This window comes from Rhinatrema bivittatum, chromosome 3, assembly GCF_901001135.1.
Source record: "Rhinatrema bivittatum chromosome 3, aRhiBiv1.1, whole genome shotgun sequence".
Lineage (NCBI taxonomy): Eukaryota > Metazoa > Chordata > Amphibia > Gymnophiona > Rhinatrematidae > Rhinatrema > Rhinatrema bivittatum.
This window is the reverse complement of record NC_042617.1, coordinates 288348300-288492478: the sequence shown is the minus strand read 5'-3', so window position 1 is coordinate 288492478 and position 144179 is coordinate 288348300. Positions and strand designations below refer to the sequence as shown.

Sequence of the window (144179 nt, the reverse complement as noted above, 5' to 3'; positions counted from 1 at the left end):
CACTGCCTGCCTGACCATTCTTCTGTCTGCAGCCTGGAACTGACCACTGCCTGCCTGACCATTCTTCTGTCTGCCACCTGGAACTGACTCTGGTATTGAGCCTTGCTTTGGCTGACTATTCCTGGACTGATACTCTGGCACTGACCCTTGTGCTTCATTCGGACACTTTCTTCTGGCCTACTGTGACTACCAGACCAACCTGCTTGGAAACTAACCGCGGCATCCACTTTACTAGATCCGCAGGCACTGCCTGCCTCGCCCGGATAACCTCCCTGAACTACTACCTCCCTGAGATCTCCGGAGCTTCCAGTTCGAGTCTAGTCCATCTATTCTGCATCAGCCACGCACCCTTGCTCGTGGTGGGCACACCCCTCCGCTATCTCTCCAGGAGATCACCAGAGGCCCACCTAAGTCCAGGCGGTCCGGGTACCCAAGGGCTCAACCTGCGGAAACCCCGGACTGTTATTGGTGAAGCTCCAGTCAGCCTCTGTCTCCTTGTGTGCTCCGCCTCCTGGTGGCAGGCGCTCTCTGGGTCCAGTGAGGGTACAAATTGAAAATTAAAGAATGAACAATTAAACCAAGTTTACACTGAATTCGGAATGATATGGGTAACCAATGTAATTGTTTTAACATAGGTGTAATATGTTCATGACTGGATTTGTTGGTTAGTAATTGGGCGGCAGTATTTTGAATAATTTGTAATGGACGAATTATGCATTTGGGAATACCAATGAGCAGAGAATTACAGTAATCCATAAGAACATAAGAAATTGCCATGCTGGGTCAGACCAAGGGTCCATCAAGCCCAGTATCCTGCTTCCAACAGAGGCCAAACCAGGCCACAAGAACCTGGCAATTACCCAAACACTAAGAAGATCCCATGCTACTGATGCAATTAATAGCAGTGGCTATTCCCTAAGTAAACTTGATTAATAATAGTTAATGGACTTCTCCTCCAAGAACTTATCCAACCTTTTTTGAATCCAGCTACATTAACTGCACTAACCACAGAGCTTTATTGTGTATTGAGTGAAAAATTCCAGAGCTTTATTGTGTATTGAGTGAAAAAGAATTTTCTCTGATTAGTCTTAAATGTGCTACTTGCTAACTTCATGGAATGCTCCCTAGTCCTTCTATTATTCGAAAGTGTAAACAACCGATTCACATCTACTCGTTCAAGACCTCTCATGATCTTAAAGACCTCTATCATATCTCACCTCAGCCGTCTCTTCTCTAAACTAAACAGCCCTAACCTCTTCAGCCTTTCCTCACAGGGGAGCTGTTCCATCCCCTTTATCATTTTGGTTGCCCTTCTCTGTACCTTCTCCATCACATCTATATCTTTTTTGAGATGCGGCGACCAGAATTGTACACAGTATTATTCAAGGTGCGCTCTCACCATGGAGTGATATAGAGGCATTATGACATTTTCCGTTTTATTAACCATTCCCTTCCTAATAATTCTTAACATTCTGTTTGCTTTTTTATCTGCTGCAGCACACTGAGCCGACGATTTTAAAGTATTATCCACTATGATGCCTAGATCTTTTTCCTGGTGGTAGCTCTAATATGGAACCTAACATCGTGTAACTACAGAAAGGGTTATTTTTCCCTATAATGCAACACCTTGCACATGTCCACATTAAATTTCATCTGCCATTTGGATGCCCAATCTTCCAGTCTTGCAAGGTCCTTCTGTAATGTATCACAATCTGCTTGTGATTTAACTAGTCTGAATAATTTTGTATCATGCGCAAATTTGATAACCTCACTCGTCGTATTCCTTTCCAGATCATTTATATATATATATATTGAAAAGCACCGGTCGAAGTACAGATCCCTAAGGCACTCCACTGTTTACCCTTTTCCACTAAGAATATTGACCATTTAATCCTACTCTCTGTTTCCTGTCTTTTAACCAGTTTGTAATCCATGAAAGGACATCGCCTCCTTTCCCATGACTTTTTAGTTTTCTTAGAAGCCTCTCATGAGGGATTTTGTCAAATGCCTTCTGAAAAGCAAATACACTACAACTATCAGTTCACCTTTATCCACATATTTATTAACCCCTTCAAGAAAATGAAGCAGATTTGTTAGGCAAGACTTCCCTTGGGTAAATCCATGTTGATTGTGTTCCATTAAACCATGTCTTTCTATATGCTTTACGATTTTGATCTTGAGAATAGTTTCCACTAGAGATGTGAATCAGAACCAGAATTGGTTCCGGATTCGTGGACCATCAGGAAATTATTTTTCCTGCGGTCCAATCGTTGGGTTTTTTTTTATCGGCTGCGCCAAGCCAAAAACCCCAAAACTCAGCCCGACCCTTTAAAATTAGTTCTTTAGTAACCCCCCCCCCCCCCCCAATTTTTAAGTACCTGGTGGTCCAGTGGGGGTCCTGGGAGCGTTCTCCCATTCTCGGGCCGTCGACTGCCAGTAAACAAAATGGCGCCGATGGCCCTTTGCCCTTAGCATGTGACAGGGTATCCGTGCCATTGGCCAGCCCGTCACATGGTAGGAGCAACGGATGGCCGGCGCTAAGGGCAAAGGGCCATCGGCACAATTTTGTTTATTGTGAGCCGACGGCCCGAGAGTGGGAGAACGCTCCCGGGACCCCCACTGGACTACCAGGTACTTAAAAATTTTGGAGGGTCCGGAGGGTGGGGGGATACTGAAGAACAAATTTTAAAGGGTCAGGCTGTGTTTTTGTGTTACTTTTAAGTGCCCTTTCTTCCCGCTCGTCCCCCATAACAATAAGAGAACCCACGAAATTAATCATGGGGTTTCCTATCGCTGTCGGGGACACCCTGATATCTGACGAGATTGAAAATATCGTCCGATATTTTCAATCATTACATAAACGATTCACATCCCTAGTTTCCACTATTTTTCCTGGCATTGAAGTCAGGCTCACTGGTCTATAGTTACACGGATCGCCCAGCTTGCTTCACCTTATTCTCGGCTCCTCCCGTTTACCTGGGTAAGATGGCTACCGCTGCGTCTACAAGCTGAGCTCTCTGGCGTCCCCGGAACGGCTATGGTGCAGCCTCCCGCCATTGCTCCTCCCAGGTACCTACTAGAGTGCGCGCGCACAACCTACAACTTTGTACCACCCTTGGCGCGAACCTCGAGGGTGTTCCCTCATGCTGACGTCACGCCATCCGGATATATTACCTTCACTCATTTGCTAGCTCCCCGAGTTAGCAAGGACTCGAATCCGTTCCTGTCTACGCTACTCTGCCGTTTCCGTGCTGCCGCAGGAAGCTCTCTCTCTGCCCTTCGGGGTTATTACTAACCTGGGTACCTGCTCCTCGGGGGCCCTCTGCTATATTTCAGGTGCTTTTCAGGGATCAGGAACTCGCTCCTCAAGAGCCTGCTCTCCCTGTCTCGGTGCCTGTACTTTCTACAACATATCTGGTGGGATCGCATATCAACAGCAACACCTAGTGAGTACTCTAACTCTTCAGTTCTATCTCATCCACAGTATCTCCTCGCTGGGAGACCTGCTGAGAAACCCCCTGAAATCATCTAGGAGAGAAGAGCTCCCTCTGCCGAGGTCCCTGAGACTGCAACTACTGACTGCCTCACTACTGCCACCTGCTGGCTATCATCAAGCTGTCTAAATAAAGAACTATTCCTGTGTGTTTGTATTGTACAAGTCTAGCCCAGTGCTGTGGCTCCTCACGGGGCTCCTCCCTGTGAGCGTGGTCATCTCCACAGCATCCAAGGATCCACCAAAACACATGTAACCACAACAGGCCACCCTCCAGTCTTCAGGTACAATGGATAATTTTAATGATAGGTTACAAATTTTAACTAATAGATCAGAAATTTCATTTTTTAGTTCCTTCAGTACCCTGGGATGCATACCATCTGGTCCTGGTGATTTGCTACTCTTTAGATTGTCAATCTGGTCGACTACATCTTCCAGGTTCACAGTGATTTCGTTCAGTTTATCTGACTCATCACCCCTGAAAACCATGTCCGGAACTGGTATCTCCCCAACATCCTCATGAGTAAACACGGAAGCAAAGAATTCATTTGGTTTTTCTGCAATGGGCTTATCTTCCCTAAGAGCCCCTTTAACCCCTCGGTCATCTAATGGTCCAACCGACTCCCTCCCAGGGTTCTTGCTTCGGATATATTTTAAAAAGTTTTTATTATGAGTTTTTGCCTCTATGGCCAACTTCATTTCAAATTCTCTCTTCACCTGTCTTATCAATGTTTTACACTTAATTTGACAATGCTTATGTTTTATCCTATTTTCTTCAGATGGATCCTTCTTCCAATTTTTGAAGGATTTTTTTTGGCTAAAATAGCCTCTTTCATCTCACCTTTTAACCATGATGGTAATCGTTTTGCCTTCCTTCCACCTTACTTAATGTGTGGAATACATATGGACTGTGCCTCTAGGATTGTCCCTTCTACTAGGTTTACCATACACCTCCATAAGACCACTACAAATATTGCAGAACACGGCTGCAAGAGTATTAACTGGAAAAAGGAAAAGAGACCCCATTACGGAAACACTGGCTGAATTGCACTGGCTTCCCATTGAACAAAGAATACAGTACAAAACACTATGCACCATACACAAATTAATACACAATGAAAACGCAGACTGGCTTAACACAGCCCTTCGTGTACACTTACCCAACAGAAATCTAAGATCAGCCAACAAAGCACTTCTAACTATTCCATCAGTCAAAACAGCAAGACTAACCCAGGTAAGAGAAAGAGCGTTATCCTTAGCGGGACCCATAGTATGGAACTCCATGCCCTTGGAATTAAAACTACAACGAGAAAACAAAACATTCAGAAAAAAATCTAAAAACTTGGCTATTTAAACAAGCCTTTCAAAAAGAGAAGGGAGAATAGATTCCAGGGAATTGCAAGGTTCAAACCAGGGAAATGTGAGATACAAAACACCCACACAAACAGGAATCACTAAGAGTGTACGTTTTTAATAGAATTCATCACTAAAGGATAAGTTAAATCTATAGAATGAGTCCCAGACTCAAAACTGCTATAGAATTGACCTGGACACAATAGTCATCACACTCATTTAACAACTAGCATTGATTAAAAACTATGTTACCGAACCTAATGGCACCTGTGTAAACTGTTAGATTTTAATAAAATTACTTTTTGTGCCTTACTGTAAACTGTTGTGATGGTACCCCCCCACCTTAATGACGGTATAGAAAAGATGTAAATAAATAAATAAAATAAATTGTATTTTTAAACAATGTCCATGCCTGTTGAACACTTTTAACCTTTGCAGCTGCACCTTTCCGTTTTTTTCTATTTTCCTCATTTTATCAAAGTTTCCCTTTTGAAAGTTTAGTGTTAGAGTTGCAGATTTACTTATTGTCCCCCTTCCAGTTATTAGTTTAAATTTGATCATGTTATGATCACTGAGCCAAGTGGCCCCACCACCATTACCTCTCCCACCAAATCCTGTGTTCCACTAAGAATGAAATCTAAAGCAGGATGGCGACACGCAGCGAGTAGGGACGTGTTGGAGCTCTGCTGCACTTTGGACTTACCTGATTTCCTAACTCAATGCCGCCAAAAAGGAAGGGAAAGATAAGGGATTATCCTTCAATCCTTCTTCCATCGCCAATTATACATTAAGAAAGCACACGATTCCTAAACTTGACAACTACAACCCTGTGAGTTGAGGAACCCTTTGTGCTAGGAGCGAAGAGAGCCGTCCTGACACCGGAGGAAACTTCGCTGAGTCCAGACCTAAGATAGCCGCTGACGCAGAGACCAGGGCTGCTGTTGCAGCACGGACCGCTGAGTGAGGACACTGTATCCGGGGCAGCAGAGCAAACATCGCTGACGAGTGCTGTTAATACAGCGTTTTTACCAGCAGGTGTCCCAGAGGACCCGACCAGCGAGAGAAGCTCAAGACCTGGGCTGGAAGAAAGGACACTGGGGGTAAGTACAGCTGGGAATATCCTGCATATACCCCAAGAATCCCCCCCCCCCCAGAGTTTAAACCTCTAGTGATTCCAAGCCGCCCTGAAAACGTCACAATGGTTGAGCTATGGGACTTAATGGCAGGAATGGCTAATGCCATGAACAATTAAAGTGTAAAGGTTGAGAGTTTGGCGACCCAAAATACTCAATTTTCAACTGCATTACAATAAAAAATTAAAGTGATTACTACAAAAGTTACAGTTCTAGAAGCTAAGGAAATAGAAAATCTAAATTTCAAGGCTTCAGTGGTAAAAGATCGAAATGTAATAGCTAGGAGAGTGGAAACGTTGGAAAATCTTCATGGCACTTGAACATTAGAATTCTGAATTTCCCAGAATTATTGGAGAAACCCCCTTTGCCACTTTAAAAAAAAATTTTCAAGAGATTTTAGGTTTTGAAGATGGGAACTCTCCAGCTATAAATAAATGCTATTTTCTTCCCAATGCAAGGACAATGATAATGACAAACAGATTAAATCTGCAAGAAAATCTTAAAGAAATTATTGAGAACACTTCTATTGAAATATTGGACAGAAACACTTTGTTGGTTTCATTAATCTCAACTGCAGATGTCCAAAATGTAATGAAAAATTACTTCAGAAAATTTTCTATTTCCTTTTTCAATGAAAATATAAAGATATTTCCAGACCTATCCTCAACCACACAATCTAAGGGGCAGATTTTAAGAGCCCTGCTCGCCAGTGAGCCTATTTTACATAGGCCTACCGGCGCGCGCAGAGCCCCGGGACTCGCGTAAGTCCCGGGGTTTTCTGAGGGGGGCGTGTCGGGGGCGGGCCCGAACCGCGCGGCATTTTTGGGGTGAGTTGGGAGCGTTCCGGGGGCGGGCCCGGGGGCGTGGCCGTGCCCTCCGGACCCGCCCCCAGGTCACATCCCGGCGCGCTAGTGGCCCGCTGGCGCGCGGGGATTTACGTCTCCCTCTGGGAGGCGTAAATCCCCCGACAAAGGTAAGGTGGGGGTTTAGACAGGGCCGGGCGGGTGGGTTAGGTAGGGGAAGGGAGGGGAAGGGAGGGGAAGGTGAGGGGAGGGCAAAAGAAAGTTCCCTCTGAGGCCGCTCCGATTTTGGAGCGGCCTCGGAGGGAACGGGGTAGGCTGCGCGGCGCGGCGCACGCCGGCTATACGGAATTGATAGCCTTGCACGCGCCGATCCAGGATTTTAGCGGATACGCACGGCTATGCGCGTATCTACTAAAATCCCGCGTACTTTTGCTTGCGCCTGATGCGCCAGCAAAAGTACGCCAAATCGCGTGGTTTGAAAATCTACCCCTAAGTGTAGAGCCTTTCTAGCACTATGACAACAAGCAATTTCCTTGGGGTTTAACTTCAAATTAAAATTTCCTTGTAAATGTGTGTGAGGAAGGGAGAGGAAGTGAAAATATTTTTCGATGCGGAACAATTAAAAAATTTCCTGGCATCAAAACCTCCTGCCACTTCTTCTCCCATAGTTAATTAATTAAATATTGAGTAGTTGGAAGTCGTGATAAGCCTTATGTATAAAATATTGCTTTCTGTAATTTTCTGGATCACCTAAATTTATTATATTGTTTTTTTTGGTTAAAGGAAAGGTTTTCCTATGAATGAATTATATTCACGTTTTCTTCGTTGTTAAATAATTGATATTTGAATATCTTTCCATGTTTTCTGATTTGCAAAATTTAGTTTTTGTAATTGTGATAAAATTGATAAATAAAGAATTTTAAAAAAAAGAATTTAATCTAAAATAGCTCCCTCTCTTATTGGTTCCTGAACCAATTGCTCCATGAAGCTGTCCTTTATTACATCCAGGAACTTTATGTCTCTAGCAAGTCCTGATGTTACATTTACCCAGTCAATATTGGGTAATTGAAATCTCCCATTATTATTGCACTACCAAATTGGTTAGCTTCTCTGATTTCTCTTAGCATTTCGTCATCTGTCTGACCATTTTGTCCAGGTGGATGGTAGTATACTCCTATCACTATACTCTTATCCAACACACATGGGATTGCTACCCATATATATTCTACTGAGCAATTAGTCTCTTGTATGATCTTTATCCTGTTGGACTCTATATCCTCCCGGACATAAAGTGCCACACCCCCACCAAGTTGATCCTCCCTATCATTGTGATATAATTTGTACCCTGATATAGCACTGTCCCATTGGTTATCGTCCTTCCACCAAGTCTCTGTGATGCCAATTATGTCAATCTCATTATTTGCTGCTATACACTCTAACTCTCCCATCTTACTTCTTAGACTTCAGGCATTGGCAATCAGACATTTCAAAGTGTTTTTTGTTTGTATTAACAACCTGCTTTTCAGTTGTTAGGGATAATTTGGAAATCATTAGCTTCGGTGATTTTTTACATATAGGCACATGGACTATGGCCTGGATTTATCAAAATGCAGTAAGTACTGCATGTGATTGCAAAAGGGGTGTGGTTTATTGCAATCTGTGCTAATTACCTATGCGAAGAGCTAAGTTAGTGCACATTATCAGAATTTGCGATAAGTGTCAGACCTGTTGTATTTCCTGCATATGACCACTTTTGAGAGAGAGAGAGAGAGAGAGAGCCTGGCTGTAATGTCATTTCCATAGGTAGGTATTTGTATCCCTATGGTAGGCCCACCTAGTAACTCGAGGTGGGGTTTAGGTAAGAGTGTAGGGGGTTAGGGGCCACTTTGACATTCTACGTGACACGTATGAACAGAACAGTGGTCTCTTGTGAAGATTTGATGACCTTTGGAGTGAGGAAACTCACTCCAAGATGAGATTTGGGCAATGTTCTCTCAACCTAGCTTGATCCATCAAGCTAGGTTGAGAGAACATTGCCCAAATCTCATCTTGGAGTGAGTTTCCTCACACCAAAGGTCATCAAATCTTCACAAGAGACCACTGTTCTGTTCATACGTGTCACGTAGAATGTCAAAGTGGCCCCTAACCCCCTACACTCTTACCTAAACCCCACCTCAAGTTACTAGGCAGGCCTACTATAGGGATACAAATACCTACCTATGGGAATCACATTATGGCCAGTCTCTCTCTCTCTCTCTCTCTCTCTCTCTCCCTCCTTCAATTCACCTCAAATGGGCCTTACAGGAGACATCACAAAAGGCAATGAAACCTTCTCACACAGCCTAACACAATTCAAAGAGGTGTTGTTAAAATCAGCATTAAAGCTCTTTGCAGACAGGCTAACCCAGCCCACTCTCTGCCCCTAACTCCTCCTATTTTCTGAATTTGCATCGCACCATATGATATGGTGCTATCGCATGCATTAACGGGGCTTTTTGCATGCGATAAGCCCTTAACGCATGCGAAATCGCCTTATCGCATTTTGATAAATGACCCCCTTAGTTTGCTTTTAATGGAACCTCTCTGTTGGGATGCCCTAACTCTCCTGTTTCATTAGTATCCTTCAAGGATACATTTCTCCGAACCATGCACTACTGAGTGACTGTCAGCTTTACCCTTGTTCTAATTTAAAAGCTGCTCTATCTTGTTTTTCAAAGTTAGTGCCAGCAGCTTGGTTCCACTCTGGTTAAGGTGGAGCCCATCCTTTCGGAAAAGTCTCCCCTTTCCCCAAAAGTTTACCCAGTTCCTTACAAAGCTGAATCCCTCTTCTCTTTACCATCATGTCATCCATGCATTAAAACTCTGGAACTCTGCATGCCTCTGGGGACCTGCACGTGAAACAGGAAGCATTTCAGAGAATGCCACCCTGGAGGTTCTGGATTTCAGCTTCCTACCTAAAATCCTAAATTTGGCTTCCAGAATCTCTCTCCCACATTTTCCTATGTTGTTGGTGCCCACATGTACCACGACAGCTGGCTCCTCCCCAGCACTGTCTAAAATCCTATCTAGGTGACGCGTGAGGTCTGCCACCTTTGCACAAGGCACTGGCAGGCAAGTTACCAAGCGGTCCTCACGTCCACCAGCCACTCTGCTATCTACATTTCTAATAATCGAATCACCGTCTATGATAGCCGGCCTAACCCTTCCCTCCTGGGCAGTAGTCATGGGAGACTTATCCTCAGTGTGAGAGGACAATACATCACCTGGAGAGCAGGTCCTTGCTACAGGATCACTTCCTGCTACACCAGAGTGATGTTCTCCTACTGGGAGACCTTTCTGATCCAAGGCAGCACTGGGGCTGCCAGACTGGATTTGGGACTTGGCTACTATGTCCCTGAAGGTCTCATTAATGTACCTCTCTGTCTGCCTCAGCTCCTTCAAGTCTGCTACTCTAGCCTCCAGAGATCGGACTCGTTCCCTGAGAGCCAGGAGCTCTTTGCATCGAGTGCACACATACAATCTCTCACCAGTGCGTAAAAAATCATACATGTGACACTCAATGCAAAAATCTGGAAAGCCCCCCTCTTGCTGCTGGACTGCTTTAAGTACCTGGTGGTCCAGCGGCCCTCCTGACCCCCCAAAAACTTTTTAAAGTACCTGGTGGTCTAGAGGGGATCCTGGGAGCGATCTCCCGCTCTCGAGCCATCGGCTGCCAGTAAACAAAATGGTGCCGATGGCCCTTTGCCCTTACCATGTGACAGGGGCTACCGGTGCCATTCGTCAGCCCCTCTCACATGGTAGGAGCTGTGGACGGCCGGCGCCATCTTTAAACGTGGCGCAGGCCATCCATTGCTCCTAACATTTGACAGGGGCCAGCCAATGGCAGCGGTAGCCCCTGTGCGCTGCCGGCGCACCATGTTCCAGTCCATGGGCTGGTCCAGAGGCCACAGCCACGCCCCCGGAACGCCCTAGGGCCGGAACCATGCCCGTGGCCACGCCCCGGAACACCCCCCTATGATGCACCAGCCCCGACATGCCTCCGACACGCCCCCCAGGAAAGCCCCGGGACTTACGCTCATCCCGGGGCCTGCGCGCGCCACCGAGCCTATGCAAGATAGGCTTGGCGTGCGCAGGGGGTGGAAGGGGCAGCTTTTCTGGGGTTACATGTGTATCTTATGCGTGTAACCCTTTGAAAATCTGCCCCTCAATGTGTGGATGAGACGATGTTACAGAGAAGAGGGTTTTAGATTTGTTAGGAACTGGGGAATATTCTGTGGCATGGATTCCACCTTAACCAAAGTGGAACCAGGCTGCTGGCTCTAAGTTTTAAAAAGAGATAGAGCAGTTTTTAAACTAGAACATGGGGAAAGCTGAAAGTTGCTCAGGAGTGTATGGCTCAGATGGTGATATCTGCTAAGGATGCTGACAAACTAGGTAAGTTAGAATAGGGAGTTGTAAAAGCTGAAAAAGCCAAGATGTTTTTAGATACAGAGCATGCAGATAAAAATGACTCAAAACTGCTTGTATTATTTGATAATAAGCAGGTTAAGGGTACATATAAAAATACAAATACAAATAAACCTACTTTAAAATGTCTGTATATGACTGCCAGCAGTCTGAAAAATCAGAGTGGAGAGTTAGAATGTATGACATTAAAAGAAGATATAGACATAATAGGCATTTAAGAGACCTGGTGAAAGGAGGATAATCATTGGGATAATCAATGGGACACTGATACCAGGGTACAAATTATATCGACATGACAGAGCAGACGAAACTCTTAAAAGGGTTGGCATTATATATTAAGGATGGCATTGAGCCAAGCAGGATAAATGTTTTGCAGGAAACAAACTGCACTCTGTCCTTATGGATAGAAATTGCAAGGATAAAAGGGAAGAGAATAGTAGTGGGGATATTTTACCACCCGCTTGGCCAAGAAGAAGAAACAGACTATAAAATTCTAATAGAGATTAGACCCTACTTGTTCGTCCCCAGCAGTGGGTACATGTTTGTGTCTGTATATACTTAGTGTTGAAACACTGTATATGCTTAGTGGTGAAACACCCTTTTGTAACCCACGATAAAAACCTGTGAGCCTTGCCTTTAAGGGAGCTTGCCCTTAAGAGAAGTTCCCTTCATCCTTTGCTTTCTCCCACTTGGGAAGGGTCTGTATGCCCTCTCAATCTAACTTATGTCTTCTTAAATGCCTTATTGGCTCAAGGGACTGCCCTTCATGTTCCCCCCTGTGTCACATGGATCCTAGGCTCGCTACCATTGGATCTCGCTCTCTAGTCCCAGCTTGTGGGGACGTTTCCTATGATCACTCTCCAAGACAGTTAGTCAGTCTCAGCTATACTGCCTCAAAGCTAGAAGTGCCTGCAACCTCTGTCATACGATCAGCTTTTTTACATTCCTTCTTATCGCTTTAATTCTAAAAATGAAATCAGCTTCAGAACCCCTTGTCTTCTCACCCTGCATCCCAAGAAACTCCGTTCTCCCTTCTCCTGTCTATCTCCAGCTACAAAGGTCTTTGCTTGGAGCTATACATTTGGAAGCAACAATTGTAAGTAATGGAAAATTATCTATACAATAAATAATTTCAAACTTAAGAGATCTTTGTCCGAAGACTGATTGGGAAGGAAAGTTAGCTGTCTGGATGAGGGAAATTCGGACATTTTCTTTTGAGCCAGCACACTACTAGTCAAATGGGCAACACAATAATAGTGGGAGACTTCAAATCTAAGTGTTGCTTTGATAAATGTTACATCAGGACATGCAAGGAAGGAAAAGTTCCTAGCTTAAAGCTTTATGCAGCAGTTGGTCATGGAACTGATGAGAAGGGGGAACTATTTTAGATCTAGTTCTCAGTGGAACGCTGAACCTTGTGCAAAAGATAAAGATGCCACATCCACTTGGCCACAATGATCATGATATAATTGAATTTGACAATCACTTGAGGGTGAAAACTAAGGAAAACAAATGCAGTAGCATTTAATTATAAAAAGAGTTTCTATGATAAAATGACATTTGTTAGAAAAAAAACTAAAAGTAGCAATTCACAAGGTTAAAAACTTGCAAGAGGGGGGAGAGCCGAGGAGAGGAGAGAGAAGGACTCAACCCAGCTTACCACCAGCCAGCCGAGTTTGTTTCCTGATTGACATCGCTGGAGAACAGCTGGGAGACTCGGCGTGCGAAAGATCTGGGACTGACGTCATAGGCAAGCGCCTGCCTATAAGAACAGATGGCAGGTGGTGCTTGTCGTCACCGGCACGCCTCCTAAGCCACGCGCTCCGAAGGGGCATGCGGCTTTGTCCGGCTTAGTCTGGATAAGTCCGGTAAGTCTGGGATTATTTTTGGTGAATAGGAGAGGTTTCCCCTTACCCTTCCTTCCCTAAGTAGGCATATGGGGAGAAAGAGAAAGGTGAAGAGCTTTCCTGTGTCTCTGATAATATCAAGAGGCCCTATGGACAACCACGTCTATCGACGGGTTGAAACGCCAACAGGGGAAAGTTCAGGGGAGCATTTTTCAGCTTCCCTAAGCCCCAGCGAGGGACTGATACTTCCTCCACAACCGATGGCACTGTTACCAGTATCTTTGGATAAGGCAGAGGCAAGCACCCCAAGAGATAGGGAGGTTTGCTTGGAAGCTGCTAATATGGCAATAGGTGGTTCAACGCCTGTTGATAAATTATCACTTTCAAGAGAATTGATGAGGCCAGAACAATAGCCCACAACTCCTCCTGAGAATGTAACTTTGATAGATATGTGGAAAATGGTGTCATCTGTAAATGAAAATATCTATCAAATGAAATTGTCTTTTCCAATAATTGTGAATGACAATAAGTTACAAATCGAAGAGCAGGAGAAAAAAATAACGAATATGGAACAGGAGATGGGAAAATTGACAACTAAGGTTAAATTATTGCAAGATACAGAGACTAGCCATATAAAGGACAGTCTCTCTATCCATAGAGATTTGGAACATCTAGAGAATATGTTACGGTACAAGAATTTGAGAACAGTTAATTTTCCTCAGACAAGACTCCTCTCACCCAAGGAAATGTTTTTAAAATACCTTAGAGAAATTATGCAGTATGATGTAAAAGATATACCACAAATTTCTAAGTTTTTTTATTTTCCTAGTAGAATCAGTAAAGGAAATAAAGAGGTGATAGAGGAGAGGTTGGAGGACTCAACATTTGGAGTCTCCACCTTTTTGGAGGGGCAGTTGATATAATTAATAAAAGATCTACATTATTTGTGTCATTACAATTGGAATCTGAGAAAGATAAATTATTTAGAGATTTCTTTAGATTTAAAGAATTGAACTTTTGTGGTCAACCCATTCAAATGTTCCATGATGTATCCCGAATTACTCAAGTGAAGAGAAGGCACTTTTTGTCTCTAAAGACTAGATTACTAGCCTTGGGAGCAAGTTTCTTTTTAAAATATCCTTGCCTTTGCCTTGTAACATATCAAGGGAATAAGTTTAGTTTTAATTTCCCGATGCATTTGGAAACTTTTTTGCAGGACAAGAGTAATGTAGGAGGGAGTAATGAAGTCCAATAAAGTAAATAATTCTCTCTCATTGAATCTTTATTAATATGGGATACTAATGTTTTTTCTTTCCCCCAATTATGGGTTATATAATTGCAGATAAGATAGAGTTATGTGTAAATGTTGGACGATTATGATCTGTAAATTGCTATCTATATATTTTGTTTAAATTGATTTAAATGAAATTGAATAAAAAATAAATTAAAAAAAAAAACCCAAAAAAAAACTTGCAAGAGAAGTGGACATTGTTTTAAAGCACCACCCTTCAGACCTAGACAAAATATATTCCATGCATTTAAAAGCTTATACAGTTATGTTCGGTTATGAACTGCCTAATTCTCAGTTTTATGCTTATCTACAAATACGACACTACTGGTCTTCCTTGAAGTGGTCAATGGAGCTTGCCAAAGGGGCAGATTTTAAAACCTACACGTGCAGCGTACATTTGTGCGCACTACCCGGCACGCACAAATGTACGCCCAATTTTATAACAGCCATGTGCATGTTATAAAATGAGGGGTTGGCGTGCACAAGGGGGTGCACATTAGTGTAACTTGCATGTGTTGAGCCCTCAGGGAGACCAGCTGGCTTTCCCCATTCCCTCCCAGGCCGCTCCGATTTCGGAGCGGCCTCAGAGGGAACTTTCCTTTACCCCCCCCCCCTCCACCTTCCCCCTCCCTTCCCCTACCTGTCCCACCCCCCAGACCTAAAAAAACCCACCCCATACCTTTGTTGTAGAAGTTACGCCTGCCAAAGGCAGGTGTAACTTGGGCGTGCCGGCCAACTGCCGGCACGCGATCCCCTAGCCAGCGGCCCTGCAGAGGACTCAGGTCACGCCTCACCCTGCCCCCGGACCACCCCGTCCCGCCCCACCCATTTTTCAAGCCCCCGGACTTACACGCATCCCGGGGCTTCATGTGCGCCACCGGGCCTTTTGAAAATAGGCCCGGCGCACGTAACCCCCCTACACTTGTAAATCTTTTAAAATTTGCCCCAAAGTGAATAGAAGCAACTCGAGAGTATGTATGAAATGGGTGACAGCTGCAACTCTGTTGCAAAATGCTACAAATTATGTAAAGAGAAAGAATCAAAACAACACTGGAAGAGGTTTGCTGCTTTTGGGCATCTGCTTTTAATATTTCATTAACAGTGGAGGACATACAATGATTATTTACATCTTTACACACAGGTAATATTGATGCATATATGTGTAATCCTTTGCTGGGGTTGTGCTGTGGTTTCCCTAGGGCCATAAAAGTATTTATAAGTCGGGGCTGCTCTTGCCATCATTCCCCTCCTTCCCGAACTTCCCAGGAAGTGAGCTCTTCTGTGGGGGAGAGGAAACTCTCTGTGACCCAGGTAATGGAGAGTCCCTCCTGATGTGTGTATATTTTAGTTTTGTTGTGGTGTTCTTCTCAAGGACAGACAGACTGGACTCAGACTGGGTATTCAAAACATATTTACTGATCATTTCCAAAAGGTCAATTACTGTCCTACAAATAGTCAACAACTGAAACTGTAGAGTTGAACTATTTACATGGTGTCTATACTGGGTTGCTGGTATCCATCTCTCCAGCTCCTGGAAGGGAGCTTTTTACTGCCTACACATCCATGCAACAACCCAATAGAGGGGGAATCCTATGGGGAAACCCCACACCACAAAAAGGTCCTACCTGAGTCCAAAGTTCAGTTTGATGCCCACAGCCTGTGTCCTGATCCCTTTGGGGTAGAGATCTCCCAAGGCTTTATGGTATAACCAAGAAGGACCTTTCAGGGAGAAAGGAAAAATGTTCCAGTTCAGCTCACAGCTGTCTATCTCCATCACCAGGTTGTGCAAAGAGGTGGGACAAAAACCTCCACATAAACAAAAAGGGGAGAAATCCAAAAGTCTCTATCTAGAAGGTTTCATGCTGGGTAGTGCTGTCACTGGTCTTGCTGCCTCTGTGGGTTAGAGGGGTTGCTCACAGGTCTCCAGCCCCTGCTTTCAGGATTGGAGGGGATTGCTCCTTCCCAAGGCACAGGGTATTCCCCAGAGTAAGAAAACCTATCAAAGCTGGACCAAAATCTACAAAAACATTAACTCTCTACAAAAGGGAGGCAGATCCTCTCAGACAAGGAATATACTGAGAAGGGACCTCCTCTAAATGCAAGAAAAATACCAAGCTGGGTTAGTGGGCCCAGCTCAGCAGGGAGAAAACAAAACAACTTCTTACTCTTCAACCTCTAACTCAAAGTGACCACACTCTATACTTCTCTAACTCTACCTTATGCTCCTCCAATCACAGTCACCTCAATGGAGAGACTGAAAGAGAATGGAAAATCTCATGATGTTACTAGTCCAGATGATAAGGGACCTAAGGCCATCTAGTGACAAGCCGAAGGGTTGGTCACATATGAAAGAAATAAAGTTTAAAATATTTCATCATTGTTATATGTACAATGTTCCTAGGTTTCATATGGGATTAGATAATTTGTCAAACTATATGAAATGTAAAATAGAATGAGGGGCCCTTCTCCATAGATTTTTATTTTGTACTATAGTATCTTCTTTTTTGGATGAAATTCTCCAGTATATTCAGATGTGTACAGGGATAATGGTGCTTAAAATGGGGGAGGTACTCCTACTGGGAGATATGTCGAAGGTAATGCAATCTAATTTGCATATGAACAAGTTTATACTTCTAGCCCTCAAACAGCATGTAAATATATACTGTTGACTTGGCTTGGGGATGATTCCCCTTCTGTTACTTCATGGAAACAGAAAACGATGGAACTTATACAGTTTGAAAGATTGGATAAGATGCTTGCTAAGCGTAAAATGCATACTAACTTTATAGTCATTTTGGAAAACTTTTTCCAACTTTTGGAAACTGATGTGCAGAAAAGGTTTGTTGATCTAAGAAATTCGGTGATTGGTAATTCATCTGTATTACCCACTGGATCGGGAAAGGAGGAGGATGTAACAGTGTATGGAGAATGACTGTGGAGGTATTTATGAAGCGCAAAAGAGGGATCTGTTAGACCTTTGGGAAAAAATAAAGAGAAACCCCATAATTTGCACTTGTTTGTAAGATTATTCTCATTGGATTTACTACTGTACTTTTATAGTGTTTTTGTTTCCATCTGTTTAACTTCTCTGATAGTTATTATTATGCTTATGCTACTGCTGTATATGCTGTTATGGAAAAAAAATGATAATATAAAAAAAAAAAACATTGAAGGAAAACCAAACGACTGCTGGCATGGCTTAACAGTGAGGTAAAAGAGGCAATTAAAGCCAAAAGGACATCACTGAAAAAATGGAAAGCAAATCCAAATGAAGAAAATAGGAAGAGTATAAGCACTGGCAAGAAAGATGTAAAGAAGTCATTAAGCAGGCTAAGAGAGTTTTGGAAAATAAGCTTGCCATGGACTTAAAAAAGTAATTGAACCTTTTTCAAGTACATTTGAAGTAAAAAGCCTATGAAGGAGTCAATTGGGCTGCTAGATGACCAAGGTGTAAAAGGAATGCTCAGGGAAGACAAGGAATAGCAAAAACATTAAATTAATTCTTTGCCTCTGCCTTTACTGAGGAGGATGTCGGGGGGGGTCATACCCACACCAAAAACATTTTTTGATGGTGATGAGTCTGAGCAATTAAACAAAATCCACTGTGAAACTGGAGAATATAATAAATCAGATTGACAAACTGAAGATTAACAAATCACCAGGACTAGATAGTATTTACACCAAACATGAAATTTCAGACCTGTTTCTGATGATTTGCAATCTATCTTTTAAAACAGCCATGGTATTAGAAGACTGGCGTGTGGCCAATGTGATGCCAACTTTTAGAAGGGGCTTCAGAAGTTATCTAAGAAACTATAGACCCTGTAAGCCTGACTTCAGTGCTGGACAAACTGATAGAAGCTATTCTTAAAAACAAAATTACTAACCATATAGATAGACAATCATGATTTAATGGGGAAGCGTCAAAATGGTTTTTGCAAAGGGAAGTTTTGCCTTACCAATTTACTAGATTTTTTAGAAGACGTAAATGTAATCCCTCTTGACCAGAGGTCACCTTCTCATACCTGGAGAGCAAGGGATCACTCACCTGGGGTAGGGGGGGAAAAGTATCTGGGTCCCGTGGATTGGTGGCAGACTTTCCTGCAGGGCCAAACTAGGCAGAGTTTATCACAAAAAATAACTCAATCCACACAAGGTTGGTGCGCCAAGCATAAAAAACCAAATTTACTTGTAAAATAACTAATTCAGCAAGTACAAAGTCAAGTCCACAGTAAAAACAGTAAAGTTCAGTAGTTACAAAAAGTGGGTTCTAAAAAGTCCAACTTCACAGTCAAAAAAAGACCTCTGTCCTCCAAAATCTTCCAATCATTTCCACAATGCACAGTACTTATGCAATTACTCACACCTCAAAGAGCTTCCCAAGATAAACTTCCCTACTTTCTGAGAGTGGATTGGAGATCCTGGTTCCTTCTTGTCTCCCTTGTCTTCTACAGATTGTCAAAATTGAAACCCAGGCCAGGCCATAGTTGCTAGGGATGTGAATCGTTTTTGAACGATTAAAATTATCGTCAGATAATTTTAAAATCGTCCAAAATCGTTTGAGTGCACAATACAATACAAATGCCCCTGATTTATTGTCAGGGGCATTTGTATTGTATCGTTAAATAGGGCGCGGGAAAACCGGCACACCAAAACAACCCTAAAACCCACCCAGAACCTTTAAAACAAATCCCCCACCCTCCCGAACCCCCCCCCCCCAAATGTTTTAAATTACCTGGGGTCCAATGGGGGGCTTCCGGCGCGATCTCCCTCTCTCTCTGGCCACGGCTGCATTGAGAAATGGTGCCGGTGGCCCTTTGCCCTTTTCATGTGACAGGGCAAAGGTAGCGCCGGCGCCATTTTGGTTCCTGGCTCCCGACATCACGCGTGCAGGAGATCGCCCCCGGTCCCCCGCTGGACCCCCAGGGACTTTTGGCCAGCTTGGGGGGGCCTCCTGACCCCCCACAAGACTTGCCAAAAGTCCAGCGGGGGTCCGGGAGCGACCTCCTGCACGCGGGCCATATTGCCAATCTTCAAAATGGCGCCGGCGCTACCTTTGCCCTCGCTATGTATGACAAAATGGCACCAGCGCTACCTTTGCCCTCACTATGTATGACATAGTGAGGGCAAAGGTAGCGCCGGCGCCATTTTGAAGATTGACAATACGGCCCGCATGCAGGAGGTCGCTCCCGGACCCCCGCTGGACTTTTGGCAAGTCTTGTGGGGGTCAGGAGGCCCCCCAAGCTGGCCAAAAGTCCCTGGGGGTCCAGCGGGGGTCTGGGGGTGATCTCCTGCACGCGTGACGTCGGGAGCCAGGAACCAAAATGGCGCCGGCGCTACCTTTGCCCTGTCACATGATAAGGGCAAAGGGCCACCGGCACCATTTCTCAATGCAGCCGTGGCCAGAGAGAGAGGGAGATCGCGCCGGAAGCCCCCCATTGGACCCCAGGTAATTTAAAACATTTTGGGGGGGTTCGGGAGGGTGGGGGATTTGTTTTAAAGGTTCGGGGTGGGTTGTTTTGGTGTGCCGGTTTTCCCGCCCTCCCCCGATTTACGATTTTTAACGATTTTTTAAAAATAAAAAACACGACGATCAGATTTCCCTCCCCCCAGCCAAAATTGATCGTTAAGACGATCGATCGCACGATTCACACCCCTAATAGTCGCTTGATGTTCCTCCCTGTCTCCTAGTACAGCTACTCAGGTTTTTCAACTTAAAGAATCTTCAACAAGATTCCTTCACAAATTTCCCTAACATTATTCACAGTACTCCTTCAAACTTCTCATGTGTCTTGGGGGAGGCATATTTTATACTCCCTAATAGTCCCATCTCCTTTGAGAGAAGAACCACCCTGACACTCTAGATAAGACACACACCTTTGAACTCCCTTTGAATCTCCTATATCAGAAGATTCCCTTACTAGGCCCACACCGACAGCTGGCAAATGCACACTGAAGAGGGACAGACTGAAGTTTCACCTATACCATCCACCTCTCCCTTAGATTGAGCCCTTGGGTTCTGGTGGCTGACAGGACTTAGGTAGGTCCCGAGGAAGGTCTGGCAAATGAGATTTCAGTCAGAGAGCCGATGTCAGGGCAGACAGCAGACAAGGAATTACCAGTGGCAGGTTAGAGGTTAGGGCAGGCAGCAGACAAGGCAAGGTCAGAGTCCAAAATGAAGGTCAGGTCTAGGTGCAAGCAAGAGAATGGTCAAGTTTCAAGGCTAGCATTGATACCAGAAGATCAGGATGACAGTGGAGACAAGAGTAACAAGGCAAGATCAGGCAAGGAAGAGGCAAAGCTGGACAAGGCAGGTTGGGCAAAGCAAGGCTGGATGAGGTAGGAACTCAGGAACAGAAGCGCTGGAGCAACAAAAATTGCAGGAGCAAGAAGACCCATTGCTGAAGCACTGATAGGCAGTCTGAGTGGCCCTTAAGTTCTTAGGGACTGATGACATTATCCAAGAGTTCTGTGAGGCTTTTCCCACCATGGGCCCTTCAAGAATCGACACTTGCCATGCGCATGCACCTAAGAGGGCCCCAGGGAGGGGCAGGAGCATGGTGGCATTTGAATGGCATCAGAGCCACATCAAGAGCTGGGCCTCATTGGTGAATGTGGCCAGTCATAGGCCTACCCCGTGGCTGGCCAAACATGATAGTACCCGCCCCCAAAGTCCCCTTCCTAGACTTCTAGGTTCTGGTTTCTGGGTGAACTGTCTGTGGAAATCTTTCACCAGAAGAGGGGCTTGGAAGTTCAAGGCAGGCTCCCAAAAATTGTCTTCAGGGCTAAAGCCCTTCCAGGTGATAAAATACTCTACTTTGTTTCTGATCATGCATCCAAACTTTCTTGAACTTCATACTAGGTGTCCTCTTCAGTTGTTATCTTCATGGATATGAGTGAGGGCCTTGATGGCCATGAGAGGATTGCTGGCTTTAACAGGGTATCTGTATCAGGAGTGTGGGAGGCAGTCTTAACTTATAGGCCAAAAGTTCCACCTGTTGAATAATGCGGAATGGCCCCACAAATCTAGGAGTGAACTTTAAGGATGGCATCTTGAGGTGTGGATTTCTCTTGCTGAGTCACACTAAATCTCTAGGCTGGAGTTGGAACACCGGGTAGTGTTTTTTATCTTCCTGTTTTTTAAAACGCCCAGTTGTCTCCTCGAGAAGGTGATGAGTTTTTCGCCATAGTTCTTGGAGATCTTGTCCTATTACATTAGCTGCCGGACAGGTGATCCAAGTTGGAACGGGCAATGATATCTGCGGATGGCAGCCAAAATCTATGTAGAAGGGTGAGGAACCTGCTGAACTCCCCACATGTTTATTGTGGCAGAACTCTGCTCATGGGAGAAGGGATGCACAGTTATCTTAGTGCTGGTTGACGTATGCTCTTAAAAAGGCTTTAAGAGTCTGATTTATTCTCTCAGTTTGCCTGTTACTCTGTGGGTGATAGGCCGAAGTCAAGTCTAGGGTAATATTGAATTTCTTGCATAGACTCCTCCAGAATCGGGCCATAAATTGTACTCCTTGATCAGTCTGGATGTGGGATGGGAGGCCATGTAGTCGGAAGATGTGCTGCATTAAAAGATTAGCCAGCTCAGAAGCAGAAGGAAGTCCAGGGAGAGGTGTGAAATGAGCCATCTTTCAGAAACAATACACTACTGCCCATATAGTGGTGTTGCCACAAGAGGGGACGGTCCGTGACAAAGTCAGTGGCTAGATGGGTCCAGGGTTCCTTTGAGGCTAGCAGTGGCTGTAACAGCCCCCAGAGTCAAACCCGAGAGCTTTTGTTCATGGCACATGTAGGGTAGGAAGTGATGTACCGCTTCACATTGATCTTCATTTGAGGCCATCAGTAGTGGTGGAAGATAAGTTCCAAAGTTCTGGTGATGCCAGGGTAACCCATCAAATGGGAATCATGAGCTCAGTGCAAACCTTTTTCACAAAGTCACTGGGGGGGCAATCTTCCCAGGTGGAACTGGCATGGCAGGAGCAACTACAATCCTTGCGGGGGTCTATGATGTATCACAGGGGCTCCAAGGAATCCTCCATGTCAAAGAATTGTGAAATGGCATTGGCCCATTGATTTTTTCTGCTGGGCAGTATCGTAATTCAAAGTCAAACCAGTTAAAAAATCGCAACCAATGGGCTTGCCGAAATTCAGTCACTGAATCTGGAATAGATGTTCCAGATTCTTGTGACCTGTGAAAATGGTAACTAGATACAGGGCTCCTTCTAACAGATTCTGCCATTCTTTACAGCCAGCAATTTGTGGTCTCCAATTGTATAGTTCTTTTCAGCAAGAGAAAACGTTTTGAAGTAATAAGAACAGGTCACGAGGGTCCCTTGATTGTTGTGTTGTGAGAAGACAGCCTCTACTCCAAGGGTAGAAGCATCTACCTCCAGTAATGGCTTGAAAGGATCCGGATGATGGAGACAACGGTCTCAAGTAAACTCCTGCTAGATGGCATTGTCTGTCCAGTTCCTTCTTGGTAAGGATTGTGAGAGGAGCAGCCAGAGAAGAGTAGCTGTGAATGAACTGTCTATAATAGTTCGCAAACTCAAGGAAGTGCTGCAAATCTTTCAGGCTTATGGGTTGGGGACACTCTAGGATGGTTTTCAGTTTCTCAGGGTCCATTTGGAGACTATGCTGGGAAATGATATAACCTAGAAACTATAGTTCCTCTTGCTCAAAGGTGCATTTTTACAATTTCACAAAGAGGTGATATTCCCAGTCTCCTGAGAACTTGCTTCACATGTTCTCCATGTGGTCCAAGGATTTTGAAAAGACAAGAATTATTGTCTAGGTAAACCACTATGTGAGAATACAGGTCATAGAAAATCTCATTGCCCATAAACTGAAAGACAGCAGGGGCATTGCAGAAGCTGAATCACATACCCAGGTACTCGTAGCGCCCATCCCTGGTGTTAAAGCTGTCTTCCATTCATTGCCCTGTCTTATTCTAATCAGATTATAAACTCTACGGAGATCAAGCTTTGTAAATATCAGAGCTCCCCTGAGATGGTTGAAGAGCTCCGAGATAAGAGGTAGAGGGTACTGGCTCTTCTTAGTGATCATATTGAACCCTCTTCAATCTATGCAAGGGTGGAGTGAACACTCCTTCTTTCCTACAGAGAAGAAGCGGGCCCCAGCAGAAGAGGAAGATGAACAAATGAACCTTTTTTCCATGTTCTCCTTGATGTACTTTGACATTACTTCAGTTTCAGGAGCAGAAAGAGGATAAACCCTACTCCTGGGGGTATCTTGCCCAGCAGCAAATCAATGGGACAGTCATAGGAGCAGTTTCAAGGAAGGATTTCTGCTTGTTGCTTATTAAAGACATCAGTTTAGGGGGCATATTGTGGTGGCAAGCCAGGCAATACTGAGGTTACCGCTTGGGCAAGAGAGACAACAGGCTGGACCTTGAAGAGACACTATGCCTGACAGAAAGAACCCCATCAGCTAATTTGTAAAGCTTCCCAATTAATGCTGGGTTTGTGCTGCTTGAGCAAGAGTAGGCCTAGGATAACTGAATTGACAGCCTTAGGTCAAACATATAAACTAATCTGTTCACTGTAGAGGAGACCAGTCTGCATCATCAGTGGTGTGGTGGCCACCATTATGCATCCAGGCAAAGAATCCCCATAGTGAGTGCTGTATCCAGTGAGACAGTGGGAAGACCATATTAGCGTACCAGTGTCTCATTAATGAAGTTGCCATTGGCATCCATGTCCAGAAATGTTATAATGTTATTCTATGTTTTTCTTTTTTCTTTTTTGTACACTATAACAGACTGCCTCTTATCCTTCTCGCTAGACCCATTAAGAACACTTTCTTCCTTTTGCGAATTGTTAGTTTTTTCATACTGGCCTCCTTTGCTCATGTAATGTAAACTAAAGCTTAAGACTAATGTCATGATAATGCAGTCGCACTTGCAGTTCAACGACAGAGCTGAATGACTTTTATCGTAACTCAGCATTAATGCTGCCATTTGCTAACCGGGGAATGCTTGTATCTATGTGAGTATCACTTACATTATTGGGGATCTAGAGGGAAACACGTACTGTTCTATAATCCCAAATCAAACCAAAGGTTAGTTGCTAGACAACACTGCTAGGCCTACTTGCCATGGACTATCCTCACTGACCTCTCATTTTCTCTGGTGCTTTGGTGTGCCACTCTTGCCATTTGAAAGTGGCACAAGAGGGAAATGATATGTGTGCCTGAGTTTGAAACCAACATGGAGAGTATGACTCACCCAGAATCCTTTGCTGCCATGGCCTGCTTGCTGTACTGGCCATGGGAACCTTAAATGCCCTATTGAACCTAATTTGGAGAAACTACAGAAGACATCTGGATAGCAGCAGGAGATGTCAAAAACATATGATGGAAGGTCATGGGGTCACAAAGAAGCAGAAGGAAAAGATTAGAATCTCAACGGGCTAAAATGGTACCAGTGAAACCTCCCTGAGGGTGAAAACCTGACAGGGCAAAGGACTAACAGAAGACTGATGTGAACATTAGGCAAGTGGGCCTCAATTTGGGAGGGGGATCAGGGTAACTTAGATTTAATTCATCTCATTCTGACAAGAGAAACTGTGTACTGATACTCCCATAGATTCATATTAGGGTTTATTGTATGTTTTACCTATAAAAAGCAGCACTCACTGACATACAGGGAGAGATAGAGTAGTGCTTCTCCTGGGCATCTAGACAGACAGAGAGAACTGTGACTCTGTACCTCCCAAGGGTACCTGCATTGCTTATTGATATGCAATAATAAATTAAAATTTGTTTCTACTAAATTTGGTATGGTACTCTTATGTATGTGGAAAAGCGCCTTAAGCGTGATTTAGCGTATAACACAAGTCAAGCCCCTTTTGCAAGCACACTCCTGGAAACATTCAAGTGGATTGTTAGGCTGATCAGCTCCTCCAATGCAGCCTCTCAACTCGTCCTTAATGCGTTTGAACAGCCCTTACCTGAAATTGGTGATCAAACTTCCATTGCCCATTGGAGCTCTGATGCCAGCGTGCAAAAGAGGACTGCATACTCCCCTACAGACTGGAAGCCTTGCCATATCTGGAGAAAATATGTTGTCATGTAAGATGTACGGCCGAGTTCAACAAAGATCATACAGAACTCCTGCAAGAAGCTGCCTAGATTTTCCAGAAATGGGTTGTCTCTCTCCCAGAGGGGGGAAGCCCAGGTTAGAGTGGGACTCCCCATCAGAGACAGGATATATGTGATCTAGACTCGATCTGATAGGAAGAGAGCTGCTTGTAGCTCAAACTCCATCCAGCACTGGTTCAGGAAACCTTAACAATTCTTGGGGTCGCCATCTTACCTCAGAAGAGGAGGCAGATGAAGAATGTGGGGAGCAGGCTGTGCAGGAGGAACTGGAGCAAATGCTGTGGGAAGTGGAGCTAATAGATGAGTAGCCAAGCCCTGAAGAAGGTTCACCATCAAATTCTGCTGATCCTGCTGCTGCTTCAGCTAAACTGCTAAGCCAGAGATGGCAGAGGCCTAGGACAAGTCTGCCAAGCTCATGGCCTTAGCAAACTGTGATGAGCGTTGTAGGTGTGAGCACTTAGTGAACCTACTAGGCCCAGAAGTGGGACAGACTGGAGCTTCATATATACTAGCCATCTCCCCTGCAGGTTCAGCCGTTGAGCCCTTGGGATTTAGTGGCTGACAGGTAGGTCCTAGTCAGGCAAGCGAGAGTCTACATCAGAGAGCCAGGATCAAGGCAGGCAGCAGGTAAGGAATTACCAGAAGCAGGCCAGAGATCAGGCAGGCAGCAGACGAGGCAAGGTCAGAATTCAAAGTGAAGGTTGGATACAGGCAGCATGCAAGAGGATGTTCAAAGTCTGAGGCTAAGGACAATACCAGAAGATCAAGATAAAGGCGATAAGGTAGAATCAGGCAAGGAAGAGGCAAGGCTGGATGAGTCAGGCTGGGCACAGCAAGGCTGGATGAGACAGACATGAGGAAGAGCTGGAAACAAGGCTGGAACACAGAACAGAAGCACTGGAGCAATACAAAGTGCAGGAGCAGGAAAACCCATTGCTGAGGCACCGATAGGCAGTCTGAGTGGCCCTTAAGTACTCCGAGTCTGAAGACATCATCCCTGAGCACCATGAGGCTTTTCCTGCCACAGGCCCTTTAAGAATTGACGCACACTGTGCACCCGCACCTAAGGGAACCCCAGGGAGGGCCAGGAGCATGGCGGTTTTATCTTGAAATCTTAAGCTAAGTGTGCAGTGCTGGTCAATAAGGCAAATAGAATGTTAGGAATTATTTAAAAAGTAATAGAGAAGAAAACTGAGACTATCATAATGCCTTTATAAAAATCTATGGTGCAACTGTACCTTAAGTATTGTGTGCAGTTTTGGTCATCCCCATCTCAAAAATGACATAGCAGACATATAAAAGGTACAGAGAAGAGGGACAAAAATGTTAATGGGGATGGAAGAGCTCCCTTGTGAAGAAAGACTGAACAGATTACGACTTTATTATTTATTTTTTTTTTGGAGTTTCCCCCTCCCCAGGTATCATTTTGTTTAATATTTATTTTATTTCTGTGGTTTCCTCAAATTAAATAAACATTAAGAAAAAAAACAAAAAATGAAACAGGGCTGCCCCAGCTCCCCCTATAATCCCATCTCTTCCTCCCCACCCATGCCAGAGCTAGGAACATCTCGGGCTGCACTTACCCAATCTGTGAGAGGTTCCAACGATATCCCCGGCCTGCGATCTAGGTATAGACCTGACACCGAGGCCCAGCCTAGAAGCCAGGTTCTGTCACTGGGGTCTCGGTCCTAACACCTAAGCCTCGGCCAAGGCCCAAGCCCAGACTGACATCAAAATAGTGCTCTCCACCCACGAGTAAGGCACTGGAGAAATGTCACTTTGGCACGTCCTCCAAGCAGAGAGCACCATTTTAAAGAGGATCATCGATGGAAGAAGACATCTGAAGGCAAGGTCCCTGGCTCTGGGCCTGGGCCTAAGCTGAGGCCAATGCCCTGGTTATGGGCCCTGCCATCAGGATTGGGCCTGGGCCTAAGCCTAGGTCTAGGCCCAGACCTTGGTGTCAGAACCCGGCCTCTGGCCTAGTCTGAGGCCCCAGCAACAGGATCTGGCTGGGCCCTGGTGTCAGGTCTGGGTCTAGGCTGAGGCCTCAGCATCAGGACTCCCATCCCTAGTGTTGAGCATGTGTCTATGCCAAGGTCCTGGTGATAGGATTCAGCTTCCATGCTGGGCCCTGTCACTTAGCCCGGGCCAAGATTGCAGTGTCAGGCCTTAGTCTGGACATAGCCTGAGGTCTCAGCATCAAGACCCAGCCTACTAGACAGGATCCGGTGATGGAACCTGGCCCAGAGGTTAGGTCCCATTGCTGACTCCTTGGTTTAGGTCCAGTCTCAATGTCCAAGGGTTTTCAGCAAATTTTTTCAAAAATGAAACAAAAAAAAAAATCTTGATGTTTTTTCTCTTGTTTCATTTTCAAAACATTATAAAATGAAATAGGAAATGTCATTTAATTTCCTATTTTGTTTCAGAAGAATGCACATCCCTACTCTAGCTTGGAAAAGAGATGACTGAGAGGAGATATGACTAAGATTAATAAAATCATCAGTGGGATGGAACGGGTAAATAGGGAATGGTTATTTACCCTTTCAAACACCACTAGGACTAGGGGACATTCTGTTAAACTAGCAGCCAGCAGATTTAAAACAAATAATAAGAACTATTTTTTCACTCAGCACACTATAAAGCTAAGAAATCTATTGCCAGAGGATGTAGGCAAGGCAACTAATATAATGGATTCAGAAGAGGATTGGATAAGTTCCTGAAGGAAAAGCCTATTAACAGTTATTAGCCAGGTAGACTTTTGAAAGCTATTGCTGCTTATCCCTGGTAGTAAAGTATATCAACTACAACTACTGAAGATCTGCCGAGTGTATGCAACCCGACCTGGCCACTGTTAAAGATAAGATGCTGGGCTTGATGGACCTTTGGTCTGACCTGGCGAGGCACTTCTTATATTCTTATGCTGGTTTTGCTGAATAGCCTGCACATGAATGGGTTACAGTGAGAAATATGTATGTAGTCGTGGTTCCATTCTTTTGTCCACAAACACCATATGCTGACTGGTGCAAAAGCAGCCATGAGTTCAGTGATGCATCTGGATGTAGGTTTTCTCCTAGGTAGGTTGGCAACCCCAGGCTCAGGAGCTCTCTCTACTTGTACTACTTGATCCATAGCTGAAGCAAGATGCCAAGGTGTGTCCTCCTCACATCAAAGGGCCTGCACATATTGCCTCTGTGGCCTATGCATCCAGTTTAGCCTGGAACCGTGAGGTCCCAGTTTCTGCGAAAAGGCACTACCATAATCTTGGTGACAGGAAGGCTATGTACTAGTAAGGAAGGCTTACACACTTGGCTTTCTCTTTTTGTCCAACAGGCTAGCCAGTTGCAGCTGTAATGTTGCACCAATTGCATCACATTCCACTTGTGGCAGTAGCATCCTGAAAACAGCAAGCACACCATCAGATCTTGCAACTAATCTTCTGATTTTAATTTTTGCACCCTTCTCCTGTGCTATGAACATTATTTCAGGAAAGTCACTGTTCTTTGTTTCTGTCATATAAATATTAAATGGTCTGAGTTCCTACTCGCTACAAAAGTAAAGTGCCTAGACTGACTGGCTCAGTTACTCTGGATTTGTTTAAAATAAAGTTAAAGACAGGGCACTTAACTGGGAAATAGGAACTTATTCCACAGAAGAGAAGGAAATAACTTAGTGGTAGCAGTCTGTTCCCAAACTTGGGATCTGAAAACCATCCTTACGTCCGAGACTTTCATTTCCTACAAGTTCTGGGAAGGCAAATTTTCACTAAAAAAAAAAAAAAAAGAGCTCCTATAAGCAAAAATCTTTCACAAAAAGCATTGCTGGTCTTTTTGTCCTTTCCAAGAATTAAATTGAAGAAGTAATTTATCTTATTAATTGTTTATTTAAATGTTTGTACTATTTATTAGTTTGTACATATCTTTGAGTTCCTCAAGATAGGCAGTTTATAAATTAAAATATTAATAAATAAATCTAAATGTCTGACGGCAAGCTGTACCTTGTTTTAAGCACATCCAGAATAACCAAACCAGTAATTCTAGGCAGCTAATTATTTGTTTGGAATCATTACCCTTTCTGAATATGAAGGCAATTGATTTCTTATGCAAGGAGACGGGTTGTTTCAAAATTGTGCAAGCAAAATTTGCCTGGAAGGTTGTTTGACTAGTTTTTTGTGCGGGCTGAGGAGGCAGGGTTGCCCCAATTTTATCTGAAACATACAAGGAGCAAATATTCTTTACTTGTATTATTATAAGATTATTATATATTTTTTACTTCAAACTATTTTCATACCTGCAAACTTTTAACTTCCAGTCACCCTGAGATTACCATTGATTAGCCGGGGGGGGAGGGAGGGCAACTGCACAGTGGGACCGGATGCTCACAAATTTGCTCTCATAAACACTCTTACATGTTCGCACTTACTTTCACTGCTCATTCTCTCACATTCACACATGTCCATTTACACCTTTACTTCTGCCATTCTCCCACCAACAAACACACACACACTCACTCACGTCTCTCCCTCTTCCATATACTCGTGCCCACTCACTTTCACACCCATGCTCACTTGCGCTCAGCTCTCTCCTACTCACCTACAAACACTCTCAGATCTCTTCTTCCTACACAAATACGCACTCACTCACTCTCACAGACATGCTCATTCATTCTCTCTCCCCCCCTTTCAAAACATACTAGCAACAACAGACTCCAACTTGGGCTCCTGGAGCAGCAGCAGCCTCTTCCTTCTCCTTCTGTGCTGCGGAAGTGGACGCTGCCTGTTTCTTACTCTTCGTTTGATGCACGGGCAGGAAATCGCAATGTCGATTGGCCAAGGCAAACAGGATGGGGCAGGCAAGTGGCTGGATACAGGGAACAGGCTGTGCAGGAGCAGGTGGAGTCACAAGGAAGAAAAAGTTAAGAGTTAAAAAGGTCCGGAGACGGTAGAAATCACTGAGGAGTTCCTCCTTTTTCAGCCACACAAGACCAATGACGTTCCTTTCTTCTTTCCGGGTCCAGGCAGATTGGTTTTGCTGCAGCACCCGGAAATTTCCGGTATTGGCCCGGAGACTCCAGTAATTCTTTTAGAATTCCGGAGTCTCTGGGCCAAATCCGGAGAGTTCCCAGATATGTTAATTATCGTTCATATATCCATAATCATTGTTTTAATCACCAATTCATCACTATTATTCAATTCACTATTATTCAATCAATATAATCAGTATCAATATTTAATATTAATCATCAATTCATCAGGCAGACCAATGAAACCCTGCCCATCCCACCCACCCTGAGTTGCAAGTGTGCTCTTCCTGTGGTGTACATATAGTTATCGTGTTTGCCTTATTATAGATCCTGGTGTGTGTGTGTTTGTGTGTGCATGCAAATCTGACTGTGTGTGTGTGTATGTGTGTGTGTGTGTGTGTGTGTATAGGAACTTGTCAGGGGTGTGTTTGTGTGTGAATGGAAGCCTGACTAAAGTGTGCACATGTTTTTGTATGCATGGGAACTTGGCTGGGAGTGTGTGTGTGTGTGTGTGTGTGTGTGGGAACCTGACTGGGGTGTGTTTGTATGTGTGTGTGTGTGTGTGTGTGTGTGTAGGAACCAGTCTGGGGTGTCTGTGAATGGGAACCCAAGTGGGGTGTATATATGTTTCTGTGTGCATGGGAACCTGACTGGTGTTTGTGTGTATGTATGTATGTGTTTGGAAACCTGATTAGGGTGACTGTGAGTAGGAATCGGCTTGGTGTGTGTGTGTGTGTGTGTGTGTGTGTGTGTGTGTGTGTGTGTGTGTGAATGGAAATCAGCTTGGGGGTTGAATAGGAACCTGCCTGAGGTGTGCATGTGTGTGTGTATGTAGGAACCTGTCTGTGGTATTGTTATGATTTTGTAAGAATGTGAACCCTGGGCCGAGACGAGAGATGTCTCCGTCCACAGGGAGTCGCCCTGTGAGCCTCACCGTCCGTGGGCATGGTCTCAGCGATGTAGGACACAGCTATGATAGAGATTAGGAAGAAAGATAAGGCATAGCCCACAGAGCGGGAGATGCAAATAAATACAGTACTTAAGCAATAGGGTATGCCCAGGGTGATACTATTAGTATGATGATCCGGTAGTGGCCCACAGCACGAGGTACACCAGGAGATACCTTCAGACGGGTAGAGATTACCTCAGAAGTGCAGATCCGGTAGTGGCCCGCAGAGCGGGGTACGCCGAGGATAACTGTACTGAAGATGAAGATGTTGAGATAGTCTGAGATGCAGGCACCCATAAGTGGATCTTTTAGTAGATGTGGCAATACCCTGCAGCTCAGGATATGCTGGAGCAATCTCTACTGAAGAGGAACGGTAGTAGCCCGAGGCACCGTGTACACCGCAGGAAACTTCAGAAAAGCTGGTAACGTTGAAGACTGTAGTAAGGTACTCACAAGAGAAAGTTCCAGGAGAGAGACCGAGGAGCGGGTCCGGAGTAGTCCAAGGCAGGAAGGCCCTCCGAGGAGCAGATATCTAGGAACGTGGAAGGGCCCCCGTGTTCCCAAAGCATCCGAACACCAAGAGAGGACACTGGAACTGCAGATCCAAACATGGAGCGGATTCAGCAACGAGAGAAATCTTGCTAACTCTTAGAAGCACAGGGCCAGTCAGCTTAAGTACAGCAGCGAGTTGATGTCATTCGAAGAGGACGCCCCCCTGGTTCCCGCCATGACATGTACAGGGGAGGGCCTTGCGCGTGCGCCTTAGGTGATTCCGGAAACAAGATGGTGGTCAGCAGCGCCCACACTGTTCCGGGAATGCCGTGGAGGTCGCCGGTGGTTGGCAGAAGCCGCCATTCGTCCTAGGATTGACAGTGCAGGGAATAAAGAGGTGAGCATGAGAGGTCGCAGCTATCTGCGACCGATGGGCGTAACAGGTATGTGTAAGTAAATGGGAAACTGACTGGGGTGTGTGTATGTTGTGTCCGTCGGTCTCAAACGGCTTCGACCTCTGTGCCTCACCTTTCTTTCTGCTCTCCCCGCTAGCCTTGGGAAGATGGCTACCGCCGCGTCTGCATGATGCTCTCTCAGGCGTCCCCGGAACAGCTATGGCAAGGCTATCCGCCATGTTTCTCCTGAGGGCTTCCTAGGGTGCACACGTGCACGCCACCCACGTCTTTATCCAAGTAATGGTGGGAACCTCGGGGGCGTCACCCTCAAGTGACGTCACGCCATCCGGGTATTTAGCCTGCCCTTCATTTGCTAACAATTCGAGTTAGCAAGGATTGGATATTCTTCCGGTCTAAGCTACTCTGCCGCTCCCATGCTGCTGCTGGAAGCTCTCTCTGCCCTTTGGGGTATTTCATCTAACCTGGGTACCCGCTCCTCAGGGGCCCTTTGCTTTCTTTCAGGTGCCTTTCTGGGATACCAGGTACTCGCTCCTCGAGGGCCTGCTCTCCCTGCCTTGGTGTCTGTAATCCAACTATTTCTGCCTGCTGGAATCTACATCTATAAACAGCACTGTAGATGACCCAAAAAATAGCTTGAAAAGTAGAAATCAACCACAAAAATATCAATTCAGCTATATTTAGGAACTCTTTTGAAAAGGATATCTAGCAACCGTCATATATTGCCACAAGATGGTTTCTGGCTTATATTATGAAGCCCATGTAGCACTGAGCTTGTCTAATCATAGGCTGCATAGATATAGGATATTCTCTTTCCAGGGCTATATCGCAAGAGTAGGCACTGTATAATATGAAACAACTAATGCATGCACTTATCTCAATCCACAAGAAAATTAATGGCATGTGCAGTCTCGAAGTCCATCCTCCGACACGGCAGTGTTTTGGAGTGTATTACTCCTTCTTCAGGGAGCTCCAGGTAATGACATACTGTAAATGCAATTCTGTGTGGAAAACAAAGAGTTCTTGTGAGATGCCATATGGCTAATCTACTACAAATGGCTCCTGACTTGGAAGGCTGAACTTACTGAATAGCTGAATGTGATCAGTCCAGAAACGGGTAACAGCGTGTGCTTGAATGCTAAAACAGTGAAAATTCAAAAGTTTAAAATTGAAAATATATCCTTTGCTTGGAAGGTGAAACAATGAGAGCTGCTGCCCAGTGGAGAAAGTATTTACGTGCGCTATCAGAGTACAGCCTACCAGCAATCTGCTCCGTGACTGACAATTGAAGCGCGGCAAAAACGCCATACCTAAAGGGAAATTCTCCGATTGCTTGAGGGGGCAACAGGAAATGACGTATACTGCCCCAAATATGGTGGATACCATGTATGGAAAGTGACGTGTGTAGGGGATTCTTCATTATGTTAAGATCCATATATGGAAAATGACGTTACAATCGTGGCCATTTTGAAGGGAATTTTCCTTTTTAATAAGATCCATATATGGAAAATGACATCACGATCGTGGCCATTTTGAAGGTACCGTTCAAATGAGGGTGAACCACTCAACTTTTTCATTCAGCCCTTGTGGTTCCGTGGAATGAAGATGAAAAATCCATTGGTTTTCTTTAAAATTCAGCAGCGCAGATCTGTCACCTCCTCTCCAATGTGGCGGGATGTGCTCAAGGATGATCCACTTAAAGCCTTCAAAAGAATGGGTTTGCAAACACTAAACTTAAAAGATTTTAGAGCAGACATAAAAGATATATTGCACTTTTTTCTTCCATTCGCTGATAGGGAGTCACCTAGTAGATAATAGAAAAGCTCATGGAAACCAACTCTCTTGTTAAATTGGTTTTTAAGTATGTGAAAGAACAGTCGTTAGATAAACATTTGCAAGTCTTTGATCTATGGTATAGACAAAGATTCTGTCCTATCCTTTCAGGTGACTGTAGTGCTGATATCCAGCTTTGCTGCATGCTTGTAGTCAGCTAGGTCAAATTACTTAGACATCTTAAAAGGCAGCCATGCTAGTGGAAATAAATTGACATTAACTGCAGAAGACTCAGAAATCATACAGGATCTAGCACAGTCAGTATTGAATGCATCTAGTTTGGCTCTTGTTGAGGTAAGTTATGAGATTGATTTGTGGTTATATCATGGGTCTGAAGGTCTTCTCAGCATGACAATATAACCTCCATGGCTTATTTCTCTGGTACTTTGGTGTGATAGAACAGGGATTTTCAGAATTAGGGGTTGTGATATGTACGGAAGCTATCTGTAAATTTCAAGCACACATACCAGGGATTTTAATTGTCTTACATACTTCCCATTACGTTAGAATACTTTTATTTGGTAAATTTTCAGCAATATTATTGACTTCTATAGTATCCTATTAGACAATTACAATTAATTCCAAATTTAATTTTCTTATGAGACATCAATATCCCTTAGCCAGAGAAGCACAGGAAGGTATTGCTTCACTGCATAATAGAATCTAGTGGGTCACCTTACAAATACTCCCTTGTTCCCAGTTTTAAAACCTTCTGGGGCGTGGTGATTAGTGCAAGACTTAAGTGCACTAAGTGAATTGGTATTAGCTGAATACTATAATGTTACAAATCCAGCTACAATTCTTAAAACAGAATCTTTGGGCAACTAGTATACAGTTTTAGATCTGGCTGATGAATATTATTGTGTGCATCTAGCTTTCCAGTATGATAAGAAACTAAAAAATACTTCTCACTTTCAATTGAAAAAATTGGAGTACATTTTTCCCCTGTAACCTGCTTAGATTTATTTATTAGATACCAGTGATTCTGGGAGCTACATTTACCATTATAAGATTAAATCACACTTGCATAGAGCCTCACTATAATCTCATCTTAAAAATGCATTAGACCACTTGCACAACTTTAGCACTACTCACATCTGTGCTCCTTAATTGTAGAATAGGAAGATGATGTAGCTCTAGGAGGCTGGAAGGCAGGAATGTATTTCTACTCCATGCTCTGTATTCTCAAAGTATGCCTACCACATACGAGAACAAGCTTTTAGTAATTAGAGTCATTTGTTTGGGTAGTGAAAGATAGTGCTTGTTTTAATGTCCAGAGGTCTGGGGGTTGAACAAAAATATTAAGCGTCTATTTTTCTAAGGACCTGGGTAGAGAGCTTACAAGAGAGAGACAACAAATGAATACGATATTGCAACCTGTGCTCATAGGTTTACAAATTGACATTACCGCTAAAACCCATTTTGTCTTTTATTGGTACAGTATTTAAACATTTGGCGATGCTGCATTAAAAGATCTTTTGGTTTGGGATAATAGTATTTAAGACTTCCAGAGATGTAGGTGTGGTATTCTGTGGTAGCAGGAGTGACTCTGAGGCTGGTGGCATCTTCTAGACTAATGCCTCAATAAAAGTTTTTAAATAGATCAATAAATCAGTTTGTCTATAAGATGTCAGCTACCTTGGTAACATTTTTTGGTATTTAAGAAGTATTGTACTGTGGCTTCTAATCCTGAGTACTACAGTTAGATTATGAAATACTCAATCAGGTTATAAGCTTAATACATCAGGGACCCAAATATGTACCTGAACTAGTCAACCAAATTATCTGATATAGCCTTTTCTAACAAATAACATTAGAGCTGCATATTACCTGCATAAAATGTTTTAGTTGATCCCTAAAGATTTTTAAATTATAGATGTAAAGCAAGCTGAAGAAACTAACACATGCTGAGTAGGGCTTCATAGGAGTAATAAAATAATTGCCTTTAACATTTTCAAATATGGCAGAAGGTAGGCTAGGTACTGTATAATGATTTCAGTTCAGGGTGTACACCTAAGAAAATGGAATAGGAGAAATATCTCTTACATTTGCAGACTTTGCAGCACAAGAGATTACTAAACAAGCTTGTTAATTAGCAGTTAAGGAATGTGTACAAACTAGAGCACAAAGGATTATGAACAGTGCAGCAGCAGCATGAATCTGTGGGGAAATAGAAGCTGTGTACACCCAGCTGGTATTATTTGTTACACTTTAAATGTTTAAATTTGATATTACATGGGTCTCATTGGCCTATGCCCAACAGTGCACAGCCCATGTACTAGCATGTAGGTTCCAAATCTACAGACACTTTGTTCTTTGTAACCAGGGTTGGAAAATAAACTATGGCTAGAAATGTTTCTCATTTTTTGTCATTGTATGCTAGAGAAAAGAGTAAAGGAGCTGAAGATTTAACTAAACTCCCAATTAAGTTATATTCTAGGCAAATGGAGGAATTACATAAGCAGAAAGAGGGAAAATTATTTCTAGATAGAATAGTTGCTGAGAAAGTATCTAGGGTAAACAGGTTTCAGATGATGTGGAATATAGAACCAGTGGAAGTGATGCTTGGTATTCCCAGAATTAATTAATAGGTGCAATAATCTAGAAGGATGGGAAGTATTAGAAGAAGGATAAATGGCAGAGGTGTTTAGTCCTTCATAAGGAGATAGTTTTGATCCTGACAGGAGCACAGGTATTGAATGTTGGTATTCATTTTGCACATAAATATAGAGCAAACCCTGAAAGAAATCCCCCATATAGCAGAATTGGTGGGAAAGGCAGACCAGGAAGATTTCCCGAGATTTGGAAGATATAGAGCAGGGAATGGTTATACATGACGTCTGTTGGGAGTGGTGCAAATCAGGGCAGGAGCAGAAGAACCCATGTTGACTGTATATATTAATAAGCAATCTTGCACATTTTTTTGTATTCTGGGGCGACTTCTTCAGTGCTAACAATACTTCCAAAGGGAGTTGAATTATCAGATGAAACCATACAAACTATAGGATTTGAAGGACAGAATAAGCTGGTACATAGGACAGCTAAGACTAGCATACAGTTACAATGAAAATTATATGCTCCAGATTATCCAGTAAATTTGTTAGGTAAGGATTTGTTACAAGCCACGGAAATAGAGCTTTCTTTTGCACCAATCTCCAAAGTTGTGCATTCAGCCAGACAGTTTGTTACTTTCACATACAGACAGGAACAGTTTCTATAGGTGCCTGTTTCAATTAAAGCCCTTCTATTTTTTAAACCTTGTCCAAGACCTTCAGACTTCCAACTGATGCATCTGTGATTATCTAAATGATCTATTAAGTACAGTATTTACAGGATCTATGTGCAAGGCACCCTACAGAACTACCTATATAAAGAGCATAGAAAGGAAATAAAATAAATTCTAACAAAGTCAAAATTGTCTGTCCCAGGTTTCATTTTTAGGAATTAAGCTAGGAGTTGATGGTACAAGTATTGATGGTGCATTTGCAGGACCATTAACAAAGGTGGCAGATTTTCAATCTTTGAATTACAAAGCACTACCATTATCACCTTAAGAAAAGGAACACAAAGGGTTTTAAATCCCAGATGGAGAACAGTTCACTCACCACACCTTGTGAAGAAATTCGCTTGACTGCTATTTGCTGAATTAAGATATATCATAATGTTAATTTCAATAATGCTGCAATTTCACTTTAACTATAACCTTACTTTATTGTATGCCAGAGTTTATATCTTTTCAGATTGAAAAAGAAAACACCTTCCTTGCCATTTGAGCTGTAAAGCTTGAAGATTATATTTTTCCTCAGTTTGATTTTCTTATTTTTAAATAGATCATTTTAATTTTAATTTTTGTTTTATTCTGGATCGATCCAAATACTTTTTGGTCTACTTTTTGAGCTCAAATATGTTACTTGTTATCTGTTTTTTGTGTTATGTGTGTGTCATGACACCTGAAGAATGCAATGAATGAATCTGTGTGTCAGTTTAGTGAAATGCATGTGTCTGTGTAATGTCTGAGCACTTAAATTCATATTACCTAATAATTAAGAAGGATTATTATTATAGCAGATGTAGGGATTACCAGATATAGGGAGCTAGGGCCATGACATAATTTGTCTCATTGATTAATTTGAATTTGTTTTGCTTTTGTATTAGGCTTTAAATAACATATACATCTAATACTGATTTAAGAGGCTATGCTCGGATGTCAGAAATCCACCCAGCTGAGAGATCTGCATACGTCAAATGTCATTGATTTCAGAAATCATCCCATCCTATGCACAGAAGTCATTGTGAACTTTTCATCATATGGACATTAATTTCATATGTGATAACTGATTGTCAATAACAAAAAATATGAAATGATACACCTAGTCATTATGGCAAATGGGCTAAATGTGTAAGCTAAGCTAACCTTGTGTGTGTTATCCCTCTAGATCCCCCTAAAAGTAAATGAGACTAATAGGCAGACATGCACTGTCTAACTGACAAATAATAACAGCATAACTAAGTTTCACTAGGTAGCCATTAGCTCTATGATTGAGCAATAAGGATACCTGCGTTATAAAAAGGACCTAATTTATAATAGCAAGACCACATATGTTATTTTTCAGAGTCAAGTAATTACACAATAGTGGTGTAACAGGTAAAGGTAAGGAGAACAAAGAGATACTAGTATGAAAATATTATGTTTCTCATATAATACTAGGTATACTGGGCAAATCTTTACAAGGAATACTGTTATTGTAAACAACTACCCAGGATAATATTCATTACAATGGCAAGCAGGGATATAATCAATGCACGTTACCAGAAAAGTGAAGGACAGCATAAGGACTCATACTGTGTTGTGCATACATCCTGTGGGACAAGTTATAAAAGTGTTGCAAAAAATAAGACATGTTCTGGTCATAGACAGAAATGGGCTTAGGTGAACAGAAGTGTCACATTACCAGAGCACATCTGTGAGCGCTTGTGACTAAACTCTAGGTAAAGAAACCAATAGGTAGTGTTACAGGAAGAAATGCTCAAAAAGGTATATAAGGAAAAATAGAAGGGACTCACTAAATTCAAGTATATTGGGTACAGAAAAATACTTGTACAGAAGCAGCAATAGAGCAGAATTTACCTCAAGGGAATATTTGATTTATACCAAGACATATCACACTGTCAATTGGCCAGCAGTGGGTCAGGGTGTTTGGTTAGTGTGATCAGATTAGCTTTCATAGATTAAAGTAAAAAAGAACATATCAAATAATCATCTCACTGACTCAGCAAGTAAATGCATATACTTATTATAAGGTATAGGACTACATAATGCTACAAAATACTGTAACTGTAAGGCTACTAAAGACTGCTTCAATTCAGACTGTGCTATTAATTTAAATCTAAATAGTGACAATTTTAAATGTTGACTAGGTGTAAGAAGATCCCATGTTACTGATGCAATTAATAGCAGTGGCTATTCCCTAAGTAAACTTGATTAATAGCCATTAGTGGACTTCTCCTCCAAGAATCCAAACCTTTTTTGAACCCAGCTACACCAACTGCACTAACCACATCCTCTGGCAACAAATTCCAGAGCTTTATTGTGCGCTGAGTGAAAAAGAATTTTCTCCGATTAGTCTTAAGTGTGCTACTTGCTAACTTCATGGAATGCCCCCTAGTTGTATTATTCGAAAGTGTAAATAACCGATTCACATCTACTTGTTCAAGACCTCTCTTGATCTTAAAGACCTCTATCATATCCCCCCTCAGCCGTCTCTTCTCCAAGCTGAACAGCCCTAACCTCTTCAGCCTTTCCTCATAGGGGAGCTGTTCCATCCTCTTTATCATTTTGGTTGCCCTTCTCTGTACCTTCTCCATTGCAACTATACCTTTTTTGAGATGTGGCAACCAGAATTGTACACAGTATTCAAGGTGCGGTCTCACCATGGAGCGATATAGAGGATTTATGACATTTTCCGTTTTATTAACCATTCCCTTCCTAATAATTCCTAACATTCTGTTTGCTTTTTTTTGACTGCTGCAGCACACTGAGCCGACAATTTTAAAGTATTATCTACTATGATGCCTAGATCTTTTTCCTGGGTGGTAGCTCCTAATATGGAACCTAACATCGTGTAACTACAGCAAGGGTTATTTTTCCCTATATGCAACACCTTGCACTTGTCCACATTAAATTTCATCTGCCATTTGGATGCCCAATCTTCCAATCTTGCAAGGTCCTCCTGTAATGGATCACAATCTGCTTGTGATTTAACTACTCTGAATAATTTTGTATAATCCACAAATTTGATAATCTCACTCGCCGTATTCCTTTCCAGATCATTTATATATATTGAAAAGCACCGGTCCAAGTACAGATCCCTGAGGCACTCCACTGTTTACCCTTTTTTACTGAGAAAATTGACCATTTAATTCTACTCTCTGTTTCCTGTCTTTTAACTAGTTTGTAATCAATGAAAGGACATCGCCTCCTATCCCATGAATTTTTAGTTTTCTTAGAAGCCTCTCATGAGCGACTTTGTCAAGCGTCTTCTGAAAATCCAAATACACTACATCTACTGGTTCACCTTTATCCATATGTTCATTAACCCCTTCAAAAAAATGAAGCAGATTTGTTAGGCAAGACGTCCCTTGGGTAAATCTATGTTGACTGTGTTCCATTAAACCATGTCTTTCTATATGCTCTACGATTCTGATCTTGAGAATAGTTTCCACTATTTTTCCCGGCAATGAAGTCAGGCTCACTGGTCTATAGTTACCCGAATCGCCCCTGGAGCCTTTTTTAAATATTGGGTTTACATTGGCCATCCTCCAGTCTTCAGGTACAATGGATGAGTTTAATGATAGGTTACAAATTTTAAATAATAGATCAGAAATTTCATGTTTTAGTTCCTTCAGTACCCTAGGATGCATACCATCTGATCCAGGTGATTTGCTACTCTTTAGTTTGTCAATCTGGCCTACTTCATCTTCCAGGTTCACAGTGATTTTGTTCAGTTCATCTGACTCATCACTCCTGAAAACCATCTCCGGAACTGGTATCTCCCCAACATCCTCATTAGTAAACATGGAAGCAAAGAATTAATTTAATTTTTCTGCAACAGCCTTATCTTCCCTAAGAGCCCCTTTAACCCCTCTGTCATCTAATGGTCCAACCAACTCCCTCACAGATTTCTTGGTTCTGATATATTTTAAAAAGTTTTTATTATGAGTTTTTGACTCTATGGCCAAATTCATTTCAAATTGTGTCTTAGCCTGCCTTATCAATGTTTTACACTTAACTTGACAATGCTTATGTTTTATCCTATTTTCTTCAGATGGATCCTACTTCCAATTTTTGATGGATGTTTTTTTTTTGGCTAAAATAGCCTCTTTCACCTCACCTTTTAACCATGTCGGTAATCGTTTTGCCTTCCTTCCACCTATCTTAATGTGTGGAATACATATGGACTGCACCTCTAGGATTGTATTTTTAAACAATGTCCAAGCCTGTTGAACACTTTTAACCTTTGCAGCTGCACCTTTCAGTTTTATTCCAACTATTTACCTCATTTTAACAAAGTTTCCCTTTTGAAAGTTTAGTGTTAGAGCTGCAGATTTACTTATTGTCCCCCTTCCAGTTATTAGTTTAAATTTGATCATGTTATGATCACTGTTGCCAAGTGGCCCCAGCACAGTTACTTCTCTCACCAAATCCTGCGTTCCACTAAGAATTAAATCTAAAATAGCTCCCTCTCTTGTTGGTTCCTGAACCAATTGCTCCATGAAGCAGTCATTTATTACATCCAGGAACTTTATGTCTCTAGCAAGTCCTGATGTTACATTTACCCAGTCAATATTGGGGTAATTGAAATCTCCCATTATTATTGCATTGCCAAATCCGCAACGGATGTGCCAATATTTGTTGTATTCGTGGGGAAGCGAAACGTATTGCGATTCCCCATGGATACAACGAATTTTCGCCTAATTATTCGGCCGCCAATTTAAACAACCCCCACCCCCACCCTCCTGATCCCCACCAAGACTTACCAAAACTCCCTGGTGGTCCAGCAGGGGGTCCGGGAGCCATCCCATGCACTCTACACCCTCGGTACCAGTTCAAAATGGTGCCGATAGCCTTTGACCTGCTATGTCACAGGGGCTACCGGTGCCATTGGTCAGCCCCTGTCACATGGCTATCGGCACCATCTTGTGCTCCTACCATGTGACAGGGGCTGACCAATGGCACCGGTAGCCCCTGTGACATAGTAAGGGCAAGGCTATCGGCTATCGGCAGGTACCTTTGGCCAGCTCGGGGGGCCTCCTGACCCCCACAAGACTTGCCAAAAGTCCAGCGGAGGTCTGGGAGCAAGCTCCTGCACTCGGGCCGTATTGCCAGTATTCAAAATGGCGCCGGCGCTAGCCTTTGCCCTCTTATGTTACAGGGGCTGACCCTCGGCCCCTGTGACATAGTGAGTGCAAAGGCTAGCGCCGGCGCCATTTTGAGTACTGGCAGCCGCTAGCCTTTGCCCTCACTATGTCACCGACCGTCAGCCCCTGTGACATAGTGAGGGCAAAGGTAGCGCCGGCGCCATTTTGAATACTGGCAATACAACCCGAGTGCAGGAGGTCACTCCCGGACCCCCGCTGGACTTTTGGCAAGTCTTGTGGGGGTCAGGAGGCCCCCCCAAGCTGGCCAAAAGTCCCTGGGGTTCCAGCGGGGATCCGGGAGCAATCTCCTGCACTTGTGCCGTCGGGTGCCAGGAACCAAAATGGCGCTGATAGCCTTGCCCTTACTATGTCACAGGGGCTACCAGTGCCATTGGACAGCCCCTGTCACATGGCAGGAGCTCAAGATGGCGCCGATGGCCATGTGACAGGGGCTGACCAATGGCACCGGTAGCCCCTGTGACATAGTAAGGCAAAGGCTATCGGCGCCATTTTGAACTGGTACCGAGGGTATGAGAGTGCTCCCTGACCCCCGCTCGACCACCAGGGAGTTTTGGTAAGTCTTGGGGTGGTCAGGAGGGTGGGGGGTTGTAGTAAATTTAATTTTAGCCGGGTAACGAATAGGATTCGACGTATAACCGTATCGGGACGCCATACGGACGTATGCAACGTATCTGCCCCCCGACGAATACGTATCCCGAATGCAACATATGGCATCCCTCTGCACATCCCTAATCCTGTTGGACTCTATACTCTCCCGGACATAAAGTGCCATGCCCCCACCAAGTTGATCCTCCCTATCATTGCGATATAATTTGTACCCTGATATAGCACTGTCCCACTGGTTATCCTCCTTCCACGTCTCTGTGATGACAATTATGTCAATCTCATCATTTGCTGCTATACACTCTAACTGTCCCATCTTACTTCTTAGACTTCTGGCACTGGCGAACAGACATTAAGTGTGTTTTTTGTTTATGTTAACAACCTGCTTTTCGGTTGTTAGGGATAATTCGGAAATCATTAGCTTGGGTGATTTTTTACATATAGGCACATGGACTATGTTTGCTTTTAATGGAACCTCTCTGTTGGGATGCCCTAACTCTCCTGTTTCATTAGTATCCTTCAAGGATACATTTCTGCGAACCATGCTGCACTGCTGAGTGACTGTCGGCTTTCCCCCTTGTTCTAGTTTAAAACCTGCTCTATCTCCTTTTTGAAAGTTAGTGCCAGCAGCTTGGTTCCATTCTGGTTTAGGTGGAGCCCATTCTTTTGGAAAAGTCTCCCCTTTCCCCAAAAGTTTCCCCAGTTCCTTACAAAGCTGAATCTTTCTTCCCTGCACCATCATCTCATCCACGCATTGAAACTCTGGAGCTCTGCCTGCCTCTGGGGACCTGCATGTGGAACAGGAAGCATTTCAGAGAATGCCACCCTGGAGGTTCTGGTTTTCAGCTTCCTATCTAAAATCCTAAATTTGGCTTTCAGAACCCTTCTCCCACATTTTCCTATGTACCACGACAGCCGGCTCCTCCCCAGCACTATCTATAATCATATCTAGGTGACGCATGAGGTCTGCCACCTTCGCACCAGGCAGGCAAGTTACCAGGCGGTCCTCACGTCCACCAGCCACATGGAACAGGACGCATCCATGCTTCAGTTCCAGGTACTACAGAAACCTTTCATCAGCAGCCTTTACAGAAGGATTATACACCATCATCCCGCCTACCCCACCACAGAATCAATCGTCAGCTTAGTGTGCTGCAGCAGTCAAAAAAGCAAACAGAATGTTAGGAATTATTGGCAGTAGAGGAGGACCAGAAGGCTCATCTGCATACTGCTCCCAGCATCCCCCGGGAGAGAAATCCAGAGGTCACCGCAAGCAATCCAGGGATTGACTTCCACAGCCCCAGCTTCCAAAGGCCCCACACCTTTGCAGTAGAGGAGGACCGGAGGGCTCATCTGCATACTGCTTCCAGCATTCCCTGGGAGAGGAGTCCAGAGGTCACCGCAAGCGATCCAGGGATTGACTTCCACAGCCCCATCTTCCAGAGGCCCCGCACCCTTTGCAGTAGAGGAGGACTGGAAAGCTCATCTACATACTGCTCCCAGCATCCCCTGGGAAAGGAGTCCAGAGGACATCGCAAGCGATCCAGGGATTGACTTCCACAGCCCCAACTTCCACGGCCCTGCACCCTTTGCAGTAGAGGAGGACTGGAAGTGTGCGCCGCTCAAACCCTTCCGTTAACTGAGTGAAGCTTAATTTAACGGTGGTTAAAGAGGATTGGTAAGTATAGCTTTCAGAAATTTTTGGGCTTATAAAAGTTTGGTGAAAGGTGAAATTAAGGGATATATTTTTTAGAGTTTGTGTGTGTCTGAGGTAATAAGCAAGCCAGAGATAGTTAATTCTAGTGATTGTCTTTTTTTTTTTTAATTCTTTATTTATAAGTTTAAAAAAAAAATACAAACTCCATCAATAGTTTGCACAGAAAAGCAAGGGTTGGTAAAGTTTGCTAACATATTATTATCATAATTTCATTTAACAACCTCAATTTAAATACCATCAACATTAATTATAACAGATATAATAAGAGCGTACTACATAAAGACAAGATATCTAAGAGAGTTATTTAACCGAATTATTATTAACTTAAGTAAAGGCAATAACATAGAACCTGCACTATTTTCTTTTTTTTTTAATCCACTAATTAGACACAGGGGATGAGGTTGGTATTCTTCTTTCTTCGAGAAAATTTTTTAACTGATTGGGTATGAAAAAAATATACAAATCATCTTGTCTTTTTATCAAACACTTACATGGGAAACGAAGTATAAATGAAAAACCCAATGAAATTACTTCCTGGTGGAAAGCTAAAAAAGCTTTTCGCCTTTGCTGTGTGGATACTGCTAGGTCTGGGAATATTTTAACAGCTTTTTCCATAAACATAATGGGATATTTATTAAAATACTTTTTCGCTACTTGATTAATATCATTTATAGAGGAAAAAGTAACCAATAAATTACCCCAATCAATAACTTGTGCTGTTGAATCTTCTAAAAAATTCGTAAGATCGCCCTGAAACAACATTTGAGATCTATTATTTAAATTCCTGGGTTTGGGTAAAAAATAACAATGATTCACCACTGGAGAATCCTCTAAATTAAAGCCAAGCTTTTCTATGAAAAACGTTTTAATGGCAATTAACGGTATTTCCCCAGCTTTCTGGGGAAATTGAGAAATCTTAAATTAAGACGCTTGGCATTATTTTCGAGGGATTCATTTCTTCTGGTTAACATCTCTCTATATTTTACCACAGCCACATTAAATTCTTGAACTTTTTTCTCTCGTTCTTCCAGGCTTTTTATTCTCTCTACGGAGTCTTTAATTTGTTTTTGTGTATAAAGACAATCTCGTTGATTCCCAGCACTTAGCGCATCAACTTTCCCTTCCAACCCTTTAATATTTGACAACATACCAGCCATCATTTCCCATAAAACATCTAAAGTTACCACAGCAGGACGAATGGGGGGTCCCTGGATAATAACATTGGTAGAGTACCCCTCCTCCCCATTAAGGGAAGTTAATGATTCCAGCCCTCCTCCTTTCTTTATTGGAGTCATGCCAATGTTAAAAGCAGTACCTTCTTCTACCAATCCTTTATCGCAGGGATTGAATAGGACCCACTTCAGGTTCAGTATTGATGACCTCCAAAGGAACACTGCCCAGGTTCTCCCCATTAGTTTTCTGCGCTGGTGGTAATCTGATGTTTGGACTTAAAGAAGCCTCCTCTGCCGGCCCTGGCTGTTCTCTCCGACTGCCTGGCACATCAGTATCCTCAAATCCATTTCCTTTTAATGCAGGAGAGATCATAAAGTGACTAATCTCTTGCTAAATAGGTGAAGGCAATGGGAGGGAGGGAAAAACCCTCACCTTCCCATTTCGTTTAAGAGGCATAGTTCACTATACTACATTAACCTAAAACACAAGAAATAAATACCACTTCACCTCTTTCTATGCAGCCATCTAAAGCATTCATGTAGTTGTTGACTTGAGGAGGAGACAAGGTGCAGACATCCACAGACGAATCCCAGCGAAGCCCGGCTAAGCTCAACTCACCGCGCGCCCCTTAGGCATGCGCGGCTTTGGCGGCATGCCGGTGTCAGCAGCGCGCCACAAACTGGTCGATGATATATGCCACTTCCGGGTCCCACCTCCAGGCCCTCCCCTCAGCGTCACAGTTCTCAGGCAGCCGGGAGTTACCATCGGGGAAGCAAAGCAAGACACCCCCGGACTCAGAACAGCTGTTAGTAAGGTAGCCAGATGAAAAAGCTCCTTCTTGTTTGCTCTCGAGTGGGTTGTCCTATGTGGCCGATGATATAGGCCACTTCCGGGTCCCGCCTCCAGGCCTGCCCCTCAGCGTCACAGTTCTCAGGCAGCCGGAGTTACCATCAGGGAAGCAAAGCAAGACTCACCCCTGGACTCAGAATAGCTGTTACTAAGGTAGCCAGATGAAAATGCTCCTTCTCTTTCGCTCTCCCTAGTGTCTATCTAACACCCACTCAACCCTTGATTTTTAGGCACAAGACACTTTCTCTTTAAAAATCAATCAGGGTCTTATTTAAATCATACTATGGTACTAGCCCTTACTGAAAGTTTAATCATCCCCTTGTAGGACACTAGCTGATTAATTAGTAAATTCACCTGTAAATTTAAAGTACTCTCATTTCAACTCCCTTAGTATACTAAACTTAACTAGGAAATCAATAAAACCAAGATGAAGGCAACAGCCCAGCAGCAAGAGGAGGGCTTTCCAGTCTTTTGCATTGAGTGTCACATGTATGATTTTTTACCCGCCGGTGAGAGATTGTATGTGTGCACTCGGTGCAAAGAGCTCCTGGCTCTCAGGGAACGAGTCCGATCTCTGGAGGCTAGAGTAGCTGACTTGGAGGAGCTGAGGCAGACAGAGAGGTACATTGATGAGACCTTCAGGGACAGAGTAGCCAAGTCCCAAATCCAGTCTGGCAGCCCCAGTGCTGCCTTGGATCAGAAAGGTCTCCCAGTAGGAGAACATCACCCTGGTGTAGCAGGAAGTGATCCTGAAGCAAGGACCTGCTCTCCAGGTGATGTATTGTCCTCTCACACTGAGGACAAGTCTCCCAGGGCAATTGCCCAGGAGGGAAGGGTAAGGCCGGCCATAATAGTTGGTGGTTCAATTATTAGAAATTTAGATAGCAGGGTGGCTGGTGGACGTGAGAACTGCCTGGTAACTTGCCTGCCTGGTGCAAAGGTAGCAGAACTCACGCATCACCTAGATAGGATTATAGACAGTGCTGGGGAGGATCCGGCTGTCGTGGTACATGTGGACACCAACGACATAGGAAAATGTGGGAGAGAGGTTCTGGAAGCCAAATTTAGGATTTTAGGTAGGAAGCTGAAATCCAGAACCTCCAGGGTGGCTTTCTCTGAATTCTCTGAGGCAACAAGATGAGAATTAGAAGCCAAAATGTCCCAATTTTTGGATTCTTTATGGTAAAAATTTATTGTAAATATCTTTAAAACGCCCAACTCAGGCCGAGTTTCGCCCTCTCAGAATGGGGCTGCTTCAGGGGCTCTGCTTCATATAATAGGAATTCTCAATTGATTTCATACAATGTATTAAGAAGTATCACATGGTCTTTGGATCAAGATTCCAATAAGTGTAGTGCTGTGGTGAATATTGTTGAAATAAATTACCATACAAAAATGGACAATTCAACAGCACACAGGATCATTCAGTACGTCTTAGAACTTGTGTACACGAACTCTTCACACTCGAGTGTACACACGTTCTAAGACAGGGGTCAGGAACCTTTTTGGCTGAGAGAGCCACAAACGCCACATATTTTAAAATGTAATTCCATGAGAGCCATACAATATGTTTAAAACTAAATACAAGTAAATGTGTGCATTTTATGTAAGATCACACTTTTAAAGTACAATAAGTCTCTCAAAATATTACACCAGGCCTTAAGACACCAATACATCTCCTATTAGGAAAACGGACCAAGTCAGGCTGCTATAGAGTCCTACACAGAAACTACACGCCAGCAGAAAACCTCACCTGACTCACGTGCTGTCCCTCACCTAACATAGAATAAAGAGACCAAAACGCATAACTAGAAGCATGCAGAAAAAACTGAATTGGAAACTGCAACAAGCCAGAGTCTCTGTATGCAGTGTAACAAAGGAAAAAAGAAACATCACCCATCCTTATAAAACAAATCAAGAAATATAAAATCATCAGCAGTAAAACTGTACTAACAAAAAGAACATATTTCGAAACAGCTGATGAGTGGAATATCCAATAATTAAAAACTCATATAAAACATTTCCAGATACCAACAAAATATTTCAAAATAGCAGACACAAAGACCCAGTAATGAAAAATAATAAGGATACAAACATTTTTTTGCTCTGCATACCTGGCAACGTTTGATATACAGGTGTCCTGCGATTGTTCTGAATTAGCAGGAGGTGGGGTGGTTTGCTTGGAACTTTCTCCTCTCTCAGTCACATACCAGCACTTTCTCTCACACTGGCTCTCAATGACACACCTATACACACATGCTCTCAGTACTCACATATACACGTTTTTTCTCTCACTTATATAGGCTCTTAATTACACATTTACACACATGCTATCTTTTCACGCTTACACACACACACAGGCTTTCAATCACATAAATACATGCTGTCTTTTTCTCTCACACACAGACTCTCATTCACATGCTTACAAACATGTCCTCTCTCTCATTTAAACACAGGCTCTCAATCACATACTCACATGCTCCATCATCTAAACCAGCTCTCAATCACACACAGACACACATGATCTCTCTCTTATTTATACACACAGGCTCTTAATCATACATACACATGATTTCTCTCACACACAAAGGATCTCAATCCTACACACATACTCTTTCACACAAACAGGTTTTCAATCACAAACTTACACATACAGGTTCCCAATGGTAAACTTACATTCATGCTCTCTCTCTCACAGGCAGGCTCTCAATCACAGACATACTCTCTTTCACATGTACAGGCTCTCAATCATTCACATACATGCAATCTCTCACTCACACTCACACACACACACACACACACACACAGGCCCCCCCCCCCCCCCGCGGCCCGGAAGAGGAAGTGGAGAGTATCGGGTGCGTGCGCAGCAAGAAGAGGCCACGCTAGTGCGCTCGGCATCGGCCCGAAGAAAAGAAGACTGCAGCGCGGCTCGGAGGAAAATGAAGAGGTTCAACCGCGGCCGATGGGACTCCGCCTCCGCGAGGGCTGAAAATGAAGAGGTTAGCGTTGGGAGGAGGCTGCTGCGAGTTCCCGGGGTGGGGGAGAGAGAGAGTGAATGAACGAGCATTGCTCATTCTCAGCCCTCGCGGAGGCGGAGTCCCATCAGCTGCGGTTGAACCTCTTCATTTTCCTCCGAGCCGCACTGCAGTCTTCTTTTCTTCGGGCCGATGCCGAGCGCACTAGCGTGGCCTCTTCTTGCCGCGCACGCACCCGATACTCTCCACTTCCTCTTCCGGGCCGCGGGGGGGGGGGAGGGTCGGGAAGAAGAGAGCACGCTGGTGCCGCTGACTCCAGCTGTCCTGCCGTGTTCCGCCCGGGCTGACAGCATTTTAAGCCCGGGCGGAAGAGGACCAGGGAGCAGCTGGGTCAGCGGGAAAGTGTGGCGACACATGTCTGCGAGCCAGATGTAGCCCTCAAAAGAGCCATATCTGGCTCGCGAGCCATGGGTTCCCGACCCCTGTTCTAAGACATACTGAATGATCCTGTGTGCTGTTGAATTGTCCATTTTTGTATGGTAATTTATTTCAACAATATTCACCACAGCACTACACTTATTGGAATCTTGATCTAGAGACCATGTGATACTTCTTAATACATTGTATGAAATCAATTGAGAATTCCTATTATATGAAGCAGAGCCCCTGAAGCAGCCCCATTCTGAGAGGGAGAAACTCTGCCTAAAGTTGGGCTTTTTAAAGATATTTATTTTTACAATAAAGAATCCAAAAATTGGGACATTTTGGCTTCTAATTCTCATCTTGTTGCCTCCATGGCTTTGTTAGACAGCCTTCCTAGTTGCTTTCTCAATCTGAATTCTCTGAGATATTTTTCTTTCACGGACTGAGACTGATTCCATACCCACCCACTGGTCTTCAAAGATGTTAACATTCAAATCAAATCTGAAGCTAGAGATTTAGGTGTCCTCCTAGATTCTACTCTCTCTCTCTGTGCCCACAAATCACAGTCACTGGTTTGAAGCTGTTTCTTTAAACTCCAAATGCTCTGCACTAATAAACCATTCTTAAACAGCTCTGATTTCTTTCTTGTTACACAGGCTTTAATTCTATTGTCTATAGACTACTGCAATTCCCTCCACCTAGGATTACCTCAGTCTACATTGCAGGCTTTACAAGCTATCCAGAACTCTACAAACTGTTTTAGTCTCTTGGACTCCTTTAAATGCACACAGCTCTCCAATTCTAGCAGAGCTTCACTGGTGGTTGCCCATATGTTGGTGCATTAGATTTACAATCCTGACATTAGTATTTAAATGCATTAAAGGCCTTGCATCTAGTGGTTTTCCCAAATTGTCATCTGCTGCCCCACCCATTCCTTATGATCCACATCAAAAGGTCTGCTGGTTGTCCTTGATTTAAAAAAGATCCAATTAGCCCAGAGTTGTGACCATATGTTTAGTGTTGCAGGCTATCAACTATGGAGCGAGCACCCAGATATACGTAAGAGAAAAAATGACTGATTGCACTTCAGAAAACTTCTGAAATCGCACCTGTTTTCTTCTGCATTTCTAGTCTAATTAAATTTACCGTTTTGGTCATTTCCATGCTTGGCCCCCATGATACATGTAGTTGAGAATAAGCCATTGTACCTTGTATGTATATTTTTATCCTGTCTATTTAAATGCTACATCTCAATATATATTGAGTTATGTTTCTTTCAGTACTGTGAATGCTTATTGTAACCACTTAGATCTGTGGATTCTCAGGCTTTAAATTTTATAAATAAATAAATAAGATGTGACTGGAGCTCCTCACATCCTTGCTTCAGTTCCAGGGACTACAGAAACCTTTCATCATCAGCGTTTATAGAAGGATTATACACCATCATCCCGCATATCCCACCACAGAATCAATCGTCAGCTCAGTGTGCTGCATCAGTCAAAAAAGCGAACAGAATGTTAGGAATTATTGGGAAGGGAATGGTGAATAAAACGTAAAATGTCATAATGCCTCTGTATTGCTCCATGGTGAGACTGCACCTTGAGTACTGCGTACAGTTCTGCTCACTGCATCTCAAAAAAGATATAGTTGTACTAGAGAAGGAACAGAGAAAGGCGAACAAAATGATAAAGGGGATGGAACAGCTCCCCTATGAGGAAAGGTTGACGAGGTTAGGACTGTTCAGCTTGGAGAAGAGATGGCTAAGGAGGGATATGATAGAGGTCTTTAAAATCATGAGAGGTCTAGAACAGTTAGATGTAAATCGGTTATTTACACTTTCAGTTAATAGAAGGACTAGGGGGCACTCCATGAAGTTAGCAAGTGGCACATTTAAAACTAATCAGAGAAAATTCTTTTACACTCAACGCACAATTAAGGTCTGGAATTTGTTGCCAGAGGATGTGATTAGTGCAGTTACAGTAGCTGGGTATAAAAAAGGATTGGACAAGTTCTTGGAGAAGAAGTCCATTAACTGCTATTAATCAAGTTTACTTAGGAAATGGCCTCTGCTACTACTGGCATCAGTAGCATGGGATCTGCTTAGTGTTTGGGTACTTGCCAGGTTCTTGTAGGCTGGTTGTTGGAAACAGGATGATGGGCTTGATGGAACCTTGGTCTGACCCAGTATGGCAATTTCTTATGTTCTTATCTTGAACAGTCATATTCCTGGCCTACATGATTGTCCCTTTTTCCTCTAGAAGGAGCTTATTGGTTTTCTCTTGACTGGATATTGACTCCTCTTTTCTTGCCTTATTGCTTGAAGACTTTATCTATAATTTTCCATTAGTTAAGAACTGGCAGCTTCTGGGCATTTTCAGACAGCTCTGGATGGTATCGATACTGATAGCCGTATGCCCGGATATGGTAAGTTAAGTATTCCAACATATACATTCCTTCAGGGCTGATGTAGTGAAAGGATATTGCTAAATCTGAGCAGCATTGAGGTCCCTGCAAAATAAAGAATTCTGAAGATTAGTGAGAGAGCAGTGTGCATTACAATACTGTCCAGAAAAATTGTGCATTGTGATTTGTCAGACAACATCATCTGAGCATGTAACAGCATCTTTTCATGTGCAAAAAATAATCAGTTTCAGGGCAGCTTTAACAATGCCACATATCCTTTACCAATGCCTCACCATGCTATAATGTGTTCTACTTACATCAGTGGCAGGGAACCTTTAATCATGCCTCAAGATATCACAGAGGGTTCTAACCATGAGCCAGGGTGAGGCGACCGCCTCAGGCAGCAACATTTTGGGACTGGCAAAAAGTGCCCCCCAAAATGCTCCTTGGTGACCGCCTCACCTTGCCACCACCTTGCCTCACTGCCTCACCTTGCCGCAGCCTGGAAGAGCCCTGAGGGTGACACGGAGCAAGTTCACACCTTCCACGGGCCTACAGAGGAGCCTCATGGCATGAAGCTCAATGACACGCTCATGGAGGAACCTCGCATGGAGCAGCTTGATGATACGCCCATGGGGTTTCTTGCCCCCTGCAGGCCTGCAGAGGAGTGACACGCCCACGGGGGTTACCACCCCCCTTGTGGGCCTGCAGAGGAGCCTGGCGCGGTGCAGCTTGATCACACACCCAAGGGTCTGCAGAGGTGTCTCATTTATGCAGGGTTCCCACGATACCTGGGAATTTTTTATTCCATTCACCATGAGATTACCATGTGTTATGTTTTTGTAAGAATATGAACCCTGGACCGAGGTGAGAAGTGTCTCCGCCCACAAGGAGGAGCCCTGTGGGCCTCACCCCCGGCAGGCGCGGCCTCAGAGGCGTAGGACACAGCTATAGATGGAGACTTTATTATGTAGGAAAGAAAAGCAGAACTCGTGGAACGGGCTGTAATAAATACAGTTCTGAGCAGGAGGGGTACACCCTGGATGATACCTCAGATGTGAAGATCCGGTAGTGGCCCGCAGATCGGGGTACGACTGAAGTCTCTTCAGGAGTAAAGCAATACCTCAGATGTGTAGATCCGGTAGTGGCCCGCAGAGCGGGGTACGCCGATGATGTTTGTTCAGATGTAATAATGATGAAGAAGTCTGAGGTGCAGGAACTCAGAAAGGGTCTGGCAGAAGGTGTGGCAGTAATCTGCAGCGCAGGTACACCGCAGCGACTCCTACTGAGGAAGATACGGTAGTGGCCCAAGGCACGGGGTACACCGTGGAGAAACTGCAGTAAGGTAGATAGCGTTGAAGTCTGAAGAAAGTGCTCACAGGAAGTAGTTCCAGAAGAGTGTTCCGAGAGTGGGACAGGCAGAGGTTCAAGGAAGGAAGGCCCTCCGAGGAGTGGATAGCTGGGAGCGCAGGAGAGCCCCCGAGAAGTGGGTTCTCAAGGCGTCTGAATGCCAAGATAGGAACTGGAACCAGAAGTCCAAGAATGGAGCGGATTCAGCAACGAGAGAACTCCTTGCGAACTCATGGAAGCATAGGGCCAGTCAGCTTAAGTACGGTAGTGGGTTGACGTCATCCGGAGGGGATGCCCCCGAGGTTCCTGCCATGATGTGTACAAAGGAGGCCCTTGTGCGCATGCACTTGTGACTAGGTGATTCCGGAAACAAGATGGTGGTCAGGAGTGGCCACGCCGTCCCGGGAACGCCAGGCAGGTCGGCAGTGGTTAGCGGAGGCCGCCATTCTTCTGAGGATCGACAGGGCAGCAAAGAAAGAGGTGAGACTGGGTGGTCGCAGCCGTCTGCGACCGACGGGCAAAACACCGTGAATGCAGGGAGGGGAGGGGCAGAGGCGAGGGACTGGTATTGTGTCAGAGGTGAACCCTTGGGCGAGGTGGGGTTGATGCAACCCGTAACAAGAACCTATGGGTCTCCACCGTCGGCAGGCAGAGTGGGTTCATAGACAGAGGCCACTGGAGCTTCACCTATACCAGCCCTCGTTCCCCATGGGTTGAGCCTTTGGGTGCCAGGGACGGCAGGACTTAGGTGGGCCTCTGTATGTAGTTGCAGTAGGAGCTGGTTCAGCCCAGAGACAGCAGGCGAGAGACGGTACAGTCTTACTCCGGACTGGGTAATGTCCTGGAAACTCGAGTGCCAATGGAACAAAGGTAGACAGGGGGCGCTTGAGCAAAAGAAGGCCGAAGCCTGAAGAAACCACGTCAAGGGATAAGCAGAAGAGGCGTCCAATGGTAGGCTTGAGTCAAGGCTGGCGGTGATCCGAAGGCAGTGGCAAGTCTAGAGCATAGTCAAGCAAAGCAGAGTTCTGGATCCGGAGATAGGCAATGCATAGTCAGACGAAGCAGATGTCTGAGTCTAGAGATAGGCAATGCATAGTTGGACGAAGCAGAGGTCTGGGTCTGGAGATAGGCAGTAGCATAGTCAGGCGAAGCAGAGGTCTGGGTCTGGAGATAGGCAGTAGCATAGTCAGGCGAAACAGAGGTCTGGGTCTGGAGATAGGCAGTAGCATAGTTGGGCAAAGCAGAGATGGTCTGGAGATGATCAATGGCAAAGTTGGGCAAAGCAAAGCCAACATCCATGTAGTCAATCCAAAGCATAAATCAGGGTAGGAACGAAGAGACAGGAACCAGGAACAATGAGGAACAGGAATGCAGGGAGGAGACGAATCTCTAAGAAGCAATGAGTTCTCGATCAGCAAGGAGATCTGTTGCAAAGGCAATGTTAGGGAGTGGGGCGTGAGCTTAAATACTGTAGTTAGGTTAATGTCATCATCTGGGGCCGCGGCTAGGTTCCCATCGCGGTCCTTAAGAATCAGTGATGCGCGCGTGCGTGCACCTAGGGAGGGGCGCGGCGCGAGTAGCAGCGTCTCTCCGTGGGCCACGCAGAAAGGCCCGACGAGAAGTGGAAGCAGGACCAAGAATGCCGGGGACTGTGGCAGAGCCGGAGGCACCGGGGGAGGCCCGAGGACAAAGCTGATGGCCCACCACCACCAGCGAGGAGGAACCAGAGGCTGGAATCACTGTAGAAAGGTGAGGGGGCCGTGCCGCAGGTCTGCCACGGACGATACGCATAACAACTGGATGTGCACTCTTACTCTCATACACACACACATTAATACTCAAATGTTCATGATCACTTTCCACACACACACACACACACACACGCTCATTCTTACATGCTCTCATTCCTCATTCTGTTACACATTCTCACATGCTCACTTACAGCTTTACTCCTTTCATTTTCCCACATACACATCCCTCTCACACACATGCTTGCTCACTCACTTCTCTCCCTCTTACACACACACACACACATGCCCATTCACCCTCACACCCATGCTCATTCACAGTTTCACTTCTCTTCCTCCTACACAAACACACACTCTCACGGACATGCTCTTGCTATACTGCCTCCCTCATGCACACACCCATTCACATATATATATATAGACACACACACACACTCATACTCTGTCATCCATGCTCTTCTCATCCCCTTGATATACTCCCTCCCTCGTGCACACACCTATTCATATATATATATACACACACACACACACATGTCCCTTGACATCTATATACAAACACACATGTACAAATAACCTCCTCAGAATCTTTAACTGCTGCTTCTGCTATTGGCCTCCTCCCTTCTTCCTGTTCCCGGCTCCTCCCTTCCTGCCTGCAGGCATTGGTCTGCAGGCTCAGGAAGGAGGCATCTGATTGGTCACAGGTCAGGGAACAGGAAGGAGGCAATTGGCCCATGTAAGGCAATCAGACATTTCCTAAGCTGGCTGTTTCACTAGCGAAGCAGCAGCAGGGCACCCAGAGATTACAGCTGTTGGCCTGGAGACTCAGCAATTCCATTAGAATTCCGGAGTCTCTGAGTCAAATCCGGAGAGTTCCCAGGTATGGTTCCCACTACCTTCAGGCCAGCAGAAGAATCTCAGGGCATTGTCGATGGAGTCTCCACTCCAACAAGAGAAAGAAAAGGAAGACCTGTCCAGGGGGAGGAAGGGAAGTGGGCTGAGCATGAGGGAAAGACCTGAGGGAGAAAGAAGGGGGATAACTGTGAAAGAGTAGAGGGAAAAGGTGAGAGAGAGGGGAGGGATGAGGAGGTGAGAAGAGACGGTCAATGAGTGGGGAGGGAGGAGAGGGTGAGAAGAGAGGTGAAAGAGGAGGGAAAGGATGGAAGGGGTGAATGAGCAGGAAAGGGTGAGAGGTGGAGGGGTAAGACGAGAGTGAATGAGCTGGGAGAGGTGTGTGAAAGAAGGTGCTTGAGTGAGAAGAAAGGGGAAGAAAAGACAAGAGGCGTGAGAGCAGAATGAAGGGAAAGGGACTGAGTGAGAACAGAAGGAAAAGGGGTGAGTAAGAGTGGAGGAAAGAGAAGGGGATGTGCATGAGGAGAAGAGGTGAGTGAGAGGGAAAGATGGGAAAGGGTAGGAATTAAAGAGGGAGCAAGAATGTGTGGGAGTGTGTGCGTGGGATAGAGTACAGGGCTGCCTATGATGCTATAGTTTAGGGGGCAGCACTGCTGTGTCAGGACTGTGATAATTGTGCCTCCTTGTTCTTCCTGCCTATGTGGGTCTGTTAAAGGAAATTATATTGTATGGTCTTGCCCAGATGGAAAGAAGGAGGCACAACCACTGCAACCATAAGGGGTAGGAGTAGTGCTGGCACGTGTGACCAGAAAAAAGGAGCAGAAGCTGCATCAGCCCACACCTCAGGAAAAAAGAGGAGTCTCATCGGCTGTGTGGACGGAAGATGGAAACTGCTGCTGCTGCTTGTGAGATCCAGCGGGGACAAAGAATGAGTGAGTGTATGTGTGTGTGTGTAAACATCTGAGAGAGTGCGAGCCTGTGTGTGTGTGTGTGTGTGTGTGTGTGTGAGAATGTACATATGCATGTTAGAGAGTATGGTATTTGAGAGGGGACAAAGTTTGTGTGCAGCCCCCTTCCCCCACTAATCCACAACAATCATGGGGTGACTTGAAATCAAAGTTCCCAAGTATGGAGAGAATGCAATTTTGTATTCTTATTGCTTTTAATTATTGGAGGGTGGTTGAAGTGTCTGATGTTTTGAAATTTTTTTTTTTTCAGATCTTTTAAAAAAAATGTATGAGTTTATTGATTGATGATCTATTTGTCAGCTGTTTTGAAATATGTATTCTTTTTTTAGTAGTATGTTTTTACTATATGATTGCCGTGTTATATTTCTTGATTTTATTATGTTTTATGAGGAAGAGCATTGCTTCTGTTTTTCTATTGTTGCTCTGCACAGAGTCTGGCTTCTTGTGTTTTCCAGTTCAGTTTTTGTCTGCATGTGTCTGTCTATTCTTTAAGTGGTTAATGTTTGTATTCTGCATGCATGAACAAGGTAAAGCTTCTGCACAGTTTCTTTAGATGTGTGCAGTTGCTGTGTAAGGATCTATAGCAGTTTAGCTTGTTCTATTTTCCTAACAGGAGGTCTATTGGAGTTTTAGGGCCTGGAGTAATATTTGCAGTATTGCCTTGTCATACAGAGGGTTGTTACTATGTGGATGCTGGCAGTTAGTGCTGTTTTGATATGAAAGCTTTTTACTCTATTAAAATTGAGTTTTCTTAGGGCTTTCTGAGAATCAAGCCCACACTCAACATGCTTTACGATATGACAAATACCATATGGGTTCCAAGTGTTCTTTCTGCATGCATTACAGTGGTTGGCACCATAAGCAGTGCATGTAAAAATAATATTCATGTTGTGATATTTTTACTTCAGAAAACTAAGCTTTGAAGGTCCTTTTTCATGTAAAATCTGTTTAAAAATGCATAACATGGGGAGGAAAGACAATGCACTCGAGGGCTGCCTGATGTTCCCCTCCCCCAATGAATACTCAACACCTGTTGGCTTTTAAAATTGGCTGCAGTTTAATAATAAATGAACCCGAGCCCTTACAATCAACTTAACAGTAACACCCCTCCCCCAAAGCCCTCCTCCTTCCACCCTTTCCTTGCCTCCACCACCTTAAACCCCAATGGTGGAGTTACCCTCCCCCTTTTCCACCTGCTCCGCCTCGTACAAGCAAGAGCAAGGTCTACCGTGAACCTTAGTCCCACGGTTCTCCGGTCCTCCCGAGTAGCAGCCCCCCCAACTACACAGGGCACTCCCCCTCCTCCACCAACCACGTCCCCACCCCATCAAGACAACATAACAATGGGCTCGGTTTTACCGCCACAGACAAGTTGAGTATCGGCTTGTTCCCCCACTGCGGCCACTCAATGCCTGCTGCCAATTTCTTTTTCCAATCCCTCCTGTAGCGCATTATTAAATAAGTCCATACCTATCTCTGACAGGTGGACTCCATCCCCGCTGAATAAACCACTTCCACTTCCCAAGCCCAAGGGTGTCTTATCCAAAAACCCCCTTCCCAACCCATCCACTTCCCCATTTGTCTATTCGATTTCTTGGCTCCGACATTACAAATGGTATCCTCTTTGTTTCTCAGGCGGACAATGGATCAACAATATGTCTAGAATGCCCCACATTTCGATCCTTTCACTCAGGAAGGGCAGCAGCTCGTCCCACTGCATGTCCCATCAGCTAAACCATGCTAACTGCCATCCTAGACGCTCCAATTCCAAATCCTCCCCATAAGGACGTTTTAAAGCTCTCCTTTGGGCTCGATGAATATACGAATGACCCACGATCCAGGCACATCCGTTCCCGCGCTTCCTCCCCATGGCTTCTGAAACAAAAACGTATGCATTAGTACAATATTCCAACATACCCTCCCCCTTCCCATCCTACCCCACCCACGCCCTCGTATCATCTATTCAGTCCCCTTTCCTAGTCTAATGTAATCCCTAAACGCCCCAGATTTCCATCTCCCGATGCTTTGAATTCCTTCATCTGATAGCCCCGCCTCCGCTGCAGACATCGCTGCTCCAATCCTGAAGGATTGGGAGCTATACCGCTGCGTGTCTCTTCCATCACAACTGACCACCATATGTAGGACCTGCGTAAACTGATATCTTGTCAACGCCGAACCATCTGCATGCACTAAGAAAGTACCATCGACAGCCGGACGGATCCTGTAATATAGAATTGCCGTATGTACAGGGCATGCCAGCACATTCTCAGTGGGCAATAGGTTAATGAACATTCCCTTTCCTTTCTGATCTGTTTTCGATTTAGGGAGAAACAGTGTAACCGACTGTTCCCTAATCTGAATGCAGTTCAGCAAAATTCCTTTGTTGCAAGTGCTCCTACTGGACTGAGCTATCAACTCGCTAACTCTCATGGCACCAAAGAATGCCCACGAAAAGGCCACTCAAAATAACACTACTTCGAACCCTGACCAGCAAACCTGTGGTAACAAGCCTATAAGTCGTATCAAATCGTGATAGCTAATGGGTAACCTTTGGTCCCTATGCTTTCCCACTTGTTTTTGCCAACCCCCCAACACCTTCGCAACCGAAAACTGTGCATAGGATTACCCTATCCTTTCATTTTTTTGAAAAATGAAAAGCCCGCTAATTGTGTTCGCACAGTGGCCACCGAATGACCGCTTTGCTTTGCCCACAGCACGAAACCCACCAACCAGTGGTCCGGTACTGCTCCCCCCGTCCACCCCCAATACTGTAAATAATTCGTTAGTGCTGCGTTTCCTTTCAAGTACGTGTTACAAGTACTTGGAGCTACTGAGTCCTGTATTAGGTCCCATTCGTCTTCATAATATCTGTCTTGAAAATAATCACCTTCTGTCTGTTGCCTAGAAACCATGTAATCTACATAAAAGAAACCGTGACTGCCTACCTGCTCACTGCTATTCCGTGGACCCTTACTATGCCGCTGCCTCTAACTGATGCTGCAGTATAGTTATGAATTAGTAAATATATATATTTTTTTATCTCCGCCCCTCCCTTTCCCCTGTCCATGCTCTTCAATAAATCTATGCTGTACCTCCCACCCCGCTGAACTCTCAGCTCCCCCTACCATACTCCTTCCTCGTTGGCTCAGTATAAGTGTCACTGCCCTGCCCTCTTACCCTGTCCCTTCCCCCACCCCCACGGCGTTCTACTGCTTTGCGCCCCTGTAGGGTGCTTTGGCGCTCGGCTAGGTGCACTTGGTGCTGGGATGGGCGCCGTTGCAAGCCACGCAAGCATGCCTGAAATACACTCTGGGAACAAGCATGTGGCCCTGTTATATCTCCAACAAACATCACTCTTGGATGAGCTCTCCTTGGGATCTCTGGCTGGCTGACCTCCGCTCCCTGTCCCGATGTCCACCCCGGCGTAACCAACTGCCCCGCTCTTCGAGCCCCCCCCCCCCCCAATGTCCCCCCTCCTACTTTTCCTTGCTTAGCGCTCTTGTTTGTCATCTGGGTGAGCCAAAGGTTAATGTCCTGCATGCCCCAAGACATGAATCTATTGCCTGCCTTCTTTTCCCTGAACCTTTCATCATAATTAAGCCAGGCCCATCCTTCATAGTCCTTGAATGCTCCCAGTATGCTATTACAATAGGCCAATAACGCCCCGTGTTGCTCCGGCCTGTAATGCCCCACAACCCTAGCCAAACACAGGAAGCCTCTCATCCAATTGAGGATGTTCTTGGGCACCTTAGTCCCTGGCTCCTTCCCACTCTTGTGCTTGCTACCTTTTCTACGTCTCCTCTTACCCCCCCCCCCCCCCCCTACCGTCTAGCAGCTGAAAGATGTTAACGTACTTTCACCGCTTGATTCTGCTTCTTACTTTCCCTGGCACTCCTTCCCATAGTTCAGTTAGGGATGACAGGGCTGGATGACCCATGTCCTGCTCTGGTCCTAAACTGCTCGCCCTGTCCCGTCTAGCTGTTGTACTAGAGTCCGTAGAAGACTCCGTCGAAGAACTACTGCCTGTATCACTGGAAGAAGAGTCCCTCTTAAGCTTATCCTTAACCCCAGACTGCCCTACTCCCTGCTGCCCAGTGCTGACCCTCCACTCACCTTCAGGTATTCCATAGAATTCCCTACCCACCCGGCTTGTGCGTTCTTCCCCCCTCTGCCCCACCACCCAGGCAGCCCACCTTTTTCCTGAATACCACGCAGGCCACCCTCCAAAACCCCTGTCCCTAATGCTGGACTAGCAGTCGGAGCTTGCCTCTCCCCAGAAGCACCACTAATCTCCTTATCTGCCTCCCTTTCCCTTTGCATCCGTCCGCACTCACTGCACATGTGCTCCACAACTGCTCCCATGGGTACATCGCCTCTGCTGAACCCCGACTCCACTGTTCCTCTTGCTCTCCTCCGTCCACGTCCGTCGGCCCGTATCCCCACTCGGTCCGCACCTTCCATCATCCGCTCCTGTCTGCCTCCGCTGGCACTGGCTAGTCTTCTCGCCCCGACTCCTGGTCCTCTCTGCACCGCTCGCTTCCTGCCCGCTCCTGCGCTCACGGCACTTTTGAACTCATCCGCCCGCTTCGCTCCTTCCGAAACTGTTGCAAGCGCTGCGCCTCTGCTGCTGACCGAGTCCCTGCTTCTCTTGTGCTTACCGGCCCTGACTTGAACCAATTCTGGGCCTGTCGGCGATGCGCTGCCAGACCCCAAGGCATGTATGGACAAATCGAGGGGGAGAGGTCCCTGCTCTCCGGCACAACTTCGGGATCGGGACGCAGCCCCTGACCCCGCCTCAGGTCCGCTATCTCCTGAGTTGGCCGCGTGCCTGCTCTCTGTTGCCTCATTGGGTGAAGAGGGGTTCGGGCCTGTTATGACTCTCTGCAGCCGGGGAAATCTCGCCGCCACTGCACCTCTGCTACCTCTTTTCGTACCCGCCCTTCCCTTGATTCCAGACCCGCTCCCTCTCTCCCCGCTTCTTCTCATAATCCCTATTCCAATTCGCCGTGTAACCCCGAATACCAATACTTCACAGGACACAGAGTTTGGCGCTCCTTCATCTGCTCTCCTCACGGCAAACTGCTGCTTGCTAGCCCTGACGTCACTGATCACCCCCCAATCAGCTCCTCTGATTTGAATTGTATATAGCTACTTCCCCTCCTCCCCCTCCCCTTCCCTTCCTCCTCTAACTCTTCCCGCCTTGCCTATCCTTGCCTATCCTTAACTACCCCTCCCCCTGTTCTCCTTGCAGCCCTCCTTCACGCGCTTTTTCCCCTGTTATGGCCGCCGTGCTGTAACCCCCGCTGGAGACAGCCGGCCCCCGAAGGCCGGCGGGGGCCGAATAAATTAAAATCGAGGCCGGCGGCGGCGGAGGCCGAAGCAAAGAAGATGGGCGCCTCCCAGCCAGCCTCAAGCGGGGGCTGGCTGGGCGGCGCCCATCTTCTTTGCTTCGGCCTCCGCCGGCCTCGATTTTAATTTCTTCCGTCCCCGCCAGCCTCGATTTTAATTTCTTCGGCCCCCGCCGGAGACCAAGAGGGCCGAAGAAATTAAAATCGAGGCCGGCGGGGGCCGAAGAAGTGAACCGCCGCCGGAGACCAGCTGTTAAGCCTTGGATCGGAAGGGTGCTTCTCTGTGTATGTGAGAAAGGAACGGTGCTTTTGTGTGTGTGTGTAAAGATTAAATTACTGAATGCTAAGCATCCCTCTTCTAGAAAATAAAATGTAGCAAAGTGGGTAGAAACAAATACTAAAGCAAAAAAAAATAAAATTAAACTATTTAAAATGTTCATCTCAGCAAAATCACAAATTTAAGATACTGATGCCAGGTGGGTTGTTTTTCTTTTTTTAGCATAATTTAAGCATGAAGACTAGAATAGTTCCAATCTGAAATGGTTTTGCTATTTTTTTAAGCCTTTAGAAAATGTATATTTTTAAATAACTAAGACTGGAATCTTCCCATTTAAAAGGGAAGTTGACTAAGGATGTCTTTCGGTTCCATATCTCCCACATGAATGATGATAGTTTGAAGAAAGACACTTGCTTTATTGCCTGAAAGCGCAAAACAAGAGAACATGTACGGTGTGGGTGGCTGTCCCTTGGGAGGGCAGAACCTGAAGGAAGGGTGTCATTTCGCCTTCTGATAGGAATGTGGTTTTCTTATTTAATGGTTGGGATCATCACTTTCACTTTTAGTAAAAGTGAAAAATGTAAGTCTGAAAGCAAGGTGATTCTGTAAGTGTAATGTGTATGTGAGACAGGGAGGGTGCTTCTGTGTGTCAGTGTGTGTGTGCAAGAGATATGGAGCATGTTTTTGGCTGGCTTGTGGCTGTGAGATAGAACATGTGTGTAATTGAGAGCTTGTGTGTAAGTGAAATAGAGAGAGCATGTGTATGATTGAAAGCCTTTGTGTAAGTAAGAGAGAGCGAGAGCATTGTGTGATTGAGAGAGACTGGCCAGAGAGGTGACATGTGTATGTGTGAGACTGATCAGGGAGATGACTGGTATGTGTGTGCTCGTATGTGAGTGAGAGAGAGAGAGAGAGGCTGGTTGGGGAGATGATTGGTGTGTGAGAGACAGAAACTGGTCTTGAGGGTATGACTGGTGTGTGTGTGAGTGAGAGAGAGAAGAGATTGGTTGTGGTCCCTAAGGAAGAGGACCATGAGGACAGCTTCAGCAGCTACTGCTGCTTCTGGCGTCGCCTGCAAGGGAAAGGAGTAGGAGAACTACTGGAGAGGGTAAGTAAAGGTGGCTTTTTAAGTTCATTTTTCTTGATTACCATTTTAATTATTGGGTAGTATGTGATGTGTCTGCTGTTTGAAATATTTTATTGGTGTTTGGTAATGGTTTAAAAATTTGCTTGAGTCTTTAATTATTGGATATTCTGTTCATCAGCTGTTTTGAAATTATTTTATTAGTATGATTTTATAATTATGAGTCATGATTTATATATCTTGATTTTATTGATTGTTTCATGAAGAAGGGTGACATTTTTGTTTTTCCATTGTTGCACTGTATAGAGTCTGGCGTGATACGTTTTACAGTTTAATTTTTTTCTGCACATTTCTATTTATACTTTATGTGGCTTTATTCTGTATTTGGTGAGAGTTTGTGTTCTGCATGCAAAGACTGAGATGAAGCATTCTTTTAGCATGTGGTTTCTCTGTAGGGATCTGTAGTAGCTTGGCCTGTTCTGTTTTCCTGATAGGAGGTGTATTGATATTTTAGATTCTGGTGTAATATTTGTGGTATTCTTTTTCATAGGTGGGGTTGTTATTCTTTGAGTTTTGGCAAATAGTACTGTGTTGATCCGGGAGTAGCATGCTGAAATATAGGGGTGTGCACATATATATGTAAATCAAATATGTAAATTATGTATGTAAATTATATTGTATATGTAATTGGGTACCTATGGGCCAGTATGGAGAAAAATCCCCCGGGCCACTATTTTCCCTCAATCCGCCCCTGAACTCTACGTAGGATTTATTTTCTGCTGTGCCCTCAGCATTTCTTCCCTAAAACCAGCATTATGTGCATTTCGGGAAAGGCCTCGTCTTGCCTTCTTGTAACCTGCATGCTAAGCTGTGCGGGTCTTCACACCGATTCGCAAGCATTGAGAGGGCCCCCAAAGGCTTTCCCGCCCAGCCCGCGTTCACTTCATGTCCACCGATTACACGGACTGTCTGCGCTCGTCCGTCCTTCCTCCCTTGTAAGGTGCGTGACTGTGAGCTGGAGGCGCAAGGGCTGTCATGCTGTCTGCTCACGCTAGGTGGAACCAGCAGTCGATCATTAAGCACACGCCTCAAATCAGAACCTATTAACCAAATAGCACCAAAGCAAAGATACAGCCACTTGCACGCTTCTCTAATTCATTTGCATTCTAATGCCAGGTAGGATGTCTTCTGCTGCTTGGTGGTTGTAAATGGAGTTTGAGCAGTGCCATTCTGTTGCAAACTTTGTCTCAGAGCTGTCTGTCAGATCTGCAAGTGCTTCTACCGATTGCAAGAGGCCCTCTGCACAGGAGGATGGCACCCTGTCACAGTCTGTTTCATACAGATGAGAAGTGACCCTGGGACAGGTCTGCGCCTGCGCCTGCGCGTGTTTTCGGAGCAGCCGAAAACACGCGCAGGCTTCCACAGTGTGTGGACTTTTAGTTGCACGGACAAAAAAAAAAAAGGGGTGTTTCTGGGGGCCATGTGTAGTTCGGAAAGGAAGGCCCACATTCAGTCTGTCCCTTACCCAGAGATGCAGAAGGCGCTTCTTGCACTCACGACCCAGGATTTACCCTTGAACCTGTATTTTTTTTTTTTTTACTTTTTAATTGAACTCTGCAACATTTTCCCATTAACGCCTATTTTTGTGGCTGTTTCCCATGGCTTTCTGCATCAGGGCTTAAGCGCGGGCAATGGTGCATGCATTTGGTTTTGCGCAGGGTTTTTTTTTTGGGGGGGGGGGGGGTTTGCACTTATCTCATTTGCATGCCATTCTCTTATTACATCCCGCGGAGCCGCCTGTTCTTGCCGCATGCGCGCTCATAAAAATGAGTGCAGAAAAATAGCACCGATTTCAATGCAAATCATTGATGGAGGGAGGGGGCGCCGAAGAAGTCTCTTGCCCCAGGCGCCAAATTGTCTAGCTACGCCACTGTGAACTTTCAGCTGTGACAACTGAACATATTAGCATAAAAACAGATTAAACTGGGAATAAGATCAAGGTAACTAGGCAAGTAATTTTGTTTAGGGTAGGTCATACTTTGATGTAAAAAATAGCTTTGACTCTTTGAGAGGGCAGTGGACATCTTGCCATGCTCTTTCCACTATTAAGGTCTATCAGGGCAGAAGAATCTACGAGGTCAGAAAGTTGACCCGCAAGTTTATCCAGGTAAACCTATGCGTGTAACTTTTCACAGATACTCAGGTAAGGCCTACTGAATAAGTTTGCCACTGAAAACACATGGATAAAGTTACATGCACGATTTTATCTGAATAACGTTAGGACTACTGTTTTGACAAGCAGACTTGTATGGATAACTTTAGCCAGAGCGCTTATTATGTGCACTAACTGGCAAAGTTTAGCTCCACCCACAGAAAGACTCAATTTTTGTCAAGATAAATTTGTGCGTACAAAAAGATGTGTGTACAAAATTTATGCAGTTGATGGGGGGGAAATATTCAGAACTCGGCAACTCCAAAATTTACCTGCACAAGGGCTTTGAATACTGACCTCTGTCTATAGAGATCTGCTTCCAGGTCAGGTTACCCAGATCATAGTGCCTGTATCCTTATACATCGGCCTCTTGCACGTAGAGAAGATCAGTTTTCACATGATCTCCAGAGCCATCCATCCCATCATAATTGGTCTGTCCTGGTTCCATTAACAATCCCACTTTTGCTGGTCCTCCTTGCACCCCCCCACACTCTGGGACCATGGGTGTACAAATTACTGCTTGTTGCCAGTAGCACCCCCTTGTCCAGTGACCATGGCTTCCTTCCAGGACTCCCTCTTCCATATTCAGATTACAAGGATGTCTTCTCAAAAAAGTGCTGAAGTATTATCTCCTCATCGCACACACGACTGTGGCATTGAGCTCCTCTTAGGACCCATGCCTTTCTGGGGCTGAGTTTACCCCCTATCTCTCCCAGAGACTCAGATCATGTTGGCCTATATCCAGGAAAATCTGAAATGTGGATTTATCCACCCTTTCTCGTCCTCGGCAGGGGCTGGGCTCTTCTTCATCGCAAAGAAAGATAGATCTCTCAGGCCATGTATAAACTACTGCAGTCTGAACACCATCACTAAAAAGGACCATTATCCATTAGGGATGTGAATCGTTTTCCATATCGTCTTAACGATAGAAATCGTGTGGCAGGGCAAGAAAATCGTCTTAGGCACGATTTTTTAGTTAAAAAATCGTTAAAAATCGTTTTTTCCGATTAGTGCGCACTAACTCGAGTTAGTGCGCACTAACGGGAGTTAGTGCGCACTAACTGGGAGTTAGTGCGCACTAACTGAAAATGATACAATTTGACACTTTTCAGGTCAGTTAAGGTCAGTTTAGGAATGAATATGTATTCCTATTGGCTGCCCTCTTATTTATTCATGTTACCAAGTTTCCTACTGACAGTATATGGGGGATGGGAAATGGAAACAGTTGGTAGCTTGACAAAACAAGTAATGTGATCAGTCAATGTGACTAGAACTTGTGCCCTAACCCTGATACCAGGGGTATTGTGATCTTCCTGCACACAGTGCCCTATCCCTATTAATACCAGGAGTGTTGTGATCTTCCTGCACACAGTGCCCTATCCCTAATACCAGGGGTGTTGTGATCTTCCTGCACACAGTGCCCTATTCCTGATACTGGGGGTGTTGTGATCTTCCTGCACACAGTGCCCTATTCCTGATACCGGGGGTGTTGTGATCTTCTTGCACACATCCCGATATCAGGGATAGGGCACTGCATGCAGGAAGATCACAACACTCCTGGTATTAATAGGGATAGGGCACTGCATGCAGGAAGATCACAACACTCCTGGTATTAATAGGGATAGGGCACTGCATGCAGGAAGATCACAACACCCCTGGTATCAGGGATAGGGCACTGTGTGCAGGAAGATCACAATACCCCGGAGGAGTGAGGGTCAGGCAGCTCCCCCCTGTCTGTGAAGCCAGCCTCTCACTAGTAATGCAGGGAGGGAGCTGTCTCAGACTTCACCATCCTCCCCCCCCCCCCCTTACCCACACACCATTCACTAGCTGGGACATGGGGGAAGTCAGGAGTGAGGGTCAGGCAGCTCCCCCCTGTCTGTGAAGCCAGCCTCTCACTAGTAATGCAGGGAGGGAGCTGTCTCAGACTTCACCATCCACCCCCCCCCCCTCACCCACACACCATTCACTAGCTGGGACATGGGGGAAGTCAGGAGTGAGGGACAGGCAGCTCCCCCCTGTCTGTGAAGCCAGCCTCTCACTAGTAATGCAGGGAGGGAGCTGTCTCAGACTTCACCATCCTCCCCCCCCCCCTCACCCACACACCATTCACTAGCTGGGACATGGGGGAAGTCAGGAGTGAGGGTCAGGCAGCTCCCCCCTGTCTGTGAAGCCAGCCTCTCACTAGTAATGCAGGGAGGGAGCTGTCTCAGACTTCACCATCCTCCCCCCCCCCCCTCACCCACACACCATTCACTAGCTGGGACATGGGGGAAGTCAGGAGTGAGGGTCAGGCAGCTCCCCCCTGTCTGTGAAGCCAGCCTCTCACTAGTAATGCAGGGAGGGAGCTGTCTCAGACTTCACCATCCTCCCCCCCCCCCCCCCCTCACCCACACACCATTCTCTAGCTGGGACATGGGGGAAGTCAGGAGGGAGGGTCAGGCAGCTCCCCCCTGTCTGTGAAGCCAGCCTCTCACTAGTAATGCAGGGAGGGAGCTGTCTCAGACTTCACCATCCACCCCCCCCCCCCCTCACCCACACACCATTCACTAGCTGGGACATGGGGGAAGTCAGGAGTGAGGGTCAGGCAGCTCCCCCCCTGTCTGTGAAGCCAGCCTCTCACTAGTAATGCAGGGAGGGAGCTGTCTCAGACTTCACCATCCTCCCCCACCCCCTCACCCACACACCATTCACTAGCTGGGACATGGGGGAAGTCAGGAGTGAGGGTCAGGCAGCTCCCCCCTGTCTGTGAAGCCAGCCTCTCACTAGTAATGCAGGGAGGGAGCTGTCTCAGACTTCACCATCCTCCCCCCACCCCCTCACCCACACACCATTCACTAGCTGGGACATGGGGGAAGTCAGGAGTGAGGGTCAGGCAGCTCCCCCCTGTCTGTGAAGCCAGCCTCTCACTAGTAATGCAGGGAGGGAGCTGTCTCAGACTTCACCATCCTCCCCCACCCCCTCACCCACACACCATTCACTAGCTGGGACATGGGGGAAGTCAGGAGTGAGGGTCAGGCAGCTCCCCCCTGTCTGTGAAGCCAGCCTCTCACTAGTAATGCAGGGAGGGAGCTGTCTCAGACTTCACCATCCTCCCCCCCCCCTCACCCACACACCATTCACTAGCTGGGACATGGGGGAAGTCAGGAGTGAGGGTCAGGCAGCTCCCCCCTGTCTGTGAAGCCAGCCTCTCACTAGTAATGCAGGGAGGGAGCTGTCTCAGACTTCACCATCCTCCCCCCCCCCCTCACCCACACACCATTCACTAGCTGGGACATGGGGGAAGTCAGGAGTGAGGGTCAGGCAGCTCCCCCCTGTCTGTGAAGCCAGCCTCTCACTAGTAATGCAGGGAGGGAGCTGTCTCAGACTTCACCATCCTCCCCCCCCCCCCCTCACCCACACACCATTCACTAGCTGGGACATGGGGGAAGTCAGGAGTGAGGGTCAGGCAGCTCCCCCCTGTCTGTGAAGCCAGCCTCTCACTAGTAATGCAGGGAGGGAGCTGTCTCAGACTGGTATCAGGGTTAGGGCACTGTGTGCAGGAAGATCACAACACTCCTGGTATTAATAGGGATAGGGCACTGTAAGAGATGACTGTAGTAGATTGAATAAAGATCTGATGTTTCTGCTCTCCTCACACCAAACAAAAACAACACACAAGCAGAGAAGCCCTTCTTACAAAGCTGAGCTAGTGAGTTAAGTAGGAGGAAAAGTAAACATACTGGTGCCAGTGTGGCTACTTAAAAAATACACTTACCAACAATCAATTACATATATTTGAACTGTGTACAGTTCCAGCCAGGACCACCTTTCTAAAATGCACAGTGATTGGCAAATTCAACATGCACTAGCATTTCAGGTGCCTGCTAACAAAAATAATAAACAAACAAGTTCTAGTCCCGTGAGTGCTGATCATTACATTACTTTTTTTGTCAAGCTTCCAACTGTTTCCATTTCACATCCCCCCAACCATATTGGTAACATCAATAGATAAGAGCACAGCCAGCCAATAGGAATACATACATACATATTAATTCCTAAGTGACCTTTACTGACCTGGGAAGTGTGAACACTTTGTTTCATTTTCTGTTGGTGTTCATTAGTTTCCAGTTCCATTTCCCATCCCCCCAACCATCACCTCAGTGGTAACCTTGGTAACATCAATAGATAAGAGGGCAGCCAGCCAATAGGAACACATATTCATTCCTAACTGACCTTCAGTGACCTGGAAAGTGTTTATTTGTATCATTTTCAGTTAGTGCGCACTAAATCGAGTTAGTGCGCACTAACGGGGAGTTAGTGCGCACTAACTCGAGTTAGTGCGCACTAACACGATTTAACGATTTTTAACGATAAATCGTTAGAATTTCTATTGTATCGTGTTCTATAACGATTTAAGATGATATAAACATTATCGGACGATAATTTTAATCGTTGAAAAACGATTCACATCCCTATTATCCATTACCTCTAATCGTGGAGCTCTTTGCTCACCTGTAGGGTGCCAAGGTATTTATAAAATTGGATCTCAGGGTTGCATACAACCTCATCCACATCAAGGCTGGTGATGAATGGAAAACTGCATTTATCACTCACAATGGACATTATGAGTATTTGGTCTTGTCCTTCAGGCTTTGCAATACCCTGGCAGTGTTCCAGAAAATGATCAATGAGATCTTTCGTAATCTGCTGGATACTTGGATGACATATTGATCTTTTCTCAAACCCTGAGTTCCCACCAAAGGGATGTTCGCATCTCGTGCAATGCCTGCAAGAGAATAATCTCTATGCCAAACTGGAAAAATGTCTCTATGAACAAGAAAAGCTCTCCTTCCTCGGGTACATAGTCTCACAAGCCAGATTTCAGATTGACCCTGCCAAGATATAAGCCATCATGGTCTGGCCTCACCCTGTGTGACTTCGGTTCTTACAATGATTCCCGGGGTTTGCTAATTATTACCGTAAATTTATCCCAAATTAATCCTCCTTGGCAGCCGCTTTTACTGGCCTTACCCACAAAGATGCAAACAGTAAGGATTGGCCACCCAAGGCTATTGAGGCATTTCAGAAGTTGAAAAATGCCTTTGCTGACAAGCCTTGCCTGTGCCACCCGGATTCTACATGACCCTTCATCTTAGAAGTAGAAGGGGTACTTTGTCTGTGTTCCTTCTTTTCTAAGAAGTTCTCTCCAGCTGAACGCAACTACAGCATTGGAGATCGAGAGTTCATGGCCATCAAACTGGCTCTTGAGGAATGGTGCCATCTACTCGAAGAGGCACAACAGCGTGTCACAATATACATGGACCACAAGAACCTTGAACATCTACATCAAGCTCAGCAGCTTAATGCGAGGCAGGCCTGTTGGTCTTTGTTCTTCGCTCACTTTGATTTTGAATTACAATATCACCCAGCATTCAAGAACCAACAGATAAACGCCTTCTCTCGCTCCTTCCAGACTGAGGATGTTCCAGAACCTTCCAGGCACACCATCGATCCTGTTAAAATACTATTGGCCACTACGGTACCCATCCTTCCAGGGAAAATGGTCATACCTTCCAGACTGCATGAAAAAGTGTTGAAATGGGCCCATGATTCCCATGTCGCAGAACATCCTGGGCAGACATGAACCCTTGAATTGCTTCAATGACACTACTGATGACCTGAAATGAAGAAAGACGTCAAGGCCTACATCGACTTGTGCCCCATTTGCGCACAGGAAAAAGCTCTTCATGGCTGTCCCTGGGGACTATTACTGCCATTGCCAGCCCCCAGGGAACCATGGATCCACTTCTCCATGGACTTTATCGTGGACCTCCGTGTGTCCAATGGTGTTATCATGAAATGGGTGGTAATTGATTGATTCTCTAAGATGGCACACTTCGTCCCATTACCAGGCCTTCCTTCTGCTCAAGAATTAACACATCTTTTCACCCTCCACATCTTTCGCCTACATGGCCTACCAAAGCATATTCTATCAGACAGAAGAATTCAATTCACCGCAAGATACTCGTGCTCTCTCTACAAGAAGTTTGGTATCATACTCAACTATACTACAGCCTTCCACCCAAAAGGCAACGGGCAAGCAGAGCATACCAATCATACCCTTAAAACCTTCCTTTGCTCCTATATCAATGAGTGCCATGATAACTGGGCTACCGTCTTCCATGAGCTGAATCCTCCCATAATAATCAAATCAATCCATCACCGGCTCCTTGCCCTTCCAGCTGGTCTATGGAAAACAACCTCTGCCACTGCCTGTGACAGTGTCTTCTCCAGTGGCTCAACTCTATGCCCAGGAATTGCATGAACTATGGGAATGGACCAATCAGTTGATTGAGAAAGTTGCCACCCAAGTCAAGAAGACTGCAGATACCCAAAGAAGGCCAGCTCTTCAGATCAAGGTGGGAGAAAAGGTTTGGTTGAGAACGCAGCACTTATGCTTATGACTTCCTTCTATGCGCCTGACACCATGCTTTATTGGATTATTCCCTGTGCTTCATCAAGTGGGTGCTGTCCTGTACCAGCTAAGGCTATCACCCCTGTTAAAGGTCCATAACAAGTTCCTCGTTTCCTTACTTAAGCCAGTGGTGCTTTCATGGCCCTCCAGATTCCTGCCTGAACCTCAGGAAGTCACTGCTGAAGAAGATGATATATACGAAGTCCAAGAAATCCTGGATTCCGACCAGAGGGAAAAAAAGTATGAGTATTTAATTTCCTGGAAAAACTATGACCCAGAAGGAAATTCATGGGAGCCATCCTCCAACATATTGGATACCACCCTTTTGAAGAACTTTCATCAACAGTACCCCAGAAAACCCAGGGCCTCAGAGAGGGGGCTTAAGAGAGGGAGTACTGTTATGTTTGGCAGTACATGGGTTGCCCCCATAAACTGCTGCACTCACCTTTCTGGTCAGGCCACCTCTGTTGGCTTCCGACGCGACTGAGAGCCACTGGCTCTCCACATGGCGAGACGCCATGCTCTGATTTGGCAGGACACTGCCAGCTATTCACACGGTAGGATGCCACCGGCCCCACCCCGCCGCACTCCTTCTTAGGTGCGCATGTATCCAACCTCTCTCTACTTAAAGGGCTGCGGTGAGAAAAGCCCCACGGCACCCACTGATGACCTCACAAGCCAAGACCTATAAAGGGCTCTCCCTATCCATCCCTCACTGCCTCAGCAACAGGTCCAGCTACTCCATAGTAGAACATGTTGCTTCCCAGTATTTCAGGCTTCATCCAGCTTGTCTTTAGTCTATGTCCAACCTGTCTTCAGTCTTTGTCCAGCTTGCCTTCAGTCTTCATTAAAGCCTGTCTATCCTCTGTCACCTGCTTGTTCTAGTCCTTGCCTGCCTCAATTCTATCTGTCCCCTTTCCCTCTCCTTTGGACAGATACATGGTTTGATCACTGCCTCGACCTTGAATATGCCTGACCGCCACCTGCCTCTGGCCACTGTCTAGATCCTGGATACGCCTGCCTGCTACTTGTCCACGACACTTGCTAATGGACCTTCTCTTCTGCCATCAGCAGAGACCCCCCTAAGTCCTGCTGGCCCTGGCACCCAAAAGCCAAAACCGAGGGAAATGTGGGCTGGTATAGGTGAAGGTCCTGAATGGTCTCTGCTTTGCCTTCCAATGGTGAAAACATGCAGGGCTCCTCCCTGCAGGTAGAATCAATCCTGCCTCAGCATAAGGGTCCACAGATACAACACATGCCATGATAACATTATATCATGGACTACTACAATTTCCGGTACAATGGCCTGACAACAAAAGGCTTTCATTTACTTCAACTATTCCAGAACACCGCAACACATCTACTAGAATGTTGTAAATGACCTAGTAAATTAATGAATGATAGCAGATAAAGACCAAAATGGTCCATCTAGTCTGTCTAGCAATTTCTTTTTAAAGGGTAGTAGCAACTGCCGCTCTGTGCAGGCTACCCCCAAACCTTATGTTAAGGGTAGTAGCAACTGATGCTCTCACCAGCTTACCCCAAGCAGATTTGTAAACTTTAAGTACAACAGAAGTTGTATTAGTGGTGATCCTTTGTGAAATAGTTGTTATATCCCCTGATGAAACCTTGGGTGAAACAGGAGTCTCTTATCGGGAAGAGGAAAATGCTGTGAAGAAATTGTATTTAAGTGGAATAAGAAGAAATGAAAAAAAAATTGAAAGGAGGGTACCTTTGTGGATGAATCTAACAAATTATTCTGATATTTTTGATATGTAATTTATATGTGATAAATCTGTATTGGGTTTGAATGTGGAGTGTGTATGAGTTTACATGAATAATATAAATTGTTCTATATGTATTCATATTTTTAATTAATTTTTGATACAATTTGTTAAAATAAATCTTTATAGAAAAATACACACACAGGTTGGTGTTATATTGTTTATGACTGTAATTTCCTGTGGTGAAACCCTGTATGTTTTTTGTATATTAACAACAGAAGTTTCCCCATTTGTTCATTTCCATTCTCAAGCCAGCAGGGATCCTCGGTATTTGTCTCATGCCCTTTTCAATTCCATGACTGCACTTGTCTTCTAGGAGGGCATTCCATGTATGCACCACCCTTTCAGTGAAGTAATATCTCCTGAAATTGTTTCTGAGTCTTCCCCCTTGCAGTTTCATATCATGACCCCTAGTTTTACAGCTTCCTTTGTGTCAGGAAAGATTGATTTTTGCGCATCATTAATTCATTTCAGTTATTTGAAGGTCTGTATCATTTCTCCCATCTCTTTCAGGGTATACATATTAAGGCCCTTCAATCTCATCTCATTTAGCTTTCTTGTTAGGCACCCCGGGCGCGCGGGCCACATATGTGCCAGAGGATGCGCACCTGCCCTGTCCTTCACCAGTCCCATCACCGGTTCCGGCCGCCATGGCCCGCCTCCAGTCACGCCATGCCCTCCGATGCTGACACCGCTGAGTTCCCCTAGTACGCACGCGCAACTCTGCCTACAAATTTAAAGGGACAGTAGCAGGGAGATCCCCGCAGCCTGCAGAGACGACATCGAGCAAGGCAAGTATATATACCCTGCTTTGCAATTTTCCCCTTGCCTTGGCCTTGCTCTGCTCTGAGCTGCTGGTTGCTCCGCATGCTCCTGCTCCGCATGTTCCTGGTCCTGCTCTGCCTGTTCTTGATTCTTCTCTGTGTATTCCTCGTCCTGCTCCATGTGCTCCTGTTTCTGTTTCAGCTCCTTGTCCCTTCGGCTTGCTCTTCTTGTTCTCATCTCGGCTCGTCCCTGGATTCTGCGTTGTCTGCGCCTACCCTGACCAGTTGTCTGCTCACCGTTTCTCCTGCTAGCTGCCGGCCCGACCTTTGGTATGTCCGACCTCGCTTCCGCTTTCTGCCTTCAGGATCGTCTTCGTCTGGAGATCTGCTCCTAAGTCCTGCTGGCCCTGGCACCCCAGGGCTCAACCTGTGGGGAATGAGGGCTGGTATAAGTGAAGGTCTAGTTGGGTCTCCACCACCTGTATCCACCTCCTGACGATGAGGACCTATAGGAGCTCCTTTTCTATTGGTGGCGCCAACCTCGTCTCGGTCCAGGGGTCCACCACTCTGCGCAACAGTTTGCCAAGGCCATGGACCAGGCGGATCTGTCTGACTTACAAGCAATTCCCGGCCTAGCCCAGAGGTTACAGCAGCAGCAACAATGTTTAGATATGTTAGCGGCCACGGTTTAGTGCCTGGCCTCTTGTTTAGATGCACTGTCCTCCACTGCCATCAGTGCTCTGGTGACACCGACTCCTCCTACCTCGACTATGGTCCTTCACCTCTCAGCACCACCTCTCTATGCCGGGAACCCTGGCAGTGTCGTGGCTTCCTAAACCACTGCTTTATGCATTTTTCTCTGCAACCTGCCCCGTTCACCAGTGACACCATCAAGCCCATGTTCATTCTCTCACTTTTGGATGGCAAGGCCCTGGCCTGGGCTTTTCCCTTGTGGGAGCGGGGAGATACGGTGCTACAGGATCTGCAGTGCTTTGTATGCATCTTCAAGCAGGTCTTTGATGAACCGGACCAACAAACTACCGCTGCTTCGGACCTACTCGTCTACACCAGGTCTCCAGAACCTTGGCAGAATATGCAGTCGAGTTCCACACCATGGCTTCCAAACTAGGCTGGCAGAAGGATAGCCTTAGGAGCATTTTCCTTGAAGGATTGTCGTCAAGGAACAGAGACAAACTGACCACCAGGAACTCCTGGATGACTTGGAAGCCCTCATTAACCTCTCGGATCAGATAGACCGACATCTCCAGCAGTGCCTTCGTGAGGTCAAGCTACCCCGCAGGTCCATGGCCCTGGCACCATCCTTCTCTAGGCCCATGATGCCCAAGCCTCCGGGGGAGCCCACCCAGACTCGCCCTGAAGAGCCCATGCAACTTGGCCGGAGCCGCCTCTCGCCAGAGAAGCAATGGAGACACACCTTGGGGCTCTGCCTTCTGTGCAGGAAAGGGGCACATGCTGGCACAATGCCCGGAGAGGCCGGGAAACTCTTGAGCCTAGGTGTCAATGGGGAAATGACCTTGGGCTGTGCCAATTCTACTCTCCAATGCACGGTGCCCGTAACCTTTATCTTCTCCCGTGGCACATTCACCACCCTGGCGCTAATTGACTCCAACGCAGGGGGAAATTTCATTCTGACGGATTGGTCGGGCAGCTAGCCCTGTCTACTTTGCCCAGGACTGCACCACTAATAATCTCCTTCATCCATGGGGAACCTTTGCCTGGTTGGATAACCCAGGTCACTGCCCTGGTACGGCTGTGTACTGGCATCCTTCATGAAGAGAAGCTCTCCTTTTTCATCCTCAAGAGGGTAATTCTGGGGCTACCATGGCTACAATGGCACTCCCCTTACATTGACTGGAAGACCCTGCAGCTCACCTCCTGAGGTCCTCGCTGCCACGCCACTTGTCTTCACAAGGTGCAGTGATGCCCTTTGGACTCTGCCTTACCGTGGCGACCGCCCTGCTGGCATTACCTCCTCAGTACGCAGAGTACGTGGATGTGTTCTCCAAGGAGAGGGCGGAGACCCTTCCCGAACACCGCCTTTTTGACTGCGCCATAGACTTGTTCCCAGAAACCATGGCCCCCCGGGGGCAAGTATAGCCCTTGTCACTCCCCGAGACCAAGGCCATGTCCGAATTCATTTGGGAGAACCTGGAAAGAGACTTTGTTTGGCCCTCCTCCTCTCCAGCTGGGGCCAGCTTCTTCTTCGTGGCCAAGAAGGACGGGTCAGTCTGGCCCTGTATAGACTACCGGGGTTTGAACGCCATCACTAGGAAGGACCGATATCCACTACCACTCATTCAGGAACTGCTGGGGCCAAAGTATTCTCGAAGCTGGACCTTTGGGGGGCATACAACTTAGTTCGTATCAAACCGGGCGACGAATGGAAGACCACCTTCAATTCAGGGACGGCCACTATGAGTACTTAGTGATGCCCTTCGTCCTCTGTAATGCCCCTGCAGTCTTCCAGCACTTAATGAATGGTTTTGTGACCTACTATACACTAGCTTTATTATATACCATGACGATGTCCTCATTTTCTCCAAGGACCTCCATTCCTATTGGCAGGAGGTCAGGGAAGTTCCCCAGTGTTTACAGGCTCACAAGCTATATGCCAAGCTTGAAAAATGCCTGTTTGAGCGGGAATCTCTTCCCTTCCTGGGGTACATCATCTCCAGCATATGGTTCCATATGGACCCTGAGAAGATCACCTGCATCCAGAATTGGGCACAACCTTCTGGGCATCAGGCCTGGCAGCGTTTTTTAGGGTCGCCAACTTTTACAGACATTTTATTCCACATTACTCCTGAATTGTGGCTCCCCTTACAACCTTCACTAGAAAGGGGCAACCCCAAGCAATGGCCACCCGAGGCTGTTATAGCCTTCAATAAGCTAAAGCAAGCCTTCCTTCAAGATACCTGCCTCCGAACCCGGACCCCTCTCGCCCATTCATCATGGAGATAGACGCCTCCTCCACAGCCGTGGGAGTGGTGCTGAGCCAACAATCGGAGAAAGGGGCCTTATTACCATGCTCCTACATCTCGCGGGAGTTTACCCTTGCCGAGAAAAATTACGGTACAGGGGACAAAGAATTTTCCTGTAGATAAGCAGCATGAATTATCCATGCTGTCTGGGTACATTCTCCATGCCACTAGGTGGTGGAGCTCTCAAAGATCACTAAAGTTTTTTAGTGAGGTGTTCCTTTTTGTATCTTCCCATGTTTCCTTGAGTCTCCGCGTGCGAATAACTTCACGTGGAGCTCTCCTCTGTTAGAAAAAAGTGATTTTTGACAGAAAAAGAAGAAAAAAACCCCATCAACATACCACAGTTAAAGTTAAACAGACTTAAGATGCCTCGTCCACCAGGCTTTAAGTTCTGTGCATGTGGTAAAATCATGTCTGTCACAGATGAGCACAAACGCTGCTACATCTGTTTGGGTCCCAACCATAATCAGCCAAGTTGCAGGGACTGCGGACGCATGTCCCCACAGGCACAGTGGCAGAGAGCTGCCCGCATAGCTCAGCTTTCACCAGATTTTCTCCAGGACCACACCGAAAACCAAAGACCCCTCCTATCATAGGGCCACTTCTGTAGAGCCCCCAGTTCATCATATCTGGCACCGAAACAGGCCCGATTGGGATCGACACACAGCACGGGAGATGCGACGCTGGTGCCGCAGCCGCACATTGCATCAAAGGCGTCAACGCATCGAAGCACCTAAAAAGCATCGACACACCGACGCAGTTAAGAAACATTAATGCACTGAGTGAGCATCGGCACCGACGCACAAAAGAAATTGTGTTGAAGTCGGGTTCCATCGACGCATTGCTGGCTCTACCACGGCCCTCTCCGACGCAACCCGAAGCAGAGCCTTTGACACCTTCGCTACCGATGCAGCCTACTGCCAAACCTCAAAAAGCACTCTACTGGTCATAAAAGGCCAAGGGAACCTTCTCCCCTTACTCATTGTGGATTCAAATGATGGTCCATTTCCTCCAGGAATGTCTAAAAGTTCCTCGGCCTTTTCAGAGATTTTTTCAGGTCTCTCCACGGCCTCACATTGCCGCAGGGGATCCAGTCTTCAGGATCCACTCTATGAGAAGATCGATTGACATCGCTCAACCCAGGGGGCCGGATAGTAGAGATGTGAATCGGAACCGGAATCGGTTCTGATTCCGGTTCTGATTCACATCGTGGTTTTTTTTTGTCCAGCCCGATCACAGATTTGTTTATTTGTCAGCCATGCCAACCTCAAGGAAAACCGACCTCAACTGTCGCATGTGGGATTCGCCTTTTTATTCTATGGTCCAGCTTCCCCATGCGTCTGTGCAAATACCTCGATGATTTCGGAAAGAAGGCATTCCAGTCAGGTATGTTAAATGCCAAAATACAGAACCAACAGTTCTATGTGACACAATATTTGTTTGAATGCCTTCAATCCCTGAAACCCCTATTACAGGAGGGGTCTCCAGATGCCCACCTCCCTCAAGAATTCCACGATATGAAGAGGGCCTTCGGCACCTCCTTCGTTCAGTCTACGAAGGTTTCAAGACATCGGCAAAGACTTCCGCTAATGCTATAGCGGCGAGACGTCTTGCGTGGCTAAGGGCGAGTGCTATCAGAGATGATGTGTACGAGAAACTGGCAAATCTCCCCTGCTATCCGGACAATCTTTTTGGTGACAGGCTCAGGATGACTGTGGCGAAACTTAAAGAACAGAAGATGGCAGTCTTGTCCTTGACCTCCCAATCTGAAGGTCCATTATCTCGACGCAATTTCCCTTCATACCGGAAGTCCAGTTACCCTCAACACACATATAGGCCATACTCATCTTACCAGCCTCCATCCTACAACCCAGCCACCAGTAGCCTTTTCAACAACCCGGGCCACACCAATGCCCTCGTGCACCTCGCCAACCTTGGCAACCAGCAGATCCTCATCCCCCTAAAAACCAGCAAGGTTTTTAGGACTGTCGTTACCACCGCTACCGACACCGACTGTAGGGGGCAGGCTATCCCATTTTCTCCCAGCCTGGAACAGCATAACATCTGACCTTTGGGTCCTAAACATAATAAAGGAGGGTTATTCTCTCAATTTTCTATCACTCCCAACCCTGCTGCACCTAGGTCCCCAACAACATCACACTGCATATCGGGGATCTCTTCTTCAGGAGATCAATCAGCTACTCCAACAACAGTGCATATGAGAGTTGACTCCATTGCAACTTCAACAGGGATACTATTCACAATACTTCCTCATTCCCAAGAAGTCCATGGGGCTTCGACCAATCCTGGACCTACGCTCTCTCAACAAATACCTGCAGAGGGAAAAATTAAAAATGACTTCCCTCAAATCCATCCTTCCTTTCCTACAGCCCAGAGGTTGGATATGCTCACTAGATTTGAAGAATGCATATGCCTATATACCAATGCATCCCAAGTCCTGGCATTACCTCTGTTTCACGGCAAACGAGAGACACTTCCAGTACAAAGTACTTCCATTCGGCCTCTCCTCCACCCCCCAGAGTCTTCACAAAATGACTAGCAGTAGCAGTGGCACACCTCCATCGACAGGGAGTTCACATATTTCCTTACCTGGATGACTGGCTACTGGTAACCCCCAACCAGTCTACCCTGCGAGACAATCTACTCCGTACAATATCTTGCCTAGACAATCTAGGCCTTCTGATAAACTATGAGAAGTCAAATCTGCAACCTACTCAAACCTTGCAATTCATTGGAGCTCATATCGACACCATTCAGGACAAAGCCTTCCTGCCACAGCTGCTCTGACCACACGGGCCAGTCACCTCCTAGAGAGTACAACTGCTCCAGCCTGCCAAATCCTCACCATTCTGGGATACATGGCAGCATCCATCTATGTCGTGCCTCATACGCGACTACATATGCGTCGTTTACAATAGGGCCTGTAGACTCAATGGACTCAGTTCCTCAGCCCACTCTCCACTCCTATTGCTCTGACAGCCAGCATGAAGATAGACCTACAGTGGTGGCTAACACCACCGGCGCTGACAACAGGCTCACCTCAACGATCCCCTCGACATCAGACAGTGCTCATCATATATGCCTCCCCCATGGGTTGGGGAGACCATCTCAGCAGCCTACAGACTCAAGGATTATGGTCCCAATGAGAACAGACCCAACATATAAACCTCCTGGAGCTTCAGGCCATCTGCAATGTCCTTCAAACCTTCGAGCAGACCCTCCGAGGCCAGGTTATCATGAGCCACACGAACAACCAGGTTGTAATGTTTTACATAAACAAGGAAGGAGGGTCAGGTTCCTGGAGCCTTTGCAGAGAAGCTGTCGAGATCCTAGAATGGGCACACAACAGGGGAATCTCCACGACCACCGCTTCCCATACCTTTGTCAGTGCCATCCCCTGCGGTGCAGGCAACTGCGGATGCCCTCAAGACTTTATGGGAACAGACGAATCTTTGCTTACAACAAGCGCTTCTCGGTCCAAGAGAATTGCTGACAGTCACCGACACTCGGCTCCTAAATTCCTTCCTGGTCTGGTTAAGTATTCAATTTATCCGACTCAGAATACCTTCTCAAAGGTTCGCTCTAAGGTACATTGGACATTTTACGGTCACCCACGCATTGGACTAGTTACATACCAGCTTCGGCTGCCTCCTATGCTGGGAATACATAATATGTTTCACGTATCTCTCTTAAAACCTGTGGTCTTATCCTGGCCTGCCCGAAAGGCTCTTGAACCACCTCCACTTGTGGCTGAAATTGATATGACGTACAAGGTACATGAAGTCCTTGACGTCCGCCGGTGGGAATACCTCCTTTCTTGGGAGGATTACGGACTCGAAGAAAATTCATGGGAATCAGCTCAGAATATCCTGGACAAAACCCTTCTCCTGAACTATCATCGTGCCCATCCAGGCAAACCCCGACCTCCAAGAGGCGGGCATAAAGGGGGGGTACTGTTACGCATGCCGTCCGTGGCAGACCAGTGGCACGGCCCCCCTCACCTTTCTACAGTGACTCCAGCCTTTGGTTCCCCCTCGCTGGCGGCAGTGGGCCGTCAGCTCCGTCCTTGGGCCTTCACTGGTGTCTCCGGCTCTGCCACAGTCCCTGGCATTCCCTGTCCTGCTTCCACTTTTCGTCAGGTCTCTCTGCGTGGCCCGCGGAGAGACGCTGCTACTCACGCCATGCCTCTCCCTAGGCGCACGCGCATCACTGACTCTTAAGTAGGGACTGCGGCGGGAACCTAGCTGCGGCCCCGGATGAGGACGTCAACCTAACTAAGTATTTAAGCTCAGGCTCTGCTCCCTAGCATTGCCTTTGCACCAGGTCTCCTCACTGGTCGAATACTCGTTGCTTCCTAGAGATTCGTCTCATCCCTGCATTCCTGTTCCTCATTGTTCCTGATTCCTGTCTTTGTTCCTACCCTGCCTTATGCTTTGGATTGACTATACGGACTTTGACTTTGCTTTGCCTGACTTTGCTTTTGATCAACTCCAGACCCAGACCTCGACTTCGCTTGACTACGCTACAGCCTATCTCCAGACCCAGACCTCTGCTTCACCTGACTACGCTACTGCCTATCTCCAGACCCAGACCTCTGCTTCACCTGACTACGCTACTGCCTATCTCCAGACCCAGACCTCTGCTTCGTCCAATTACGTATTGCCTATCTCCAGACCCAGAACTCTGCTTCGTCCAACTATGCATTGCCTATCTCCAGGAAATCTTCGTTTCCTGCGTTTCTGGGGTTTTCCTTTTGCTTTCGGGGACCCCCCAATACTTGACGGATTTGAAAATATCATACGATATTTTCATCCGTCAGAAAAACGATTCACATCCCTATTTGCTTGACTATGCTTTTGACTATCTCCGTGATCAGACCTCAACCTCGCTTGCTACTGCCTTTGGATCACCGCCATCCTAGACTCAAGCCTACCATTGGATACCTCTTCCGCTTACTCCCTGGACGTGGTTTCTTCAGGCTTCGGCCTGCTTTTGTTTGAGTGCCCCCCTGTCTGCCTTTGTTCCATTGGAGCATGAGTTTCCAGGACATTACTCAGTCCGGAGTAAGATTGTACCATCTCTCACCTGCTGTCTGTGGGCTGAACCAACTCCTACTGCAACTACACACAGAGGCCCACCTAAGTCCTGCCAGCCCTGGCACCCAAAGGCTCAACCCGCCTGCTGATGGTGGGGACCTGTAGGTCCTTATCTACGGGTTGCGTCAACCCCACGAGAGCACTGCCCCGAGGAGCGGGGAAGCGCTGAAGTAGAACTCCCGAATGGTAAAGGGAGTTCCAGGTGTTCCAGGGCAGCCCCGAGGAGCGGGGAGCCTTGCAGGGTAGAACTCCAAGAGGCACAGGGCCAGCCCGAGGAGCGGGGGAGGCCAGGAGACAAATTCCCCATAGAGTGCGCACACTGGCCCCCAAGGAGCAGGTAGCAGACAGAGTCCAAGTCCAAAGAGTCCGATAGCGTAGCCACAGGAGCACGGAGGCAGGAGCTTGTAGAGATGTACGGAACTTGTTGCCAAGTCGGCTAGCTGGGGGCAAAGGTGGAGCTTTAGGTACCTAGGTCCGATGACATCATCAATCAGGGACGCTCCCAAGGTTCCTGCTGAAGAGGCTTCAAAAGAGGACCCTGTGGCGCGCGCGCCTAGGAAGGCCCAAAGTCGACGTGGGTGGCGGTAGTGTATCGGCCGCCATGAGGAGCCGCGGCAGTGGAGACTAGCCTGCGCCGCAAGCAGACCCGGGGAGGGCAGGAGAACGATGCATGATGTAAGTAAATGCGGTCGCAGCCGTCTGCGATCGGGTATAACAATGTTAAGACTTCTTGAAATAGAAAGACAAGAACTGAAGTTGGTAGAGACAGTTAACATAGAAAAAGCTCTCTGATACATTAAATTCAGATATTACAAGCACGGAAATAAGCTAGGTGCTCTCTTAGCGACAGCTGTGAAAAAGAAAGCATGAGGGGCACATATGTTTAAAATACAGATTGTACAAGGAGAGGTGACATACAACCATAAAGAAATTGAACGGGAATTGGTGCAACACTTCACTAACTTTTACTCAACAGTATGAGGCTGATGTGCAGGAAGTGAAATGCTTTCTAAATACTCTCAATTTGTCAAAATTGCAAGACAACCTTAACGAAAAACTTATGGTTCATATTACTTTATTAGAAATCCAGGCAGTAGTTAAAAACCTAGGTGGGGGGGGGGGGGGGGGGGGGAGGGAATGCAATGGCCCAGTCCCTATAGGTTCCATATTGATTTTTATAAGAAACATTTATTGGATCTGGTGCCCTTCTTGCTGGATCTGTTCAGTGCCACAGGGGAGGGGAAGAATAGCTTGGGAGATCTGGTGGACACTGGATACTAGTATCTCATTGACTCACAAACCAGGTAAAGCAGAAGATGAGAATAGTTCCTATAGACCTATCTATTTTGACTTCTGACTTAAAAATTCTGGCTAAGGTATTACAGATGAGACTGGAGTTGGTGCTCCCTGATCTGATACACAGCGCTTAAACTGGATTTGCTAAAGGAAGGGTCTCCACCTCAAATACTAGGAGGCTGTTTAATATTTTGCATTTGGTAAAAAAAAAAAAAAAAGGGATTACGTGGATTGATGGTGGTGTTAGATGCAAATAAAGCCTTTGATAGAATATCCTGGTCCTTCCTATTTACAGTTTTAGCAGATTTTGGCCTCCCAATCAGATTTTGGGATTGGATTAGAGCAATGTATGAGAAACCCAGAGCGCGCCTATTATTTAACAGATCATTATCTTCTGACTTTCAGATTGCTAGGGGAACGCGACAGGGTTGTCTGCTCTCTCCGCTCTTGTTTGATGTCGCCATTGAGCCCTTGGCAATTACAGTTGGGAGAAATGACAGCCTTAGAGGTCTATGCTTTGGAGGATGTGAACATAAATATCGCTATATGTAGTCAATGCCCTATTGTATATTATTAATCCCTCCAGGTCTGGACTGGATTTGATGGCATTATTATTTAGGTACAGTTTTTTATCTGGATACAAAATTAACTATAATAGTCTGAAATGTTTCTTCTTAGTGGTATTTATATATGGCGTCCTTTAAGGTAGCCAGAGAAGGGTTCAAGTACCTAGGTATATACGTTACTCAAAACATTTAAGACCTCAATAAGAAAAACTATGAAGTAGTTGTTGGTCAGGTAAAATGTCACATAGTGAAATGGGACAAATAGGCTATTACTTGGTCAGGTCATTGTAATTGCTTAAAATGAACATATTACCCAGAATGTTGTATCTTTTTCAGTATATACCATGCAAAATTCCAGCTAAAGTCTTTGTGGCGTTACATAGTATAATGGCAAAGTTTATTTGGCATATATCACAATTTCTTATAAAGACAACGCTCACAATTTCTTATCTATCATAAGCAAAAGGACTGCAGTACAATATCTAATTTATAATATAGCAGTAAGATATAACATTGTGTATCAATTCACACCTATACGCCATTACTCCTGGGGGAATTCTGTGCAAAAAATCTAAAATTCTGCACACAAAAACTTAAAATTCTGCAAAATTCTGCATATTTATATTGGTCAAAATAACACAAGTTACATGACAGTCTTTAAGTAATTACATTTTAAATTAATACAGAAAAAAGTTATTACTTAAAGATGCAGAATTTTAAATATTTTGAGCAGAATTAAGAACATAAGAACATAAGAAATTGCCATGCTGGGTCAGACCAAGGGTCCATCAAGGCCAGCATCCTGTTTCCAACAGAGGCCAAACCAGGCCACAAGAACCTGGCAATTACCCAAACACCAAGAAGATCCCATGCTACTGATGCAATTAATAGCAGTGGCTATTCCCTAAGTAAACTTGATTAATAGCCGTTAATGGACTTCTCCTCCAAGAACTTATCCAAACCTTTTTTGAACCCAGCTACACTAACTGCACTAACCACATCCTCTGGCAACAATTTCCAGAGCTTTATTGTGCGTTAAATGAAAAAGAATTTTTTCCGATTAGTCCTAGAAATTAACTGTAAGTGTGTCCCTTCCACTCACTGTCCCTACTCCCCTGGCCATTTAGCCTTCTCAGGCCCCAACTCCTCCACCTGCCAGTATCTCTCCCCTCCACCTCTAGGCTCAACCCCTTCCACTCTATCACTACTCCCAGAGTTTGACCCCGTTTTCAGTACTGCCCCTCACACAGGCTCCCTCTGTCCCTCCCTCTCTCACACACATGCTCCTCTCTCTAATACACATACACACACTCTCATACAGGTTCCCTCACTCGCACACACACACACACACACACACACACACACACACATTCCCTCATACGGGGCCCTCTCTCTTGCATACACACCCACACAAGCTCCCTTTCTCTCTCACGCATATACCCTTACACAGGCTATCTCTGTCTCTCTCTCACGTATCCCTTCACACAGGATCTCTCTTACATATACACAATCCCTTCACATAGGCTAGCACCCTCACATACACACAATCCCTTTTTCATACACACCAGCTCTCAATCTTTCACACACATACACACTCCTTCACAATCTCCTCATATAGGCTCCCTCTCTCTGGCACTCACACTCAAGCACTCTGCCTGCTCTCTCTCACAACCCCCTTTTTACCCTCCCTGGTCTCTCTCACACACTCCTGCTCTCTCACCTTCCCTGTTTCCTCTCACCCCCTTCTCTCGCTCTCTCCTACCCCTGCTCTCTCTCACACACCCTCCCCTCGCTCCTCTCTCACCTTCCCCTCCCCCTCCTCTCTCTCACACACCTCCTCCCTGTCCCTTCTCTCATACACACACCTTTCTACACACATTCACTCTCACAGGGGCCTTCATCTACGCCGCTAGAAGAGCGCATCCCGCAGCATGTGGGAGCCTTCATCTTCACCGCAAACGCGCATGCTCCGTTTGCGGCATGCCAGGGCTTTCATCTTCGATGCACATGGCAATTCTGCGCAGGGGGGAATTCTGTGCAAATTCTGCTCTCCGCAGTAGCGCAGAATTCCCCCAGGACTAACACCATATATTAAAAATAAGCATAAATCCATTACATACATAAAGTCTCATTTGGAGGTATAAGACGCCGTGTCCCTTTCTCTGAACCAGACTGGTATTGAACACAGAAGGATGCAGTCTCCTGGCGAGGTAAGTCATTTTGAGATATGTTAATACCACAGCAATGACTATCAGTGATGAAGGAGCAAGTGAACAAATTCCTCCTGAAGAATCCCACTGCAGGTGAAATGAGGGGCCCTTGTCAGGGATTTTTGATGGAATTATCCTAATGAATAGTAAATTAAGAGAGAATAATATATGATAATGAAGGTGGAAGGGCAGTGAAGACTGAGATATTTATATGTCTAGAGAAGAGAAAATAAAGAGAGTCTGCAAAGACTATTTTGAAACCGCCATGTTGGGATTTCTGTGGAGTGGTTTTAATTGTATGTATGCTTGGTATTGATGGTGTCGATATGTATGGGTCATATGACTAATTGTGTATGTCAGGGGTGGGCAAATGTTTTTGTGCTGCGGCCACATTACATTTTATCGAGTGCAGTGAGGGCGGGAGGGGAGGGCAGGGCAGGGCAGGCCCCCCCCCCCTTGGAGATCCTCGACCCAGCAATCAAATCTCCACCACTTGCTGCAGGCATTTCAGTATCCAGCAGGCTTAAGCACCATCATTTTTAGCAGCCAAGGAGCCGCTTCAATCATGGATCCCCAGCCTCTACCAAATCAGAAAAACCATCAACCCAAGAGGTACAAAGCACTTTTCCAGCTGAAAGCCAGACTCATATGCAGTGCAGTAATGCAAAGACAGAAATATCACCATTCCTCATAAAAGAAAATAACAATCCTAACAGTGAGGAAACCATACTAATAAAAATTAGAGATGTGCATTCGTGTTTCACAAATTAGACAATTTCAATGAAAATCAGGTCCCACAAAAAAAAAAAAACCCCACGAACCGCAAGAAAAAAGAAATTTCCCACAGGGGCCCGAAAACGAAGCCCGAATCGAAAGAACTAAACAATGCACATCGCTAATAAAAATCATATTTCAAATCAGATGACAAATAGAACACTACATAATAATTAGAATAAGGATAAAAAAAACTTTAAACATTTCCCCAAAATATGATAGATGTCTTTAAAATCATGAGAGGTCTTGAACGAGTAGATGTGAATTGATTATTTACACTTTCGGATAATAGATGGACTAAGAGGCATTCCATGAAGTTAGCAAGTAGCACATTTAAGACTAAATAATGAAACGAATGATTAAATGAATGCATGTATGTTTTATTCTTTTTCTGAAATTTTTTTTTTTAATTTTAAGATAGTAAGAGTGAAGATATAGTCATTGGAGACATTGTTTGTTTTTACTTTCGATATTTGTAAAATTGTAAACCGTTATGATGGTTATATCCAAATAGCGGTATATAAATATCTTTTAAATAAACAAATAAATAATCAGAGAAAATTCTTTTTCTCTCAATGCACAATTAAGCTCTGGAATTTGTTGCCAGAGGATGTGGTTACTATAGTTATCTGGGTTTAAAAAAAGGTTTGGATAAGTTCATGGAGAAGAAGTCCATTAACTGCTATTAATCAAGTTTCCTTAGCTAAGAGCCACTGCTATTAATTGCATCAGTAGCATGGGATCTTCTTAGTGTTTGGGTAATTGCCAGGTTCTTGTGGCCTGGTTTGGCCTCTGTTGGAAACAGGATGCTGGGCTTGATAGACCCTTGGTCTGACCCAGCATGGCAAATCTTATGTTCTTATAAAACAGCATCAAACCATATCTGTATCCAATTGAATCTAATACTTTATTATCCAGTTACACTGGACCTATGTGAAACATAATCATTAAAAATCACCCAGTCCACCAGATTGAAATCGGTGCGTCTTATTCCTCCTCTCTGACTGACGGTGAGCCACGGCAGAGAGACTGCCCGACGGACGGGATGAGAGCTTCCGGGTGTGACAACACTGGGCGCAGCAAAGGATGATAAAATCAGTCCCCCCCTGAGTTAAAATTGAGGCGAGGAGGAATAAGACGCACCGATTTCAATCTGGTGGACCGGGGTGGAGTCGCTGATTGACGGTGAGCAATGGCAGAGAGACTGCCCGACGGACGGGGTGAGAGCTTCTGGGTGTGATGACACTGGGCGGAGCCAGCAAAGGACAATAAAATCAGTCCCCCCTGCGGCGCGCAGCCAACGCCGGCGCGCTACCCAAGCCGTGCACGCCAAAGGGGCACGCGGCTTTGCCCGGATTTTTGATAATTTCTTTTCCTTGAGGAATCCCCCTACATTCTACTTGCAAGTAAGTGATTGCACTCATTATTTTACCTATACTCCTCCTTTCCTCCATCAGTGGAATCAACGTTAAATCACTGGACAGAGTTTAATACTTTTCTGTGTTTCCTGGATATTTTTTTCTTTTGTGGTATATTGAAATGCCACATACAAAGCGGAAGGGGAAACTGAGGGAGGCAGCAGCTACATCCTCCCCAGTAACCCCCTCACAGTTTAAAATTGAAAAGTATTTTAACTCAGCCCCAGAAGTAACTCCCGATGTCGGAGGCGCTGTGAAGCCCTCGAATGAGCATAAAGAGGGATCACCTGCCTCATTAATATCTCTTAGTCCGGGAGCACCGGTTACGCCTTCACCTCCCCTTGTTGGTTTTATCTGGTGTTGGAATCTTTGACTCCAATGCTTTTTTTAACAGGGGACAAGGCTACACAAGATGGAGGAGGTGTAGAACCTTGTAAAATAGATGAAGAAGAAGGTAATGGCACTCACAAGAAAGTGATAAGTGCCGGAATCTTAGGGTCAGAATCTGCTGTACCTCACAAATTTGAGAGACCTGTAAAAATAACGCTTGATAGCGTCTGGACCGCTATAATGACTCTGGAAAAGTCTATTTCTACACTCACAAATGTGGTTACGGACGTTAATAAAAGAATGCTGAATATAGAGCAACAGAATGATACACAACAGTCACAAATAAAGGACTTAGATCAGAGGATTTCAAAAATAGAGAAAATACAGACTGGGTTAATACAAGGAGAATTAAAAAGTCATATTAAAATGGAAAAAATTGAAAATGATCTGAGATATTTAAATCTGAGGTTAATCAATTTCCCACAGGTGGGAGGAATTTCGGTTCAAGAACAATTTAAACACTACCTGGGAACAGTATTAAAAATATCGAAAGAATCTTTCCCTCCCTTGGCAAAAATATATTTCCTACCTGAAAGAAGAGGGAAAGAGAGAGATTAAGTAGAACAGCAAGATCAACAACATGGATTATTGAATATTACAGATATTTTGGAATCATCAAAGGAAGAAATAGTTTATAAAAGAGGAATAGTCCTTGCTAGATTTATTTTTCCATCTGACAGAGACATGGTGTTTAAATTATTTCTAAAAAACAGATCTGTAAAATATAATAATCAGCAAATATGGATTTTCCCAGATGTTACTAAATTAACACAAGCTAAGAGAAAGGAATTTTTGGCTTTTGGCTTTAAGACCACTGGCAGATAAGATGGGGGCCCAGATGGTAATTCGTTATCCCAGTAAATGTATGGTAAAATTGAATAATGTAAACTATATCTATTATGATCCCTCAGACCTGAAAAAGTTCTTAGAAGCTAAGAATTTGTTGGGGGAAGTGGTTTCTGATTGAAGGTAATCGCAAGTAGAAGTGATAATGGGGTAATTGTTCCAGTTATATATGTATTGTATTATACTTGTTTTGCTCTTTTTGAACTTGATTCCCCCAATTTCATTGTGCATTGAGTATACACGAGAAAGCATTAATATTTCAGACAAGTTTTTTCTTTTTACTTATTCTCCTTTTTAGGGGGTTGTAATTGTATATACTCATATTCTGTGAATGGCAGAGTTGTGTCATGATTTTTGAAAATTTAATAAAGTTAAAAAAAAAAAATCACCCCATCCACATGATGATGGTATCAGCAATGTTTTTGGCGTGAGGTATGTTAAGGAAAGTTTGAAGGGTACACTCTATAGGGCAGAGCTTTCCAAACTTTTCAAGTTGGTGACACACTTTTTAGACAAACATAATTTCACGACACGGTAATTCAGTGTACTAGTAAACCAGAGGTTAAAGGTTAAACGAACGAAACATATTTCGACAATTTATGTATGTTTCCTTAAATATATACATAAATAAAATGTTTCACGACACAACCTATCTCATGAAAACCTTAAATTTATATTAAAAATATATATTCCAAGATTCATGTTATTGTTATAATTTATGAGAAACAATAATAAAAACAAATTGTCTGTCCCCCACAACACTCATCTCTCTCCTCCCCCCCAGCACATGTCTGGCCCCCACACACTCATATCTCTCCCCCTCAAGCACATGTCTGTCCCCCCAGCACGTTTGCCCCCCACTCACTCATCTCTCTCTCCCCAGCACATGTCTGGCCCCCACACTCATGTACCTCGTCTTTTGATTGTTGCCCAGTTAAGTGCTTCACTCCCTTCCATGATCACCAGACACTGCTGCTTGCAGTCAGTACTCCTCATGGCCAGGCCTCATCGGCAGCAGCAGCCAATGCAAGGATGGCTGGGCTCGTTCCACCCACCAAGCCCCCCAAAAAAGCGCGATTGACAGTAAAAATCACCCAATAATAAGCAACCCATAAACTGAAAAAAAAAAGTGAATCTCTAGAAAAAAAAAAGCCCAAACTCGCATCAGAGTTGACCGGGCTTGCGCGACACACCTGCACACTGCAGGCGACACACTAACGTGTCCCGACACACAGTTTGGAAAGCTCTGCTACAGGGTAAGTACTGTTTAGAAATTTTTGTTCTGTGAAACAAAGTTTAGAGAGCATGTGTAGTTGCCCGTATGTAGCAATTCATATCGGTTATTGAGAATATTTGGATGCAGTGGATTGAGTTGCCTGTATTTTATACACAAGGTGATTTAAAAGTTTGGCAGATTATAATGTAGAGATAGGCAGCGTTGTGGCTGCAATTTTGTTCCCAAGTAAGTGTAATATAAAAAAAAAGCTTGAGAATCCGCGATATTCCGGATGTAGGTAACCATAAAGTTTATTCAAAATGCCCGGATTCAGTGCGTCAGATTTAAACGGTGGATTGCATTGGTTGAAAGGGGTTTAAAAACTCGAGGTATAGCAGGGCAGAGAAATACAGCGTCTTCATGACGCTGGTGTTTCTGAATAACTGTGAATAACTTGGCAAAAATTGATGAAAGTTATGGGTACGTATTACTTGGAGAACTGGCTTCATTTTAATGTTCGGTAATGTTAGGTTTGTTTCTAATATATATTTACTGCATTTGTAGAAGTATAACAAACCGTTTGGGGGAATGTCGTGAATGGGTAGCTGTAGGCAATTGAAGCTACGCCATAAAGCACGAAGATGCAGTATGTGAAAAGTACAGCTTGGTTTAAATGATTCGGATGAAGGAAGTTTGGGTAAAGCCGATATGAATGGTAATTAATTGTCATTTTTGTGTCTGTATTTTTATGTAATGTGATGTGAATCTTCTGTGACTTTGGTATATAAGTTCCAGCATTGTAAATTGATGGGAGAAGCATTAAGGTTTTTTTTGAAAATTGTTTTGTAATACTTTATATGTAGGTAAAAACATTTTTTTGATGACTCCACAGTGAAAACAGGACCTATGGATACGTGAATCAGTATGTTAAAAAATTTTTCTTTGCAAGAGAAGTCCCTGAAGAAGCCCTGGAGCACAGGGAGAAACGAGGCTCTCGTCGGATCATATTGAGGAATACATCAGAGAAACATTGGATTGGGTTTGGAAGATCTGTTTAAAATATTGAACTAATTGTACTTAAAATAAGGGATTGCTTGATTGTAAAGTACACTGATTCATTGTAATTGTTTAGCAATACATAAGGAAACAAGTGAATGTTATAAGGCAATGTAATTATTGTTAAATTTGAGTACGTTAATGTTTTTACATTAATATGTTTTAGTGTGAATGAGAGTACGATGATATTGGGGTAAAGTATGGGTATGAATGGTGTGTGAAGAGTAGTTTGCATGGGGTGATTTTTAATGATTATGTTTCACATAGGTCCAGTGTAATTGGATAATAAAGTATTAGATTCAATTGGATTCAGATATGGTTTGATGGTTATTGAATTACCTCCATTTTTCTACGATAGTATTTCCTAAGTTTTGGAGGATATGCACATGATTGTTTGCCTTATAAAACAGCAGACATATCAAATATCCAATAATTAAAACTAATAAGAATAAAAAATATTCCCCCCTCTACATACCTGGAAACTTTTCATTTCCATTCACCCTGAGATTGTAGAGGATTAGAAGGGGAAAGACAGGAACGTAACACAGAAACCCTCCTTTCTCTCTTATATACACATACTAGCCGTTAAGCCCGTAACAATGGGCTACATTTAAAAAAAAATTTTCGGTCCATTTCCTTCCCACTTCTTCCCCCCTCTAGTCTCCCTCCCCCCTCCCCTCACTCTCTCCTCCCTCCCCCCACCTCACTCTCTCCTCCCTCCCCCCTCCCCTCACTGTTCCCTTCCCCCCACCTCACTCTCTCCTCCCCTCCCCTCCACCCACTCTCTCCTCCCTCCCCCACCCTCTCTTCCCCCCCTCCCTCTCTCCTCCCTCCCCCCACTCTCACCTCCTCCCCCCACCTCACTCTCACCTCCCTCCACCTCACTCTCACCTCCCTCCCTCTCCTCCCTCCCCCCACCTCACTCTCACCTCCCTCCCTCTCCTCCCTCCCCCACTCTCTCCTCCCTCCTCTCAGCTCACTCTCTCCCTTCCTCCCCTCACTCACTCCCCCTCTCTCAATCCCCTCCCCTTTCAGCTCATCCACACCCGGCAGACAGGGGGATGTCCCTCCCTCGCGCGCGCACCGCCGCCGCCACCACCGCTACTGCTCCTCCCTCCCTCACGTGCGTCGCTGCCGCCGCTGCTCCTCCTGCTCCTGCTTGTTGTCGTTGTCGTCGCTGCCGCAGCTACTGCTCCTCCCGCTCCTGCTCGTCACCGCTGCTCCTGCTCGTTGCTGCTGCCGCCGCTCCTGCTCCTAAGGAGCAGGCGCCATTTTTTTTTCAGGCACGCTCCGCTCTGGCCGACGTGCTGCCCGCGCATGCGCGGTAGAGTTGCTCTCTACTGCGCATTTGCGGCACGTCGGTCAGGGCTCCCTTATCTAGTAGATTCATTCACACACACTCATACAGCCTTCAACTTTCTCTTCTTCTCATTCCTCTCTTCTACTTCCTCCCTCCATTTTTCATTCCCTCTCACTCATCTTCAGTCATTCACTCCCTCCCCTCTCACTCACCCTCTTTCGCTCTCAGTCACTCAACCCCCTCAGCCTCTTCCCTTCCCCGCTGTCACTAACCCTCCCACTTCATCCCATTAACTTCCCTGTCACTCACCCCCTCACTTCCACGCACCATTTTTCCATTACTTCAGACTCACCCCTCATTCCCACTCATCCCTCAGTCACTCCCTTCTTCTCATTCACTGTCTTCCATTTCTCCCCTTCTTCCCCTTCCCTCTGTCACTCACTCTTCTTCCATTCATTCCCCTGTCATTTACCTCCTCACTCCCACTCATCCTCTTCTGTTTCTTATTCTCACCCCCTTCCCATTCAGTCACTTGCCTTTCTCTCCTACCCTCCCACTCCTACCCTCTCACCCACTCACTCATTCCAGTGGAAACACTGAGAGGAGAGGAGAGGATCACCTTGCTGGTGGCTGAAAGGAATCAGTAAGTTTTTGCTTGGGACATTGACATTGACTTTTTTAAAAGTATTGGGGCAAAGTTAACTATTTGGGAATATTATTTAGTCAGTCAGTGAATAAAACAAGTTAGACTGTTTGCATTTTTAAATAGTCAGTCAATAAGGTAGCAGTAGGTAGGCAGTGAATACACAAGTTAGACTGTTTGTATTTAGTCAGTCAATAAGGTAGCAGTAGGTAGTGTGTTTATTTTTTAAAAGTCTGCCTGACTATTAAAGTGTCCTCCAGACTTTTAAAGAGCTAAGTGTTTTATTTAATAAATAACTGAGTGCATTGTATTGAAAAACAAAAAAAAAACCACAAAAAAGTAGCCAGAAGCTAGAAATAAGCTAGGAGCAGTATATACCAAAGTAAAAAAGTTGAATAGTTCAGCTCAGTTACTCACCTTGGAAAGGTGTTGAGGTAGGACGCATATAAAGAGCAGGTAGTAAAATACTGCACGGAGCGGCAGTAGCCACAGAGGCATTCACGGAGCGGGATGCCAGTGGCCAGTGGTAGGTGTCCACCTTCATGGAGCGGAAGGATGTAGGGCTGTCATCTCCCAATTAAATAAAAAACAAAAACAAAAAACAAAACAGGGATGGGATCCATCAGGTCTAGAGGACACATATAAAGAGCAGGTAGTAAAATACTGCACGGAGCGGCAGTAGCCACAGAGGCATTCACGGAGCGGGATGCCAGTGGCCAGTGGTAGGTGTCCATATAAAGAGCAGGTAGTAAAATACTGCACAGAGCGGCAGTAGCCACAGAGGCATTCACGGAGCGGGATGCCAGTGGCCAGTGGTAGGTGTCCACCTTCACGGAGCGGAAGGATGGAGGGCTGTCATCTCCCAATTAAATAAATAATAAAAAAACCCAGGGATGGGATCCATCAGTTCTAGAGGACGCATATAAAGAGCAGGTAGTAAAACACTGCATGGAGCGGCAGTAGCCACAGAGGCATTAACGGAGCGGGATGCCAGTGGCCGGTGGTAGGTGTCCACCTTCACAGAGTAGAAGGATGAAGGGCATCCATCTCCCAATTAAAAAAAGAAAAGAAAAAAAAGAAAAAAAACAGGGATGGGTTCATGGGCTTATAGGTATTACCAATTATTAGGCTTTTCAATATTTGATGATAGTTAATGTGACTTTCAAGGCATTCTTCACTTTCGGTGCATGTCCGGCATGACTCCTTGCTTCAATGACAGGGGAAAAGAAAAACTGATACTTCACACATTTCCAGCATTGCCCTCTGCTTCATGGCAGAGAGCTATGCTGCCGCTTACCCAACTAATCAAACTTAATATTTCACTTGGAAGCAGCTCCAGCACTGCTCTCTACATTAATGGTGGGGGTGAAAAGGGAATTAGAACATAAGGTTACTAAGAGCCAAGAGAAACAGTTAAGTATGAGAACAAATGTGTGAAGCTTGCTGGGCAGACTGGATGGACCGGTTGGTCTTCTTCTGCCGTCATTTCTATGTTTCTATGTTTCTATGTAGTGTGATTAGGTTTGAATAGGGAACAACATTTGTTAATCAAGGGAGCTGTGAGTCACTCAGGCTGACTAACTAAAGTTAGACTGTTTGTAATTCCCAACCTACCCACCCCAAGCTCATCCCTTAATTTATAGGCAGGTGCCACTTGCACAAAAAAAAAAACCCATCAACAAAAACTTTATTGAGAATTCGATCAGACCCCAGTAGGCCACTACCAGACATATAGTGAATTCACTAATACATTTAAAGGAACTTAGACACATTCCTACTCCCATAGCAACCTAAAACTTAACTAGGAACTGATCAAAATTGAGATGAAGGCAGCAGTCCAGCAGCAAGAGGGGGGCTTCCCAGTCTTTTGCATCGAGTGTCACATGTATGATTTTTTACCCACCGGTGAGAAGTTGTACATGTGCATGCGATGCAAAGAGCTCCTGGCTCTCAGAGAACGAGTCCGATCTCTGGAGGCTAGAGTGGCAGACCTGGAGGAGCTGAGGGAGACAGAGAGGTATATAGATGAGACCTTCAGGGACATAGTAGTCCAGTCCCAACTTCAGACTGGCAGCCCTGGTGCTGCCTTGGAGGAAGAAGGTCTCATAATGGGAGAGTACCAACCAGATGTAGCAGGAAAGGATCCTGTAGCAAGGACCTGCTCTCTAGGTGATGCATTGTCCTTTCGCACTGAGGATATCTCCCCAAGGCCTACTGCCCAGGAGGGAAGGGTTAGGTCGGCCGTCATAGTTGGTGATTCGATTATTAGGAATGTAGATAGCTGGGTGGCGGGTGGGCGTGAGGATCGCCTGGTAACATGCCTACCTGGTGCGAAGGTGGTGGACCTCACGCGTCACCTAGATAGGATTTTAGACAGTGCTGGGGAGGAGCCAGCTGTCGTGGTACACGTGGGCACCAACGACATAGGAAAATGTGGGAGGGAGGTTCTGGAAGCCAAATTTAGGCTCTTAGGTAGAAAGATTAAATCCAGAACCTCCAGGGTAGCATTCTCTGAAATGTTCCCTGTTCCACGCGCAGGTCACCAGAGGCAGGCAGAGCTCCGGAGTCTCAATGCGTGGATGAGACGATGGTGCAAGGAAGAGGGATTCAGTTTTGTTAGGAACTGGGGAACCTTTTGGGGAAGGGGGAGTCTCTTCCGAAGGGATGGGCTCCACCTTAACCAGGGTGGAACCAGACTGCTGGCGCTAACCTTTAAAAAGGAGATAGAGCAGCTTTTAAACTAGAACAAAGGGGAAAGCCGACAGTCGCTCAGCAGCGCATGGTTCGGAGAGATGTATCTTTAAAGGATACTAATGAAGCATTAGAATTAGGGCATCCCGACAGTGAGGTTCCAATAATTAGAAAAGTAGTCCAAGTGCCTGTAACTAAAAACTCACCTGAGCTAAAAAATTCTAACTTATCCCTATCAATTAAAAAGCAGAATAAAAATACGATCAAAAAACAAACTTTGAAATGTTTGTATGCTAATGCCAGAAGTCTAAGAAGTAAGATGGGAGAATTAGAATGTATAGCAGTAAATGACGACATAGACTTAATTGGCATCTCAGAGACATGGTGGAAAGAGGATAACCAATGTGACAGTGCTATACCGGGGTACAAATTATATCGCAATGACAGAGAGGAGCAGTCGGGAGGAGGTGTGGCGCTTTATGTCCGGGATGGCATAGAGTCCAACAGGATAAACATCCTGCATGAGACTAAATACAAAATTGAATCTTTATGGGTAGAAATCCATTGTGTATCAGGGAAGACTACAGTGATAGGGGTATACTACCGTCCACCTGGTCAAGATGATGAGATGGACAGTGAAATGCTAAGAGAAATTATGGAAGCTAACCAAATTGGTAGTGCAGTAATAATGGGAGACTTCAATTACCCCAATATAGACTGGGTAAATGTATCATCGGGTCACACTAGAGAGATAACGTTCCTGGATGGAATAAATGATAGCTTTATGGAGCAATTGGTTCAGGAACCGACGAGGGAGGGAGCAATTTTAGATCTAATTCTCAGTGGAGCACAGGACTTGGTGAGAGAGGTAACGGTGGGGGGGGGGGGGCCACTTGGCAATAGTGATCATAATATGATCAAATTTGATTTAATGACTGGAAAAGGAACAGTGTGCAAATCCAAGGCTCTCGTGCTAAACTTTCAAAAGGGAAACTTTGATAAAATGAGAAAAATTGTTAGAAAAAAACTGAAAGGAGCAGCTACAAAAGTAAAAAATGTCCAAGAGGCGTGGTCATTGTTAAAAAATACATTCTAGAAGCACAGTCCAGATGTATTCCACACATTAAGAAAGGTGGAAAGAAGGCAAAACGATTACCGGCATGGTTAAAAGGGGAGGTGAAAGAAACTATTTTAGCCAAAAGATCTTCATTCAAAATTGGAAGAAGGATCCAACAGAAGAAAATAGGATAAAGCATAAACATTGGCAAGTTAAATGTAAGACATTGATAAGACAGGCTAAGAGAGAATTTGAAAAGAAGTTGGCTGTAGAGGCAAAATCTCACAGTAAAAACTTTTTTAAATATATCCGAAGCAGAAAGCCTGTGAGGGTGTCAGTTGGACCGTTAGATGATCGAGGGGTTAAAGGGGCACTTAGAGAAGATAAGGCCATCGCGGAAAGATTAAATGATTTCTTTGCTTCGGTGTTTACTGAAGAGGATGTTGGGGAGGTACCCGTAATGGAGAAGGTTTTCATGGGTAATGATTCAGATGGACTGAATCAAATCACGGTGAACCTAGAAGATGTGGTAGGCCTGATTGACAAACTGAAGAGTAGTAAATCACCTGGACCGGATGGAATACACCCCAGAGTTCTGAAGGAACTAAAAAAATGAAATTTCAGACCTATTAGTAAAAATTTGTAACTTATCATTAAAATCATCCATTGTACCTGAAGACTGGAGGATAGCAAATGTAACCCCAATATTTAAAAAGGGCTCCAGGGGCGATCCGGGAAACTACAGACTGGTTAGCTTGACTTCAGTGCCAGGAAAAATAGTGGAAAGTGTTCTAAACATCAAAATCACAGAACATATAGAAAGACATGGTTTAATGGAACAAAGTCAGCATGGCTTTACCCAGGGCAAGTCTTGCCTCACAAATCTGCTTCACTTTTTTGAAGGAGTTAATAAACATGTGGATAAAGGTGAACCGGTAGATATAGTATACTTGGATTTTCAGAAGGCGTTTGACAAAGTTCCTCATGAGAGGCTTCTAGGAAAAGTAAAAAGTCATGGGATAGGTGGCGATGTCCTTTCGTGGATTGCAAACTGGATAAAAGACAGGAAACAGAGAGTAGAATTAAATGGGCAATTTTCTCAGTGGAAGGGAGTGGACAGTGGAGTGCCTCAGGGATCTGTATTGGGACCCTTACTGTTCAATATATTTATAAATGATCTGGAAAGAAATACGACGAGTGAGATAATCAAATTTGCAGATGACACAAAATTGTTCAGAGTAGTTAAATCACAAGCAGATTGTGATAAATTGCAGGAAGACCTTGTGAGACTGGAAAATTGGGCATCCAAATGGCAGATGAAATTTAATGTGGATAAGTGCAAGGTGATGCATATAGGGAAAAATAACCCATGCTATAATTACACGATGTTGGGTTCCATATTAGGTGCTACAACCCAAGAAAGAGATCTAGGTGTCATAGTGGATAACACATTGAAATCGTCGGTTCAATGTGCTGCGGCAGTCAAAAAAGCAAACAGAATGTTGGGAATTATTAGAAAAGGAATGATGAATAAAACGGAAAATGTCATAATGCCTCTGTATCGCTCCATGGTGAGACCGCACCTTGAATACTGTGTACAATTCTGGTCGCCGCATCTCAAAAAAGATATAATTGCGATGGAGAAGGTACAGAGAAGGGCTACTAAAATGATAAGGGGAATGGAACAACTCCCCTATGAGGAAAGACTAAAGAGGTTAGGACTTTTCAGCTTGGAGAAGAGACGACTGAGGGGGGATATGATAGAGGTGTTTAAAATCATGAGAGGTCTAGAACGGGTAGATGTGAATCGGTTATTTACTCTTTCGGATAGTAGAAGGACTAGGGTACACTCCATGAAGTTAGCATGGGGCACATTTAAAACTAATCGGAGAAAGTTCTTTTTTACTCAACGCACAATTAAACTCTGGAATTTGTTGCCAGAGAATGTGGTTCGTGCAGTTAGTATAGCTGTGTTTAAAAAAGGATTGGATAAGTTCTTGGAGGAGAAGTCCATTACCTGCTATTAAGTTCACTTAGAGAATAGCCACTGCCATTAGCAATGGTTACATGGAATATACTTAGTTTTTGGGTACTTGCCAGGTTCTTATGGCCTGGATTGGCCACTGTTGGAAACAGGATGCTGGGCTTGATGGACCCTTGGTCTGACCCAGTATGGCATTTTCTTATGTTCTTATGTTCTTATTCCCTGACACTCACCGCCTCCCTCTGTCACTCATTCTCTCCTTCCTACTCATTCATGTCCCTTCCATTTAAGTCACTCACCATCCTCACCACTTTCTCTTCCTTCCCTCTCTGCCCCTTCCCACATCTCCCTCTCTTTCCTTTCCCTTACTTCCATATTACTCACCACCTCACAGCAGCACAGGGCCTCTCCTCACTGGCGGGAGATGGGAACTCTGCTAGCACTCCAACAACAAGGTCTCTCCTCACTAGTGGGGATGGGAGTCCTCACCAGCACGCTGAAGCACGGGGCCTCTCCTTGCTGGCAGCGAGTGGAAACTCCACCAGCGTGTCGACAAATGAGGTTTCTCCTCGCTGGCAGGGGAGGGAAGCCTGCCAGCGCATCATTAGTCCGTGCCAATGCTCCAACCTACTTGTTCAAGCATCGAGCCTCATCAAGGGCAATAACTTGGCCTTTGATGATGACACTGGACACTCAGACAGGCAGATCGAAGCATCAGCAGGCTGCACATAATGAAGAGTGTCCAAGTGATAGGCAGGACCCACAAAATAAAATGGTAGATGGTCTAGGAAAGCCACGGATGTGAAAAAACAAAAGCAAGACCATTGCCTTGGAAAAGAGTTTATTCAGATAGATTTGATGTGCCCAAAATCTATCTGAATAAACTCTTTTCCAAGGCAACTGTCTTGCTTTTGTTTTTTCACAAGTGATAGGCAGGCCAGAATAAAAACCTTTAGGGGTCAGATTTGGCCCGCGGGCCATAGTTTGCTCATCACTGGTGCATGTAGTGAATTTAAGTTTATTTTTAATATATGGTGTATAGGTGTCAATTGGGACACAATGTGGTAACTTGCTGCTATATTGTAAATGAAGTATTGTATTGCAGATCCTTTCACTTATGATATATAAGAAATTGTGAGTGTGGCAGATCTTTGTCTTTGTCTTTATAAGAAATTGATATATGCTCTGTTATCATTAACATGTATTAAAATGTTTCTATGTGTTGTTGAAATACTATAGTTCTTTCATTTGTTTGTGGATTTAGTATATAATTGAGAGAAGTTATTTGTACCTTCTTCTGCTTATTTACTGAAAGTTTATTTTGCGACATATACAAGCAAGGATTTGGTTGAGCTGGCTCTGGCTGGCAAAGCAGCAGGGAGGTATGGTCCTGCCAAATCTCAGAGTATACTATTGGGCAGTCTGAATTCTTTGGAAACTTGGTTCATTAATAAAGATGATTGTTGGTTGGCACTGGAGCAAGAACAGGCCAATATTGTTGAGTTATCTACACTGATTTTTCTGCCTGCCTCCTCCCCTATTGGAAGAGCGATATGTAGACTGAGCCCGATTTTAGCTCACACTTCGAATTTGTGGTGTCAGGTTTGTTGTTTTCTCAGTAGGCCTTTTGAGAGTATGTCCCTACTGGCACCTAGTTATATGAACATAGGTATAGCAGAGTGAATGTTTGGGAATGATCTTCATCTGGAGAGATAAGGGCTTGCAGACAGTTGATCATGGAAAGATACACATTTTTGAACTTTTATGGACCTCCAGCAGGATTATGACCTGAGTGATGAGTCATTTAGGTCATATTTGCAGTTGAGACAAGCGCTTATTTATTTTATTTTATTTATTTATCGAGTTTTATATACCGTCGTTCGGTTTCGCCATCACAACAGTTTACAAAGCTTACATGCTTAGCGGCATTATATATATCCAACACTCCCTGTGGCAATTGAATGGGATGGAAGAGTTTCTATGTGAGGAGGGCCCTCTCACTAAAGGAGTTTCCATAATTTAATGGGATTTTTACCTGCTAAATATGGTAAGACAACTCCTGCGACTTTAAGCAAGAAATGGAAAATGGATCTAGGCCTGGTTCTAAATGAAAGTAATTGGAAGGCGATATGGAGATCTGCACATCATGCCTCAATATGTAACAGGAAGCTGGAACTGATGAGAAAGCTCTTGCATAGAACATATTGTACACTAATGTATTGTTCTAAACTATTCTCACGATTGGTGTTGGGTGTTGGAGGGGTGTAGGGGTTCAGGGAAATAGGTACTTATCTATATATGTGGTGGATTTGTCCTAAGATGAAATGCTTTTGGGTGGATATTACGCAAGAAAAAGCAGCCATCATTGGAGAAGAAATAAATATGACTCCATGCCTGGAATTACTCAGTAGATGGGATGGATTGCAGATATCCCAACAAACTAAACCATTAGTGGTGCAACTTCTTCTGGTGGCCTGATTTACAATTGACTCTTTTTGGAAATACAAACCAAATATGGACTATTGGATGAGATAATGTAGGGAAATTGCAGATATTTTATTAAAGGCGAAAAACGTAAGTAATACTGAATATTATGAGCTGAATGAAACTATATAAGAATTTGGTGTTACCTACTCCCATTTAAGATACTGTGTGTATAGCATCTTTATGCTAATATTGATGTGTTTTTGATATGACAATGTCTATAAATAAAGATGGTAACTTTAAAACAAGTGTGTGGGTGCCCATACACATGCATGTGGGCATGCAAGCAAACATATGCTGGAATTTTAAATCATGCACGCATTTACGCCCATATGATTTTAAATGCGCCTAGCGCACCTAAGTGTGCTCCTAATTTTAAGCCATTACTTGAGCAAATGTACTTCATGTATCTTCCTTAGGCATTTATCGGCTTTAACGCAAGCAAGGAAGTGGATTTTAAAACATGCTTGTGTGAACAATATTCCCAGCTTTCCCAATTGGTCTACCAGTTTGCCCAGTCTATCTCAAGGTCATCCAGACCTCTCTGGTTCTTCAGCCTGCACTCCACCCAGTTGACACAGACTCCTCGCTCTGGCACGTTAGGCCTAAACAGCAATTTCTGCAGACTTACACCTCATTAGGAGCAGCAGGAAATATTCATGGCTAACTAGCTACCACGTGCTGTGGCCACCAGATTTAAAATACAGATTTATGCACGTAATGGGCCCACCCTGTCACATCCTAGCTCCGCTCCTTTATTAACTCATGCATGCATATATATGCATGTAATTTCTGGCTTTTAAAGTACACGTTGCTCGCGTATGGTCCAGATACTTGCGTAGAGGGGCCTTTTAGTATGAGCAATGTTTTTAAAATTGACCCCAAAGAGTTAAAAAAATTACAAGGTTTTAATCTTCCAAATCTAGTTCAAAAACTTTGGGTGTTGTACAGGTTTTCCTTCCCATACTGCACTTCACTCATGACCTTTCAACCCCCAAAATGAGTCCAGCTTCCTAATGTTAAGGAGAGATCAAGGTGCTTTTATTGCACAGCAACTAAAGGGTGCTGTCCTTTTGCCTCATTAGTAAACCATAAAGTTGTTGATTCTAGTTCTTACACATACTTTGTTGCACCTGCACAGATAATCTAAACATACTATTAAATGTTGTTGTATAAGAGGTTTGCACATATACCTACCTCTACAATTGTATAGTAGCTAAGATTTCTGTACCAAAATTTGTCAGAGAAATGACTTGTGATGAGTGGTTCAGGTCCTAGGGGGTGGAATGTCTCTCGTCCCATGGTGTCCCTCGAGTCTCCAGCTTTGACCCCAATTTTCTCCATGCACTGTCCAAGGGCTACATCCTCCAGAGGAAAGGTATGAGTGCACACCTTCCTGCTGAAGCTATCCACAAAACGTCTCAGGGCCTCCTTGCTGAGGACATAGCCTGCTCCCCCACTCATAAAACCCTGTTTGAAGAAGGGTTCGAAGAAGTGCTTCCCAAAGTAGATGGGCTGTTCAGGTTTATGGTTGGATAGCATCCACCTCAGGTTGTCTACCACCACAAATGTATCATCGTCAGCTTTCATGAACCAGTCAGCTTCCTCCAAATGATGCTCATATATATAATAAAAGGCCTTGATGGTCTTCCAGTAGAGCTGGTCTCGGCCTTCCTTGACTCCCAGGCCAATAGTGGAGAAGTTCTTATCAGTAACAGAACTCATAAAAAGAGTAACATTACAATGTCGGGTCCAAGTGGTTTTCAGATGTTTGGCTTTTCTTTCCAGGTTATCAGGTTTGGTCATAACCCAGCAAAGAACCCGAACCTTATTGTAGAGTTCATTTGCAGTACTGTTGTCCGCCCCTGAAAATGAGAATTTTGAAAATAATGTGAACCATAGAATATGCATGTCAGTAGAATCAGTTGGCTTAGGTCAACAGTGGATGTTAAATACAATTAGACTTGACCTGGTAACCTCTTACATAATTTTATGATAGTTGTCAACAGATAAGGACCACTTAGCTTATCTGATCTGGCCTTTATCTAATGGACTCTACTTGATTTCCAAACATCTCCATTCTTTGCCCTTACCAACCCTCTTCTGTGTCTGTCTGAAGCATGTTTGAGTTCTGTCACTGTTTTGGTTGCCATTGAAATCGTCGGTTCACTGTGCTACGGCAGTCAAAAAAGCAAACAGAATGTTGGGAATTATTAGAAAGGGAATGGTGAATAAAACGGAAAGGGGTAGATTTTTAAAAACAGCGCGATCACGTACTTTTGTTTGCGCAGCAGGTGCAAACAAAAGTATGCTGGATTTTATAAGATACGCGCGGCTCTAAAATCCTGGATCGGCGCGCGCAAGGCTGCCAATTTTGGGCAGCCGGCGCGCGCCGAGCAGCGCAGCCTGCCTCCGTTCCCTCCGAGGCCGCTCCGAAATCGGAGCGGCCTCGGAGGGAACTTCCTTTCGCCCTCCCCTCACCTTCCCCTCCCTTCCCCTCCCTTCCCCTACCTAACCCCCCCCCCCCCGGCCCTATCTAAACCCCCCCCCTTACCTTTGTTCCTAGATTTACGCCTGCGAGAAGCAGACGTAAATCTACGCGCGCCAGCGGACTGCTGGCACGCCGTCCTCCGACCCGGGGGCTGGTCCAGAGGCCTGGACCATGCCCCCGGGCCGGCACCACGCTCCCAGTCCCGCCCCCGAAATGCAGCGTCATCGGGTCCTGCCCCCCGACACGCCCCCCTCGACAAACCCCGGGACCTACGCGCATCCCGGGGCTCTGCGCGTGCCGGCGGCCTATAGAAAATAGGCGCGCCAGCGCGCAAGGCCCTGCTCGCGTAAATCCGGGCGGATTTACGCAAGCAGGGTTTTTAAAATCCGCCCGTAAATGTCATAATGCCTCTGTATCGCTCCATGGTGAGACCGCACCTTGAATACTGTGTACAATTCTGATCGCCGCAACTCAAAAAAGATATAATTGCGATGGAGAAGGTACAAAGAAGGGCTACCAAAATGATAAGGGGAATGGAACGACTCCCTTATGAGGAAAGACTAAAGAGGTTAGGACTTTTCAGCTTGGAGAAGAGACGGCTGAGGGGGGATATGATAGAGGTGTTTAAAATCATAAGAGGTCTAGAACGGGTAAATGTGAATCGTTTATTTACTCTTTTGGATAATAGAAAGTCTAGGGGGCACTCCATGAAGTTAGCATGTGGCACATTTAAAACTAATCGGAGAAAATTCTTTTTTACTCAACGCACAATTAAACTCTGGAATTTGTTGCCAGAGGATGTGGTTAGTGCAGTTAGTGTAGCTGTGTTTAAAAAAGGATTGGATAAGTTCTTGCAGGAGAAGTCCATTAACTGCTATTAATTAAGTTGACTTAGAAAATAGCCACTGCTATTACTAGCAACAGTAACATAGAATAGACTTAGTTTTTGGCTACTTGCCAGGTTCTTATGGCCTGGATTGGCCACTGTTGGAAACAGGATGCTGGGCTTGATGGACCCTTGGTCTGACCCAGTATGGCATGTTCTTATGTTCTTATGTTCTTACATGGAAGGGTTGTGAATCTTGAGAGAGGAGGGAAGCCGGAGTTTGTAGGTGACTGGACCCAAACGGCAGAGCACTGGAAAGGTACCGATATACCTGGGAGCAAAGCAAGACGAAAGAAGCTTGAGCCGGATAAACTGGGTGCTGAGCCACACCTTGTGGCCCGGTTTAAATTGGGGAGCTTCACGGTGATGAGCATCAAAGAACCTTTTAGCCCTTTGGGCTGCTTGCTGTAGCAACTGTTTCATGCTGTTCCAGAGTTGATGTAACTCCTGGGCGGTCGACTGGTCTGCTGGTGAGGGAACAGATAATGGCAGCAGTAGTGGCGGAAGAGGCTGACGTCCATAGACTACCTGGAAAGGTGAAACCGAGTGGATGAAGATGCGTGAGAATTCAAGACAAACTCAGACCAGTGAAGGAGATCAGACCAATCATTCTGCCGGAGGTTCACATAGACCAGAAGAAATTGTTTAAGAGTCCTGTTAGTTCTCTCCTTCTTGCCCGTTGGCTTGGGGGTGATAAGCAGAGGTAAAATCTAGAGAGACGTTGAACTTTTTGCAGAGGGACCTCCAGAATCGGGCAGTAAATTGGACTCCGTGGTCCAAAAGGATATGTTTTGGAAGGCCTTGGAGTCGGAACACATGGCGGATAAACAATTGCGCGAGTTGAGATGCCGATGGAAGACCAGGCAGAGCCACGAAGTAGGCCATTTTGGAAAAGCTGTCTACTGTGACCCAAATGGTGTTGTTGCCCCCAGAGGGAGGAAGGTCCACAATAAAATCAGTTGTGATATGAGTCCATGGCTCACTAGGGATAGAAAGAGGTTGCAAGAGTCTCCACGGGCGTCCCACTGGAGGCTTATGGCGTGCACAAGTGGGACAAAACTCCCCTTAGGACTGTGCATCCTTCATCATGGTAGGCCATCAATAAAACCACTGGAGAGTGGCCAGAGTCCTGGACTGTCCAGGGTGTCCTGCGGTAAGGGAGTTGTGAGCCCATCGGAGGACCCTCCAGCGTAGTTGGTGAGGAATCACTGTCTTCCCAGGTGGGATCGGAAAGGTGGCAGTCACCCTTAGCAGAGTGGATTACATGCCATGGAGCGTCTAGAACATCCTCCAGAATGAAGGACCTGAAGACATCAGCCCGGCAATTCTTGTTGGCTGGTCAGTAGCGTAGCAGGAAGTTGAATCAGGTAAAAAAGAGGGCCCAGCGGGCCTGACGGTGATTCAAGCGTTGAGCCCGGTGTAAATACTTGAGGTTTTTGTGGTCAGTATACACTACAATCTGTTGCTGGGCTCCCTCGAGCCAAGGACGCCATTTCTCAAAGGCTAGCTTAACAGCAGCTCCTTATCCCCTATAGCATAGTTCCGCTCCACAGGGAAGAAGCATCTGGAAAAGGAGCATGGATGTAGGGTATGAGTAGTCGAGTACTGGCTTAGGACCGCCCCTACTCTCATGTCAAAGGCATCAATCTCGACAATGAATGGCAACTAGGATCTGGATGACGGAGACACAGCTCACGGATAAAGGTGGTCTTGAGATCCTGGAAAGCGGTCATGGCCTCGGGTGACCAATGGGAAGAATTAGCCCCCTTGTGAGTCATGGCCATGAGGGGTACAGTCAGAGGGGAGTAATGATGGATGAAGAACCGGTAGTAATTGGCAAAGCCAAGAAATCTTTGAAAGGATCGAAGGCCTGTAGGGAATATTAAATGCTTTTCAACTTCTGAGGGTCCATTCTGAAACCTTGATTGGAGACTATGTAGCCAAGAAAAGGGATGGTCTCCTGCTCGAAAGAACACTTTTCGAGTTTGGCATAGAGCTGGTTGTCTTGTAGACGCTGGAGGGTGCGAGAGACATCATGGCGGTGGCTCTGTAGGTCTTTGGAGAATACTAAAATATCGTCGAGGTACACCACAACACATTGGTATAACATATCCCTGAAGACCTCGTTCATTAAATTCTGGAAGACAGCTGGGGCGTTGCAAAGGCCAAACGGCATCACAAGGTATTCAAAATGGCCATCTTGAGTATTAAAAGCTGTCTTCCATTCATCTCCTTGGCGGATTCAAACTAAATTATAAGCTCCCCTAAGGTCCAATTTGAAGATTTTCACTCCCTGGAGCCTGTCAAAAAGTTCAGAAATTAAAGGTAGCGGATAGTGGTCTTTCAGGGTGATCTTGTTCAAACCCAAGTAGTCGATGCAAGAATGGAGCGATCCATCTTTTTTTCCCCACAAAGAAAAAAACCCGCTCTGGCGGGAGACTTGGAGGGTCGAATGAACCCCTTAGCCAGGTTCTCACGAATGTACTCCAACACGGCCTGAGTCTCTGTGAGCAACAATGGGTAGATACTTCCCTGAGGAAGCTCAGTGTTGGGCAACAAGTTGATTGCACAATCATAGGTACAATGCGGAGGCAGTGTCTGCGGCCTTTTTGGAGAACACATCTGCATAAGCTGATTATTGAGGAGGAAGGCCAGGAGGTTAAAGCGAGGTACCAAGGCAAGGCATAGGCAAGACGGTCTCCAGACATTTGGCGTGGCAGAAGGAACCCCAGCGGGAAAGTTGTAAGGTGGCCCAGTCAAACCGGGGGGGGGTGGGGGGGGGGTGCTGTTGTAGTCATGGCAGTCCTAAGACCACAGGATTTGTCCAGAATGTGGAAGGAGATGGACTCCACGTGCAGGGACCGAGTGCGGAGAAGAAAAGGAGCTGTGGTAAGGGTAACCTGACCAGGCAGTGGCTCTACGTGGATGGAAGAAAGGAGTAGAGGTACTGGGGAGCGGATGGTGGGAATCCGGAGGTGTTTCGTCAATTGTTTTAAAATAAAATTTCCACCTGCACTAGAGTCCATAAGAGCCAGGGTATGGAACTCCTGATTGTCCAGCTTGATAGAGATGGGCAGAGTCAATGAAGGAGAAGTCAGGCCTAGGAGCAGTCCTCCTGCTGAACATAGGCCTGGGAGTTTCCCGGACAGATGGGGTATGTGGCTAAGGTGTGTCCGGATTTGCCGCAATATAAGCAGAGTCCTGATTGTTGGCAACGGTGTCATTCCTTGGGTGAAAGCCTGCTCCGACCCATTTGCATAGGTTCTTCCTCAACCTTGTTTTGAGCCAAGTCGAGCCTGGGGAAGACGAGCGTTGAATGCAGAACGAGCTTGGCATAGACGGCGGTCAATCCACCCGGCCAAATCTATCAAGGAATCCAAGGATGCAGGCAGTTTGCGGGCCACCAACTCATCTTTGATTTGAGAGCTCAGGCCCTCAAGGAAAATGGATCAAAGGTAGTCAGGGTCCCAATGGAATTCTGACACCAGGGTCCGGAATTCTATGACGTAATCTGTCAAGGGTAGTATATATGAATAATGTTAAATATCATATATCACATCACACTGTTTTATTACAGAACATATTAAAATTACAATACAATTATCAATAACTTATACCCAAAATACATATATTATACATAGATATTACTACATATATCCTATATCATATATCATAAGGCACCTCTTATCTACACGTACCCTCCCTATTACACTACTGTTGTACCTCTAAAACCCCAACACACTCATCAACCATTCATACCCACACATTCACTATTAATACTATTAAAATCAATCCCACAACACACCGTATTACATATATCAGCAAGTTGACCATCTAGTTACAACCTTTTTCAATGATCATATAATCACAATCCCGATATTTAATGTTTTTTTCTTCATATGGTCACAATCCTTTTCAATATTCACATAATCACAAACCCAATAATTTCAATGTTTATATGATCATAATCCAGTCAATTTACAATATTTCATTATTAATATAATCACACCCTACAAGGACCTTGTTTCGCCATATGTGGCTTCTTCAGGGGTTCATATCTTCAATCTTCTTATGCTTGATATTGTAAATATTCCCCGTAATACTCAGTATCCCATACCCAGGTGCCTCATGACTTTCTGTCGTAATGACCCTCCTACATCCTCTTTTCATACAGTCACTCTTCAACGCAGCCGCGTTGAGACATTGAATGAAGGCATCTCGGGAACTGCGAGACGCTGAATATGGAACTCTGAAGATCGATACTGAGACAGAACGTGTCCTGCGGATGTGGAATGGAAAATATGGAGTGACTATTATGAAAAAATTGGATCGTGTGACCATTGGAGTCATAAAAAGAATAATTCTGTCGTGAGGATTGAAGTATAATTAATTGGAAGTGTGGAAGTACAATAAGCTACGGTATTTCAGTTGAAGAGTGACTGTATGAAAAGAGGATGTAGGAGGGTGATATATGTAATACGGTGTGTTGTGGGATTGATTTTAATAGTATTAATAGTGAATGTGTGGGTATGAATGGTTGATGAGTGTGTTGGGGTTTTAGAGGTACAACAGTAGTGTAATAGGGAGGGTACGTGTAGATAAGAGGTGCCTTACGATAGATGATATAGGATATATGTAGTAATATCTATGTATAATATATGTATTTTGGTTATAAGTTATTGATAATTGTATTGTCATTTTAATATGTTCTGTAATAAAACAGTGTGATGTGATATATGATATATAACATTATTTATATATACTACCCTTATATATTATTGTGTATAACTGATTGGTTTAAGGGTGGATAAGAGACTCATATATTGAGTAATCTGTCAAGGACCAGGTGCTCTGTCGGAGATGGAGAAGTGTGGATCCGGAAGCGGATTTTCTGCCAGGGTCATCGAAGATGGAGCAAAATAATGCAAGAAACCCAGGCAGGTCTTGAAGAACCGTGTCAGCACGTTCCCAGAGGGGTGTGTTGTGGGAACGCTGATAGCGGTCCCATCTCTGGTGATTTTGTGTGCCCCTGGATCCCAATAGCCGCAGAGGAGCTCTGGCAAGTGCCAAGGCAGGTGAGAGGTGCCCCAGCATGGGCTGAGGATGTAGGATTGATGGCTCTGACCACAACCAAATCTGTATGCAGCAGAGAGAGACCCAAACAACCAATGTTGGTCTCATGAGTGGTCCTCCGACTACTCCAAGCCCTTTTGGACCTGCCGCATGGAGCAGCAACTGCGATAGGATGGACAGTGGTCAAAGGATGAGGACATTAGACGAAGACTTGAGGACGAAGGACATGAGGACTTCACGAAGAAGACCAAGACTCAAGTTGATTGAAGAGATCAGAGTGGATACTCTGGATTGCTTGAAAGAGAATCTGAGATGAGACTCTGAGTTGCTAGAAGAAAAAGGCTTCAGCGGAGTCACATGTGCCAACATCTGGATAGGTACTGCCACATCACGCGCCCTACACAACCAATGGGAGATGGTCACAGACCACGCTAGTCGGTACGCCCTACACAACCCGTCATGGCTGTTCGCGGACCACGCTAGTGGATCTCCACGCAGGATAATTGAAGGATCCAACAAAGACTCAGGCGAGACCTGGACCGAGGCGGACCTTGCACAATCAATGAAGACTAGGCAAGGGCAATGCCACAGTTAGAATCAAAGAGAGTTCATTTGAAGGGAAGCAGATGTAAGTGATGATGAAACTCCAGTGAGGAATAGTTCAGGATTCAAGAACTCGGAGAATCCCAGTCGGCGCGAAGCTCGAGGGGACTTGGAGTATGGTACCTGAGGATAAAAGCTCAACGAGGAATGAGCTCGACTCAGAGTGAGGGCAATAAAAGCCAGGTCGTCTGGAGGCTTACGCTGCTGCAGAGGAGAACATCTGAATTGACTGACGATCAGAATATGAAGATAACTGATGACAGAGACATCAGAAAATGAAGAGACGTCCAGGAGATCCGAAGAACAGGACATCGGGAAAACCATGAAAATGGACGAAGACATCAGTACAACTGGAACTGACGAGACAAAGACGCAGGTGCAAGACAAGAGACCATACGGAGATGAAGACGAAGACATAGAATTCCAAACATGGAACAGAGTGCCTTGAGAAGTTGAAGATGAGAAGTCCAGAGGAGAAATGGCTCCTAGGAGGAACTTGCTCCTTGCGAAGGCAAGGAAGGAATGAAATCTGGACCTTTTTATAGTGAAGAAGAGGCGACTCCCTTGATGACATCACTGATGGTCCACTCCCTCGCTGTCCCTTTAAGAAGGGAAAGAAGACGTGGCCTCACGCCCTAGGAGGAAGCAGGACGTGTAGAACCACGGACAGCGGCCCTGCAGCGAGGAGTGCAGAGCAGGAGCTGGAACCAAGGCCGCAGCCAGGCCCCGATGACACAGGCAGTTTCCTGCCACTGAAGGTGAACTAAGGATGGCTGCAGCTGCCAGGCGAGTCCAGGGATGATGGCCCTCTTCTACAGAGGGCCCACGGTAAGGTTAGCGACCTCCGGGTCGCATGAGGAACAACTGGTGTGGTTCCTTGCCACAAAGAAGTGCTTCAGCGGCATCTGAACCACTTGGAGTGAAGAAGTGTGGCTCTGTGCCGCTTTAGAAGTAAAACGCGGTTCCAGCTGCATGATGCAAATGCCAGCGGCCTCCAGACCACATGGAGAAGTAGCAGCATGGCTCCAGCCACGTGGAAAGCGCGGCAAAAAGAGGGAAAAAGGTGAGAAGCTGCCTAAGCAGGCAGAATCACAACAGGGTGAAGCCCAGGCCAAGGCCTTGCCATCCAGGAGAGAAAGGATGTAGGTGGTCTTGGTAATCACGTCTGGGAAATAAGCCAGTTGCAGGCAGAAGTGCATGTTACATTGGTTCAGGAAACCTCTGCACATCAGTGGGTTTCCAGAAAAGCGTGGAGGTACCGGCAACAGAAAGGTTGGCCGAGGAACCGGCATAGAGGTAGAAGGGTTGAGCTTGGGAGACGTCGTGGTTGTAGTCATGGCGGCATCAAATCGGGTGCTCAAATTGTCTGTGGCAGTTGCTAGTGTTTCCAGGATCTTTTGTTGCTCACTGATTCATTGTGCCAGGCCAGGAATAGCCTGTATAGCTGAGACCTCTGCCAGGTCCATGGACTTAGCAATCTGTTAGGTTTTTGTAGGTTTCGTAGACCCTTGGCCTGAGGTGGGGGTTGACACTACCTGAGGGGTTTCTGCCCCACAGGTTCCCACCATTGGGAGGCGAGATAGACTGGAAACAAAGGCAACAGGACCACGGCTGTGGCCCAGATTAGAGGAAGCAAGGAAGAGCTGTCTGCGTCAGAGCCACGTGATCGCAGGCACCTGCACTGTAACAGTACTGCGGAGTGCCCCGAGGAGCAGGGTCAGAGAGAGTCAGTTCAATCGCAGTGCTAGGCAGGTCAGGAGAGAGCATATACCAGAGGAAGGATCTCCAATGCAGAAGCACACAGGGAAGGCCCCGAGAAGCGGGGAGTACGGAGACAGGATCCCTGATGTGGTAGTGCTGAGGCTGCCCTGAGGAGCGGAGAAGCGTGGAGACAGGATCCCTGATGTGGTAGTGCTGAGGCTACCCCGAAGAGCGGGGTAGCTTGGAGACAGCATACCAGGAACGAAGCGCAGAGCAGGCTCCCGAGGATCGGGTACCCAGAGCGAGAGCCAACAACCAAAAGCAGAGATCCAAGGCAGGAACCGCAGGCCTGGAGAGGCAGGAACAAGCACCAGAGGGACTCAGGGAACTCGTTGCCAAGTCGGTTAGCGAAGGCCAAAGGTATAACGTCGGATCTATCTATTCAGCCAGCATCAACTCAAGGCTCTCCAATGTGAAAATGCTGTAAGATAAGTACACTTCTGTGGCACAGCTTCAAGACACTGAGGCGTTTCCATATTAAGTGCATACAGCTTCTGATAAGGAAGCATTCCTAAAAAATAGCTCATTGTGACCAATGATTAAAAAAGGCTCTTGCCATTGAAAGCTTGTATAAGCTGGTAGCCTTTGGGCACTAACGTATGAGGTCACATTGAGTTTTCCCATCCTACTATATATGTTTACAGGATTTATATTATTAAGAGATTTTTAAAATAGCATATACCTGAGTATATGCTTTTTTATACCAAAGGGGTCCATATTTAATAGGTCGCTTCATGGATAAAATTAGCCAGATAACGGAACCCCTCCCTGGAATACCCTTTTTATATATATATGGCTAAATTACAGCCAGAATCAACTTATTTGGCTATAATTTAGCCAGATAGCTGGCTGAAATTGCAATATTAGCCAATTAGACGGATAACTTTGGCTTTTGAATATCTACCCTACAACTGCTAATTGTTTACTTGTGCAACTTTTGAAAATGTCTTTTGTGCTCTCTTACTGCAAACTCACTTGTTGATTCTGTATTCATTTTTGTAAAACAAATTGCAAAAATTCATCAAGTTAATATTTTGTTGCCAATATTTCCCATGAAATTCTCATCATATTTGCAAGAATGCATTACTCTTGTGTAAAATGTCGCTAGGTTTTGACTCTTCATAGAAAATAGATTCATGATTCTAATTTTCCTAAGAAACGTAAAATTACAACAACCTCTTCTGAAAAAAAAAAAAAATCAGTTGGAAACACTAATTACCCTGCAGTATTGCTGTTTTCTGCAAACACTTCTGACCCAGTTGGCCTATGTTTCAGAATTAACCTTTGCAGGGAGCACTGTAGCATGAAGAGGTATTATTGGATCGTTTTCATATACAGGAGCACATGCTTCGTGGGTCCAACAGACATAATGGATGCATTCTATGCATGTAGCATGTATACACACTTTTTTTGACAGAAACATCTGGGTACATCATCTCACTATCAAGATGTAGTGTGCACCAACCTGAGTGGTGGAGATAAGACTTGTTAAACCGTGCCAATCTCTGTTTTATCCACTGAGGGTCTCTAGTGTCCTGGTGTGTGAGGCCTTCCAACTGCTTAAAGAAAAACTCATCAAATAAGTCAACCAGGAAATTAAAAGACAAGAGCCATCCCACTAGGAAGCCACAGCTAAAGGTGAGCCAGGGTGCCTTGCAGTTCAAGAATTCCATGCTGTCTTCTGAATCTGAAAGAGAACTGTGAAAAATAAAAATAAGAAAAGGAGTGGCATATGATGGCAAAAAGGATTGTCTCGCTTAGTACATGTTTCTGCCAGTATTTTTTTACATAATGGACTAATGGTCTTCCATCCCGAAATGTTTGTGAGTGTATGCTACAAAATATTATCTGTAACAATACTGTTCTAAGGTTTTTGCAACCGCCTAAGTCAAACATTAACGCACATTCCCAAAGCCAGAGGTGGTAACCATCTCGTTTTTTCAGAAGCACCACATTTTGAGGGTAATTTTCAATAGTCTCCCTGGAGCTTTCCTTAACTTCCCCCAGTTTATTTTACTACGTTTAAATTTTGCAGACTTAAGGTTTTACATTTTTATAAAAAGATTTTGTTCTTGAAAGCTTCTGAGTAGTTGCATGCTAGCTGCCATATTACTCCTTACTCTAGCCCGTCTTTCCCCTTTGGGAAAAGATTAAAAGTGCAGGCTGCCACTGTACCTGACCCCGAACATTTAGAAAAGTACTACTGCACACACACACATTCAAAGGAGCTTCAGTGAGAAGCCAGGAGCCAAGCAGTAACGAGGAGGTGTGCAGTAAGGTAAGTGTATGGTGCATCCCCCTTCTAAAATCAGTCCTTACCAACATATAACAGTTAGAACAAGGAAGCATGCATGAAGTGTTCAGTTGCATAGCCTCATCTTCCATGCCTCAAATGTTTTCCCTAAGCCAAAGCAGCACATCAGGAAACAAAGTTAGCAAAACAGTCTTCCTGAATGGGGGCACCCAAATGAATCCTACTCCCACCAAACAGACAGGCCGATACCGTACAGTGCACTCTACACTGTTAACCCGCGATTGGACACGAGTTTTCGACGTGCTAGCTTTACCCCTTATTCAGTAAGGGGTAATAGCGCGTCGAAAACGCGCGTCCAAACCCCCCAAACCTAATAGCGCCCGCAACATGCAAATGCATGTTGATGGCCCTATTAGGTATTCCCGCGCGATTCAGAAAGCAAAATGTGCAGCCAAGTCGCACATTTTACTTTCAGAAATTAGCGCCTACCCAAAGGTAGGCGTTAATTTCTCCCGGCACCGGGAAAGTGCACAGAAAAGCAGTAAAAACTGCTTTTCTATGCACCCTCCGACTTAATATCATGGTGATATTAAGTCGGAGGTCCCGAAAGTTAAAAAAAGTTAAAAAAAAAAAGTTTGAAATTGGCCTGCGGCTCACGGGTTGAAAACTGGACGCTCAATTTTGCTGGCGTCTGGTTTCCGAACCCGTGGCTGTCAGCGGGTTTGAGAACCGACGCCGGCAACAAAAGGGATGCGCTAGTGTCCCTAGCGTCTCTTTTTGCCGCGGGCCCTCATTTGAATACAGAATCATGCGCACAGGGAGAACGGGCATTCGCCCACTCTCCCGCAACTTTTACTGTATCGGCCCAAGAATTTCCACAAGCCATTAGGGAGGATCCATGTTACAATCTTTATTATGCACAAAGAGATGCAGCACAGTATTCATGAAAAGCTGACAAGATCCAGATTGGCCAAACAATTGCACGTATCTTCAACAGCAGCATTATCATTCTCCTCAGTTTTCTCTTCCTGACCTTAAACCCATCTGCAGCCTCACTTCTGCAGCATACTGCAAGGATGTGCAGGTTAGGTCAAGTACCCATGTTTTTTTCTCTTTTCCCCATATTCCTCTTATATAATATCTTCCTTACTTTGGTCTTTTGCCCCTCCCTCCTTGAAGCAAAGCCATGTGCACTGGAGCCTACATATTGGTCAAAAGCAGTAATAAAGCCATAGTGCAACCATCAACAATGCATGAACTGTGAGACAACAATAGTGCCTGTGTTACAACCAAAGCAAAAACATTTTGTGAGAAAAGGAGATGTCATAGTAACTCCTGTGCCAAGGAGCCACCTTCCCAGCCCTGGGGAGCATTTGCCTGGCTCTCCCAGTGTTATGCGCCCCAATGACAGGGCCCCGCAACTACCGACGTGGCCCGTCAAGGCAGCCCTGGGCTCCTTGGCTGCAGCAGGGAGCCGGTATCAACACCACACCACTCCGCCGCTTCCCAACGCTCTCCTCGATGCGGCAGCCCTCTCCGGGTCGAGCTGCCTCGCCGATGCTGCCTTGCCGCCCACGCCGCCGTCTTCCTCTTGGGCTGGGCGCCCCTCTACGCGCATGCACCTTCCCCAAAGATTTAAAGGGCCTGTAGCAGGAATCGCCCGCAGCCCTTAATTGATGACATCACCGGCCTTCTTCTACTTAAGGCAAGCTCTGACAGTCAGAGCTTGCCTTGGCAATAAGACCCTTCATTCTCCTAAGTTGAGTTCCAGTGTTTCTGTACTCCAGTGTTTCTGCGTTCTCACCTTCCTATGTTCCCACCTTCTTGTGTTCCCCCCTTCCGTTGCTCCTGACTCCAGATGACCTTTGGCTTCTGACCTTCTGCTGTGACCTGACTACGAGTATCGCCGCCTGCCCTTACCTTCTGCTTGGACCTGACTAAAATCTCGCCACCTGCCTCGACCTTCGACCTGGACCTGATCTCAAGTGCTATCGCCTGGCCCTATCCTCACGGGATCATCCACGCAGAGGCCCACCTAAGTCCAGTCAGCCCCGGTTCCCAAGGGCTCAACCTGCAGGGAATGAGGGCTGGTATTGGTGAAGCTCTAGCTGGCTTCTGCTTCCCAACTGGCCTCGCCTGCCAACGGAGGGGACCTGTGGGGGTTTCTCCCACAGGCAGTGCCAACTCCTCCTTGGTCCAAGGGTCCATTCCTCCAACAGTTTGCCAAGGCCATGGACCCGGCGAAGGCCTCCGCTCTCCAGGCCATTCCGAGACTAGCACACCAGATACAAGAGCAACAGCGGTTTCTCGAAGTTCTGACGGCCTCTATCGAGCCTAAAGGCTCAATTAGACTCCTCCTCTCTGCCATCTGTACCACCGCCAATCTCTTCAGGTCCTTCTCCACAGACCGCACCGGCATGTCCTTCCATTCCTCTACCAGCACCGCCGCATTACTACGGAGACCCAAAACAATGTTGGGGATTTATCAACCAATGCCACATGCATTTCTTCCTACAACCCAGGGCATTTCCAGATGACGCCACAAAGGTTATTTTCATCCTCTCGCGTCTGGAAGGCAAAGCTCTGGCATGGGCTTTCCCGCTGGGAGTGTGCAGACTCCCTCTTGCAGGATCTCCTGTGCTTTGTCTCCACTTTTAAGAGGATCTTTGATGATCCAGGGAGACAGACCTCTGCCAGCGCGGACCTGCTGCATCTCAAGCAAGGGCAGCGCTCGCTTAGTGATTATACTATCGAGTTCTGGGCACTCGCCACCGAACTTGGATGGCAGGAGGACTGTTTATGCCCTATCTTCTTGGACGGCCTCTCATTCCGCCTCAAGGATGAACTCACCGTCCGGGCCTCATTGACCTCACTAGTTGAATCAACCGACATCTCCAGGAATGCAACCGGGAGTTCCGGACTCCACGCCGCTCAGTCTCCGAGCATCCCCGCTCTCCTCCTGCCACCATGGCTTTGGCTCCTGGAGGCATCTCCGCCAGCAAGGCAGAAGAACCCAAGCAATTGGTTTGAGGGCGTTTATCTCCCGAGGAACGTCAACATGGAAGACAAGCAGGCCTCTGCCTATACTGTAGCACGGCGAGACATCGGCTATCCCAGTGCACAATCTATCCGGGAAACTTCTAGGCCTAAGGTCAATTAGGGCCCTGACCTTAGGCTCCATCATTCCAGCCCCTCAGCTGACACTTCTGGCAACCATCACGTTCGCCTTGTACTCCTTCTCAGTACTGACACTGGTGGACTCCGGAGTGGGAGGAAACTTCATAGTCATTAGAGATGTGAATCGTGTGCCCTATCGTCTTAACGATTGAAATCGTCTAGCAGGAGAAGAAAATCGTGTTTGGCATGATTTTTTAGTTAAAAAATCGTTTTTTCCGATTAGTGCGCACTAATCGGAGTTAGTGCGCACTAACCGGGTGTTAGTGCGCACTAACTCCCGTTAGTGCGCACTAACAGAAAATGATACCATTTGATACTTTTCAGGTCAGTTAAGGTCAGTTTAGGAATGAATATGTATTCCTATTGGCTGCCCTCTTATTTATTCATGTTACCAAAGTTCCCACTGACAATATATGGGGGATGGGAAATGGAAACAGTTGGTAGCTTGACAAAAAAAGTAATGTGATCAGTCAATGTGACTAGAACTTGTGCCCTAACCCTGATACCAGGGGTGTTGTGATCTTCCTGCACACAGTGCCCTAACCCTGACACCAGGGGTGTTGTGATCTTCCTGTACACAGTGCCCTATCCCTATTAATACCAGGAGTGTTGTGATCTTCCTGCACACAGTGCCCTAACCCTGATACCAGGGGTGTTGTGATCTTCCTGCACACAGTGCCCTAACCCTGACACCAGGGGTGTTGTGATCTTCCTGCAAACAGTGCCCTATCCCTATTAATACCAGGAGTGTTGTGATCTTCCTGCATGCAGTGCCCTATCCCTAATGCCAGGAGTGTTGTGATCTTCCTGCACACAGTGCCCTATCCCTAATAATACCAGGAGTGTTGTGATCTTCCTGCACACAGTGCCCTAACCCTGATACCAGGGGTGTTGTGATCTTCCTGCACACAGTGCCCTATCCCTATTAATACTGGGAGTGTTGTGATCTTCCTGCACACAGTGCCCTATCCCTATTAATACCAGGAGTGTTGTGATCTTCCTGCATGCAGTGCCCTATCCCTAATGCCAGGAGTGTTGTGATCTTCCTGCACACAGTGCCCTATCCCTATTAATAGCAGGAGTGTTGTGATCTTCCTGCACACAGTGCCCTATCCCTATTAATACCAGGAGTGTTGTGATCTTCCTGCACACAGTGCCCTAACCCTGATACCAGGGGTGTTGTGATCTTCCTGCACACAGTGCCCTATCCCTATTAATACCAGGAGTGTTGTGATCTTCCTGCACAAAGTGCCCTAACCCTGACACCAGGGGTGTCGTGATCTTCCTGCGTGCAGTGCCCTATCCCGCCTGCATTACTAGTGAGAGGCTGGCTTCACAGACAGGGGGGAGCTTCCTGACCCTCACTCCTCCCCTCCCCCATGTCCCAGCCAGTGAATGGTGTGTGGGTGAGGGGGGGGGGAGGATGGTGAGGCTGAAACAGCTCCTTCCCTGCATTACTAGTGAGAGGCTGGCTTCACAGACAGGGGGGAGCTGCCTGACCCTCACTCCTCCCTTCCCCCAAGTCCCAGCAAGTGAATGGTGTGTGGGTGAGGGGGGGGAGGATGGTGAAGGATGAGACAGCTCCCTCCCTGCATTACTAGTGAGAGGCTGGCTTCACAGACAGGGGGGAGCTGCCTGACCCTCACTCCTCCCTTCCCCCAAGTCCCAGCAAGTGAATGGTGTGTGGGTGAGGGGGGGGAGGATGGTGAAGGCTGAGACAGCTCCCTCCCTGCATTACTAGTGAGAGGCTGGCTTCACAGACAGGGGGGGGGGGGGCTACCTGACCCTCACTCCTCCGGGGTGTTGTGATCTTCCTGCACACAGTGCCCTATCTCTGATACCAGGGGTATTGTGATCTTCCTGCACACAGTGCCCTATCCCTATTAATACCAGGAGTGTTGTGATCTTCCTGCACACAGTGCCCTAACCCTGATACCAGGGGGTGTTGTGATCTTCCTGCATGCAGTGCCCTATCCCGGTTACCGGGGGTATTGTGATCTTCCTGCATACAGTGCCCTATCCCTAATACCAGGGGTGTTGTGATCTTCTTGCACACATTCCGGTATCAGGGATAGGGCACTGCATGCAGGAAAATCACAACACCCCTGGTATCAGGGATAGGGCACTGTGTGCAGGAAGATCACAACACCCCTGGTATCAGGGATAGGGCACTGTGTGCAGGAAGATCACAACACCCCAGAGGAGTGTGGGTCAGGCAGCTCCCCCCTGTCTGTGAAGCCAGCCTCTCACTAGTAATGCAGGGAGGGAGCTGTCTCAGCCTTCACCATCCTCCCCCCCCCCCCCCTCACCCACACACCATTCACTGGCTGGGACATGGGGGAGGGGAGGAGTGGGGTCAGGCAGCTCCCCCCTGTCTGTGAAGCCAGCCTCTCACTAGTAATGCAGGGAAGGAGCTGTTTCAGCCTCACCATCCTCCCCCCCCCCCTCACCCACACACCATTCACTGGCTGGGACATGGGGGAGGGGAGGAGTGAGGGTCAGGAAGCTCCCCCCTGTCTGTGAAGCCATCCTCTCACTAGTAATGCAGGGAGGGAGCTGTCTCAGACTTCACCATCCTCCCCCCCCCCCCCTCACCCACACACCATTCACTGGCTGGGACATGGGGGAAGTCAGGAGTGAGGGTCAGGCAGCTCCCCCCTGTCTGTGAAGCCAGCCTCTCACTAGTAATGCAGGCGGGATAGGGCACTGCATGCAGGAAGATCACAACACCCCTGGTATCAGGGTTAGGGCACTGTGTGCAGGAAGATCACAACACTCCTGGTATTAATAGGGATAGGGCACTGTGTGCAGGAAGATCACAACACCCCTGGTGTCAGGGTTAGGGCACTGTGTGCAGGAAGATCACAACACCCCTGGTATCAGGGATAGGGCACTGAGTGCAGAAAGATCACAACACCCCTGGTATTAGGAATAGGGCACAAGTTCTAGTCATATTGACTGATCACATTACTTTTTTTGTCAACTACCAATAGTTTCCATTTCCCATCCCCCCAACCATCACCTCAGTTGGAACCTTGGTAACATCAATAGATAAGAGGGCAGCCAGCCAATAGGAATACATATTCATTCCTAACTGACCTGGAAAGTGTCAATAATTTGTTTCATTTTCTGTTAGTGTTCCTGAGTTTCCATTTCCATTTCCCATCCCCCCAACCATCACCTCAGTGGGAACCTTGGTAACATCAATAGATAAGAGGGCAGCCAGCCAATAGGAATACATATTCATTCCTAACTGACCTTTACTGACCTGGAAAGTGTCAATTTGTATCATTTTCTGTTAGTGCGCATTAACTGGAAGTTAGTGCGCACTAACTCCCATTAGTGCGCACTAACACGATTTAACGATTTTTAACGATAAATCGTTAGAATTTCTATTGTATTGTGTTCTATAATGATTTAAGACGATATTAAAATTATCGGACGATAATTTTAATCGTTGAAAAACGATTCACATCCCTAATAGTCATAGACCCCGCAGCCCACTTACATATTGCTACCAAAGCTATAGAAACAACCCTGGTCATCACATCCATCCATGGAGACCCCTTGCCGGGAAGGGTCACCCAAATCACCACTCCAGTTCCGGTGAGGATTGGTGCTCTCCACGAGGAGATGATCAAGTTCTTCATCCTAGATAAATCTATGCACCCAATGATCCTGGGCCTACCCTAGCTACAGTGCCACTCTCCCCAATTTAACTGGGTGACGCTACAACTCTCCGAATGGAGCCTGCACTGTCTCCACTCCTACATGAAATGGGTGGAGACGCTCTCGCAGATATCCCTGGCAGCTGTAATGCCTGGAATTCTGGAGCCCTATGCAGACTTTGCTGATGTCTTCTCTAAGAAGAATGCGGACATCCTTCTATCTCTTCGGAAATTTGACTGCCCCATAGACCTACTCCCCAGTACCACCCCTCCGCGGGGTAGGGTGTATCCTCTCTCCATTCTAGAAACGAAGGCCATGACAGAGTACATCCAGAAGAACCTGGCCAAAGGATTGATTCATCCTTCCTCTTCACCCACCGGTGCGGAGTTCTTCTTCATTACTAAAAAGGATGGCAGTTTATGCCCCTGCATTGGCTACGGAGGGCTCAATGCCATTATCCGGAAGGACAAATACCCATCGCCAATGATTAATGAACTGTTCAACCGCCTTCAGGGGGCAACCATCATCACTAAGTTAGATGTCCATGGAGCATATAACCTGGTCCGGATTCGCCCTGATGACATATGGAAGACACCCTTCAACATCAGGGACGGGCATTACGAGTATCTCGTAATGTTCTTTAGCCTATCCCAGCAAATGATGAACAAAATTTAACAAGACCTCCTGTACACCAAGGTCGTGGTCTACCTCAATGAAATCTTCGTATTCTTGAAGGACCTGTCAACCCACAGTCAGGATGCCCATCAGGTGCTCCAGCGACTACGAGAAAACCAACTATATGCTAAATTGGACAAATGTTTGTTCAAAGAAATTCTTCCCTTCTTGGGATATATTGTCTCCAAGCAAGGCTTCTCCATGGATCCCAGTAAGCTCCAGAGTATCTACAACTGGCCCCAGCCAACTGGACTCCAAGCCCTCCAAAGATTTCTGGGGTTCACTAACTAACTACTACTATCATTTCATCACCAACTACTCATCCCTTGTGGCTCCTTCCTCGGCACTCATGAGCAAAGGGTCCAACACTCAGAATTGGTCCCCCGCTGCGGTCTCAGTCTTTTGAGCTTTAAAGGAAGCCTTCCTGCAAGCACCTTGCCTATGTCACACCGACCCTAGCTGCCCTTTCATTTTGGAGGTGGATGCATCCTCCATAGGAGTCAGAACCATTCTGAGCCAGCACCCACCTAAAGGCACCTTACATCCTTGCTCCTTTTTCTCTACAAGTTTTCTCCTGCAGAGTGCAATTATAGCATCAGGGACCACGAACTCCTTGCCATCAAGCTTGCCCTGGAGGAGTGGCGCCCCTGGCTGGAAGGGGCTCAGCACACGTACACCATCTAATGGACCACAAATATTTGGAACACCTCCGACACTTCCAATGCCTAAACGCCCAACAAGCCCAATGGTCCCTCTTCTTTGCTTGCTTTAACTTCGACCTAAGGTACTGCCCAGCCAATAAGCAAAGACAAGCCGATGCCTTATCGCACTCGTTTGTACCAGAAGATACCATCCAGGAGCCCCAACACATCATTGACCCAGCATGCATCCATCTATCCACCGCTACGACCATTCCCGCTAGGAATACAGTAGGAATACAGTGGTTCTCATAATGGGAGAGCACCAACCAGATGTAGCAGGAAAGGATCCTGTAGCAAGGACCTGCTTTCTAGGTGATGCATTGTCCTTTCGCACTGAGGATATCTCCCCAAGGCCTACTGCCCAGGAGGGAAGGGTTAGGTCGGCCGTCATAGTTGGTGATTCGATTATTAGGAATGTAGATAGCTGGGTGGCGGGTGGGCATGAGGATCGCCTGGTAACATGCCTACCTGGTGCGAAGGTGGCGGACCTCACGCGTCACCTAGATAGGATTTTAGACAGTGCTGGGGAGGAGCCGGCTGTCGTGGTACACGTGGGCACCAACGACATAGGAAAATGTGGGAGGGAGGTTCTGGAAGCCAAATTTAGGCTCTTAGGTAGAAAGATTAAATCCAGAACCTCCAGGGTAGCATTCTCTGAAATGCTCCCTGTTCCACGCGCAGGTCACCAGAGGCAGGCAGAGCTCCGGAGTCTCAATGCGTGGATGAGACGATGGTGCAAGGAAGAGGGATTCAGTTTTGTTAGGAACTGGGGAACCTTTTGGGGAAGGGGGAGTCTCTTCCGAAGGGATGGGCTCCACCTTAACCAGGGTGGAACCAGACTGCTGGCGCTAACCTTTAAAAAGGAGATAGAGCAGCTTTTAAACTAGAACAAAGGGGAAAGCCGACAGTCGCTCAGCAGCGCATGGTTCGGAGAGATGTATCTTTAAAGGATACTAATGATGCATTAGAATTAGGGCATCCCGACAGTGAGGTTCCAATAATTAGAAAAGTAGTCCAAGTGCCTGTAACTAAAAACTAACCTGAGCTAAAAAATTCTAACTTATCCCTATCAATTAAAAAGCAGAATAAAAATACAAACAAAAAACAAACTTTGAAATGTTTGTATGCTAATGCCAGAAGTCTAAGAAGTAAGATGGGAGAATTAGAATGTATAGCAGTAAATGATGACATAGACTTAATTGGCATCTCAGAGACATGGTGGAAAGAGGATAACCAATGGGACAGTGCTATACCGGGGTACAAATTATATCGCAATGACAGAGAGGAGCAGTCGGGAGGAGGTGTGGTGCTTTATGACCGAAATGGCATAGAGTCCAACAGGATAAACATCCTGCATGAGACTAAATACAAAATTTAATCTTTATGGGTAGAAATCCCTTGTGTATCAGGGAAGACTACAGTGATAGGGGTATACTACCATCCACCTGGTCAAGATGGTGAGATGGACAGTGAAATGCTAAGAGAAATTAGGGAAGCTAACCAAATTGGTAGTGCAGTAATAATGGGAGACTTCAATTACCCACATAAACATAGTGCAAGAAAGAATATGCGGTTCCATTGAAACTTCAAATTTACTTTTATTATATCTTCAGACATTCATAGTTCATTTAAGTGAGGCAACTCCATTCCAAGTAAACATAAGGAAATTTTAAAGTCCCCCGACACGGTCCGTGTTTCGGGTAAGCTGCATCAGGAGGGACCCCAGCAAGTTTTTAATCTTTATAGTTAACATCAGTGCGCTCCTGATGTTAACTGTAAAGATTAAAAACTTGCTGGGGTCCCTCCTGATGCAGCTTATCCGAAACACGGACCGTGTCGGGGGACTTTAAAATTTCCTTATGTTTACTTGGAATGGAGTTGCCTCACTTAAATGAACTATGAATGTCTGAAGATATAATAAAAGTAAATTTGAAGTTTCAATGGAACCGCATATTCTTTCTTGCACTATGTTTATGTGAGTACTTGCTTATGTGCAAGGTTTGCTTCTGTTGATTTTCAGACTTCAATTACCCCAATATAGACTGGGTAAATGTATCATCGGGTCACGCTAGAGAGATAACGTTCCTGGATGGAATAAATGATAGCTTTATGGAGCAATTGGTTCAGGAACCGACGAGAGAGGGAGCACTTTTAGTTCTAATTCTCAGTGGAGCACAGGACTTGGTGAGAGAGGTAACTGTGGTGGGGCCACTTGGCAATAGTGATCATAATATGATCAAATTTAATTTAATGACTGGAAAAGGAACAGTGTGCAAATCCAAGGCTCTCGTGCTAAACTTTCAAAAGGGAAACTTTGATAAAATGAGAAAAATTGTTAGAAAAAAACTGAAAGGAGCAGCTACAAAAGTAAAAAATGTCCAAGAGGCGTGGTCATTGTTAAAAAATACCATTCTAGAAGCACAGTCCAGATGTATTCCACACATTAAGAAAGGTGGAAAGAAGGCAAAACGATTACCGGCATGGTTAAAAGGGGAGGTGAAAGAAGCTATTTTAACCAAAAGATCTTCATTCAAAAATTGGAAGAAGGATCCAACAGAAGAAAATAGGATAAAGCATAAACATTGGCAAGTTAAATGTAAGACATTGATAAGACAGGCTAAGAGAGAATTTGAAAAGAAGTTGGCTGTAGAGGCAAAATCTCACAGTAAAAACTTTTTAAAATATATCCGAAGCAGAAAGCCTGTGAGGGAGTCAGTTGGACCGTTAGATGATCGAGGGGTTAAAGGGGCACTTAGAGAAGATAAGGCCATTGCGAAAAGATTAAATGATTTCTTTGCTTCGGTGTTTACTGAAGAGGATGTTGGGGAGGTACCCGTAATGGAGAAGGTTTTCATGGGTAATGATTCAGATGGACTGAATCAAATCACGGTGAACCTAGAAGATGTGGTAGGCCTGATTGACAAACTGAAGAGTAGTAAATCACCTGGACCGGATGGTATACACCCCAGAGTTCTGAAGGAACTAAAAAATGAAATTTCAGACCTATTAGTAAAAATTTGTAACTTATCATTAAAATCATCCATTGTACCTGAAGACTGGAGGATAGCAAATGTAACCCCAATATTTAAAAAGGGCTCCAGGGGCGATCCGGGAAACTACAGACTGGTTAGCCTGACTTCAGTGTCAGGAAAAATAGTGGAAAGTGTTCTAAACATCAAAATCACAGAACATATAGAAAGACATGGTTTAATGGAACAAAGTCAGCATGGCTTTACCCAGGGCAAGTCTTGCCTCACAAATCTGCTTCACCTTTTTGAAGGAGTTAATAAACATGTGGATAAAGGTGAACCGGTAGATATAGTATACTTGGATTTTCAGAAGGCGTTTGACAAAGTTCCTCATGAGAGGCTTCTAGGAAAAGTAAAAAGTCATGGGATAGGTGGCGATGTCCTTTCGTGGATTGAAAACTGGCTAAAAGACAGGAAACAGAGAGTAGGATTAAATGGGCAATTTTCTCAGTGGAAGGGAGTGGACAGTGGAGTGCCTCAGGGATCTGTATTGGGACCCTTACTGTTCAATATATTTATAAATGATCTGGAAAGAAATACGACGAGTGAGATAATCAAATTTGCAGATGACACAAAATTGTTCAGAGTAGTTAAATCACAAGCAGATTGTGATAAATTGCAGGAAGACCTTGTGAGACTGGAAAATTGGGCATCCAAATGGCAGATGAAATTTAATGTGGATAAGTGCAAGGTGATGCACATAGGGAAAAATAACCCATGCTATAATTACACGATGTTGGGTTCCATATTAGGTGCTACAACCCAAGAAAGAGATCTAGGTGTCATAGTGGATAACACATTGAAATCGTCGGTTCAGTGTGCTGCGGCAGTCAAAAAAGCAAACAGAATGTTGGGAATTATTAGAAAAGGAATGATGAATAAAACGGAAAATGTCATAATGCCTCTGTATCGCTCCATGGTGAGACCGCACCTTGAATACTGTGTACAATTCTGGTCGCCGCATCTCAAAAAAGATATAATTGCGATGGAGAAGGTACAGAGAAGGGCTACCAAAATGATAAGGGGAATGGAACAACTCCCCTATGAGGAAAGACTAAAGAGGTTAGGACTTTTCAGCTTGGAGAAGAGACGACTGAGGGGGGAAATGATAGAGGTGTTTAAAATCATGAGAGGTCTAGAACGGGTAGATGTGAATCGGTTATTTACTCTTTCGGATAGTAGAAGGACTAGGGGACACTCCATGAAGTTAGCATGGGGCACATTTAAAACTAATCGGAGAAAGTTCTTTTTTACTCAACGCACAATTAAACTCTGGAATTTGTTGCCAGAGAATGTGGTTCGTGCAGTTAGTATAGCTGTGTTTAAAAAAGGATTGGATAAGTTCTTGGAGGAGAAGTCCATTACCTGCTATTAAGTTCACTTAGAGAATAGCCACTGCCATTAGCAATGGTTACATGGAATAGACTTAGTTTTTGGGTACTTGCCAGGTTCTTATGGCCTGGATTGGCCACTGTTGGAAACAGGATGCTGGGCTTGATGGACCCTTGGTCTGACCCAGTATGGCATTTTCTTATGTTCTTATGTTCTTACAAGAGAGTACTCAAGTGGTCACATGATTCCCGGATAGCCGGCCACCCTGGCCGCGCCTGGACATTGGCACTCCTCCAGTGCTACTACTGGTGGCCCAACATGCAACAAGATGTGAGGGCCTATGTGGAGTTTTATCCCACCTGCGCACAAGAAAAGCCAGTAGTGGACGCCCCTGGGGGCTGTTACAGCCATTGCCAGCCCCCAGGAAACCCTGGACCCACCTGTCCACCGATTTTGTGGTGGACCTCTTGAACTCCAGTGGCAATACCGTAATTTGGGTGATAGTTGACAGATTTTCCAAGATGGCTCACTTCGTCCCGATACCTGGCCTCCCTTCAGCCCCAGAGTTAGCCTGATTATTCGCTCTACATGTGTTCCGCCTTCATGGGCTTCCCAAACATGTAATTTGCAACAGAGGACCACAGTTCACTGCCCAGTATTGGCGATCACTTTGCAAGAAGTTAATATAACATTGGACCTGACTACTGCTTGTTAGGATTCATGGGTTTCGTGGACCCTTAGCCCGAGGTGAGGGGAAGTCCGAGTCAAATCTCCAAAGTAGTGACGTAAGCTGCCCTGAGGAGCAGGGCTGCGCACAGTGGAATCTCTGGTAGAGAAATGTAGGCACTGCCCCGAGGAGCAGGGAGGTGCAGAGTACAGTCACTGGTGTAGATCACAGGCACTGCCCTGAGGAGCAGGGAAGCACAGAGTCGAGTCTCCAAAGCAGTAAGGTAGTTCATGTGGCGACCCTGAGGAGCAGGGAAGCCGGGAGGCAGGACCTCTGGAAGGCGCAAGGGCTACCCTAAGGAGCGGGGAAGCTTGGAGACCACAGTGCATGTAATTATCACAGTAACGTGCACATTATATTTTTACCTTAGAGTGTCCTTTTTCAGGTAAAATCTAGTGTTATAAATGCATAATTTTAAACTATCAGTTGGGAAGTCAATTTGGGGGATTCCCAGGCTGTAAGCTTCGCTAGGGTGCCTAATATCCTGGCCCTCTCCACCTTCTTGCACTTCTGATCACCTCTGGACTGTTGGGAACCTGTGATATTCCTCCGATCCCTTTCTGGTCTTCCTTTCAAACACCATCCATATTTTAGGTCCTTGATAGCACTTCTGGGTGAAGCACTAGGTGTTTCTCCTCTACTCCTCTGGAGTCTCCTGTTATCCTGACTCCTTCCTCAGACAACCAGCCCTTGTCCATGTGCGTACACTCCTTTTATACTGCACACAACTCACACAACCATTAGTTAGCAATCGCAGTTGCCACTCACCACACAGGCACACCTGCCAAGACTGTCCTTGCCCACCAATCTGGAAGTTTCTTAGTATAAAGAATAGATAAACTTTTAGAAAAAACACCCAATATACACCCCTAAAGGAAGGGCTTCCTACATATCTTCTCCTACTAGCCATTCCCCTTTTTGGCCCACCAGTAACACCATCAACACAACTCCCCGACCGCCCCTACTGTTCTGTTTATGACAGATCAAACAGACAAAAAATGAAAAAGGCCAAAATAAGTAAATCTGTCAGAAAATATTTTAATATTTTGTGCTTTATTGATAATTACTTATATTTAGTGAAGTCAGTAATCAATTAGCCATAAAGAGACATGTTAGCATTTAATACCCATAAGCCTTTACTTTTAAAAGCCATGACTTTAGTCAAGGCCTGTGCTGAAAAAACTCCAGCACACTGCCCCCTTCTCAGACCTTGAGAAAAGGTGTTTACCACCTAATGCTTATCTCAAGAAAGCAGCCTGCATTTTATGACCTTGAGCATCCTAAAAACAGGTGGTCAGTCACTCAAGCGTGAATCTTGTGACAGAAGGGAGTGAAAAAGATTTTCTCTCAGAACTACAAAGAAAGCTAAATAAAGACTAAAAGATTGTTAATTTGGCATCAAATTAAAGATCGAATATGGGCAAAGCTTTAAACAGGGTAAGAATAACTCCTAATTTTTAATATTGTGATATGAAAAATTAATTGGACCTCAGTCAAGGTTTTTTAGAAATTAAGTTCTTCAAAGGCTAAAAAGATAGATGTATTGATAGAAAAGAAACAGTTACCCTGGATCAAAGAAATCAAAGAGTTTTTAGGGTATAAAACTGGAAGCAGTCAGAAGGAAGAAAGGAGTGCTACTTTGATTTTCTTTGCACGTGATTAAGAGAGACACAAAGCGGGGTGCTTCAGATAATTGGTAAGTATAATCATTTATTCAAGTATATGAGAACCTTTAAATTGCTATTGTTTCTAGATTGGCAGATGTATTAGAAATGCATTGATTTCTAAAAGATGACATTGATTGACAATTATCTGATTTTAATAATTTCAATTACCTTATTAATGGCTATTATATTGATTGTAGGATATACTTTGGTAAAGTTAAGATTTGAACATAAAAGTGTTTCTTAGTTATTTAGAGATTTTTATTCATGCCTTTCTTTATCTGAAATAAAGAAAATATTTTTACAATAAACTGACTGGTTTATTTTGCATGATGTGCTGCATGAATTATTGATGAATACATTTCTGTGGTAGATTCGAACACACCTCTGAAAATAAACTTTTTGTCTCAAGGCAGAAAAGGGTAGGGAAGAGAATGAAAGTGGAGGTTTTTTATCAAAGCAGGATCCCCTGGTTTTGAATTCTGCTAATGGTAGAAGCCTCAATACTTCCATTCAAAATTTCTTACAAATCCAATTAACTTACCCTTTATTCAATCAATATTATTTTAAGTAAAAAACAAATTTATAAATGTTAAAGCCTATAGAAGAAGTAAATCAATATTAAGATCTAAGTGCTTCATTCAATACTGAAAACTGTAAATAAATTCACAATTCTAAATTTTAAGAACTAATACCTCCCCACAATTCCCTACATCCAGATCTGATCACCCTGACACACTCCCATACATACACACTCCCCATCATTCATACAAACATTCATTGAAAACCACTAAAAAATCATATACAGAGAGTCCTCTGAACAATTTCAAACAACACTCCTGGAACAAACAAGGTACTTAGCTTATAATAATGTCCATTGGAAGGTCCAAAATGTTCCAAATTAATATTCCAAAAAGACAGTATTCCAAAAAATTGTTTTCCAAGAAGAAAATTTTTGTAAATACCAAACAATCTAATAAGTCACAATGTCAGCGTCAAATCAGCAGCTTCCAAATATTTTGTATGTCCGATGAAAGGATGAAATGTTGTAAAACAACGTGGTGAAAGGAATATATGCCTCATCCGATTTGAGGCATTGACTTATTTTAACAGTTAGAACTGAATCCACGGTGTAGAGGCATAAAACAACCCACTTGTGCTCCCTGCTATCTGTAAGTCTGCCTTACAGGAGCACAAAGCAGCCAAAATGTTCTCACCTGTTAACTTCTATTGTTGAATTTGAATTCCAGGAACGCAAGAGAACCAAGGTATAATACCTTCTCTTCAGTCTATGAATTTATATTTCAGGAACATCCCTCTAGTAACACCCATAGGAAAAACAGAACATTGTTATAATAAATAAACATTACACTTTTAACCTGTTAGGCTTAAACATGAGTACTTTGAAAGCATAGCCCCAGTAAAACAAAGCTACTATGCCATCTAGTGACCCCTTGGCGTTAGACATTTAATAGCGCTTATAAGTACTATGTAGTACTAAAGCACTCTACCACAAATTATAATCATCCATTATTGTCTCTAAAATGCAGGTGCAATAGTTCCAAAGATTTTGCAATATACTATGTAGCCCCACCATCAGTGGGCACATAAAATGATGAGAAATTCTGTCCCTAATGATAATGGCCAGTCTCTCCAATTCAGTGGGTTCAGAAATTTGGTTATGCAGATGGTGAAGTGGACCCTAGTAGAAAGAGTGGGGTAGTTCACGTTCCCTTGACTGGTGTTTTAGCCATTCTCCCCTCCATGAATCTGGTCCCTATATTTCTCTAAAATTGCTGATAAGAAGTCTAATGAAGCAGAATCACACCACTCCAAGGTATAAACAAAACTCTTAACTTCTATTTCTCGATTTTACATCCAGCTACTGTGTGTATGTTAGTTTAGGGTAAAACATTCCTTACTGAATACGCAGAGTTCATGAGATACGCAGTCAGAGTAACAACATCCACTAATAAAGCGTATCTGATACCTGCGAGGGAATCTATAGGAAACCACCTCAGATTAATTTATGGGACCGGGCACAGCTGTCTTGCCTGGACTTTCTTAAGATCCATACCAAGGAATCCTGGGTGAAAGAAGGAATCCCTCACCGGAGTATAAGAATTCAGGGCCTAGACCGGCCCCGGGGAGCAAGCAGGAAGCCACTATATGAGAAAACCTGCTATATGTGATTCCTCTGTGTTACTTTGACTTTAAGAGGGGCTACATCATTTGTTTGTTTTGCTTTAACTGTAAATAAATTGCATAGAAGGGAAACAGCCAGAGTCTGCCTCCTTATTCCTTCTGGCTATTTCAAAGCTGCTTCCACCCAGGTTAACACATATGGTGGCAGCTGTGGGGTTTCTTGCCTAAGTGGGAAGCACAGGCAGGAGCCCACAGCCACAGCAACAGAAAGAAAAAAAAAAAACAACCTGCAGAGTTTTGTTTTTTTTCTCTTTTTCCTGGGGCATCCCAGTTCCACTCACCCCAGCTGAAGCTACAACAGGCTAAGGGGACAGCCCACCTGTAAAGTCAGGGTTCAAGCAGTGAGTCAGGGCCAGATAGGCCAGCAGGTCTTTTTTTGTTTTTTCACCTGTTCTTCCACTGGAGAGATACCCAGTTTGGAGGCAGCTCGGCAAATAGGAAAGATGGAGGAAGTGATCCAGGTCCCTGCTACAGGGCAGCGGCAATTACAGAATACCCTACAAACACAAATTGATCAGCAGCAGTCAGCAGCATAGGGTGCTAACCCAGATAGCACAAGCCATGCAAACCGCCATAACCAGTCCTCCTCCCTTGTCACTGACACTACTTAAGATGACTCCTTGAAATCTGAATGCTCCGCTCGATTGGCAGGTTGACCAGAGAACAGGTGGGCTACCCATCTGGGGAACCTACTTACCGGGAGTAGTCAAGATGCTTTCCAAACTGCCAATTTGGAAGGGAGGGCCACGTACCAGGAAGTCAAAGCCACTGTTCTAGAAAGAGTGGGACTCACCCTGGAAACATACCAACAGTGGTTTCGATGGAGAGTTCTTCAAACTGGGGAAAACCCAAGGAATCTATTACACAGGCTCAAGGATGTTGCTTAGAAGTGGCTGTGCTCAGAAGGCAAGACCAGAGTAGAGGTAGCCAAAACGGTTCTCCTAAAACAGTCCCTAGAAAGCCTGGAATGGCTCATGCAGCAGTAGGTCTGCTGACACCCAAACCTTAAGCTGGAAAAGGCACTGGAAGTGGTGGAGGCCTATTACTAAGCCTAGACCATGTCTGGCCAAAGAATCCACTCGATCCGGGTAGAGGATGACAAAGTCCTAAGAGCCAGATGCCCCACAACCAGTAGCACAGACCTGGCAAGACTTTGCACCTCAGGTGGGCTGTCATGTTTCAGATGTGGAGAAAGTGTCCAGTTTGCCAGAGAATGTCCCCGCAGGGAAGATGAATCAATGGACACTAATGCCGTGGATTCACACTTTTGTAATTTCATGAATGTCCCCAGTCAGGAAGTCTCTATTTTTGTGATTGCAGTTGACCTACATGGCATCTCAACCCGCCAGGCATTAATGTATCTGGGAGTGTGAAAATGCTTATATGAAGAGAGTTAGTGAAGCGAGTCCAGATTGACTACGACATTTGCATCCAAGGGGACCAATGGCAGCATCAAACAAGCCAGGTACAAATAAAGACCCCAGTCAGCCAAGACAAAATTGAGATAGCTACCTTGGCTACCCTATCCATGATGATAGGACATGACTGTCTAAACTTTAAAAACTTTTGGAACCAGCTCACAATCGGTTCATCCAGTCAGAACAATGAAGAATTGGAGTTTCCAGAATGCTTTCCCTTGTATGATCCACATATATTTCATAAAGATGCTCCTAAATTCCGGAGACAATGCTGACGGGACAAATATAGTTATGCTGTTAATTTAGAGGCAGCTGAGGAGGAGGGGTTAGAGTCAGGGGAAGAACAGCAACCCACCCAGAATGTCTTACCTGATCCCTTTGAGTGGGAAAAGGGGGGGGGGGGGGACCCAGGGAGTTTCCAGTGGGTCCAGAGGGAGGATGAGTCCTTTAAGTGGGCCCAGGAGTATATACAGAGGGTGGACGGAAAGCTAATCCCTGAAGCGCAGGTTACAGAACCTATTCCTCCTTATATTGTGATGAAAGGGAACCTTCTTTACCAAATCACAAAAGAAGTGTGGAGAAGGAATTGACAGAACAACTAGTCCCAAACCATATCACTAGAAGGTCATGAAACTAGCCCCTAGCCACCTTCTAGGGGTTCACCTGAGGAAGGAAAAGACCTGGGAGAAAATATTGGCACAGTTCATTTGACCAAGTCTTCATAAACAGGTCCAGTTATATTGACGGTCCTACCCTACATGCCAACTCACAAAGCCTGCCAGCGAATGGGCAGCACCTCTTATATCCATGCCCATAATGGAAACTCCTTTTGAAAGGGTGGGCATGGACCTTGTTGGTTACTAGAGATATATACTCAAGGAAATAAGCACATCCTCGTCATTCTGGACTATGCCACAAGATATCCTGAACACCCCAATGGTGGTGACCATCCTAATGGAGGTTTTTTCATGACTTGGGCTACCCAAGGAGATCCTGATGGATCAGGGAACCCCATTTGTGTCCAAGGCAATGAAACAACTCTGCACCTTGCTCAAGGTAAAAATTCTGCATACCTCGTTGTATCACCTGCAGACCGATGGCCTTGTCGAGCGCTTCAATCAGATGCTCAACTAAATGTTGAGGAAATTTGTGGATGAAGATGGCAAGAACTGGGACACATTGCTACCCTACATCCTGATCACAATCCGAGAAGTACCCCAGAGTTCAATGACACTTTTTGAGTTATTGTATGGGAGGAGACCGAGAGGAGTCTTGGATATAGCTTGTGAGATTCGGAAGATGAAGGGAACCTCAGGCAGAACCTCATTGATTACTTTCTCCAAGGGCAGGATCATAAAAAACAAAAAGCTGGGGAGGCAGACTGTCTATACCTAGAGAAGCTCAGGCTACCCAAGCCTTAGGTTATAATCACCCCACGGACCAAAGAACATTACAGCCTGGGGTACTTGTTCTCCTTCCATCTTCGGAAAGCAAGTTGTTAGCCCATTGGCAAGGACCCTATGAAGTTTTGGAGAAAACAGGGCCCATGGATTACAAAATAGCTCAGTCAGATAAATGAAAGTAAATTCAAATCTACCATGTAAACGTCCTGAAGAAGTGCATTGTGCAGGAGTGCGGCCTAGTAAAAGAAGGAGAGTTTGGTCAAGAGGTCAGACCTGAAGTGGACCAAGCTTAGATTCCCTTTGGAAAGCAGTTGTCCACTGCCAAGCAGCTGACTTAAATCAGCTGGTGGGGCAAAACAAGAAGATCTTCTTGAAACTTTCAGGTCACACCCATCTAGTGCAGCATGACATCATTACACCGCCTAAAGTTGTTGTGCGGCAACGACCCTATCAGATTCCAGAGGCCAGTTGCTGCATAATTGAGACCAAAGTGAAGGAGATGCTCTGGCTTGGGGCTATAGAGGATTCTAACAGTGATTGATCCTCACCCATAGTGTTAGTGCTGAAGCTAGATGGGAGCATAAGGCTCTGCATTAACTTTACAAAGGTCAACGAGGTATCAAAACTCAATGTGTACCCGATGCCATGAGTGGATGAACTGATTGAGCATCTGGGATCTGCCCAGTTCATCTCTACCCTCGACCTTATAAAAGGCTATTGGCAGGTGCCTCTCACACCAGTGGTGAAGGAGAAGACTACGTTCTCGACACCAGGTGGACTTTTCCAATTCAACATCCTCTGTTTGGACTCCTTGGTGTCCCCACAACATTTCAACACTTGGTCAACCACCTGCTCTGCCCACATCATGAGTATGCAGCCGCCTACTTGGATGGAATTGTAGTGTACAGTCCAGATTGGAAGACACATCTGAGACAAATCCAGGCCATGCTAACCAGTCTGAGGAAAGAAGGACTAATGGCTAACCCTAAGAAGTGCCTGCTGGGAGGACAAGAAAACCAGTATCTTGGCTACACCTTGGGGAACGGCAAGGTCCATCCACAGACCCTGAAGATCGAAGTGATCACCCGGGTGCCAGTCCCATAAACAAAAGTGAAAGTGAGAGTATTCCAACACCTCATAGGGTATTAAGGAAGGTTTATACCTGGAGGAAGTAACATCACAGGGCAAGATGGATACCTGATCCATTTGCTCCGGACTGATGCAGTGGCAAAGCCATAGATGGGACTGGGTGGGCCATGGCCTGCCCACCTTTAACCCAGGCCCACCCAGTTTTTCCCTTCAATTTGTAAGTTTAATCATGGGGCCAATAAGCATCCAGCAGTCACCCAAGGCCAATGACAAAGAACCAGCAGCTTCAGTGAGTATTTGGCAAGTGGGCAGGGGTGGGTCAATTGCAGAAGGTTTCCTGTGGTTGCACTACGCAGCCAACAAGCAAAAATCCAGAGACAGGAAGATCAGTGGCGGCAGGAGACAAATCTGCGGTAGCTAATGTAGGCAGTGGCATGCAGGAGAAGCAGGTGGCAATCAGGAGTGGGACATTAGGTAATATAGAACCTACCTGGGGTAGGGAACGTGAGTGCAGAGAAGTGTTGGAAGTATCCAACAGGCAGAAGCCAAGCACCGAGTATCGAACTGGGATAAGCCGTCAGTAGCTGAGCCAGCCCTGCAGACTATATGGAATCAGAGTGACTGAGCTCTGCCCTGCTCTGCTTCCAAGACTCGCTGAAATCAGAGGCTTCACACTGCAGACATTTCACTAACCCTGCACTGATACCTGAGCTCCCTCTTTAATAGAGAGGGACTTCTCTGACTCCCTCCCCCCACATGACAGCCTGCCCTCCCAAAGCTACCACTGAGAAAAGGAAACGGGAAACAATAAGCTCCACAACATCCAGTGGGAAGCAAACTGATGGGGGAAAAAACAGGCATCTAAAATGTAATCCTTATAATGTCACAACATATGGGAAGAGGAATATTCAGTGTGGAGTAGAATTGAAGCAAGGAAAGGTTTATAATAAATGTTTAGCAGTAGCATGGCAGGGCATTAAAATTTGCTCACTGAAATAGTACAGAATCAGACTGGCTGATGGTAGTAAGTCATTGTCTGTGAGGCTGCTCATTTGAGCTCTCCTGCTGTAGTTTGCAAAGGGACGGGAACAGCATGGCCAACAGAGAAGGTGGCAGCTGACAGTTTGTGGGAAAGGACAGGGTGGGGTCAGGTGAGAATGAGACTGTTTGGAATTTGGGGAGTGAATGTGAGGCTGCTGGGGAGGAGGAGTTTGATATGGGTGGGGGGCAGTGTGAGTGAGACAGCTTCTCAAAGGGGTGGAGTCTGGGGTGTGAGAATGAGTCTGCTAGATATAGGAGTGGGAACCTAGGCAGCGAGAGCTAAACTGCTGGCAGAAGGAATCTGGTGGTGAGAATGAGACTGCTGGGCCGAAAGAGAGGGAAAGAAGGGTATAGAGTGCTGGGGTTGGAAGTGGGGGGAGGTAGATGAGCATGGAGCAGGGGAAATTGGAAGTGTGAGACTGCTGGCAATGGGGGAAGGGGAAGTGAGAGTGATACTGTTGGAGATGGGGGGGGAGGGGGGTAACAGGGGATGAGACTTTCATCTCTCTTGTCCCTCCCTTTCCCCAGTAGTCTCATGTCTCAACCCTCACCTTATCTCTGTTTCTTTCTCATCATGGGGAGAAGCATTGAGAGAGAGAGAGAGACTGCTGGGGACAAGGGCTGAGGCTTGAAAGAGATTCTAATTCAGGAACATTGACTGGCATGACAATTTATACATGTGTTACCAAAGTAATATACTAATGGATGAATTTTCAAAGACTTAAGCGTGTAAAAACTCCCTTTCTTGAATAGAGACCTAATCTTACATTACTGTGTGGTATCTGAGTTTTAAAACACCTCACAGGATATTGTGATATGAGTTGAGATATCTGTCTTTCGGGGCGGGTACACACCAAGTTGTAGGCTCCGCGCAGATCCAATTTGGTGAAGATGGAAGCTCCGTGTAGTCGATCAAATAACGCAGAGATTAAGGGCAATGGGTATTTATCTTTGCAGGTAATGGCATTTAAGCCACGGTAATCGATACACGGCCTTAGGGATCCGTCTTTCTTCGTAACGAAGAAAAATCCTGAACCAGCAGGAGATGTTGAGGGACGAATGAACCCTTTAGCAAGGTTCTCTTGGATGTATTCCATCATAGCCTTAGTCTCAGGAAGGGACAGAGGATAAGTACGCCCTCGGGGAGGCGTGGTTCCAGGCAGGAGTTTGATAGGGCAATCAAACATCCGAAGAGGTGGTAGAAGGTCCGCCTTTTGCTTAGAAAAAACATCTTCAAAGTCTGCATAAGGAGCTGGTATGCCTGAGGAAGTGATTGCCAAAGGAATCACAGGAGGTGACACCACCTTTTGTAAACAAGTCGGCTGGCAGGTGGAACCCCATTCCACCAGCTGGAGCGACCTCCAATCAAATTGGGGGGAATGACGTTGGAGCCAGGGTAGCCCTAAGACTACTGGGTGGATAGATTTCTCTAAAACCAATTGTTTGATTTCTTCAGTATGAAGGGCGCCAGTGAGGAGTTGAACTGCCTCAGTGGTCAGGGAAATTCGGCCGGGTAATGGTTCTCCATAAATTGAAGCAATGCACAAGGAGGTTTCCAAAGGATGGGTATTTATATCCAAAAGTTGAACTAGATCCTTAAGGATAAAATTTCCTCCTGCTCCTGAATCCACCAGAGCAAGGACTGGAAAGGACTGGGAGTCCCAAATCAGGGTAACTGGCAAGGACAGTTGAGGGGCCAGTAACGTTGCTCCCAACTAGGGATGTGCAGAGCAAAATTTTATGTTCATATTTTTTATGTCCGAAAGGGGGTCCCACTTGCGGCCAATATGGACATAAAAAAAATCCAATGAGTTGGGTATATGTACATATGTGCAAAAAAAAAAAATTAAACCCCCTCACCCTCCTTAATCCCCCCCCCAGACTTACCACAACTCCCTGGTGATCGAGCGAGGAGTGAGGACGTCATTTCTGCAATCCTTGGCGAGAAGCATGTGACGTCGGTGGCACGTCGAGTGACGCGGCGTCACGTGATTCCCGGCTCGTTCGCGCCGGACGGCTCGTTCGGCCCAAAAAGAACTTTTGGCCAGCTTGGGGGGGTCAGGAGGCCCCCCCAAGCTGGCCAAAAGTTCTTTTTGGGCCGAACGAGCCGTCCGGCGCGAACTTGCCGGGAATCACGTGACGTCGGCGTCACGTGATTCCCGGCTTGTTCGCGCCGAACGAGCCGTCCGGCGCGAACTTGCCGGGAATCACGTGACGTCGCGTCTGAGTGACGCGGCGCCACGTGATTCCCGGCTCGTTCGCACCGGACGGCTCGTTCGGCCCAAAAAGAACTTTTGGCCAGCTTGGGGGGGTCAGGGCATCAAGCCGGGCGTGCAGACGCTCGAGGGAGGAGGCCAAAGCCTCAAGAAACTGTTGCTGTTCTTGTACCTTTGAAGCCAGGCCAGGGATAGCCTGGAGGGCACTCAGCTCTGCCAAGTCCTTGGCCTTTAAGGTTTAAGGTTTGTTTATTTTTATACCATCATTTCGGTAAAACCATCATAACGGTGAACAATAAATTAAAGTAAGAAAATACAATACATAAACAAATAATATAAAATACTTAATAATCAGTGAAGCATCAATAATCATAAATACTAAAATAAACTTTAAATTAATTAAAAGGCAGGAAGATAAAAACAATAAAATACAAAATAAGAATGTGCTGTGGTAAAACCATATTCTGCTGTCACTGTGTTTCTAAGTAGGCACATTTAAACAGCCATGTTGCCTTTGCAACCTGTTGCGCCAGAGGTGGACCCTTGGGCCAAGGTGGGATTGACGCTACCCGTAGGAGGGATCCTACGGGTCCCCACCATCAGCAGGTGGAGTGGGCTGAAGGACGTAAGCCAGCTTGTGCTTCACCAATACCAGCCCTCGTTCCCTGCAGGTTGAGCCTTTGGGTGCCAGAGCCGGCTGGACTTAGGTGGGCCTCCTTAGGTTGTCATCGATGAGAGGCAGAGAGGTCAGCCCAGAGGCAGCAACAGTGGAATGGAGGAGTCTGTACTGGACAAGGCAGAGTCCCGGAGACCTGGGCGCCAATAGAACCAAAGTCAGACAGGGGGCGCCCGAGCAAGAACAGGCCAAAGCCTGAATAGGTCAAGTCCAGGACGTAGACTAAAGAGGTGTCATAGAGCAAGCTGGAGTCAGGGCCAGCAGCAATCAGGCAGGAAGCAGTGGCAAGGAAAGGCTGAGGTCTGGATGAGGAGAGAGTCAGTAGCATGGTCAGACAATGCAGAGGTCCGTGATTGGAGAGAGTCAATGGCATAATCAGGCAAAGCAGAGGTCATGTCCTAGAAGGCAATCCAATGGAAGGTTAGGAATCAGGAATGCAGGAACAAGAAGAACAGGAACAGGAACTTGCAAGGAACAGGAACCAGGAATGTAGGAGAATCACCAGGAGTACATGACCAGCGTGGAGACATGTTGCAAAGGCAATCATAGGAAGCGGAGTCCGGCCTTAAGTACCGGAGCTCCGGCGACGTCATCATCCAGGGCCGCGACCAAGTTCCCACTGCGGGCCCTTCATAAGAGTCAGTGATGCGTGTGCACCTAGGGAGAGGTGTGGTGCTGGATGGCAGCGTCTCTCCAAGGGCCACGCAGAGAGGCCCAGCGAAGAGCACAGAAATCTATAGCTGAGACTGAGGCACTGGGGGCAGCCCGAGGACGGAGTTGGCGGCCTACCTCCGCCAGGAATGAGGAACCAGGCACTGGATTCGTCAGAGAGAGGTGAGGGGTCCGGGCCGCAGGTTTGCCGCAACCGGCACGTGTAACAGGTGCTGCTTCAACTGCCAAATCCACAATACAGCAGCCTCTATCCGAAAGAAGAGCTTCAAATCCTGACAGGGCACAGTTCAACTACTCCCAAGTCGTCCACAGCAGGGTTCCAGAAAAGAGAACCTTAATCAGCACAGATAATATTTATTAGTTCAGAGCAGGGCAGGAACTCTGTTCAGGCTGAGCAGTGATCTGTTCGCACTTGCTCAATACAATGTTAACTAACATAAATACATTACACATGAATACAATTATAGAGGGCTGCTCACCTTAATCAGCACAGATAATATTTATTAGTTCAGAGCAGGGCAGGAACTCTGTTCAGGCTGAGCAGTGATCTGTTCGCACATGCTCAATACAATCCAATTTTGAATCTCCTTTCCCCCCCCTCAGCTCTTAAAGAGACAGCACTCTATTGTCAGTCTTTTCATGTCACAATGATGATTCAACATTTCTCTGCCCTAGTTCTTAGAGGTATGTTACATGGTCCCCTCCTAAAACCTGACGTCCCCGGCAGGTATTTATGTCCACAGCTTATATATTAACTCTGTTTGTTTGCTCAATATCTCTTGCATCATACTACTTAGTTGCTGCATGGATATACACGCCTCTAATGGATTCCTTGAATATGACTGTCTCAATATGTTGTGGCTGTGCAACCCCTTGGGCAATTGCACTTCAAAGTCATCGAATCTACTAGGCAGTCTCCTTGTTCTCTGCGATCTTTGAGGTAACGGTAGAAGTCCTATTTTGGTCATTGATTCATCAAGAGTTTTCCTCTTCCCCGAGGAGGATGCACGCTGTTCTTCATTGACTGAGCTGTTCAAATCGCATGAATTGTTATGATTTACTGGTATACTAACTTCCACAGGATCCTCTTCCCATGACTCTGGATGAAACTCCTCCGCATTAGGATTTAATGTTCCATTTGACTGAATTTCACCAGTAATTGGACTCTCTTCCAGTTCAGCTGGATCTGAACTTCCGCTCTCCATGATAGAGCCATCCATACTATCCTCAGCGTCCTCCTTCTGCTTTTTCATCAATTGCTTGGTACTATTGAATGGTTCACAGTGAATATCAGCCTCTTCTCTTCCAGAAATAAATCCACAGGGGCGCAGTAGATCCCTGTGTAACGTCCTTTCGGGTCCATCCCCTGTTTCTGGCTTCACCACATAGACTGGTATACCTTCAATTTGTTTTACCACAATATACACTGAAGACTCCCACCGATCAGCCAATTTGTGCTTGCCCCTCAACTTCACATTCTTGACCAATACTCTATCACCCTCTTCCACTGAGGATGGCATTACTTTCGCATCCCATCTGCGTTTGTTGGCTAGTTGATGTTTCTCAGCTTCCTGAGTAGCCAGCTCGTATGCATACTTCAGCCTCTGACGTAACTCTCGTACATATTGGTGATGAGTTTTAGCGTTATGACCCACTGGACTGATGCCGAAGCATAAGTCTATTGGAAGTCGAGGTTCTCTTCCAAACATGAGAAAAAA

The 144179-nt window shown here is 45.5% G+C and overlaps 1 protein-coding gene across 1 annotated transcript; it reads right to left on the bottom strand.

Moving 5' to 3' along the window:
* Positions 1-52545: 52545 nt before the first annotated feature.
* LOC115087554 (glycoprotein-N-acetylgalactosamine 3-beta-galactosyltransferase 1-B-like) lies at positions 52546-133021 on the bottom strand. Its single transcript, XM_029594911.1, has 4 exons — positions 132959-133021; positions 115979-116211; positions 104897-105564; positions 52546-52913 (listed from the first exon to the last, which is right to left on the bottom strand). The coding sequence occupies exons 2-4, from the start codon at positions 116184-116186 to the stop codon at positions 52749-52751; spliced, it is 1041 nt and encodes a 346-aa protein (XP_029450771.1). The 5' UTR covers positions 116187-116211; positions 132959-133021; the 3' UTR covers positions 52546-52748.
* Positions 133022-144179: the final 11158 nt, after the last annotated feature.

Excerpts from the sequence above, each read along its gene's own strand:
- LOC115087554 (XM_029594911.1), bottom strand. The coding sequence starts at position 116,186 with ATGGAATTCTTGAACTGCAAGGCACCCTGGCTCACCTTTAGCTGTGGC. Across the intron at positions 105,565-115,978 it reads GTCTTATCTCCACCACTCAG|GGGCGGACAACAGTACTGCA; the intron begins GTTGGTGCACAC and ends TCTCATTTTCAG. Across the intron at positions 52,914-104,896 it reads GCTACTATACAATTGTAGAG|GGACCTCAATGCTGCTCAGA; the intron begins GTAGGTATATGT and ends TTTATTTTGCAG.